Source organism: Girardinichthys multiradiatus, chromosome 12 (genome assembly GCF_021462225.1).
Source record: "Girardinichthys multiradiatus isolate DD_20200921_A chromosome 12, DD_fGirMul_XY1, whole genome shotgun sequence".
NCBI classification, from domain to species: Eukaryota; Metazoa; Chordata; class Actinopteri; order Cyprinodontiformes; family Goodeidae; genus Girardinichthys; species Girardinichthys multiradiatus.
The window spans coordinates 11,528,674-11,670,112 of NC_061805.1; the positions used below are offsets into that span (position 1 = coordinate 11,528,674).

The following is a 141,439-nucleotide window of genomic DNA, read 5'->3' on the forward strand; positions in this document are numbered from 1 at the left end:
ACCTCATATGTTGCCATGTTCAAAGTGTCCTCTTCAAAGTTTAGTACTTAGAATTGTAGTTTTTCTGTCAATAATTTCATTTAATTCTAGTTTTGCTTTACATAGTTTGCCCTGCATTTCCTCTTCCTGGGAAGCTTCTAACAATTTAATGTTGTTTTCTAATTCATGAATACGTTTGTTTTCCTTTTTCTGTGATGAGAATGAGATTATTTTACTTCTCATCATTGCTTTCCCTGCCTCCCAGAAAACAGATGTTGATGTCCCAGGAAGGTCATTAAACGTCAGTGCCATATTATGAGGGCCACATCTTCATTAAAAACTATATAGATATTTACATGATCACGAAGAAATACTTGCCCCATTATAGGTTTAATCTGTTTTTGTTCTTTTTGTTTTTGCAAAAGGTCAAACTTAAATGTATCAGATCATAAAATCTGAGTAAACGCAAATACCAGCTTTAAAATGATGTTATCCAAAACAGCTTGCCCTATGCTAAGTATTTGCCCCCTGCATCTAATATAGGTTGTGCCAGCCTTGGCAGCAACAACTGCCACAAGATGTCAGTAAAAAATGGCAAGGAGTATTCTACATCGTAGTGAAAGAATTTAGGGCTAATCTTCCTAGCAGGATTGTACTGATTTAGCAACACTAGAGTATAGCATCTCAATCGGACTTAAGTTCAGACTTTGACTAGACCACTCGAAACCTTCTCTTATTTTCCATTTAGAGGTGTACTTTCTGGTGTGCTTTGAATCACTGTCTTGCTATAAAACTCAGTTTTGCCTGAGCTTAAGGTCTAGAACTGAAGGCTGGGCATTCTCCTTCGGGATTCTCTGCTAGAGAGCAGAATTTATGGTTTCATTGTTTACAGTTCTCATAGTGCCATCACCATGTTTTATCTTCAGTATGTTGTTTTGTTTATTTGTTTGTTTTTTGCAAAAACACTGTGTAACAAAACGCACATGTTCCAAAGAATTCCACTTCTGTCATGTCAGTCCACAAAATGATTTCCTAAAGTTGATTTTGGGAAATGTGAGATGGACCGTCCTGTTCTTTTTGGTCATCAGTGAATTTCATCTTGGAACTCATTTTCACCCAGCCTCTTTCTTATTGTCAAATCATGAATACTGACCTTAACTGAAGCGGCTGATTAGTGCTTTAGATATTAATTTTGGTTATTTTTCCAAACCTTACTTGATTAGCCGTCAATCCACTCTCAAAGCGATTTCAGCAGGCCGGCCACTCCAAGGAACGTTCCCCACTGTTCCATGCTTTCTCCATCTGTGTAATGCCTCTCAATGTGGTCGCTTGAGCCGCAAAGCCTTTGAAACAACTTATTTGTTATCCTTTCCCGACTGGCAAAACGTCATTGACTTGGTTTCTCATCTAATTTCATTAGACATGTCCATAATGTGTTTAGGAGATCTTTTAGCCTACATCTTTTTTGTCAGACAAGTTCTTTTAAGTGATTTCTTGATTCCTGATAATCAGACATGGTTATGACTAGTCAACAATAACCAAAAATTAGGCTTCTTTTTAGGTAGTTATTGATCATCAAAAAAAATTCCTTTAGATATTGAAGCATTGTGAAAACATTCTTGTGCTTTTCCAGTACTGCTTATTTTGTAATAATAATATTATTATATAAATAATAATAATATTTAAATAATAATATTATTTAAAATACCCTTGTTTAATGTTTTGACATTCTCGCGTAAGAGTTTTTTGGTGCAACACTTCATACAACAGACCGTCGTTCTACCTTCTCTCATGCTCATTTATTGGATGTCATAGATGTGTGTGAGAAGCACCAAAATATGGCGCTATCATTCTCAGCCAATAGGCGGTGAGTTTGTAACAGGTTTCAGCTGCCGTCACAGCGGCGACGGGAACGCGCACTGAAGACGGGGAAGGGATTGAGAGGCATCGAGGTCGCGTTTATCGTGTTTGGCTGGCAAGTGCCAGGTTCAGCATTATGGAGGATCCTGGACCCCGAGACGAGATAGACCCTCATCGATCAACCACTGCACAGGGATTGTGTAGGCGGCTCATTCCGGGATAAAGGAGTGTTTTCATGTATCCTGCCATAAAGAGCCAGTGAGTGAGCTGCAGAGGAGGCGGTGTTTGCTGGGCTTCAATCAGAGATGGAGTCACTGCTGGTAGGTTAACGAGAAGAGACGGGCGTGAGGAAACTGTGAAGTCTACTAACTAACTAACTAACTAACTAACTAACTAACTACCGCATTGAACTGAGTGACAACAATGAATAAATTGGTGATTACGAGCCGGTTCGATCAGCCTGAGCGAATCGGAACAGGCTGGGCTTATCAAGAGTGAAGTCTGCTCCCATCTGTTGACATCACCGCCCGGCGGCGATGTCCGCTTTCTGCTTGGACCTGCAGACGTCTGCCGTGGTTTCAGCACCACTAGAGCTGGACAGCGACTGCATGGAGCCGCGAGCCAGCCCCGGCGCCCAGGAGCCCGGCGGCTTTCAGGGCCATCCGCCTCGGCAAGCCGGCTCCGGAGGCCTCGGCACGGCCTTGGAGGAGGAACTGGCCATGATTACCGGCGAGCGGGGAGTCGACGAGGAGCTGGCAGACCTGGAGGCGCCAGCATTGGGGCATAACGCAGACATGCTGTTGCTCTTCCGACAGAAAGAAAAGGACTTAGTTTTAGCAGCTAAACTGGGTAAAGCGCTGCTTGAGAGAAACCAAGACTTGACCAAGCAATATGAGAAGATGCACAAAGATCTCTGTGAGAAGTTGGAGGTAAATTTAATTATTAAAGTTTTGATTGCTTCTTTCCGGTTTATCGCCAAAATATAAAAGTTTTACTGTCCAGTTTGGTTTTTGGGATTTAAACCGACTTCAAGGTTGTTATTTTTTCAACTGATTTGGTTGTACCAGGAAAAAGTTGTACACCATGAGCTGAGAAAACACTGATAACACATGCACACTAAAACCATAAAGGACTGTTTATCACACATCTCAGTGTTACAGTGGGGGCTGCTATAGTTCATCCTGTTTTCAAAATGCTTCACATGAACTAAGGGACAGGCTCAGAAAAACACCCACAAAGACTAATCCTGTTTATGTCCTGGGCCTGTAATATCTGCCCGGCATCTGTTCAATCCTTTGATCCATATTCATCCATTTGCACGAGCTCAGAGGAATAAGCTGCTGCACACTCTGATGTTCTTTCTTGATACCCCACTATAACAGCTTTCATCATTGTTTCCAGGTGTTGTTATGATTCACTGTGATCTTTCTTTTCATGGTGGCTTTTGTCCAAAGAAGAAAATAGTTCAGATTCCATTTTGTTCAATCTTGGACCTAACCATGACAGCTCTGGCTACCTCTAATGGTGCAGTGCTTCTGTCCTCTTTTTGAAAACACTTAGAGAGTAAGAAAAAGAAAAAAAACAGATAGTCTGAACTGTCTGTACAAGAGATAGACCATCAGACTTAAAATTTACTTTTTACAGTTTCTTGCAAAACCATTCATACTTCTTGAACTTTTTTTTACATTTGTTTTAAATACAACTTTAAACCTTTAGTGGAACTTTATTTAATAGGCTGATGCGAGGTAGCACAAATTGTGAGGTTGAAGGAAAATAATATATGATTGTTTTAAATTTCCTGGTGTGGACTTTGACTAGGCCATTCTAAGACACAAATATGCTTTGATATAAATCCTACTGTTAGACTCATGTCTTTTGCAGCCTCTAAAAAGCTTTTTACGGGTCTGTATTTAGCCCCATCTTTCTTTACATGTTAATGATTGGGTTCACTATCAACCCTACACTAAATGTAATTTATCCCATGGGTAAATGAATAGTAATAGCACCTCAGTCATACTCAATAGATCAAATTTTAGCTTCAGTTTCCTGAACTTTTTCCATCACTTTGTAACAAAAATAATTTTATCAGGGAAAAATTCAACTTTTTATGAACCAGAAAGGTGCAAATGAAACCCTAGAACCTATCCTTATTGATTTGATGCATACATACATCAAATAAAGAATGTAACCTTTGTCACACCCCTGTCCCCTCCTTTACATTCAGCACTTGGAGCAGGAGAAACACGAGTTACGCCGCCGCTTTGAAAGTCGAGAAGGTGAGTGGGAGGGCCGTGTGGCCGAGTTAGAGACAGATGTCCAGCATCTGCAGGGTGAGCTGGAGCGCCACCAGGTCCAGCTGAGGGAGGCGGACAGGGAAAAGACCAAGACCATCAGCGAACTCTCTGAACAGAACCACAGACTGCTGGAACAACTCAGTAGGGTGAGAAGTAGTGATCATGTGTGTTTGTGTGCATGCCTGGGTTCCAGAGGTACAGCTTTAGGCTACCTGAGCAAATCTGCAAGTGACGATTTAATTAGCTTGGGCTGTGTATTGTGGTCCTAATGCTTCCTTAAATGGCCTTCCAACCAGTCAAGACACACATCTTAGAGAAGCACAACTGTGTGTGTGTGTGTGTGTGTGTGTGGTGTGTGTGTTCCTGTCTTGGCATCACAGTGAGAACCATTTTCCCAATTTCACCATCAAATTGAGGACCGTTTGTACCAAAGTGAGGACATTTTGCTGGTCCTCACGACCTATTTTGCTAACGGTTAGGTTTAGGACTAAAGCATGAATTGACTTTAGGTTAAGGTTAGGGTTAGGCATGCACTGGTAATGGTTAGGTTTAGGGTTATTGTCAGGGTTAGGGCATAGAAAGGGTTGAAAATGACTGAAAATCAATGGAAGTCAATGGGAGTCAACACATGGTCCTCACTACATATAGCAAAACAAGAGTGTGTGTGTGTGTGTGTGTGTGTGTGTGTGTGTGTGTGTGTGTGTGTGTGTGTGTGTGTGTGTGTGTGTGTGTGTGTGTGTGTGTGTGTGTGTGTGTGTGTGTGTGTGTGTGTGTGTGTGTTTCCTTGGGGCCAGTCTGTCGAGTTCCTGTCTGCCTGACTGGATGGACATAGGGTGCTCAGCCAAGTGAGTTTTCATCACCCCTCAGGGTGGACCTGCCGCTGTTCAGCTTATCTCCCTCAGTTCATCTAAATTATGCCAGCTCCTAAATATAAAGCGGGGCTTCCAGGGCTCACGTTGAATAATTTACAGTGATTGAACTGTACATTTATGCAATAGCCTTCTGGTTACCTCTGGTGACCAGTGATTTGAGTGAAGCGTTTTATGATTAGCTGAGACAAAATGAAAAGATTTTAAGATAAATGAATGGACAAATGAAAAGGTACAAGGCTTGAGCAGAGCTAGAAATTTAAGCCAGAAGTTGAAGCTATATCATCGCTGGAAATGCCCCACAGAGTGTATGGTAAGCTGAGACTGGCTGCAAAGGAGAGATTGATGGAACTCAGAGTGCTAACGTTTGTAGCTGCTCTTACTTAATCTGCACTAAGAAGCTCAGTGCAACTGCTCAGTCTACTCAGCTAACACTAACGGAACACTTTCTTCAGTCAGAATGGTCACTTATTAAGATAATAGCTCCTGAAATAACATGTATAATATTGTTCTTTCATTCTACACTGGGAAGATGCCATTATCATTGTCATTGTAAAAAATAAAATGTACAATGATTTGTTTTACTTTATCCAACAGTGAAAACATAAAGTAAAAATTTTCTCACAATAATTTGATCTCATCAATCTGTTCTAGCTTTGAAAAAAGTGGACTAAATGGAGATTTGGTCTGTCAATTGATAAAGGAGAAGCAGGAATAGACAATGGATGTGATTATACAACAGTAATTAAAAAGAAAAAAATATTACTTTGGATTTGTTTCAATATACAGACAATTCAGTGCACAAGTTGTACTTGAATGCACCACAGCAGCACCCGTAAAGAAAATGAACTCCCAGTCTATATGTAATCTGTTCCAAAGACTCTGACAGTGTTTGGGGCTGGCTGAATGCTACAGGTAGCTGGGTTTGGGTTTAGCCTGATTTTCTCTGCATCAATGTTGTTTACAACTGATGGAACTGACATGGGGGAATATATATATATATATATAGGTTGCACAAAATACTAATTCGTTCCCACGAAGCACTTATTTGTGACCACAACATAGGTATAATGTGAGCACGAAATACTGGTGCTGGGGTGCTTTCATCTAACGTTACAATACGAGGTTTGTGGTTGTAACTTGAGAAAATATGAAAGTTATGCGGCTTTCTTCAACACTTGATCCCTGACCTGTCTTATGTGTTCCTTGGTCTTCCTGATACAAAAAGTTCATAGGTATATAATGTGCGCACGAAATATTACTTCGTGGAAAAGAATTAGTATTTTGTGCGCACATTAAATATATATTTTGCAGCCAAAAATTTATATTTCATGCCCAACAATTAGTATTTCATGGGCACAAATTAGTATTTCATGGGAACAAATTTGTATTTCATGCTCACGCTATATATATATATATTTCCCCCATGTCAGTTCCTGGGTGACGTAGTTTACGTTCTGCTTAACATTGTTTTAGGTGAGTAATTTAGGGCTTTGAAAGTTTTTGTTGAAAAATGCTGAGATAAAGCTTTGGTTTGGTCCACTGTACTTTCTCCACCGTTACTGTAATAATGAGAAACCTTAATCTTCCCAAATAGTAGACTTTAGTGATAGCTCTGAGTTCTTTTTACAGTGCTGGTTGTTGAAGTTATGTGGCAGAATATAGAATTACACACTTTAGTTCCACAGATTAAGGTTCTGCATGTGTACACGTTTAAACAACTGTGCTGCTTCGTTATGCGTGCATCCTGAAGGAAAGTGTTAGCTACAAGTGTTTGCTACATATATACAACGCAGGGCTGCTTAACAACTAAACATATGAGTCACATATGGACCACACTAATCATAGAAGCAGTCAAGCCCATGGTAACTCTGGAAGAGCAGTTGAGATCCACAGCTCAGGTGGAAGATTATGTTTGTTCCACAGCTCTGTACTTCATGCATGAGCGACAAAAAGAAAGCCATTGTTGTAAGAAAGCTTTGAGAAGTCTGGGACACTTTTGCAAACTTACAAAAAGTTGGACTGGTCTACTTGCAAACCGTTATATGTGGCAGTGAACTAAGACTGCAAATCATTCTCAAATTGTCATGCCCATATTGAGACATGGTAGTGGCAGCATCATGATGGGGGATGCTTTGCTTCAACCAGAGTTAGCCAGAGTTTATGGGAAGATAAAGAAGGGCAGTCTTGAAAGAAAACTTGGCTGCAAAAGACTTGAGACTGGGGCAGAGGTTCACCTTACAGCAGGACAGCGACCCTAAATACAGCCACAGCTACAAACGAATGATTCGGAACAACACCCAGTTAAAGTTCAGACCTAAATCCAACTTAGAATCTTAGGCATGACCTTTGATATTCTTAGAAAATCGTCATTCAATCTGATTGAGCCTGAGCTATATTGCAAAGAATGAGCAAAAAATGTCAGTGCCTGGATGTGCAAAGCTATTAGACACACAGCAAAATTATTGCTGTTGTAATAGCAGGGAAAGTTGGTCCTACAAAGCATACCGTTTCCTTCCACTTCACAATGATGCCCCACATTGTGTTGGTTTACCATATAACATTCCAATTACAAATGTTGACTTTTGTGGTTGCACCTTGTTGTATAAAGAACTAACATATAACCATCTTTCATTTTACTTTCTACTTTCAAAGCCAACTCTTCATTTAAAAAATGAATGCAGTAAAATATAATTAACATACATGTTCAGTTGCAAAGCTTTAAAAACAAACATGCCATCTACACAAGACAGGATCAAAAAGAGAAGATCTCAATAAAAGGCCATTAACGCAATATTTCTCTTTCAGCTATGACAAAAGTTATGTGTCTATCAGTTGTATTAGTTTTACCCAACTGCTTTTATACAGATGAACATTGACACAGGCGTGTTCACACTTTTCTCTGATAATTACGATTACACAACTGATGGACGTTGTTAATTGAGACGGAGATGCTTAATGCCACAGGAATTTGCTTGTTCCCTATAGGAGCAGGAACACTTTGCAAACTGTCTGTGAAATACACTGCATAAACATTAAAAGTAATAAAAGCAGTCTATGCACAGATTCATGTCAGCCCAGACTTCTACTTTGTAGTTTGGCCTTGAGCAGCATGTAACAATGCACCATGGCATTGAGCTACATGTAAAAAATGCCCCAGAGCTATATACAGAGGTGCTTTGATAACCTTGTCAGCTGTGATTCCTCAGATAAAACGTGTGTATGTGTGTGTAAGTGTGTGTGTTGTGATCTGCTTCCAGGCACCTGCAGCTCCATGTGGAAAAGGCTCCATGTTTAATCCCTGGTCTGCTGGTGTGCAGAGCATCTTCCCATCACATCTTAATCTGATTTAGTCAGCTCCACCCACCCCACACTACCACCCCGACCAGTAACCACCATCACCTCATAAGACTCTGGAAGGGGCTTTTTTGACCAGAGGATTGCTGCAAAAGCAAACACTCAACATAATTAAAGGTTTCATTTAGTTGAAAGCTTGTTGTTGGAATCTAGAAAGATTTTCCTGGGGAGTGCTGTGATTGGTGGGGTGACAACACATTTTGTGGTCTCTGTAACTAAGTGAAATTGGTGCCACCTAATTGATTGCATCGATTCAGATCACATGATTCAGAGAGCTGGGCAGATGAGGGGAACCTGCAGGGTAATAGAGAAAATAAGGTCAGCACTGCTGCTCATGCTTTCATTTTATTCTTTTTTTCTCTGTGTCTTCACCCCTTTGTCCAAGCTCATTACCAAGCAACAAGCTGTGACTAAGTAATAGTAACTGGTTAAACACTCAGTCTGAATGCAGGAAGTGCTAGACAACCCAGAGGGGACCCTTGCAGCTGTGAAGCCACCAGAGACGTCCTACTATTTTAAACTGCCCTTACTGTTTCTCACTGTTGACTCTTTGATCATAATAGGATTGTTCCACATAAAGCGATCCTGTATGGTCACTTGTTAACCTTGTCTGGCATTCTTAGAAATTATGTGAACTGATAAGGATATGAACTGGACTCATTACCTGTTTATGCATAGTGTCCTCAGATGGCTTCTGTTGTGTACTGATGTCTTTTGAATAAAACTCACTGACCTGAATTGAGTGTTGAAGCCAAAACACATACAAGTGATGCACTCCGTGCCACTGACTAACAGCAAGCACATGCATTAAGTGTGCGTTACAATAAAAATTAATGGAGGGAAACATAAAATAAAGGAATATACATAGAACAGGCACTTAGAACACCTACTGTACATTTTCCAAGGTTGAAGAACCAAGCCTCAGTGTTAACACAAACTGATTTGGATTTGAAACAAAAACAGAACAGGCTCCTTATTCACTCATCCTCTAAATTCTGTGATAGTGTTCGTATTATGATGAGGATCTTCTACCATGGTATTCAAAAAGTTTACTTAATTACGGAAAACAATTATGCAGTCATGTGAAACAATTACAGGCAGTCCTTAGTCCTTGGTGGATTTGTTGGTATGTTTTGGATCATTGTCATGTTGCAGGGACCAGTTCTGCTTTGGCTTAAATATTTTTACAAACGGTCTCACATCTCATATTTCACATGCCTCCTGTTCTGGTGTCCAGGTATTTAAGCTCAACTGTCCAAAGAATAATATTCCAGAAGTCCTGGTCTTTATCTAAGTTTTCCATAGCAAACTTTAATCGGGCCTTCATGATTTCCTTCTTGCATAACTCCCATGAAAGGTTTAACCCTTTTCTGTCATTTTCTGAGTGCAGAGACATGCATCCATGGAGGGTTAGGGTAGTCCATTTTAAGTGCTGTGATGATGTTTTATGGTTTTTTGGGATTTATTTGAAAATCATTGTGTCTGCTTTCAGGGTGAACTTGCTTGGATGGCCAGATCTGGGTATGTTGGCAGTTGTTTTGAATCTCCTCCACTTGTTGAATATTTTCCATACATTGCAATGACTGATTTATTTTGAGACCTCTTTAAATCCCTTACCAGACTCATAAGCTTTTCTGCTCTCACCATGTTGTTTCTCTCATTTTAACAGTCAGGAGCACTCTAAACTAAATGTCTGAGGTTTAAATTGGGGAGACCTCCATCAATATGTTGAGTAATGATACAAGCATGTTTGCAATTTTAGTGATTTTAAGTGGGAATAAATGTGTGGCTTTCCTAATGTATTCCACGGCAGACTTTTTTTTAAATTAGATGTTTTAACAAACTTTAAAAGATCATTTCTTAATTTTTTATTTTTTTTTTTGCTTATATTAATAGAATTCTTCCAGGTACTTCCAAATTTCATGTCTATATGCCCACATATTTTAGTCTGTTATAGGGTGTATGTAGAAGGTTTTCACATGACTGTAATCTGAAAATAAAAAGGTAAAATGCAAGTACAAAAAGTCAGAAGTGAAAATTATTTTGAACATTTACACAATTAGTTAATTAAATTCAAGAAAATACTTTTGAAGCCCGTTTTTTGGGCATCTTGCATGCATCTTATTAGGGTAAAAGGTTTTGTGTTAATAATACATCTACAGTTGATTTTTGATCCAAGTTTAATTTTGCACATTTTGTTACATTTGTACAAACCTCAGTGTCTTTTCTTGGGATTTTATATGACAGGCTCATATAAAGTAGTGCATAATTGAAAAATAAAAGGAAAATGACGCATCCTTAAAAAGAAAATCAGAAAGTAGCATACATTTATACTAAATCAATGCTTTGTAGAAGCACCTTTCTGCTGCAGTTACAGCTGCAAAGTTTTTACGGTATGCCTCCACAAGTTCTGCACATTTTCAAAATAGTTCAAGCTCTCCACTACAAGCCAGATTGGATAGTGTGAACATCAATTTTAAAGTCTTGCCCTTGATTCTAAATTAGATTTAGGTGTAGACTTTAATTGGACCATTCAAACACATGGATATGTTTTGATCTAAACCAGTCCAGCATAGCTGTGGTTTTATGTTCAGGTTTGGCATCCTGCTGGAAGTCTTCTGCAAAAACAGCTTTCATCCAGTATTCTCCTGTATTTAGCTTTATCTATCTTACCATAAACTCTGATCTACTCCCCTATCACTGCCAAGGAAAAGGGATCCCACAGCATGATGCTCCCACCATCATAGTTCCCTGTGGGGATGATGTGGTGTCATATGTAGTGTCAGTTTTCTTCCACACATAGTAATTTGCATGTGGACCAAGACTTAAATGTTGGTCTCATTTGACCAGATCAACTTCTTTCATGTGTTTGCAGTGTCCTCTACTCAGCTTGTAGCAAACTGCCAACAGGTGGCTTTCTAATTATGGCCCTCCTCTTGTCACTCCTTGGTTTGATTTGGGGAGTGCACGACTAATCCCCTTGACAGATTCTCCCAAATGAGTTGTGGATTTTGCTTCCTCTACAAAGTTACTATGAGCCTCTTGGCTGCCTATCTGATTAATGCTCTTCTTGTCCAGCTTATCAGTTTAGGTTGATGGCTATGTCTATGTAGGTGTCCCAAACTCTTTTCATTTTTAGATGGTGGACTGAACAGTTCTCTGTGAGATGTTCAAACCTTGCAATATTACTTTATTACAAAACCCTGCTTTAAACTTCTCCACATCTTTCTCCTTGACCTGTATACTGTGTTCCTTGGTCTTCATGATGCTGATTGTTCACTAATGTTCTCTAACAAACCTCTGAGACCAGAAACAGAACATCTGTTCTGTTTCTCCTACACTTACACTAATGTTAAACTTTGTGTACCAATCAGGTGTCTTCCCAACGTAGTTGGTTGAACTGGATTTTATTCAGGGGTATTGGAGAAAAGGGAGCTGAATACAAATGCATGTTACACTTTTCAGATTTTTAGATGTAAAAGAATTTAGAAACCAAGTATTATTTTCCTTTTACTTTACATTTATGAAGTTCTTTGTGTTGATTTATCCCATAAAATCACATGTGTGAGATGTGGTTGTAAAATGTACAAAATGTGGAAACCTTCAAGCAATATTTGGCACAGCACTGCACAGCATACACTTTAGCTAACCTTTACAAGGCTAGGAAACTCAAAGGAAGTCATGGGGGAAGATGTAACACTGGGTTAATGGCTTGTAATCTGGAATGATAGTGTCACTATATGCATATAATCAGGAAGTAGAATCACCCCAATCTAGACATTGATTAATTCATCACAGCAGGTAACATGGATTCACTCTTTACTTAACCAGGAATACATATTGAGATTAATAATCTCTTTTACAACAATATCTTGGGGACGACAGACAGGAGTATAAGTTATGACAGAACAAATTACACACGAATGCATGCACTTGGTACTTGTATTACTGTGTGATTAAAGCACCACCTAATATTTAATACACTGAATATCTAATTGTTGCATGGGGTGTGTATGTGTGTGCCCTGGTCTCTGTATCAGGGCAGCCAATCTCATTGAACCTAATCAGATCAGAGTGAGGCAGCAGGAAGAGGACCTTTCTGTAATTACATCACCCCACAAGCTCTGAGGAGGCTGGACATGCATTGCCTACATGTTTTATGGCCTTGGTCAGTTTTACTGAATTGACTGGATTATGTGCTGACAGCTGCCTCCAGTGACTCATTCAATTTCTGCTTACTTAGTACAACAATTTAACACACTGGATGTACCAGAATATAGCCATAATATGGATGTAAGATTGACTTGGTATTGTAACCTTGTAATGTGGGAATCAATTTCACTGTAATTACAGATAGATTAAAAACAAAATATAAGCTAATATAATTGTATTTATTTAAAATGTTATTTAAAACAACAAAATATGGTGATTATTATAAATGTTATAGGTTTATTTAACATTTCTTGATTTTAAATTTAGTTACAGAAACTTAAACAAAAATATAGAATAAACATCCAGTAAATCTGGTAGTAGTTTTCAAGTAAATAGGCTTATTGCTGCTATTTATAGTGCAACACAAGTACAGCTAGCTTATATTAGATGGTCAGGCTGTCTGCTTCTGTAGCCAGCCTGCAGTCAGATGCTAATCACACATACCACTTTTAGCTTGCCAACCGTTTGGCTTTGAAGCAGTGTCACCTTCATATGAAAGAAGGGTGGCGCTCTAATCACACCATAACTACCGGTGGTGTTTTTTTATGTCAGGAAATATTTCCAAATAACTTTTTTTTTTTTTTCCTGGACCCAAGGAAAAGTGCTAGCGTCGTCTCTAAGCCTGCTGACCATCAATGCAGAGCAACATCCATGGAAGGGAGTTATCTACAGTACCCCTACAATACTCCTTGAATTATGCAGCAGAAGAAAACCTTGGTCACTTTCTCTGGTTTGTAATTGAAAAGACTTTAAACTTTAGGGCCAGTATGATAAAAACATTTCTTAAAGTGTAACTTTTTAAAACTTTGGTATCCACCTTACTCCTATGACCCATGATGCTTTGCATGAATTCCATTTACGACCTCTGGAGCAGCATTCTTAAATGAAGATAAAAGGTATTTTGCGTGCAGGTTAAAACACGTGGGAATATTAAGTTGAACACTTTAAATGGAACAATATATTCATAGCTGCACCGTCTTTTAAAAATTTGAGGCGTTACCTGAAGAAATGGCCACTGATTACTTTAGGCAGCACATTTAGCTGCTTCGTCAACTACACTACAGATGAAGAATGGGGTTTAAAAATATAATTTCAGATATAATTTAGATCTTGTTTCACTATAATCTTTGCTTTTAAATCCCCAAGAGGTAATATATTGTGTATTTGTCTATTTAATATATAATTTAAGTTGTAGGTTGAATATCTATCTGATTAGGGATGGAAAGAGTGGAATGCCATACGCTGCTGATCATAAAACATAACTGTGTTACCTGTTATTTCTCAAGCCTAAAAGCATTCATGATCTGCTCTCAGGAGTTCTCTTAATCCTTTTCAGAAGTCAATAAATTTTTCTCTGATGGCTGTCATTGGCCAACTGCAGAATGAGATAGCAGGTTTCCTCCATAGGCTTTTTTTTTACAAAGTGAAAGGTGGTAACATACAGAGTTTTCAACTGGCACATTTGTCCTGATTTCCTGTTAGATGGTAACAGATGGAAAACAATTTCCTGAATGCAGGAATAATCTTGTTTCACTTCGGGTGCATGTTTAACACACAGCTGCTTAAGCCCCAAGTTAAGTTTTGTCTAATTGAAGGTAGAGCAATAAACAGCCCAAGAAGCAGTCATGTCTGGACATTTCCAAGCCTCATGGGAACATGTCCAGACATGTAAGATTATCCAGAATAAATTTAGTGGCGCATGGCAGTAGAACTGTCAACCCATATATCGAGGCTATTACCCCTTGACGCAGCTTGACGCAGGTTGCATTCCCTACCTTAAGACCTTTGCTGCATGTCTCTTTAGACTCTTTCTCTGTCTGAAATCTGTCACTAAAGGCACCATGGAAAAGTTAAGCTAAATAAAAAAATCTAATCAAACAAGCTGATTCAAAAAATACAGCTCACTACATATGATTAGCTGCCAAAAATGCTGCTTCACTGTAACTTCTGCCATCTTACCAATAATTGCACACACAACCAATCCCCCCAGGAAAATTGTAGATACCTTCTCTCCAGGAATGGTCCCATGTCCAGACAGAAGTGTGATTATTTCTGGAAAAAGAAAGCCAAAATCTAACACCATTTATTGTGCACAGTCTCAATAACACAATGTGTCCACATTAAACTCAAACAGGATTTGATCACTGCTCCTTCCTCAGCCTGCTGTCAGAGAGAATCTTTCCAGGCTTCAGAGCAGAGCATCTGCATCTCATCAGTGAAAAGTGTTGCTCTCAGGATTGTGATTGTCAGGACCAGCTGCAGCTGTTTGAATGTGCAGCTGTCCATCCCCAACGGGTTCAGACCAGGTGTCTGATTGTGACTCGGGAAAATACCAGAAACAACGAGACCAGCCAGTCGCTGCTCCACTAATTCTGCTTCTTTCTAGTTACTATGGCAACCAGAGTGACATGCAAATTGTGGTGTTACCATGGAAATGTGCTTTTCTGACTGGCACCATAATACAGAGTGTTTGGATGCACGGGTGCGTCACCTCAGACCCTTGATGCATGAGTCAGGTTCAATAGCCCCAGGGTGAATCGACACCATTTGATCTCCTAACCTACCTTCTCTGTGAGAATGAAAGCTTTGGATTCCTTCCCCACAGTCCCTGTTTTTGTCCTTGTTTGGCCTGTTCTGCTGAAAATCTGTAATCTGAATAATTTATCCACAGATTAAGAGACTATGTGCAAATCTGAGGTCAACTTTGTAGTTTTCCAGTACAATCCTTAATCGGTCCATTTATTGGGCCAGTGGGTCAGATGTCACATTACCATGGTGACCCGACCTGTCGCTGCACTGGCCTCTACTAGCTGCAAAGCATGATTTAAAGTGCACATCTGTCCCACTGAATGTAGAGTGGATTACAGCCATGAGCTCATGACGACACAAAATAGTAATTTAGGGTTCGACATAAACTCACAAAGTCTGCTGTTCAAAATACTCACACACAAACTCAATGAAGACAAACAGGCAAAAATAAAAAAGAGAGCTAAGGAGCCAAAGTATTTGACTGGTGCAATTATTCACTGAATCAACAAACACAGTGATACACATGAAGCAAACAGTCAAGTCAAGTCTATTTATGAAGCGCTTTTCAGCAACAAGGCACTCAAAGCGTTGTACATGAGGAAAAACATTACAATGGTATAGAAAATCAAACAACAGAAAAACAAATTAAATGACATTAATAATCCTTGGGGGCTTAATGGTAAGAGCTGGTTCTAATCCAATCTTTCTAATAGAGGTAATTAGCACATTAAGTCCTCTGTGGTAAGGAATTCATCCTGTGCTAGAAGAAAAATGATAATATTAATCATTGAGGTCGCTGGTATGAGGCAGCTGTGGTCCCATCATTCAAATAATAACAGTTATGGGCACTCACTGAAGTCTAAGTAGAGAAGCTGGGTCACTGGTATAAAACATTTTTAGTCCAAACTTTCAAATTCTAATAATGTTTGGCTTTCACTGGTATGAAATAGTTGTAATACAATCCTTCTAAGCAATCAAAGAATATATGAAGCCACATTTAGGTAAAAAGAGGATAAGAAGAAAGACCAGATTAGGTAAGAGGAGGAGAAAAAAATCATATTTCACACTTTATCCATAGCAGGATACAATTTGAGATATCAAATAAAACTCCTACGCAACACATATACAAGACAGCATATGTCAGGGATACGGTGAAGGCTGTATGTTAGGGGTGTGTATGTTATGAGCATGTGCATGTGTGTAAAGTAAGTCCATGAAGCACTGTCACAGAGGCCATTGTCTTTGATGGTACGATCTAATGTTCATCAACCGGCCACACAGTTCTGAGCAGGTCCACAGGAAAGGAAAGAAAGAAAGCAGAATGAGTAAAACCTCTCAAAACACAGAGCAATGAAATACAAAATCAGACTGGAAAACATAACCCCACTCAAGCTACAAAAGCCATAAACCCTTAATCAATCTAAATGTACCGCTCATATAAGTCATAGAAGAAGCAAATTTCCTTGCCTTACTTACACTTTTTTCATCCGATGACTGACAGTTCTCTCTGCAGTTAACGTCTGAGGGATCAGGGGTCTCATTTGTTGGGTCTTCTGCTTCTGCCTTTTACGCTCTAAAATATTTCCAGATTTCTTGAATAATGTAAGACATGCAAATTCATGCAAAAATCTTTTTTAACATAGGAATTTTAATTTTGAAGATATTATCCATTAGTGCAGTTGTTCATGCTAACAGTGTAGACTAACAATTAAAACACAGCTGGGTAATGAAGTGTGGATTTCCGAAGAAGGATTTTACAAAGTGCGAATTTTTAAAAAGCACATAAACAACAACAAGAGGCTAATTATGCTTTGTGTGTATTTGGGTCGATGACATCACAAGAGACAGAATGACTTAGCTGACATTAGTTAATATTGATCCAGAAGAGTGCCTTTTGATGTATTCAACACTGACTCTGAGACATTTAAGCTGCATTTCAGTCGCAGGTGGTTCAACCATACATGCACGACAACGACAATCATCTTTAGAAATTTAACTGGACTGAATCTGTTTCTATTCCAGTTAGAAATTTTCCATTTGATTTGTTTCAGTGCATATTTGCCCCTTGTAAAACACATGAATGCTGCTTCTAGTACCTTAAATACTTACTGTACATGATTCTGAACTCATAAAACATTATCTTACCAAACAACTTTGTTGTGTGACTCCTCAGCAAAGGGATTAAAAACATGCGCACTGAAGAGGGAAAAACAAGCACAAATAGACAGATAGATGTTCTCCGAAGAACTCTTATCAGTTTCATTATGCCTTGTGGGATCACCAGAGGTATGTGTGTAAAAGTTTGCTTTTGGGAGGGTAGATTTTACTTTGCATCGAATGATTTATTAAAAAATCAAAAATACAAAAAAAAATTGCACACTATTCTATAGGTTAAAAAACTATATCTAGCATGAGTTGGACTGATTTTACTAAAAGTCTAACTAATAGATTTAAATATTTCGGATATTTCAATAGTTAAAATTGTAGTTTGCCGATTTGTTTGTGCACCTCAGCTTTGGCCTCAATTCATCCTAATTTACTTCAGAGTGCATGGCTGCCTGTCTTTGTGGTGGACTGATCAATCCTTTACCCTCCCTCCTTCCCAATGACCGTCTCCAGTAGTCAGCAGCCCTGAACAAGCTAAATCTGCTAGTGGTTTGAATCCTTTCACTGTGTACTTTTACTGCTCAGAGGAAGCTACTCAAACAGATATCTTAGCTATGTTTAGTTGCCAGTGAATCCCTTAAGATTCCTTACAGACTTGAACCAGTGTCAACCTAAGGACAGAACCAAAATGAAGAGAGTTAAGGCGGATACATGGCCAGCTGTTCAGCCACCTCAGGTTGCCTTGAACATCTCAGAAAGCTGCAGCAGTTTTTAGTGACCTTGGACGGTCTCTGAAAGCAGCGTTTTACTGATTTAAATGCTTTGGCAAACATACTTTACAATGAGCCCAGATGGCTGTTACAATGGGCACTTTTCAGGAAATACAGTTGCCATGGCAGTTGTGACAAAGCAAGCAATCACTTCCTCTGTGTGGCCTGATCCCACCTAACCAATAAGCTGTGATTCTGCTGCTGCACAGAACAACATTTCTGTTGAATGGTTTTCATAAGGACCATGACACATTCTGTTAGAGATACAACTAACAAATGTACCACTTTCAGGAACAAACTGTGACAATCACTATAACAAATCTGTATAATATGAATGTGTGTGTGTTGTGCTTGCTCCCAGACTCCTACAATCATCTTACAGAGAAAGATGTAGTCTGGTCTTCTCTATTGTGCTGAGGAGGTAATGCAATAAAGTGTGTTCATGGCAGCTGGATCAGCCACATAACATAATGCAAATTAATCTGCTATCAGTTAGCAAAGCTTTGATTGGTAAGGTCAACTAAGTATCTGCCCTGATGTGTCTTTCTGTCCTCATCCAGGCTGCAGAGGTGGAGAGGCAGCTGTCCACTCAGGTCCAATCATTACGGGACGACTTCAGGGAGAAGAGTATGTCTACAAGCCAGCACATGACACGACTAGAGACTCTACATGCTGAGGTCAGCCACTCTGCATCATTTCTCCTGCAATTACCATTTTACTCACTGTTATTATTTGAAATATGCTTACTTGGATCATTCAATTCAGTTTATTTATATAGCACCAATTCACAATACATCAAGGCACTTCACAAATGTCAGGTGCATACATTACAATTAATCCTAACCATTGAACAGTGCAGTCAGATTCAGTTATTTATTCAAATTGGATAAAACGTTTTTCTATCTAAGGAAACCCAGCAAATTGCATCGAGTCAAAGACTTGTAGCATTCACTCCTCCTGGATCATGTGATACTTACAGAGATAATTGTGCAGAAATGAGAGATGCATAGATCACAAATTTTCTGGATAGTTTCTGATCACAGATTTAGTAAAGTTCTAACCATTTTAGCTGACACTGATACTTAAAAACAGCAGTTTTTTTTGGTACTTCCTGAATAAATAAATAAATTTTAATGCCTTATCAACAAAGTGATAAATGGTAAATGTCCTGCACTTGTATAGCTTTATGAAGTAACCAGAGACCCCAAAGTGTTTTACACTACAATTAGTCATCCACACATTGATTGTGGTAAGCTTCATTGTAGCCACAGTCCTGTCTGTAGTGAAATCAAACCAATAATCCCTCTAAAACCGACAAACATCACAAAACTGTCTCACTCTTCATCACTAAAAATGTACAAATGTACTAAAAACACTGCAGTTTATGGCTCAAAGGTGTTTCAACAAAACACAACTAAAATAATTATAATTATAGTACTAGCCCTTTGTCTTGTTTACACATTTGTTACATGGTAAATAACCAGCTGTGTCTGACTTAATATTGTAAAGAAAAGCTTTGATTGACTGCTGTTTTAGGCTGTTAAACCATTTGCTTATTTATTATTAGAAAAGATTGCTATCAGTTATTTACATTGGGAACAGAGGTGGCATCACACCAAGTGCGTGAGAGAGAGCAGCCTATATTACACAGCTCTACAGTTAAACAGAATTTCACTATTATTTAAAAACAAAGAGAAAATGATTATAGAGTTAATATTTTAAATTGTCTTTTGCGTCTTATTTGAGCAATTAACCTAATTAGGAGATAGTAGACCCTTACCTTCACTTTGTGATTTCCAGGGCCAACATTTCCTAATCCAGGTTGTTCAATGACAGACAGAATGAAGCTCCAGTATTTAACAGAGCAACATTACTGTAATACATTCAGCTTCCCGCTGACGTTTAACTCCCTGTTGTAACAGCCTGATTAAACAGCAGACATGCTTTTGTTAAAAATACTGTCTTGGCGTTCCTATGACTTCATTTTTGAGCACATCAGTGATGATAACTGAGTTGTCTACTTGTGATTCTTTCACTAAAGGGGAAAAAAACAGATTTTTGAGTATGAGATGTAAAATCTATTGATTCTGGTCATCAGCTAATTTCTTGGTGCATTTCTTGTAAGAATTGCTGAGTACAGCTTATTATTTGATACATGTTTGAGGTAGGTTTTGCTAACAAGAAACCAGAGATCTAAATATAATACTTAGCATGTTGTTTACTGAAATCTGTTTCTACATGTCACAGGCAGTGGTTTAACATGCAATATCTTTGTTTGTGCCATTATTTTGAAGATACTGCTTTGATTGTAACTGTTGTGTGCTTTAAAGTTTCCAGTCATAATTGAATTCGCAGGGGACAGTTGCTCCCTTTTTATCTAATCCTTACAGCAATAAGTGTCTGTTGTGTCAAGACAAGAGTGGGATTATTACTGAAGTGTGATCCTTTCTTCTTTTATCCAAATTTTTCTGTCTCTCTACGTCACTACTTCCTCCTCCATTTCTCTTGGCTCGAGCAGCAAGGGCTCGAAGTGAGTGGTTTCGTTAGACTGCATGCTGCATGTGACGTCTATATGAAGTGTTCTCTTTAATAAGTAACCTACCTTCTGTGATGACAGGGAGGATTCTTCATATTTTTGTCAGGTTTTGTCATTTCTTTTGTGTGTTTTTTGCATCCTTATTGAAATCAAGCATGACAAACATTTTAAAAGATGTAGGAGTGGAGCATGTCAGTGTGGAGATATATGTGTTAATGATAAGCTCTGTGAGCTCAGCTTTTCTACCCAGACTGCAGAGCCTGCGCTATAATTGGGAGGAAAGGCTACTGCTCTATATTTAGCTGAGATGCTGCAATGTCTGGGTCCTCCCACTTTTCCAGCGCTTTCCCTTCATATGGCATGTGCTGATGACTAATGTCTTTTCAGTCTGTTTGCGTAAAAACACAGATTTGAAAGTAAAACCCAGAACATGGCAGCATAGAACTTCTAATGGCAGAGAAACACAACTGATCCACATTTAAGCTTGTTGTGAAGTAGGTTACCAGATGTAGGTCAGCGATAAAAATGAACAAGATTTGATGTTTGTTTAATGGGAAAGCTGCTAAGGCAGATACGGGGGGAAACAGTTTGAAGTGTTGTTTCTATGCAAGCCTGCAGTAGAAGGCCGCTGAACTGGCAGGGTAATGAACAAGCTGATATCCATCTTTGTGTAGATGTTTAAGGATACCAGAGCATTCCTGAGGACGAGGGTGGCAACCAACACCCACACCCGTGCTAGGCAACAAACATTCTTCAGACCAGTGGGAGTACTTTTTAATCTTGTGTAAGAGCACAGCTTGCTTCAGAGGTGGAGAAAAACAACCAAATGTAGGCTTTAATCAAGTCCATGGCTGCCCATCACAGCTTCTGCAAGCGAGAAATCTGAGCAAACAAGTTTCTCCACTCAACTCACGATGTTCCACAGTGCAGCATCTAACCAGCTCTGTGTGAAATGTTAGATTAAGATGCTGTCGGAGAGGAAGATGGAGCTGGAGCGCCGGGTGCACGCCATGATCGAGGAGAACGAGCTGCTGCAGAACACGGTTGACAACCTCCGAGAGAGGACGCTGGTGCTTGAGAAGCAGCGCCACGAGAAGGACCTTCAGGTAATCCACATTAAAAGACTCTATAGCTTTTCAGGGGCTAAACAGTTGACCAAAAGATTTGATTCTGACAAGAGGTTGTTTTTTTACAAACCTGACGACTTCTGTCTTCTGAGATGTTTTGTCAAATGTGTTTATGGTATACTGAAGTTCAACATTAACCATTTCAAGACTTTTATTGAGAAGTACATTAAGTGCATGCAAAGTGTCAATCGGTTTTCAATATGATTACGGTAAATTAATGGAAATTTTCTGACAATAAATCCACAATTTCAACATTTTGATCTCTTTTTGCCTTGTTGATTCCATTCTTTATTCATGTCAGTGCTGTAAGTGAGCCCTCCTTATTGGACTTGAGCCAATGCCACACAGCAAAGGTTTCAGGGTCAGTATGACACAGATGTTCAACTTTTCTTATCTGAAAAGTCCTTATTCCAGATGTTTAAACAAGCCAATCAGAGCTTCACGAGAGAAAATAATCCTAGTTTTGATGCAAAGTGATGATGACGTGCTCCTTTCCTTGGACGTCTCTATAGTTACTCTAATAGCACCTGTTCTGCTCTCCTACTGCAAACACAATGAGTGAAATCATCAGTACTATTTTCCTAACTTTTATTAACTTTGCAATGTTTTCCATTTCATTTCATCCGATCACTCATCACATTAATCTAGACTCATGCAGAACGAGACCGTAAAGACTGAATCGGTAAACTTTGGAAAAAGATTTCAGTCAGCCTCAAAACTTTTGGCAACAACTGTACATCATAGACATGGTTGTATTATTCTCTCTCCAAGCAATTATTTTGCATGTTTTTCCAGACAGATGATAGTAGCAAGTCCAATGTTTTAACTGTTCTGTTATGTCAAGTTGCGACAAAGCCATTTGGAGCTTCAGGAGGTCCAGGCATCCCACAGACAACTGACAGCTAAGCTGGCAGAGCTAACGGAGGAGCACAGTCTTCAAACTCTCACCCCCCATCCGTCCAGCCTGCTATGTGAGATAGAGCAGAGCATGGAGCAGGAGGAGCAGGAGCAGGAGAGGGAACAGGTAGTCCTGACTGGACCAGTCTTGGTGTACCAATGCCTTCTGAAAGCATGGATCACTAACATCTAAACGCTTCCTGTTCAGCTGCGTCTACAACTGTGGGAGGCCTACTGCGAAGTTCGCTCGCTCTGTTCCCATCTGAGGGGAAACGATGTCACAGACTCAGCGCTGTCCACTGACTCCTCCATGGATGAATCCTCGGAGACATCGTCAGTCAAGGATGTACCTACAGGGAGCCTTCACACCAGCCTGTTAGAACTACGGAGGCTAACACAGAATCTGCTGGATGGAAATGAGTCTACGGTAAAGGATCGCAGCTAGCTTTTTGGCTCAAATTGTGCATTTTTCAAAAAAATGGAAACGAGCTCAATTTGGAGTAAAAAGGATCCTTAAGGATTCGTATGTTAGGTTGTCTGAAAAGACAACAAGTAGTTAATATCTTACCAGCAGTAGATAACTCTTTAGGTCTCATTTATTAGCATAAATCCAGATTAGTTGTGGCCACATAATAAAGATAATTGCTAGTCTGAGAGTGGCCCGGACCAAAGATGGCTTCTTAGAATAACACCCGTCTCAAAAACTGCAACTACTATGCTGTAAGAACAGAACTACAGTATAAAGTCATGTTTGATATAAAAATAAAGCCATGTACAAAGCATCAATTATGATATTGATTTACATAAGGACTTTAACATCCGGCAGTTTGACTGGAAATGCTTTACATGTTATGTTTCACACAGGAAGATCCATGGTGGCGCACCGCCTCCAGTCTCCATTCCCTATTTAAAAAATCATTAGGTTCTGTTCAATGCAAATGTGACAACCGTTTAATGGCTCATGAAATAGTATTTGCATATGCCAACATGATTTTTTTAAGACATAGAAGTCAGTAGAAGTCAATTTCTGTCTTGGCCTCTCTCTGATTAGCCATTAGCTTTAAGCCTCCAAGAGCAGCTAACCTCCAAAATCAAGATGCTGAGAGAGTTATCTACTGGAGGTAAGATAATCACGACTAATAACCTTTTAATAGAACTTAACTTAAAAAATCTCGAACCATCCCTGTATTGTAGCTTTACAAAGGGGTTTTCTCTAGCTGGCTGTTGTTCATTGAGCAACAGACGTGATTTTAACATTGAGGCGCCATGTAGACCCCATTTAGACATGTGTCAGTGTAAGTCTCTACATACCCCTGGTTTAGACCTGTATGATTCATCTAAAGCTGCCTGGTCTAAAACTGGTCTAAGCTTAGAGTGAGAATTAAAACATGGTATAGGCCAGAAAAAAAAGTCCATAAATCAAACAAAGATGATCAGAAACCTTAAACTCAAAGACAGCTTTGATTCAGCATGAATTATTTTCAGCATTTTTCAGTTAAGATATTGCAGCAATAATATCAATGTGTGTTAAGAGACTGCATGTGTTTTATTTATTTTAGCTGAAAATTCAGAAACATTATAAGAAATATGTCAGTATTAACATATCTGTACTGTACTTACGGAAAAAACATGCACATTAAACTTAAATGTCAATAAACATTTGCGCTAAACAGGCTGTGCGCTAACAATATCGTATCACCAGAGAAGATGCTCTGTTCCTTTTTACAACGGACTAATATTCGCTGGTCAGCATGAATCGTAATTTCTAAGCAGAACCACTTCACTCCTAATCAGCCTCAGCACCTCTATGGCTTTAAAGTTAGCGCACTGAATTTCCCTCATATCACAAAGATGATGCTGCGTTAACACAATGTCTCTGAGGGAAATGAAGAACAGAGTTTAACTTGCATTTTTAAAACAAAACTAAAAAATCAGTTCTCTACCAATGATATCAAAAACCATAAGCGGTACACTTGTTTAATCCTGGACTTTCAGTTAAGCCCAAAATGATTCCTACCCCTGGAGTATTTTGGTTTGAAATTATTTTCATTCAACCAAGAAATTTGTTCCTGTCTGAAATGAGACACTCACTCATGAAATACAGATGTATCTGTTTTTCATTTATATGTTATACAATAAATAGCATGTTAGAAATTATTATATTATCTCTAAAACCCTAAGAATGAATAATATTTACTGTTATTACAGCAATCAAACCCTTCTTAGAAAGCTAATGAGCTTTTTGCGTGTCTTAACTGGTATTGTGACAATGTATCTTTGGTGATGAGCTCCAAGTCTTTAAGGTTGGAAGGCCTCCTTGCCATCACCCAAGTCTTTGGCTCTGTCCTTAGATTCAAATCGCAGCTCGGGTTGGCCCCCTTCAAAATGTTAACATTACTTTCAGTCAGTAGAAAGATGTTGGTAAAATTAAGAGATTACTTTAAACCTAAATCTGCCATGGGTGTGAATAATTTTAGACTTAACTGCATATCTATAGCAATATTTTAACGACAGGTGACTTGAAGACTTTCAGTAGTGTGGTTGTGCAGCTAATCTAGTAAAGACAGTGTGCCGTGTTTCCGTTTTGTTTTTAAGTCAATATCAGCTGAAGAGATCCACACATATAATTAAGACATTTCTGTTTCACAGACCAAATACATCCTAATTTTGGCATAGACATTTAGAAAGTTTTTAGATATTGTGATTTGTTTTAACCTTAAAAAAATACTCACTGGGTTGTTTTCAGTGTTCTCTTTTCTTAATAAACTATAAATAATCTGATTGACTGATTTAACTGACCTGAAACATATTCACAATATTTTTGTTGGACTACCTTAAAAAACACAACTGATACGTGAGATGTTACTGTACACCTCCCCTGAGTTTGTGTTGTGAAATAGGTTTTGTTTCTTTCTGAAAGGGTTCTCGGCGCAGTGATGAGGAGGCTCTGGAGGAGCAGCTTAGGAAGTTAGGAGAAGAACTGCAGGAGGTCAGAGAGCTGTATGAATCGGAGCAGCACAAAACACGCAGCAATGAAGAGGAGCTGCTGCAGCTGCACAATCAGGTATCTGACTTCAGCTGCTCAACTTCACATTTTCACTGTGTTGCTTCTGGGGACGTTATGAAGGGAGTTTTGTGAGGTACAAGTTTGTTCTAAACATTTCCTACCAGTCAAGTTGAACATCAAGCCTCACTGTCTAAGGTCAAAGAATAGCAGAGATGATGGGAAACTCATGCATGATACAAGATAGGACATTACTTAAAAATTAATTTCACTCCACCAGGGCAACCTGTTTTCTTTTCTCTGCACAAAAACAAGTCCTGCAAACACTCGGCTGACGTCATCTACAGTTTAACTTGGTCAAACAATTATTTCACACATGAGCACCACTCTGTCTAACTGTGCCAACCGAGGTGTTTGGAATGCACAAAGCATTTATCTCTCAACTATGTTCCATCTTCCTGTGCAACCTCCAGATGGCGCTGCTGTCCGTTGAGATTTGCTCTCTCCGGGAAGAGAACGAGCGAATGAGGGCGATGGCAGATGTCCGAGAACCCAGTGAGCAGCTCCAGAGTGCCATCAGAGACAGGGACGAAGCCATTGCCAAGTAGGGTCAAACAAAGAACACACAAGACTGCACCTAAAGAAGCACCCCAACACATATAATGAAGATATAACAAGAAGTATTCATTTGCCCCTGTATGAATGTCACACAGTGTTGAAAAACTAAGAAGTCGAACAGCTTTAATTAACTAAACATGACCAACTTCGCTAACATGGTCCCTATAATATATTTTTACACCTGGGAATTGAATGACTGTTGTAACTGACAATATGATGCAAGACACACAAAACATTCACATTATTAGAAAGATTTCAAATTGATTACACTTTGGAAAATTGTACATGAAAACAAACACCACAGACTCCAATTCATCATTATATAATAAACTGAGAAGCAGTCAAAACAGAAATAAGTCAATAACCTAAGTATACCCCCAAAACCTCTAAGTGCATACAAAACATATAATACTATATAATTTAAAGGGGATATACTTTCCTCTTAAATAAATAGCTGCAGTCATGGATAAATCTGGAACCGACACTAATCTTTGGGGCCTCAGATTATGTACAGCACATTATTATATATACAAGTAAAATGTTGACTTGTTTGTGTTTAGAACATCTAGCAGTCTTCTTTATCAGTACCATTTTCAATATATTGCAGAGATCAAATTGAAAATGGGCATACACTGTGCCTTGCAAAATTATTTACAACATTTTAGTTTATGTTTACTTGGTTTTAGGGGCTAAATCCTCTGCAACTGAAACTCAAACAGTACTTTGCAAAATACAGCTTAAACTTTTCCACATTTGTTGAGTTACAACCACAAACTTCAGTGTATTTTATTGGGATTTTATGTGACAGATCAAAAGTGTGGCATGCATGTTTATTCCTTCTTCGGACTATATACTTTGTGAACCACCCTAACAGATGCCTTTTGGTATGTAACATCGGGCATCATACATCTAGACATGGACATTTTTATCCTTATTTTTATTTAATATTTCCAGACTTTGACTAGGCCATATGAACAGTTTTTTGTAATCTAAACCATTGCCTTGTGGCTCTGGCTATATGTTTCAAATCATTCTCTCTCTGGAAGGTGAACCTCTGCCTCAGTCTCAAGTCTTTTGTGTCCACAAACAGGTTTTGTTCCAGGATTGCCTCATGACCTCTGAACAATTCCTCCCTCCCTTTTTGAGAAACTCGTCTTCACAGCATGATGCTCCCACTGCCATGTTTTACCACAGGGATGGTGTGTTTAGGGTGATGTGCTTTCTAACTTCAACAAAACACAATCTGTTTTGCCTTTAGGTCAAAACCTTGAATTTAGGACTTATCTGACCACAGCTCCTTCTTGCTCTGTCTTCTGCATGGCTTTTGGTTAACACCAAGCATGATGTATGACTTTTTTTAAGCAATGGCTTTCTTTTTACTACTTTTCCATAAAGGCCAGTTGTTGTTTTTTTTGTTGTTGTGCACAACTAACAGTGGTCCTGTAAACAGCTTCTCCCATCTGAGCTGAGGATCTCTGCAGCTCCTCTATTTTTACAATGGCGACAGTGGCAACAGTGTTAGAGGTTTGTCCTGTAACCGGTGGGTTGCCAATTTGAACCCCCACTCTGTTTGTCTCAGTTGTCATGTCCTTGGGCGAGACACCTCACCTGCCTTGCCTGCTGAAGGTGGGCAGAGGGTGAGGTGGCGCCAATTGAATGGCAGCTTCACTTCTGTCAGTCTGTCCCATGGCAGCTGTGGCTACAGTTTAGCTTATTACTGTCGGTGTGTGGATAAATGGGTGGATGACTGATTGTTGTGTAAAGCCCTTTGGGGTCTCTTGATAAAGCGCTATACAAGTGCAGGCCATTGACCATTTCAATGGATATCTTGGCTGCGTCTCTATTTTCTAATGTCTTAGTCGGTGTGCAGTTCTACCACACTCTGTTTCTGTTTTCACATGACAGACTGAACAGTGTTGTTTGTTTTATAACCTTAACCCTGCTTTTAACATCTTCACAACATCATCCCTGCAGTTGTTTCTATAATGAAACAAATTCACATATAGATGGACCCTATTTACTAACTAAACAACTCCTGAACTGTAGTTGCACTGGATTTTATTTAGGGTTATCAGACTATCGAGCCCTGAGTAGAAACGCATGCCACACTTTTCAGAATCCTGTTTGTAAAAAGAATTCAAAGCCACATATTTTCCTTTTACTTCACAACTATGCACTACTTTGCGTTGGTCTATCACATGTTATGTGACTCAATGTAAAAGTGGACATAAATACTTTGGCAAGGTTCTGTATGTTTAAAAACATCTAATATTTAACATTTGCATGTTAGCCTTTGTTGCTTCAATTGAAGTTATATCTGTGTCATATTTTAATTGCAAAAAGCACACATTCCCAAGTCATTTTCAAACAAAGCATGTACTTTTGTCTTTGCATATGTAAAGATGCTGGTGCCTATGTTGACAGTTCACATGGGTGACTGTGGCTCAGTAGGAAGAGTAGTTGTCTTGCAATCAGAAGGTTGTGGGTTCGATTCCAGCTTCCTCCTGCCATATGTCGATGTGTCGATCTGCGTATCGGTGTATGAATGTGTGAGCGTTAGTGAGTGCGATTGGGTGAATGTGGCGCTAGTGTAAAGTGCTTTGAGCGGTCTGTATGACTGGAAAAGCGCTATATAAGTTCAGTCCATTTACCATTTACATGTTTGTGTGTTGCAGGAAGAAAGCTGTGGAAATGGAGTTGGCTAAATGTAAAATAGACATCATGTCTCTAAACAGCCAACTTCTGGACGCCATCCAGCAGAAGCTCAACCTGTCACAGCAACTGGAGGCTTGGCAGGTGGGTCAGAGAACAAAGGAGCAGCTTCTTTTCAAGCAAGCTCTATTCTGTGTTTATAGTTTAACTCAACCTGTTCAGGCAGCTTTAGGTGATCACCATTTGAGTGAAATGAGACTAACCCTCCACATTGCGATTCCCTTCCTCTAACTTGTCTCGTATCGGCATATTTAACTTAAAGCATCTAACAGAATCTCTGCAGACACCCTAAAGCACTTGTTTACTTGCTGTGTATAATGGAGCACAGTAGGGAAACATGCTACTGTGTCACTTTGTTCCTCCTCCTTCCCCCTCCCTCATCTGTAACAAGCAGCTCTTTCCTCTCTTCTCCCTGCCCACAGTTTGCCTCCTCAGGGCTCTTTACTGTTTGGCTCTTGTGGTTTCTGATCTAGTGGCCTTTCTGAACTTCAGTACCACCCTGTCCCCCCTGTGGTACCTCCCCCCTCCTGCCTTTGAGGTGAGCCCTGAGCTGCACCATCTCACCTTCTCACTGCTCTAACCCGACCATGCCATGCTGAGTCATTTCATGCCAAAGTTACCTGACTCTGAAGATATGCTCATTGAAGCTTTCTGTCTCTGAACCATTAACCCACAACTAGAACCATCCAAGTCTTCACCCTTCCTGTTCCACCTCCCACTTGGCTCTCTCATGCAACACTTTACTTTTGTTTAAAGACTGGGCTGGGATCATCTTAACTGATGTATGAGAGCATCAAATAGACCCCATTTTAGTCACAATTCAGTGACACGTGGTTATATTTATGCTGCTTTAAATATTAGCTGGCACTGAATGTATTTCTGTTGTGGGAAAATGTGTTTTTATTTGCTAAGTATTTATTTTTATTTGGGCAATCAAAGGTTTCCAGCCCGATGTAGCAGCTTGTCAGAGCCCTCTGGTAAAAGTTGTCCATAAAGAATCACAGTATAATTATTAGAGAATAATTGAACTTCTTTTTTAAGTATGAACATGTCAAATAAAGAAACTGAAAAATTTAAATAGATAAATCTTTATAAATATTTGTGGAAAATGTGTTTATGAAAAACTCCTCAAATGGCAACAGGTGAAAACGTGAAAACTTGAAATGTTGAAAAGGATATGAACTTTCCCAGTGAGCATGTTTTTGATGAAAATATGTCTAAACAGTGAAAAGTAAGGTAAATAAGGACAAAACGTAGCAGTCAGGGGCTACCGATAAACGGCATCTTTTATTAACTGATGATTATCAGAGGTACCAGTTCTATAAAGCAGGAGTTTAGGCAGTTTGCAGATCTGGAGGATGAATGCAGATGAGTGTTAACACGAAGCCAAGATACAAAGATATCAACCTTGACACTTGAAAAGCTGCTGTTGCTACCTATCAATAAGGGAGAGGACTTTAAGGCAATTTCCAGACAATATGAAGTCCAATGATTCTACAGTAAGAAACATGATTCACGAGGAAAAAGGTTAAAGAGGGGAGTTGCCAATTTTCCCAGGAGTGGGGAACCCAGCAAATTCACACCAAGATCAGACTGTGCAATGTTTAGAGAAATGCAAAAAAAACCAAGAGAGCTCCATCCTAGACTCTACAGGCCTCAGCATGTTCAAGGTTATTGTTTAGAAATGTCCAGTTTGGCTTTTCTGAAAGGCCATGAGAATGCTTCTTCTTCCTTAAAGAACAAAGGAGCACGATTTAGTTTGCAAAGTTGCATCTATATGAAAAATCAAACTACTGGACAATGAAACCAAAGCAGACTTCTTTGACCATAATACACAGCGGCATGTTCACAGAAAAGCATATCAGCACAGTCACCTACAACCAACTGTCTGGCATGGTGATGGAGGTGTGATGATTGGGAAAGATTTGCTACCACAGGACCTGGACACCTTGAACTACTCTATGTACCAAACCATTCTAGTTTGGTCAAAGATATGACTAAAACCTGACCTCAGCAGCAAATTTATGATAGATTGGCTGAAAAAAGAAAAACTCAGGTGTTGCAATGACCTAGCCAAAGTCCAGACCTCAAACCTGATTAAACTGCTGTGGTGGGACCTTTGATATAAATACAATTAACAACAATGGACACAATAATTGGGCCAACGTTCTTACACAATGATGTGAAAGACTGATAAAACCACATATAATACAACTACTACAACCTTATTGCTGCGTTCTTATTTAACCCAACTTCTGACTTTCACTTGAACTCAATGTAATGTATGTTGACTTCTTGTTTTAGTATTTCTTGAATTATACTAAATAAAATTAAAATGATCTCTGTTTAAAGTATAAAGCAGTTAACTTGATCGGGCCCAGTCTTGCCTACAACCTTCCACATCTCATTGCCAACACTGGTGCTATCTGTGTTAGATTTCTCTTTGGTTTTCTTCTTTCATTCACTTTGCTGTGTCTGGCTTCAGGATGACATGCACAGAGTGATTGACCAGCAGCTGATGGACAAGCACCAGGATGAGTGGCGCTCGGTCCATGCCTCGCTGTCCGGGTCATCAAGGAGTCAGTCCCCAAGACGAGCTCGCCGCATCTCTGATCGGGACAAGAGACTTTTCTCTTTTTTCAAAAAGAGCTGAGCCCTGTTGGACTGACCCAAAGCACAGTAGAGATACACAGAGAAAGACGAGGTGAGGGACATGGAGGGAGTCCATGGGTATCAGCACAGCCAAAGACAGGCAGTGGTACACGCTGATGTTTGAGGGTGAGGATCATTTTGCACTTTATCTGTCCCATATCTCTGCTCCTTGCTGAATGAAAATAAATGAATGAAAAGAACAAAACTTCCCAGAGGCTTTGGCTCAGCACCTCGACCCCCCCCCAAACGAGTGCTTGCTTTCTGGTCTTACAGAGCAGGACAGGGTCACAAAGTTTACCTCCATAGAGGAAGGTTTCCTTGCTTGTGAATGAAGTGTAGTGCCTACAAACCCCACTGCCAACTCTGTAGAGGTGGAACCCAATGTTACAGTATGCATCCTAGTTATTATGGTAGAGTTCAGAGTTAGAGAATGAAGAGAAGGCTGGCAGTGATTGTCTGAGCACGCACAGTGATAGGGAGTCTCTCAGGTCTATTCATTTGTCAGGGAAATATGGGCAACAGCTTTATCTAAGTAGCAAGGTGTGGTCAACATATCTTATAAAGGTGAATTCCCAAGCAGGTTAAGCGGAATAAAAGGATAATTTTCCATTCATCCAAGCATTCATCAACATTGGGGACAAATTATGGGCATTTTGAAAATTATATAAATAAAAGATCAAAACAAAACGTCTTTCTTAAAGAAAGAAATCTCTGAACATTTTAGCTATGTTAGCTATTTGTTTCAAATGCAGCAGATTTTAAACTGAGTTTATTTGCTGTAATTAGGACAACTCTGGTTTGCTAAAACACGCAATTCCAAAACATTTTTTCTCGCAAAACAATTAAAGAAAAGAGAATATGTTTATTAAATTTCACCATCCTCAGCATGTTTACTTCAAAACAATCAAGGTATGTTTCAATGACTTGCGGCTTTTTGCAATACTGTTGAAAGTGAAATGTTACAACTGACCCAGTTTGCTGCATCAGACTCAGGGGTTAGTTGTAACCCTTGCAGAAAAACTCTGCAGGGTCTTAAAAAGTATTAAAAAGTCTTCATTTTATTTACCTCTATTTTAGTCTTAAAAGGTCTTAAGCCACATTCCCCATTTCATGTTAAGCTGGTGCCTTTGTTCAATCATTGCTACCTGCTTTGAGTTTTCTTTTTCATCTATGGCATTTATTTATTGCAGATGCTATAATTCTGGCTGGCAAATATAGGTATTGTTACACTCTGACTAAAGTACAAAGCACCTTGATTCAGGGCAGTAAACAGCCCTGTTAGAAGGAACTTAAGGCCAAACAGCCTCATGGTGGACCTCTGGAAAAATCCTCCTCCGAAACCTGTCCTCTTATAGTTTATTTAGGGACATAAATCAAAATGCTCCTATTAGTTATGTATGACCAGATCCTTTGTCATGAAAAAGTTGTAAATTTAACAAAGTTTGGCTTGAAATTAGGGATTTTATTCACAGACTGAAACCATTAGTTGCAGTAATGAAAAATATTCTATCCTGTATTTGAAGCAGTTGAAGCTTGATAACCCCACAGGACTGGAATCACAACGTCTATTCAATGTACTTCTATTTTTAACTAACTAAAATGTAAGCTATTAGTTTAAAAAGTTATTCTGTCTAAAATCTGATTTATAATGGTCTCAAAAAGCCTTCAGTTTAACTAGAACCCTAAATGCTGTACCTGAGTGTTCATTCATTCAATTCAAATCTATCTAGACTCCATTTGAGACGCTGTATTAAACTGCCCATTAACCCCCTTTTATCTATTTATCATGACTCGATAATACATAGATGGTTAATGACCATATGTATCTGTTGATTCGTTGCTTCTTATGTATAATGAGTTAAGTCTCCATATTTCACAATTTAAACCAGAACAGTAAAACTTGTCCATTTTCTACCATTCACCTGTTTAAAAATACTTGTATTGATTCTTTCATCTATTAATTTTTTTATAATTATTATTCTATTCATTTATTTTTATAAAAGATAATTATTCCTTTATTTAGTAACTTGATTCCTATTCGTTTTAATGTGCTTTTTCCTGTTGAACCTCTAATATAGTGTTTTATTAAATACTACAATTGATTCATTCTTAGTAGGCTTAATTGGAACATTCTGTAACAGCTTACCCCAACGTAGTAAATTAGGATTGCTATGTTTTTCAAGTCTGTCCTAATTTGCAGGCAGAAAAACTTTACTATATACCACAAATACCATCAGTGGATCATCCATTGAGGTCGGCATTTGGAAATTCAGAATTGCGAAGAAAGAAAAATCTTTCGCCACGCTGAAACCCTCAGCTCAAATAGGTCTCGGTTGAAGCAAAAGAAGGAAAATGAAACGACAGCTTTTCAGTTTGTGCTGTGTTGTGTGTAGCTCAAGAAACTCTTCATGCCCGCCCCTGACAGATGAATAAACCTTTGTTTGGGTGGTAGAACCTTTTAAACCTCTCTTGTTGGTATTGTTTTCCAACTGTTCACATCATAGAAAATTTACAAGTTATGTACATCAGCCTGACAAGGAGTTAGAACTTACCATTAAGAAACATAGCTGCAAATTTTATTTGCTAAAAGGCATGTCAGTGTACCACAACTCCACTAAACCTCCTTTGCAGTTGTCAGCATCCAATTTGAAGGTTTGCATTCAGTCCTATTAGAGATAGTCTACCTCCATTCTTTATGCTTCAATGCTTCAGAGGCACTTTGATTTCTTAGCTTGCGGGCTTCCACACTGGGGGACATATCTGACTCCATTAGTGAAACAGAATGAGGTGAGCTCAGATCTTTGAGCACGGATGATTTTCAGTGTGGCACATTACTGTCTCATCTCTGTCTGTTTGAGCTTATGTTTAATGAAGCTGTGCAAACCTATGCAGATGTCTTCACGTCATCTCAGCTGGTTGTTGGGAAGGATCAACCCAAAGAATGATTTTTATAAAAATGACAAATCGGTTTGGATGAAACTGATATATTTATAAGAAAAAGTATACTTTTTTGACTGAAAATCTTTTTGTAGAAATACATATATCTGTATAATGTCGATGAGTTTGGTCAACTGAAATTAATTTAATGGAGCAGGCATCTTTTGCTTTCTTTTTCTCTCTTTTTTTGTGGTCTGGTGCTGCACGATGAGTAAAATTTCATAAAACTTCATAAAACTTCAGCTTCATTCATATTCTTTACAAATATGAGAAAATGTACTGGACCTAAAAAAGGAACAAATAAGTTTCACTGAAAGTTACAGACCATATTCTCTAAAAAGTCTGCATTTCTAAATGGTCCTTAAAATATATTTACCTCTGTAATGGTTTGTAAACAGCTGCTGTTTACTTTATAATTCTTATAAAATAGTTAAAGAGAAAATGAAGAAAGTCCCTTTGGTAAAGGGTTGTAAACAGCTCGCTAGCCTTTGTATATTAGCATCATTATGAATGTTACCACCTACACTCAAAGCTTTAAAACTGTAGTGCTTTGATGTTTCAGGGATAAAGCCTGGCTAGCTGTCTTCCTGGGTTTACAGCAAAGCTAGGCTAGCTCAGTTAAACACAAAGGCCGCTGTTACGAATAAACAACACTAAAAGTTAAGCATGGTCATTTATGGGGCCTGTGATTTTCACCTTTTAGGAAGCAAATATTTCATTTGTTATTGGTAATAACATAAAATTAAAAGGCGGTTCAAGATTTTTGGAACTGAGGTTCTGTTAAAAATATATAAGCAGTCAATATCTTATCTGCGGTAGATAACTTTCTGTGTCTCCATTAAGCATAAATCGAGATCACTTGGTCCTAGAAGACTGAAGCTAACGGTCAGTCTGGAAAGAGGCAAGACCAAAGCTGACTTCTACCTCTATCTCTATCTCTTTGTCAAATTACAAAACCTTTGAAGCTGTTTCGCGAATACTTTTTAATTGACCTCTAAGCCGCTGGAATGGTCATTTACACAGATAATTATTTACAAAGGAACTAGAGATAGGAGGCCGTGCAACAACAATTATCGGCCTCTGTGAGGTATATACTGAGAACAGAACATGTAAAGCTTTTTTCGGTACACAAGTACCTAATAAAAAGGTAAGGTATAACAAATAAAAATAGTGTCCACTAAAACTGCTGTAACATTTTTCCTTTTTATATCACGCAGTTCCTCGGACTGGAACTATTGACATGCTCAGTTTTCAGTGCCCACTGGCACTGCACCGTATGCAACTTCCATTTTGGGTCTAAATAATCAACTTTTTTTTTAAAGGTCCATCGCATTCACATAAACCTCTGTGATGTTTTTGAAATAAAATTAGTTTTAAGACGTCAGGAGTTTCCTTTGATCTTGGCTGTTCTTGAACTAGCCATTAACTTTACCATCTAAGATCAAATAATCTGGATGTGTTAGTAAATGAAGACACAGAAAGACAAATGTACTGCATGTAAATTAATAAGTACATTTAACACAACTTCACTACAGAAATCAACAGTCCCTTTAAAGAGCCTTTTCAAGAGAAAAGAAATAAACCAGCAGATTACTTCCAGGGCTTATTCAAAACAGTGATCAATCACTTGATGTAAGAAATTATTCACATAAGCTAGATTATGTTAGAGTTACGATTATCAATATTGTCCAGGTAAGACAGTTTCCTACAAAAACTGGAAACTATTTCTCTTTAAGGTAAAGCTTGATGGCAAATTTAGCCCAATTAAAAGAAACTGTACCTTTAAACAGGAATTCATGGCATAATGTAATACTAGCAAGCAGAAATGATCACATCCATATTCACTGTCAGTGTTTTTATGTTGCGAATGACAGTAGCTTATTTCCATTTTAAATATTAAAAAATAAATAAATAATAAAAATAAATAAATAGCTGACACTGATAAAACATGTTGGAGTCAGTTCTGGGATTGATAAGCCCTACCAGAACCAAACTTGAGTTCACATATGTTACAAAATCAAACTGTATCATATTTGATTCTGTTGACATAATTCTGATGTAAATGGTGTCTCTGTTTCCTGGTTGACTTTGTCTCTGCCACTGCAGACTGAATGAATTCAGTCCCCATCTAAAAAACATGTGTGTGTCTCTCTGTGTCTGGCTGGACATCCTGATGCTGCCACCATAGATTTAAGTGTGTGTTGCAGTGGCAGGCACAGACATCCTACTGAGTGTGTTTCTGTTACTTGTCTGTCTTTGGTCGGATGTTTTTTTGGAATCTAGTGGTTTTCGGTGGGCTCATTGTGCTCCGTGTGAGTGCTTCCATTCACCACTGACTAACGGCACTGTTTTAGTTACAAAATACTTCAAACTATTCAAAATATTTTTCATGCAATTTTCTTAGCATCCTTGTTTTGTACGAATAAACTCTTTACAATCCTCGTGTCTCGGGTCTTATTGAGCTGGAATCTCTCTGTTTGTGGTTCCTACAATCGGACAAAAAAAGACTGCTGATCCATTTAATCTTTCTGCTCAATTACAAAAACAGAGATTTAGATTAGGTGGGACTTAGATTGGGTTGGGGGGCTTTTGGCTCTGTGTCTCACTCTGTGCCTCTTTGACCTGGGGGCTGCTGTTTGTGTGCCTTGCTGGTGACCTACTTTTGTGCTGGGCGTATGGGTGCCCTGGGTGAGGCTTTATGGCTGGCTGCCTGGGACTGCTCCGGCCAGGTCCACCTGCCCTTTGCTGCTCTTAGGTGCTGTGGATTGCTGGCCTTCTACCATTCTCACCACACTTACAAATATACAGGTCCTTCTCCAAATATTAGCATATTGTGATAAAGTTCATTATTTTCCATAATGTAATGATAAAAATTTAACATTCATATATTTTAGATTCATTGCACACTAACTGAAATATTTCAGGTCTTTTATTGTCTTAATATGGATGATTTTGGCATACAGCTCATGAAAACCCAAAATTCCTATCTCACAAAATTAGCATATTTCATCCGACCAAAAAAAGAAAAGTGTTTTTAATACCAAAAACGTCAACCTTCAAATAATCATGTACAGTTATGCACTCAATACTTGGTCGGGAATCCTTTGGCAGAAATGACTGCGTCAATGCGGCGTGGCATGGAGGCAATCAGCCTGTGGCACTGCTGAGGTCTTATGGAGGCCCAGGATGCTTCGATAGCGGCCTTTAGCTCATCCAGAGTGTTGGGTCTTGAGTCTCTCAATGTTCTCTTCACAATATCAGGTCAGGAGAGTTGGCAGGCCAATTGAGCACAGTGATACCATGGTCAGTAAACCATTTACCAGTGGTTTTGGCACTGTGAGCAGGTGCCAGGTTGTGCTGAAAAATGAAATCTTAATCTCCATAAAGCTTTTCAGCAGATGGAAGCATGAAGTGCTCCAAAATCTCCTGATAGCTAGCTGCATTGACCCTGCCCTTGATAAAACACAGTGGACCAACACCAGCAGCTGACACGGCACCCCAGACCATCACTGACTGTGGGTACTTGACACTGGACTTCTGGCATTTTGGCATTTCCTTCTCCCCAGTCTTCCTCCAGACTCTGACACCTTGATTTCCGAATGACATGCAGAATTTGCTTTCATCGGAAAAAAGTACTTTGGACCACTGAGCAACAGTCCAGCGCTGCTTCTCTGTAGCCCAGGTCAGGCGCTTCTGCCGCAGATTCCGGTTCAAAAGTGGCTTGACCTGGGGAATGCGGCACCTGTAGCACATTTCCTGCACACGCCTGTGCCTGGTGGCTCTGGATGTTTCTACTCCAGACTCAGTCCACTGCTTCCACAGGTCCCCCAAGGTCTGGAATCGGCCCTTCTCCACAATCTTCCTCAGGGTCCGGTCACCTCTTCTCGTTGTGCAGCGTTTTCTGCCACACTTTTTCCTTCCCACAGACTTCCCACTGAGGTGCCTTGATACAGCACTCTGGGAACAGCCTATTCGTTCAGAAAGTTCTTTCTGTGTCTTACCCTCTTGCTTGAGGGTGTCAATAGTGGCCTTCTGGACAGCAGTCAGGTCGGCAGTCTTACCCATGATTGGGGTTTTGAGTGATGAACCAGGCTGGGAGTTTTAAAGGTCTCAGGAATCTTTTGCAGGTGTTTAGAGTTAACTCGTTGATTCAGATGATTAGGTTCATAGCTCGTTTAGAGACCCTTTTAATGATATGCTAATTTTGTGAGATAGGAATTTTGGGTTTTCATGAGCTGTTTGCCAAAATCATCCGTATTAAGACAATAAAAGACCTGAAATATTTCAGTTAGTGTGCAATGAATCTAAAATATATGAATGTTAAATTTCCATCATGACATTATGGAAAATAATGAACTTTATCACAATATGCTAATATTTTGAGAAGGACCTGTACATGTCCATGGTTATTAAAAAATGGTTGAAGGTCATACAAACACAGGTTACTAGAACATGAATGTGGCCTGCCCACTTTGATGTTAGATTGAATCTGGAATTAATAGCTAATTAGGAGACTGCCTTGAGAAATCCTTTTAGTAGAGCAAAACTGCCCCGGCACATGTAGCCAACCATCTGCTCCATATGGTATGCCTAAAATACCACGACAGGTCATGTTAAAAACAAAAATTCTGAAACACTGCATTTGGGGTTTTCATTATCTGTAAGGCATAATCATAAAAATTATGTGTAATGAATCCATTTAAGTTTTGCTTTCTGAAATGAGTGACAAAACATGTTGAGCTTTTTAAGATATTCAAATTTATAGAGATGTAACTGTAAACCTAAATAAAATCCAGTGCAAACATTTACCTTCAAAACCCACCTAATTAATAAACAAGAGTCCGACTGTTTGTAATCTGAGTTTAAATCCATGTGTTCTCTAAAGGCCTCAGAGATTTATTAAAGAATATTAGTGAACAAACAGCACCATAGAAAAAAATCTGGTATAACCACAAACCTACCAAGACATGGTTGACAAGGAGAGCCATTATCAGAGGAGCAGCCAAGAGGCCCATGGTAACTCTGGAGGAGCTGCAGGAGAATTTCTGTCTGACTACTTGTCAACACTCCACAAATCTGCTTTTTATTAAAAAACAAAAGCCATAAAAAGTCAAATTTGCAATTTGGCACAAGCCATTTACGGGGCACAACAAATTTGTTGAGGAAGGTACTCTAGTCATATGAAACCAACATTTTACTTTTTGGCCTCCATGCAAAATATATGTGCATGTTAGAATGGGCCTGTCTGAATGTTGGAAAAAAAATAAAGATATATGAAAAGATTCTACGCTCCAAAACTGATCTACAGCTAGTAAACAAAAATGCTGGTACCCAAATCACAGACAATACTGTTTTTCATTGGGGATTAAACCTGCCAGAAAAAAACTGTAGATGGGTAAAGCACTGATTGCAATATTCTGCTTGATTAATACACTTTTTGCTCTACCTTATTTGGGGAAAAAATACATTCAAAATTCTTTTTTTTTGCAGCATCTTTTACAAAGTCTGAATGTCCAACTGTTACATTAAAGTCTCATATCAGTATTTTTTGGTATTTGGTGAAACTGAGTGAACCTCCAATAGTACTTCCTTAATCTATGATTTTCACCAAGCTTAAAAATCACTAAAGACCAGTTCAAACTTTATAACTTCTTTACAGTTTTATTCACAAAAAATATTCAGACACAGCATTAAAATGAACTTGGGACCAAAATCACTCATTGTGTGTCAAATATTTCTTTAAAACATTACTGATTTAATTCATGTAGGGAAAATTGAATAGTACGGTTTTTTTTTCCTCCAGTGTAGAGCAAACCACGGCGGACGAGTGTTTTATAACCTAAGCACACAAGGCATGTGTACCACATGCAGTTTGATGTGCCAATTATGTATGTTCTATATCGAATATAAACACACAAATTATATATATATATCTATATAGATATATATGTATATGTGTGTGAGATTTCTGATACCATTTCGAGGCCCTTCAGGTCAGAGAGACCTCTTGGCATGCATCATGATCCCAAACCTGCCAGATCCCGCTCAGAGGACAGACACTTCGACAGCACCTCCTCCATTTGCAATAAAACTCTCCCAATTTAAAAGAAAGTACAAAAATGTCAGTGATAGATGCTATGTGCTGCTTCAGCTTCACCGATGGTGCACATGGCCCAGGCCCAGACACATGGATCCAGTGCTGCACTTCATCCCCATTTGTTCTTGTATTATGTACAGTTAGTCCCACTCTCACCATGGACACTGGAAAAACTGACTAACACTTCAGTTTGAACAGATTTTGGGGCGGTGACAGAGAACAAAACTTGACAAAGGACTTACAATATTAGTCAGCTGTTAATATTCTGCAGGATGAGAACACAGTGAGTTCTCATACTGAATGCATGGCATTACCTTTAACACAGAGCTGGAAACAAAGGGTTACATGTCGCCCCAGTAAAAAACTCAAAACAAAAAGAAAAGAGAAAAATCACAGTCTGCTCTGAAGTAGAGGTCACAGCGATGCCGTTAAGTCAGTTTCTTCGCTTGCAGATGGTGAGCCCATCGCTGTGAGAGGTGCTGATATGTGGGTGTTGAGGGAACACAAGGCTAGTGGCAGCAGAACACAGAAGGAGAGGGAGGATGCACTTCCTGAGGACTCAACAGGGTCCCATCAGATGCTGATTCACCCCGTTTCCTGGCCAGCCGATGGCCACTATGGCAACAGTCCAATGAGAGGCTCCGCTGAGCTCATAAAATATTTTTATTTTTTTATTTTACAATATTGGCAGTATCTTTTTTTTTAAAAAGTTGGAGGAAAAAGGTTTAAGCAAACTCTGAAAGGGTAGTAAGACTATAGTGAACAGCACAACCAGAGCTCCAGGAGTGGTTCAAGTGCTCTGCTGCTTAAAATAAACAAAAGAAACCAACATCTGTTACCATTGGCTCAGCACTACTGGACGTTAGATGATACAGAAGGGGAAAGCTTGGCAAAACAGAAAAAAAACATTACATGAGAAAACACCAGTTCTGTCTTTTAGGATAACTGCTAAACGTTGTCTGCTAACCAGCTTCATTGTTCATCTGTTGGCGTGATTCTGCAGTAATACAGGTGACTGAAATGCATACACTTGAGAGAGGTGATGAGACTTCCTTTCTTTGTAGCCATGCACAAAGTCCTCACTCCATCAACAAAAACAACTAATCAAATTAAAAAGTCTAAAGAAATGTGAGTCCTCCTCTTCAGGTGCGGAGCCTCGGAGCATCCCATGTGCAGTGGAATAAAAAGGAGAGATGAGATACTGATGGAAGAATATGGGGATTACGCAGACAGAAATCTGAGCATTATGTCGATCAGATGTCGGCTTCAGTTTCTTCACCAAAGAAGAAACTCCGTTCAAACACTGCTCATCTGATGCGTTCGAAATAAAAACTGATCTGACATTCAATAAAAATCTGTACAATTTTTTTTTTTTAAGTCTTCATGATTAGTTTGTCCAAAAGGGACACATTTCCATTTATTTTCTTTGATTTGTTTTTTCCTGTTTCACTGTATATTTATTAAATCTTTAATTTAGATGCTCTGAGTCCCATCGTGTGGTGTATGAGTGTGTAGAGAGACGATTCCTCCGGCCTTTCAGGGATCAGTTTGCTAGCAGCACTTTTTCTTCCGTTTACTGTTCCGGTTAAGTTTGACCACGTCGTTTTGCTGCTGCTGCTGCTGCTGCTTGGCTAGCACCTCCTTCTTGGCTTTTAACACGAGCTCCGTGATGCAGTTGAACATCTGCGAAAGAACAACAAAGCAGCGACATAACATTACAAGGCTGAGTATGTCATTTCAGGAAACAGACTGATGCAGTGCTGATTTGAATCACTTACATTCATGCACTAAAACACTATATTAATTCAAGTGCCTAACTACAATGTTCAAATTTATATTTAACATATAAAGTGTGGCATGCATTAGTATTCGATCGCTTTACTTAATTTACAGCTGCCCTGTAAATGTTGAGATGACAATAAACAAACACCTAGAGCTACAGCGTTGATGTTAGTCTGCTTTGACAGACATTTCCAAAGAAAGAGTGATCTGTCTTTATTGCTCAGAAGTCCAATTATAGTCCAATTTTTTCCTCTTTTTCAAAGAGAGTACAGAATAATTCGTAACTGGATGCAAAATGTGCAAAATCCTTTTTAAGTTTAATGGTAATCCCTAGGTCAAAGACTTCATCAGATAATTTTGTATGATTGTACAGTAGTTTGTTGTTTTCTTTATATATTGTTTGGCCCGCAAGTACTTTGACCTGGCAATTTTGACCCACGTGACAAAACGTTTGGACAAGCATAGTCAAATGTAAAAAGTGTAGTCGAACTGGAAATCGGTGGAAAAACAGAAGACACTGAGGTTCACAGACTATTTTTCAAAAGAAGAAGGTATTGATATATATTAACATATAATTAATATAACGTTGATATGTGCAAAGGTGGTAGAGACATATCCAAAGAAACATGCAGCTTAAGTTGCAGTGAAAGGTGCAACTACAGGTCCTTCTCAAAATATTAGCATATTGTGATAAAGTTCATTATTTTCCATAATGTAATGATGAAAATTTAACATTCATATATTTTAGATTCATTGCACACTAACTGAAATATTTCAGGTTTTTATTGTCTTAATATGGATGATTTTGGCATACAGCTCATGAAAACCCAAAATTCCTATCTCACAAAATTAGCATATCATTAAAAGGGTCTCTAAACGAGCTATGAACCTAATCATCTGAATCAACGAGTTAACTCTAAACACCTGCAAAAGATTCCTGAGGCCTTTAAAACTCCCAGCCTGGTTCATCACTCAAAATCCCAATCATGGGTAAGACTGCCGACCTGACTGCTGTCCAGAAGGCCACTATTGACACCCTCAAGCAAGAGGGTAAGACACAGAAAGACATTTCTGAACCAATAGGCTGTTCCTAGAGTGCTGTATCAAGGCACCTCAGTGGGAAGTCTGTGGGAAGGAAAAAGTGTGGCAGAAAACGCTGCATAACGAGAAGAGGTGACCGGACCCTGAGGAAGATTGTGGAGAAGGGCCGATTCCAGACCTTGGGGGACCTGCAGAAGCAGTGGACTGAGTCTGGAGTAGAAACATCCAGAGCCACCGTGCACAGACGTGTGCAGGAAATGGGCTACAGGTGCCGCATTCCCCAGGTCAAGCCACTTTTGAACCAGAAACAGCGGCAGAAGCGCCTGACCTGGGCTACATAGAAGCAGCACTGGACTGTTGCTCAGTGGTCCAAAGTACTTTTTTCGGATGAAAGCAAATTCTGCATGTCATTCGGAAATCAAGGTGCCAGAGTCTGGAGGAAGACTGGGGAGAAGGAAATGCCAAAATGCCAGAAGTCCAGTGTCAAGTACCCACAGTCAGTGATGGTCTGGGGTGCCGTGTCAGCTGCTGGTGTTGGTCCACTGTGTTTTATTAAGGGCAGGGTCAATGCAGCTAGCTATCAGGAGATTTTGGAGCACTTCATGCTTCCATCTGCTCAAAAGCTTTATGGAGATGAAGATTTCATTTTTCAGCACGACCTGGCACCTGCTCACAGTGGTAAAACCACTGGTAAATGGTTTACTGACCATGGTATCACTGTGCTCAATTGGCCCGCCAACTCTCCTGACCTGAACCCCATAGAGAATCTGTGGGATATTGTGAAGAGAATATTGAGAGACTCAAGACCCAACACTCTGGATGAGCTAAAGGCCGCTATCGAAGCATCCTGGGCCTCCATAAGACCTCAGCAGTGCCACAGGCTGATTGCCTCCATGCCACGCCGCATTGAAGCAGTCATTTCTGCCAAAGGATTCCCGACCAAGTATTGAGTGCATAACTGTACATGATTATTTGAAGGTTGACGTTTTTTGTATTAAAAACATTTTTCTTTTATTGGTCGGAAGAAATATGCTAATTTTGTGAGATGGGAATTTTGGGTTTTCATGAGCTGTATGCCAAAATCATCCATATTAAGACAATAAAAGACCTGAAATATTTCAGTTAGTGTGCAATGAATCTAAAATATATGAATGTTAAATTTTCATCATGACATTATGGAAAATAATGAACTTTATCACAATATGCTAATATTTTGAGAAGGACCTGTAAATCAGGGGCGCTGAACACAAATGCATGCCACACTTTTCAGATTGTGTATTTGGAAATGATTTTAAAAACCAAGTATTCTCCTTCCACTTCACAATTCCCCACTTCTTTGTGGTGTTCTATTACATAAAATCCTAATACAATGCATCATTTCTGCTTGTAACATGGCAAAGTGAATGGGTGTGAATACTTTTACAAAGGCACTGTATTTCTAGGTCAATAAAATCTCACGTTTAGCAAAAACGAGAGACAAATCTGGAAGTACTCCACAGTTCTAATCAGTCCTTCCTGAAGATGCTACCTTACCTCTTCAACATTGATATTCTCTTTTGCACTCGTCTCAAACAGGCTGATTCCCATCTGCTCTGCAAACTTCTGTGCGTCAGTCGTCTCGACCACTTTCGAGCTGGGGTCGTCGTTCTTGTTTCCCACTAAAACATAAATAAAAAAGCATTGCCAAGCTGCTAAAATGTGGCTTTGACGTCTCTCTGAGGACCATTCTGCATTCGGACTGGCATGCAGGGTGGTTGGACAAGCAACTGGGCCTTCTGAAGCACCAGAAAGAAGAGAACTCACCTAATATTCGGCACACATCATCACAGTTCTGGTTGATTTCATGTAACCATCGCTTGACGTTGACGAAGGACTCTGCACTTGTGACATCATAAACCACTATGACCCCATGCGTTCCTCTGTAGTATCTGGAGAAGAAAAGGGACACAATGAGAGACAGTGAGGATTCACGGTTATACCTTATTTTCTTCAGAAAATCTTAGAAACATCAACACACAAAAATATTGAAAACAAGTTACAAAGGCATCTGTATATCTAATAACTGGTTTATGTACTCGGATGAATTGTTGAGCGACTATTTCAGCTTTTATAATCAACACACAGACACAAACAAATCTGCAGGCTCCCCTGGTAAAGATGTATGAAACCTATTACAATGCATTGAAAACAAATTTAAATGAAACACATTTTAAATTTATGTTCAACTTCTGTCTGGTCAGATCAGAGTGAGATAAGATTGACTTGAGGTGGATTTGGTGTAAAACCAAGATAACCACTTCATGCCCACTGTTACATACACTGGAGGATCTGTGATGCTGTGGGCCTGCTTCTCTTATAAAAGGCCCTGGGGACCTTGTTAGAGTTCATGACACCATGAACTCTTTGAAATAGCAGAATGTACCAGTAAACCGAAAATGGGTCATGATTGGGTCTTTTACCAGTGTATTGATCCAAAGCATATGGCCAATTTAGAAAATAAATTGTTTACCAGATACAAAAATCAACCTTCTTCCACAGCCATCTCAGCCCCCAGACCAATCTTTTTTAGAAACACTGTGAGCTGAGCAGAAGAGAGGTCCCAGGAGCCTGGAATGTCTGGCGATGTTCTAGGAATGTTCTGCTATAATCACAAAGCGGTTTTCCTAAGTGTTAGCAGCAGGTCTCCCGGAAATTAGCTTAATTTAAAGATCAGATCTCTCTAAATTTCACATTGGGATTTTAAGCGGCTCCATTAAAAAGACACATTTATTTTAAAGCCCTTTTACACGTTTGCCAGATGTCCAGCAGGTGGGGACACATCTTACCTTATCCCACCTTAATTTTAGATAAGTACTAGTTCAAGGGGTTAGTGCTCAATATCTAAGTTCAGCCTGAATTATAGTTTGGTTCCAAGTACAATATTTAGGTGGAGAGTGTTTGTGGCTCTGACGACAGCAGCATCAGAGAGGGAGCATCCCTAGAGCAGCAGCACCAAATACACACAAAGAAGCTTCTGTAAGTCCTCCTTTCCATGCATGTTTGTGCTTGGTGTGAGGATACAGTTTTGTTATCCGATTTTGTCCCAAACGTCCAACAGTAAAAGGGTAGCAGGTAGATGGAACAGATGTATGTACATCCAGAGCCAGGGAGTGAGGCCCAACCAGACGCTGCCTTTTCTCCAGGAAAAACATTCCAAAACACCAGGAGCCTTCATTCAATGACTATCAATCAAAGGTTCTCCAATGGCCACACAGTCTAACATTCTGGTTGCATGGCTCTTGATGTGAGTCTGACTTGGAGCTTTGTGGCTTGCTTCTGCCCACCGTCTTTATTTCCGTTTTGTCATTGTTCCTGCCTTTACTTACATTCCTCAGAATGTGTGTGATATTTTTTACATCTGCACCAGGTTTACCAGACGGTTGTCTCCCCTAGTCTTTTCTCCTGAGTGGTCTACCAGGTCAGGGCTACAGTCCACGTCCACACTGATATTCCTTTAGGACCTAATGGAGGCGCACTTCAATGCAAGCAACAATCAGTGAACAGGCTTCCTGTTCTGAGAGGGATTCCTGCAGAACTGGCAGCAGCGCTGTTAAACTTGGATGGTAATCCTCCTCAGGGGCTGAAACATCCGTACTGCCTCATGACTTTATTCCTTCAGGAAGAGGTGGATTCCTGCAGCCTGCTATCGCTGCTGCAGCAGTCATACTATGTCTCCCTAACTGGTAATGTCTCCCAGGAAAAGAACCGGTCCATCCCTACTAAACTCACAAAGGGAAAAGAATTTAGCATCCCTGCAATTTGAGGTTCAAGATATTTCTGACTGCACATTTATATTACAGCTGCACAATATATCGCAAATATATCGTCATAGCAATGTCGGTGTGTGTATAATATCAATATTGCAATTTGGAGTGCATTCATTGATGGCCAATATATTCCAAGTGTTATGAGCTTCCATTTTACACGTTAGTGTAGTATTTATCCAGATGGACAGAATCTCAGGGCAGCAGTTCCTCACAAACACAAATGATTGATTATTTGACTGATAGATACCTCATTAATCCCTTAGGGGAAATTCAGGTATCTCAAAAGCTCATGGATATAAAAGAACAAATAACATTAAACCAATAACAGCAACCAAGCATTGAAAGTTAAAGAAATAAGCAAATACACTAATCAATTTATAAAAATAACTAAAAACATATCGTAATAATAATAATATTAAGAAGAAGAATAAAAGGACATCGGTCTATTGCACAGTGCCACTATGTGCCCGAGTGTCAGGGGACAGCCACCACAGCCATCTAAGGAGCCTCTGCCAACAACTGATCTGTTATACAGTCTTATCACTGGGGGGAGGAAGGACCTCCTGTATCACTCAGTGCGTGAGCGCAAGTTGAGCCGCCTAATATAAAATATATGTAGCATCTCCCCACAGACACCAAATGACCTTAGCTTCCTTAGGAATAACAGCCGGCTCTGTCCCTTCTTGTACAGGTCCTTCTCAAAATATTAGCATATTGTGATAAAGTTCATTATTTTCCATAATGTAATGATGAAAATGTAACATTCATATATTTTAGATTCTTTGCACACTAACTGAAATATTTCAGGTCTTTTATTGTCTTAATACGGATGATTTTGGCATACAGCTCATGAAAACCCAAAATTCCTATCTTACAAAATTAGCATATTTAATCCGACCAATAAAAGAAAAGTGTTTTTAATACAAAAAACGTCAACCTTCAAATAATCATGTACAGTTATGCACTCAATACTTGGTCGGGAATCCTTTGGCAGAAATGACTGCTTCAATGCGGCGTGGCATGGAGGCAATCAGCCTGTGGCACTGCTGAGGTCTTATGGAGGCCCAGGATGCTTCGATAGCGGCCTTTAGCTCATCCAGAGTGTTGGGTCTTGAGTCTCTCAACGTTCTCTTAACAATATCCCACAGATTCTCTATGGGGTTCAGGTCAGGAGAGTTGGCAGGCCAATTGAGCACAGTGATACCATGGTCAGTAAACCATTTACCAGTGGTTTTGGCACTGTGAGCAGGTACCAGGTCGTGCTGAAAAATGAAATCTTCATCTCCATAAAGCTTTTCAGCAGATGGAAGCATGAAGTGCTCCAAAATCTCCTGATAGCTAGCTGCATTGACCCTGCCCTTGATAAAACACAGTGGACCAACACCAGCAGCTGACACGGCACCCCAGACCATCACTGACTGTGGGTACTTGACACTGGACTTCTGGCATTTTGGCATTTCCTTCTCCCCAGTCTTCCTCCAGACTCTGGCACCTTGATTTCCGAATGACATGCAGAATTTGCTTTCATCCAAAAAAAGTACTTTGGACCACTGAGCATCAGTCCAGTGCTGCTTCTCTGTAGCCCAGGTCAGGCGCTTCTGCCGCTGTTTCTGGTTCAAAAGTGGCTTGACCTGGAGAATGCGGCACCTGTAGCCCATTTCCTGCACACGCCTGTGCACGGTGGCTCTGGATGTTTCTACTCCAGACTCAGTCCACTGCTTCCGCAGGTCCCCCAAGGTCTGGAATCGGCCCTTCTCCACAATCTTCCTCAGGGTCCGGTCACCTCTTCTCGTTGTGCAGCGTTTTCTGCCACACTTTTTCCTTCCCACAGACTTCCCACTGAGGTGCCTTGATACAGCACTCTGGGAACAGCCTATTCGTTCAGAAATTTCTTTCTATGTCTTACCCTCTTGCTTGAGGGTGTCAATAGTGGCCTTCTGGACAGCAGTCAGGTCGGCAGTCTTACCCATGATTGGGGTTTTGAGTGATGAACCAGGCTGGGAGTTTTAAAGGCCTCAGGAATCTTTTGCAGGTGTTTAGAGTTAACTCGTTGATTCAGATGATTAGGTTCATAGCTTGTTTAGAGACCCTTTTAATGATATGCTAATTTTGTAAGATAGGAATTTTGGGTTTTCATGAGCTGTATGCCAAAATCATCCGTATTAAGACAATAAAAGACCTGAAATATTACAGTTAGTGTGCAATGAATCTAAAATATATGAATGTAAAATTTTCATCATGACATTATGGGAAATAATGAACTTTATCACAATATGCTAATATTTTGAGAAGGACCACTTCCATGTTGGCCGAGCAGTCCAGCTTGTTGTCAAGGTCCACACTCAAGTATTTATGGGCCTGCAGCCTCTCAATGCTATTGCCATGGATGTTAACAGGCTGCAGAGAAGACCTGGCCCTGTGAAAGTCCACTACCATCTCCTTGATCTTGGACACGTTCAATAGAAGGCTGTTCTGCTCACTCCAGTCACTGAAGTCTCTCACCAGGTCTCTGTACTCCCCCTCCCACCCTCTCCACATACATGCCACAATGGCTCTATCTTCCAAATTTTTCTGTGTACAGGGGGGTGAATAGGCAGGGTGCGTCAAAGAACAAAATCCTCACATAACTCCCTGGCTCGTCCAAATAAGTGTAGGCAGGCTGGAGCATGTAGAGAACAGCATCGTCCACTCCAATGCTCTCCTGGTACCCGAACTGAAAAGGATCATGAGCATGTTGGACTCGCAGTCGCGGTTGGCGAAGGAGCAGCCTCTCCAACGTCTTCATGATGTGTGACGTGAGGGCAACCGGTCTGTAGTCGTTGAGCCTGGCTGGGCGCCCAACCTTGGGTACTGGCACAAGACATGTTTTCCATCTGTAGGCTGTAGTTGAAAAGCCTCCAAAGCGGCTCAGCCAGTTGGTCAGCACAGGCCTTCAAAAATCTTGGACACACATCATCACGACCAGCAGCCTTACCTGGTCGCGGTCTCTTTAGCTCTGCCCTCACCTCTTCCATTTTGAGACAGGGAGACAGCAGGTGGGAGGGGGGAACCGTTGCAGTAGTGGATCTGCTGTAAGTAGAAGGTGGTGAAGAGAGTGGTAAAGGAGAAGATGGGGGAAAATTGGAAAAAGCATCAGCCGGAGAGGGTGATAGGGGATGGTGTGGTTGTAGCAGTGGGTGCTGGACAGCTCCCAGTGGACGCAGAGTCGAACCCGTTAAAGAACATGTTCAATTCGTTGTCCCTCGTGCCCCTGTCCAGGGCACCCTCCACAGCCTGGATGTTATTCTGCTTATAGCCAGTGAAGGTCTTCATTCCCTTCCACACCTCTCCAAAGCTTTTAAACTGCAGCTTCCTCTTATAGTTCAGCTTTATCCATTTCAGGCTCCTCTTTAGCTCTTGCTGCACATTTTTGCACTGTTCCCTGTTACAAACCCTGAAGGCTACCTTTTTCTGGTTAAAGAGCTTCTTGATGCCTCGGGTGATCCAGTATTTGTTATTGGGAAAGCAGTTCACAGTCCTTTCAGGTACAACATCTCTGCAGAAGGTTAGATACCTGGTGAAGCAGTCCACTTTCCTATGGATGTCCGTGTCCCCCTGATTTCCTGCAGAACCTCCCAGTCTGTGCACCCATAACAAGCCTGAAGGGTCTCTTTGACCTCTGGTGTCCATCTCGGAAATGTACAGGTGGTCACCGGCTGCCTCAGTACAACAGATTGTGGTCTTATCTGCCAGTGGGAAGGCTGGGACAGAGTATGTCTTCTTGGCATTTGTATACAGTAAGTCCAGAGTCTTATTTTCCCTAGGGGGCAGTTGACATACTGCACAAAGCCAGAGAGATGGGAGGCGAGATTGGAAATAAAACACAAAACCTCAGGAGCTAGATAGACATGCTGCCATTCAAGGCGGTGCAAGATCTGTGATATACATGTATATAACAAAATGCTGAAGGTAACACAGTAATTGAAGCACAGATGAGAAAGAGGGAAGAAAATAGGCATATATCACACCAGATATTGTCATTTCTAAATGTACCAATATAATTACCATGTTAAGACTAATCAAACATACAAGCATTGTGCCAACTGGAGTTGGGTGGTAATAGGGTATTAGGGTGTAAGACGGTAAAAAAACACAACCAGTTTTATATTATTTATGCCGCAAATGTGATGGAATAAATTTAAATTTGGTCCATCCATTTTAGTCTGAAAAGGGCACTTCCTTCCTTCCTTCTTCTCATGGTGTTGTCTAGCGGTATTATTTCCCCCTACACCTAAATCTTGTGTTTAGTACAGTGACTGTAGTTCAGCGTTCTAAAGTCACTCCGTCATGATGATGCTACGTCTTGCTTGTTCGATTTACGGATGCACGAAGGCGGTCGGAACGAATCCGAAACAGACAGAAATCTGACAGTCTTCTCTTAATGTGAACATTTTGACCCTCAATGAGATATTTAAAAATGAAGTCAAGAAGACACTTTGCTGTCTATGAAGGCATGTCGGCTGTTCAGTCAGGACAGAGTGAGACTTTAGCTGATCTCTCTCACTCACTCAAACTCTAAGGAAGCCAAAGCCTCTTATTAGTATTTTTTCAGTACAATTTCAGGCAAAATTATCTGAGTATACCGAATGGATTTGGAGTGGATGTCTTGAAAGGTGCGGAGGGCTTTATGCTTTACGAAAAAGAAGCATGGACTTGGTTTATTAGTTTGTTTACCCTTCCGCATCCAACAATGCAACAAATACCTGGCTACAGGAAGACGCTTGGCTCAAGCTTGCAGCATAAAACTGGTAGCAGTGTCGGATCACATTCACACCATAAATAACCTGCTCTAGATTTTGGTTGGAACTGAACCGAGACCACCTCCCCTAAATGCTCTCAGTACGGTTGTTTTGGTTTGCACCCTTGAGTGATCGCTTTGTTCACATGTACAGAAAATAAACCAGACCATGGTGTGGAACTCCGATTTGTCTTAAACAGACCGTAGGTGTGAAAACACCCATAGAATGCTGTTGTTACATTTTCTTATGTTGTGCTGCTTAAAGTGAAATCAGTATTAGCAGGACCAGGCTTTACAAAACTTGAAAATTGGAAAACGGCCACAAAACTCAGATCAGTGCAACTCTAGTTTGTTTCAAATGAAGACTTGGTGTCTTTGTTAATAGACTTTTTGTACATTTCACAAGCCAAACATATCTAATTCGACTGTACCATTAAACACTTGCAAATTTAGCGGAGCTGCTGTCAGAGATGTGAAGCAGCTGAAACCTAAAAAACATGGTAAGACATTTTGTAAGCAATAACACTAATGTGGCAGTAGCAAATCTAAGCGTGTTTTCCCTTCTGTGTGGTAAAGGGACTGAACGTATGCTGCCCTTTCTAATTATGCCCACAACACTAAGTGCTTTTACATTAGAGCTACATACACTCATTTGCAGTCATTCATACACAAATACACATATTGGTAGGTGACTTGGGGGACATCAGCATGTGGCACAGGACCATGCAGGAATCACACCTTCAACTATATAAAGATGACCCACTGAGTCACAGTCACCCCATGTGCATGGGGTAATTTTCCAATGGGTCTTCAGTTGGAAGGTTTGCAGCCTGCTGAGACCTGATGGGGCCCGTTTACTGGTAGGCTGATTTAAAACAGAAACAACCTGGAGAGGTGTTGATTCTGTAACCTCCCAGTAACATGACGAACCTGAGTTTCAAGTGCTTATCAGATTATTGATCATTTAGATCACTTTGTTTCACATCTTAAATAGAGGATGGCAAAGTTTCGAATTTATCATAAACCCTTAAATTGACATTAGAAGGCTGTCTAGTCGTAGACAATAATACCACACAGTCAGTATTTTTAAGTAAGCCTGTGTTAAATAAACAAACAAACAAATACATAAACATTGTCCGACCCAGTAGCAACCAGTTTCAATGACAGTCCATAGTTTCAGTTTTATAGCTGACACTAGCTCACTGACAAGACGTATTTAGGTAGGCAACAGCTGAACACGTTGTACAATGAGGCAAACATGTCTAACATTACCATCATTACCAAGGGCATGTTAATCACTTGAAATGTTTTGGATGCTTTGCCTTCCTGAGCTCATTCTGTCACACGAATCAATGCAATCCTGCAACAGTGCAGTCACTGGGGTTCAGACTGCAGTTGAACTATTGGTGAATTTAATCGCTCCTACTTAACACTGCAGCTCAAAGTCTTGCTGATGATCAATGTGTAGCGGCTAGACAGTCTGATAACCCCTGAAGTACAAGAAGACCATTCACAAAGTCAGAAAGCAAATAGTAAAGCCTAAAGTTAGGATTTCTAGACAGACAAAGAACTCTAATCGGATGCTAGGTGCCGGCGCTGGAAAGTGGCATCTGATGTTTAGTGATGATGACAGTATACAGTTTGTGATATCAATCTTACTAGAAGTAGAGAATTCATCCATCAGTCTTCTTCTGGCCAAGACTGATATAATGCTTTAAGGTCTGACCTGCTGATTCCTTTTATTTTCAGACTGTCACATGTATGAAAGAAATGCCATAGCTTCTTTCATAGAGGTAGTAGTTTTGAATCAAATAGAAAATTGAGGAATTACAAGGTTATAGTTATGCATTAGAGACCTTTTTTTCTTACTTCAATTTCTGCTGAACTCCTAAAAGTTCATCAAAATATATGCTGTTGGTTGATGCATTTATAGACCATAAACAGATGGAGTTCCTAGTGTTCCTGATGCATTTACTGAATAGGACAAATACTGATTTTTTTTTCCAGTATTTGACCTGAGATTGTCCAATGTGTAATGCTGGACCAAGGGACTGGCGGTTCAAGTTTTCTCAGGATGATTTGAAGCTATTGCTGCCCTTTCTGCTGTAATGCTTGATCATCTGCACCAGCCAATATATAAAGCCCACTGCTAGTAGTGGATGCTACAGTGAAGGAGTAGTTTGTGGTTAAGGTGCATGCAACAAAGACATTACTCAATCGTACAAATACCAGAATGGAAATAAACTGTTACAAAAACTATCGCTATCTACCCTTACATTACTGAGATGTATCTTTGAGTTTCATTCACAACATGTTGCAACATGTTTTAGTCAAGACAACTGCAGCACAATTTAAATGTGAGCACCTGAGGTCAAACACTTCATGCTCGTTTTGCATGACCTAAATGCTGTTCAAAGAGCAGTCATGTTTCCTGGTGGCAAAGTGTTTTCTTTAGAAGTCAAAGATAAAGCCCAGCAAGTGGTCGTCTTTTAAAGTGTGCGCGTGGTTAGAAATCAGAGAGCCCTGAGCTGTAACCGTCATACAGTGCCGCAGCACCCAGCTAGGAGTCTAGCTCTTACATCTGTAATTAGGATCTGTGGGGAATCCCACCCAGTTTTATAGTGAAGCGCAAACTTCATCTAGTTGACTACTACTGCTTCCTCATATCTCATTTGACGACCACAAAGAGCCTCCTGTGGCTTCGGCTTTAATCGGCAGCATGAAAATGGCACTTGAATGTGGCAAGAGGATCTACTTACGTAGAGGTGATGGTGCGAAAGCGTTCCTGCCCTGCTGTATCCCAAATCTGCAGCTTCACCTTCTCCCCGTTGATCTCCACTGTCCGGATCTTAAAGTCCACGCCTATTGTGGTGATGTAGCTACCTGTATGGAGCAATAATGACACATGTAGAGAGCAGCAAGTAAATATGTGGCAAATCTCGCAAAAGTATTCATACCCCCTGACCTTTTTAACATTTTATCACATTGCATCCAGAAGCTTCTTTGTATTTTATTAGAATTTTATGTAACAGACCAACACTAAGAGGTGCAGATTTCTTAAATGGAAGGGAAGTGGTACATGGTTTTCATGTTTTTGAACAAATAAACATGTAAACATTATAATGTTCACTTTAATTCAGCCCCCCTAGGTCAATACTTCGCAGAACTACTTCTCCCTGCAATGACTGCCACGAGCCTTTTAGGCCATGTTTGTATGAGATCTGTACATAAAGATCAATAAAGAATCAACTTTTAGGTCTTGCCACAGATTCTCAATTGGATTCAGCTCAGTAGTTTGACTGGGCCATTCTAGCATATGAAATTGGTTATATCTGAACCATTCCACTGGAGCTGTGGCTGTATGTTTACAATCCATGTCCTACAGAAAGGTGAACATCTGCCGCAGCCTTAAGTCTTTCACAGCCTTTAATAGGTTTTCTTTCAGGATTGGCCTGTATTTAGTTACAGCAATCAAATCTGACCAGATTCCCCACAGCATGACAGTGCCATTACCATGTTTTAACATGGGGAAGGCATGTTCTAGGTGATGTGTAGGTTAAGTTTTCCACCACACGTAGTTTGGTCTCATCTGACAGGTGGACCTTCTTCCACATGTTTGCCGTGTCCCTCACATAGCTCGTGCCAAACTGCGAACATCAAATGACTTTCTAACAGCTGTCTTCTCACTCCATTAAGGCAAACATTGCCGAGTACACCACAGCCTGAGGTCACATGAGCTGTAGATCTTTGCTGCTCCTCCAAAGTTACAAGTGACTCTTGGTTGCTTTAATGATTAATGCTCTCTTTGCTTGGCCCCTCTTTTTAGGTGGGCAGCCATGCCTTGGAGGGCATACAGTTGTGTCATATTCTACGTATGCAGATGATAGGTTGAACAATACTCCATGAGATGATCAAAGCTATCGTTTTATAATCTAACCCTGTTTCTGCACAACCTACTCTCTGACCCGTCTTCTGTGTTCCTCAGTCTTCATGATGCTGTTGATTCACTAATGTTCTCTAACAAATGTCCGAGGCCTTGATAGAACAGCTGGATTTAAACTGAGATTAAATGACAAACAGATGGTCTCTATTAACTAATAAGGAGACATCTTGAGGTAGCTGGTTGCATTGAATTCTTATTTGGGGTATCAGGAAAGGAAGCTGGATACAAATGCAGTCCACACTTTGTTTTATTTGTAACATATGTGGAAAACCATGCATCATATTCCTCCCCATTCATTTATGTACTACTTTGTGTTGGCCCATCACTTAACCCCCCCCACCAAAAAAAAATCCATTGAGGTTTGTGGTGGTAACATGACAATTTGTGAGAAAGGGGTGAATACTTTAGAGAGGCACTGTATGCCTTAGCAGAGGTGGAACCACAAACCTGAAAATGTGTTGTCTGCGAATCGCAAAAGGAGACTGCTCTTTCCCACTCCTGAGAAGGAAACAAGCACAGGAAGAAGTTTAGAGTACAACAGGTTCCCAAAGAGGGAAATACTAGCCTCATCTAAGGAACATGGCTAAAAATGTTCACACAAAAGCCCCATCCATGACTCAGGAGATTTGGTTGGTTTTATGCAACCTACAGGTGCAACCCGGAGTTAAATGTCAATTTCCACATTATATCGTAGATAGCATCATGTGATGATTACAGAGCGTGAGATGGAATGTCAATAGCTACTCTAACTTCTGTGTCAGTCAAGTTATAAGTACACCATACATGTTCAATTAGATCAACTAAAGCAAAGCGAACAAAAGCAGGTGGAAAGGAAGCTGTCAAAGTAACAGAAAATACAAAGAAAAAAATATCACTAGTTAAAGTAATGGAAAAGATCTGTTGATCTTTTTCCTCAACAGATCACCTTACTGGTTTCCAGCTAGAAGCTCAGCCTCTCCTTAGCCTGCCTTTTGTGTCGTTGTTGTCGTCTAAAATTTGACTGGTCAAAGGCTTTTGTGATCGCTGCAGCACAAAGTCTTGTTCAAAGTAACAATAGATAAAGCTTCAAAGGAGAGGAGTATCAGAAAACGTCATGGCTTCCAGCCGCCGGGCAAAATAAAACTGAATAAATCTCTTTCTGACTAGAACAGGCTCCCCAAGAACAGCTACACTGTCAGTGTTAGTTGGGTCTTGCAATGATCTACAGTAAACATCAGATGTTTAGAATGAAATATTTGACAGAAATACATGATGTAACATAAGCAAGATCATATCAAAACTACACTCCACTGCAGATAGACAAGGACCAGTATGAAATGTCAAACAATATGACCTAAGTAAGAACGATAGGTGGCAAACACTTACCACACCAGTGCGACCAGACATATTTTTAAAAAGTCCAGATCAAACTCTAGTCACTTTAGCCAAGAATTTAAACCATAGAAATGGCATAATTAAGTATTTTAATCAATAAAAAAAAAAAAAGTAATCGGTGCAAAACAGCACAGACAGTTGAAACCCAGCTGAAGGGACACTGGAGCCTGTGTGAGATGTTGTGGAAGAGCTGCACTACTGCATTGTTCTGCACTGTGACTGGCCAGCTGATGGGTTAGTGGTGCCAGGATTGGAGCCGTCAGTGAAAGCAAAGATTATTGGACCTTCAACAAAATCAGACTTTCAGCAGGAGACTCTGCTTCTAAAGAGGGAGGATTTAAATTACAAAGTGGCAGAGGACTAGTTCTAATCAATCCAGCACACATTCACCTGTGGCTATGAGCCTCTCCTGCCTGGGTTGGGAAAACATGACGGCACGCAGCTGACTACTCTTAACTGAGTGACACTTGTGTTAATACTCCCCACTTAGTCTTGTGTTAATACTCCCCACTTAGTCTTGTGTTAATACTCCCCACTTAGTTGTTCTTACTTCAGTTTGGGCTGACTACTGAGAGGCAGCTGCAGTGCTAACCTCCTTCACTACCAGGGAGCTCAGAGACTTCCATGCTAACCAGCTAGCTAAACTAAACCATTGCAAGACCTTCCGGAAAGTTTGTCAAAATTACATACTTATAATATATATAAATAAGGGTTTTAGTCAACAAACCAACACAAAATACCAGGAAATGGTATTTTTACATTGCCAAACTGGGATGTTAGCTTTCAGCTAGCATTACATACAACCAAGAGGCCAATGAGACTGACATAAGACAGCCCTGGTGAAGCTATTTGGGTCCAAAGGTTGATATTTCTATGGAGGTACAAGAAATGCCTCACTAACTTATTAACAACATCGGAAACGTTCGTGAGACAACCCCAGAAGATGTGGAGGCGGTATCCGGCCTGACATGCCCAGTCCGGACACAAAACCTCCGCCCTGTCACTGGCACTGAAACATGGCGGATGTGTAAATTTCCATCATTATTTTTGCTTTAAAACTATAACAATTACACACGGTAAACACGTCCAGACAGTGTGCAGCTGGACACTCTTGTATTTCTCCCTCTCCTCTTGGAAAAAAAAATTATACAAAAAAATACGGCAAGGCCCACTTCCCGTCCCGCATCCCCGGTATCAGCTTACCGCTGTCGCCGATGATGAGCAGCTTGAAGAGGTAATCGTAGTCCCTGGCCATGCCGGTAGCTGGTGACTAACCTCCGCCTTGTGCAGCTTCTTTGCTTGGCTTGTTGCTCAGGTTCCCTCAGATCCCCCAATAAGAATAAAGAAACAATACCGAAGCTTGAAACTACTAACCCCCCGAGCCGGTGGTGTTTTTCTCGGGGTTTCGCGGCGTCAGCAACACTCTCGCTCCGCTGCAAACAGCCGGAAACTCTGCTTCCTTATCTGGCGGAGCTGCACCCTAATGTGACCCGGCCTCACTGCGCAGGCTCCAGCTACAACATGGACAGGACAAAAAAGATGCAGACCATCTGAGTCTGTGAAAGAGTGAACAATTTATTTGTTTTATGTCTTGTTTTTTTGTTTTATGTTTTTTTATTTTATAACAAAAATTAAAATACTTAATTATTCAATACATTTAAGGATTTTTATGTCAGAATGTTTTATTTTGTACTCGTACTCCTCGTCTTCCGCTTATCCGGGAGCGGGTCGCGGGGGGCAGCAGACTCAGCAGAGACGCCCAGACGACCCTCTCCCCAGTTCCGGGGGCGTTCCCAGGCCAGCCAAGAGACATAGTCCCTCCAGTGTGTCCGGGGCCGTCCCCTGGGCCTCTTCCCGGTGGGACGTGCCTGGAACACCTTCCGTGAAAGACGTACAGGAGTATAGATGCCCGAGCCACCTCAACTGGCTCCTCTCGATGTGGAGGAGCAGCGGCTCTACTCCGAGCCCCTCCCGGATGGCCGAGCTCCTCACCCTATCTCTAAGGGAGTGCCCGGCCACCCTACGGAGGAAGCTCATTTCAGCCGCTTGTATCTGGGATCTCGTTCTTTCGGTCATGACCTCAAGCTCATGACCATAGGTGAGGGTAGGAACGCAGACCGAGCGGTAAATCGAGAGCTTTGCTTTTCGGCTCAGCTCTCTCTTCACCACAACGGACCGGCACAGCGCCCCCATTACTGTGGCAGCCGCACCGATCCGTCTGTCGATCTCCCGCTCCATTCTTCCCTCACTCGTGAACAAGACCCCGAGATACTTAAACTCCTCCACTTGAGGCAGGAACTCCCCTCCAACCCGAAGAGGACAAGCCACCCTTTTCCGGTCGAGAACCATGGCTTCGACCTGTTTTATTTTGTATTAAATGAAAATCCACGATAATTAGTGAGGTGAACTTAATGCTCCCTCAACCCAGTCATAATAGATATGTAACTGACGAAGTTTTCTGGTGTGTCTTAACATTGGTCAAAGAACTATGGATTTGCATAAAACGTTATATGTTGGATCTTGGTCCAAGAATGCCAGCGATTGTAGTGAAGTCTAGATGTTCTTCCGTCCACTGCTCCTTTTGGGAGTTGCTGTTAGAGATAATCTTCCTCCATTTGAAACCATCACTTATCCTGAGCCCCGTCTTCTATGTATTACTGCAGCTATTGCCATGTATCAAACACAAAGCAGCTAAACTGGATTATGAGATCGGTGTTGGTGAGGATTTTCATTCTGGGAATTCTGACTTCAATGGGCAATCTTGCTTATGTTTCCTTTTTGGAAATTTGTCTTGTATTTACATCCTTTCTGGTTCTGACAAAACACAAAAAATGATAAAAGTTCAATTTCTGATGTCAAACATCTTGACAGTCTGATGCTATTTGGAAAACTTGGTAATTAGTGAGGTGGTACTTCCCATAGAAAGTCTGAGAACCACTGATTTACTGGTATGCCCTTATTGGTTATTTTAGCTACCTTATCTGGAAGCCATACATCAGTTTTGTTAGGAATACATAAACTGTAGTTTTTGATAGTTTCATGAGAATTTGCTAAGATAAAAAGTCCAAATGGTGATATATGTCCTTTACACTACATCTGTCCTGCAGTGTTGCTTTACATGTCTTAATCTGTAGAATGGCTCTAGTCTAAGGCCTGTTTCATACTCCCATAGTCACTCCAGACAGTCAAAACCACAACCATCTATGTATTCTGGTAAGTCCACACTTCCTCCCCATTGCCAACAACACCAACTCAAAAACATGAATTTACATGATGAAATGAAAAAAACATTCCTTCTCAGTTATAGTCACTTTCTGTGATGTTTAGACCACCAAAATATAGTGGAAAAAATGAGCACATTCTTGACAGGGTGTGTTTTTCTAACACATTTGGAAATATGGATATATGATATAAATGTTTACCGAGAAATTCATGTAATACAAAAGAATAAAAATTGAAGACCTTTTAAAATGTTCTGTAAAAAGTAATTTAAAAGATATTTCCCTTGAACAACTAAGTCCACCTCAAAATGTATTCCCACTTTACTTGGCTCACATCACACACAGACGTATCATAATTAGAAACTCATTGTTAAAGCATTGTTAAAGAGGTTTGCCCTATTGAAACCCAAGACATGTGGTTTGGTGAGCTCCAGACTTGGAGAGTGAACACTATGCTGAGATAGAAAAAGCTTCAGAAAGAAGACTGAAGCAGTGTATGAATCTGGTAATTTAAAGAAAACTAAAAAATAATCACATATCAGCCATAGCACTGTATCAAAAATTTGTCTAACCATCAAGCAGGTTCACCCTGAGAGCTGACTGCAAGATGTCTGCAAGGAAGTCTTATATACTGCTCAAAAAAATAAAGGAACACTCAAATAACACATCCTAGATCTGAATGAATGAAATATTCTCATTGAATACTTTGTTCTGTACAAAGTTGAATGTGCTGACAACAAAATCACACAAAAATCATCAATGGAAATCAAATTTATTAACCAATGGAGGCCTGGATTTGGAGTCACACACAAAATTAAAGTGGAAAAACACACTACAGGCTGATCCAACTTTGATGTAATGTCCTTAAAACAAGTCAAAATGAGGCTCAGTATTGTGTGTGGCCTCCACGTGTCTGTATGACCTCCCTACAACGTCTGGGCATGCTCCTGATGAGACGGTGGATGGTCTCCTGAGGGATCTCCTCCCAGACCTGGACTAAAGAATCCACCAACTCATGGACAGTCTGTGGTGCAACGTGACGTTGGTGGATGGAGCGAGACATGATGTCCCAGATGTGCTCAATCGGATTCAGGTCTGGGGAACGGGCGGGCCAGTCCATAGCTTCAATGTCTTCATCTTGCAGGAACTGCTGACACACTCCAGCCACATGAGGTCTACCATTGTCCTGCATTAGGAGGAACCCAGGGCCAACCGCACCAGCATATGGTCTCACAAGGGGTCTGAGGATCTCACCTCGGTACCTAATGGCAGTCAGGCTACCTCTAGCGAGCACATGGAGGGCCATGCAGCCCTCCAAAGAAATGCCACCCCACACCATTGTTGACCCACTGCCAAACCGGTCATGCTGAAGGATGTTGCAGGCAGCAGATCGTTCTCCACGGTGACTCCAGACTCTGTCATGTCTGTCACATGTGCTCAGTGTTAACCTGCTTTCATCTGTGAAGAGCACAGGGCGCCAGTGGCAAATTTGCCAATCCTGGTGTTCTCCGGCAAATGCCAAGTGTCCTGCACGGTGTTGGGCTGTGAGAACAACCTTCATTTGTGGACGTCAGGCCCTCATACCATCCTCATGGAGTTGGTTTCTAACCGTTTGTGCAGACACATGCACATTTGTGGCCTGCTGGAGGTCATTTTGCAGGGCTCTGGCAGTGCTCCTCCTGTTCCTCCTTGCACAAAGGTGGAGGTAGTGGTCCTGCTGCTGGGTTGTTGCCCTCCTACGGCCTCCACGTCTCCTGGTGTACTGGCCTGTCTCCTGGTAGTGCCTCCAGGCTCTGGACACTACGCTGACAGACACAGCAAACCTTCTTACCACAGCTCACATTGATGTACCATCCTGGATGAGCTGCACTACCTGAGCCACTTGTGTGGGTTGTAGAGTCCGTCTCATGCTACCACGAGTGTGAAAGCACCACCAACATTCAAAGGTGACCAAAACATCAGCCAGAAAGCAAAGGTACTGAAAAGTGGTCTGTGGTCCCCACCTGCAGAACCACTCCTTTATTGAGTGTTTCTTGCTAACCGCCAAAGATTTCCCCCTGTTGTTTATTCCATTTGAACAACATCATGTGAAATTGATTGTTAATTAGTGTTGCTTCCTAAGTGGACAGTTTGATTTCACAGAAGTTTGATTTACTTTTAGTTATATTGTGTTGCTTAAGTGTTCCCTTTATTTTTTTGAGCAGTATATATATCTGGTTTAAACTAAACATTATAGGAAAAGAACCTTTAATATCATTTAATGAGAAAACAAGATTCATTTTTAATGTTTGCTTGTAATTAAATCACCTTATTTTCCCCCAGAGATGAACAAAAAAGATGTAGACATTGATATGTGAATATTTCTTTTGGAAAAACTTAATATTTAATGGGATGTCGTATTTTTTTTATGACTGTATGCGTGTTCTGTGATTGACCAGTGGCCTGTCCAGGGTGTCATCTGCCTCTTGCCCAACAATAACTGCAGATAGGCACCAGCCCTTTTGAGACCCTGAAGGAGTGGATGGATAGATGTGTGTTGCATCTGGTGCAAGCATTCCTCACATATATGGACAAATATAGACAGAAATACATTTTCCTTACATAGAACCCTGCAGTTTTAGCCCCACTGACCTCTGACCAAACCCAGACAGAAAGAAGCTTCTTGATATCTCCCACACATTATGAAATCAGTTTTTATTCTGTTTTGCCTTTTTACAACAGTATCACTGATAAGAATGATTCGTCTTATAAAGAGGTTGCTTCCCCCAAACATCTCTCACACGCCAAGTTCAAATAAAATGAAAGACGGGTGGTTTTCTTTACATTGGCGTCTTAAATATTTCAAATTAAATTGGTAAAAGAAGTAGCAGGACACTGGAATATCAAAAAAGACTTGGCGTTGTCTTCCTAACGTTCTTGGTACATAATATTCCACTCGTCACGAGATAAAAGAAACAAGTTAGAAATTGGGCTGAAAGGCAGCTAAAACAAAGGTGTAAAGTGAAAGAAAAATGGGGATTCAAGAACGTCCACCTCTTCCCATGCTGCTTCAATTGGAGAATGTGTTGAGTGTTTCTGGGGTTCTCATATACTCAGGGTTCGTTCACTGTGTCAGTCATGGTTTAACTGACGTCTGTAGCTTTGATTTAATTAAGTCCCGCTCCATCATGTTAAGATGGTGTCATCAATCTCCTCATTGGAGTCTGGCAGGCTGGCGATTTTCTTCAGTGAGCGGCGGTGACACTCTGAGAGCAGTTCGTTACTTGCCGAGTCCAGAATGGCAGTAATACTCTGGCGAGCAGAAATAGAGGAAAGGGCTCAAGTTAATCTGAGACTTTGGCTTTATTGCAGAAATCTCATTCATGTGTGAGTACCAGCAGCAAACTGGGAGACCCACCTGCATGGTTTCCTCTCCTTGGCGGAGTCGCAGCAGGTTGACAATGGTGTGTTCACTCTGGGCTCGGACAGTGGTGTTCTTGTCCTTTGTGTTGTCCAGCAGACTCTTCAGCAAGGGCTTGATTAGGCTGTCCTCCATGGAGGGAGTAGCTGGGTCTTTGAATACCCACCACAGCACACGCTCTGACACCAGTCTGATGTCACTGGATTGGTTCTGAAGACACTGTTGGTTCACAAAGTAAAAGCAGGTCACAAAAACTCTACATTAAACACATATAAGTTATGATCTGATGCTCTACAAAATACCTGATGTCAGCTTCTATGACAAGATTTTGCCCTGAAACTGTGGGGTTAAAAGTATATTTGACTTTTAATTATTTAATGAAGTACTGAGGAAAGATTTCCTTGCTCCTAGAGTCCCTACACAAAAGCATAAAAATATTCCATCATACCTTGAGGGCTCTAAGTTCTTTTAATGAGATGCTACCGAAGGTGACGGAGGGATATGAGTTTTATCTGGCTGTACAAAGAATACAGTAATGTAGCGCTGCTCCTCTCCCAACTGTTGCTGTGCACTGCCTGCCAGGTGGCTGATGGAAGGCTAAAACACCTTTTCCTTGCTTGCTTAGAAAAAGAGATGAATTATTTGGAAATATTTGTAGTTGCACGAAGCACACACAGTTATGGTGTGGAAAATACAGAGGCATCGCCCACCCTATTATTAAGAAAAAAAGGATTTTCTAAATCCACATCTGTAAAACGAAGAGAATCTATTAAACAGTTGACTGCAGGCTGGTAACTGGAGCACATAGCCTGACTAATTAACCAGCCAATATCAGGTTTTTCGACTTGTGTTACTTTATAAAAAAGCAGAGCAGCTAAATGGTATAATATTCAATGCAGTAATTTAAAGATCACGAAATTATGAAATTCAGCAGGTGTTTACACTCTTCTTATGCTATAGTTAACATTATTGAAACTATAATAATCAATGGTTTTAAGCTGTGGAGGGAAAACTGTTGCTTTAGTTTTTTAAATAAACGTTATCATATCTTATATAGTTATGTTTAACATTTGTCTGTAAATGTTGTGATACCTTTGTTCATACTGGCCCATGCCTAGGGGCCACTACACTCACTACACTCAATATTATTAATACCCCGGGCAGATTTAGGTTGAAAGTTATCTTTTAATTATAGCAACATGTTTTTTTCTGACTGAAATATTAACGATTAATTTTTTTATTAACACGTTCTCTAAGAGATTTAAATCTGATAGAGGACCTGTGGAAATAGCTAAAGATTAGGCTGATTGCAAAGAGACCTTTCAACGTCAAAGACTCAGAGCTCTTCCCTAAATACACGGGTATAAACAACATACACAGGCCATCTTTTGCTCAAATGTAACCAAAACCTGTTTTTTATTGATGACCTTTCTACATCGTCTTATCTTTCTTATGACAATAGATAACCTGTGCCCACTTCTCACTTTTCCTTACCTGCAAGGATAGTAGGGGAAGTGAATATGATTACCAGCTGAATATGACGGCGTCCGTTAGTCTTACCTTAACCAACTGTGTGATAATGCGCTGGGAAACACTACTGCCTCCCTCTGTCCTGAGCTGATGCCTCATTAAATATCCCACAGCTCTGATCCCACTGGTAGCAATGGGAATCTAGAGGAGGAATCACACATGTGGAGATCAGTCAAGGAAACCCTTAAAAGTCATTGTAAGCATTCATTAAAATTTTTAAATCTCTCAAGTTCAAAACAAATGGAAGCTATGTGTCTGCTTTTTACTCATTTGTGCTCACCCTGTCTGCAGTGGCGTTAACCAAAACTGCCTCAGTCACGGTCTCGTAATAATCCTTTCCACACAGCCTCTCAGGAGCAGACTTCACAGCTATAGCTAGGGTCAAGCTACGACCATGACGCACCATCCAGTCCACACCAGACACATCCGCTGAAGGGAGGCAGAGAAGCATTAGCTCATTTTTGTTTATGCAGACAAAGCAGCAAAGTTGTTTTGGGCAACATGGATACCTTATGCTAATATAATAAAGACTTTCTAAAGATAATGTACAATGCTGTTCAAAAGAATATGTTGACAGGACAGCTATTAGTGGTGATGGCATCATGGTATGGGGTTACGTTTCATCAGCAGGGAATGGGAAGCTGGTCAGAGCTGCAGGGAGAAAGGGTGGAGCTAAAAATGGGCCAATCATGGCAGAGAACCTGTTAAAAGCTGCAAACGATTTGAGACTGAGGTTCACTTTCCACCAGGACAGCAACCCTCAACAGAGCTACAACAAAAAGGTTTTGTTAAAAGAATATTCATATATATCTATTTATATATTAGAATTGCCCAGTCAAAGTCAAGACCAAAATTCCACCGAGAATCTGCGGCAAGACTTATGAAAATACGTTAACATATTCTTCCTGTTCAATCTCACTGAGATATCTTTTAATCAATGTGCAAACATTTTTGCATCTAGATGTGCAAAACACTGTAATGGTAGCTAAAGGTGGTTGATTTAGTTCGACTGAACACAAATGCATGCCACACTTTTCAGATTTTCTTTTGTATGAAGTTAAAACCCTACATCATTGTCCTTCCATTTCACCATTATGCATTATTCTGTGTCACATAAAATCACCTAATATGACAAAAATGACAGAACAATTAAGATTGCATTACTTGTGAAAAAATACAAACCTAAGACATGTTGAAGTAACACACTCTTCAGCTCCTCCTCTGACAGGAAGGCACACAGCTCACCAATACAACCTGCTGAGGCCATGCGTGTTGCATCCTACACACACACACACACACACACGCACACACACACACACACACACACACACACACACGCACAGAGCAGACAGCCAGAAAGAGGTTCTATGTTACGAAGAGACATGAACAGTCAAAAACCACCTTTTCAAAAAACCACATCCTCTGTCTGACTTCCGTTTTTTTCTACTGTGATCAACAACTCCACAGAGCATTCCTCTGCAGCAGCTCCACTAAGTGCTCTAATGTGTTTGCTTTCTTTGAGGATTTCTCTTTGGGTTCAGGAGCTACTGCAGAAAACAAAGGGATTGGGTTTGGAGCCACATATTTAATGTGTTTGGTTCTTTTTGACACCTCAAGGCATCTGCTCAAGTTATCCTACCTCATCATGTCCCAGCATGCCCAGTAATGTGGTGGTGATGTTCTTGCGAATTGCTGGATCCACCTTTGATCCGGCCCCCTGGATGACAAACCTCAAAGCTTGGAGCATAGTTTCCCTGCAAACACAAACAGAGAAAAATACATTATGCAAAGATACTGAAAGCTTTAAAGTTATGTTGGAAAATCTTTTTGGACAGACTTTCAAAACAAAAATGACCTCAGAAAACACACACACACACACAAAAAACATAAATTAAGTAAAATATTACAGACGAACTGAATATGTCACCACGCTCTGGTGGAAGAATGATGCAAGAGACATTTTTAAGTTAACCCCATACGCCTGTTAGACCTATTTATCAGTCAACACATACAAATATAACTATGATGTAAAGTATATTTCAGACTCGAGCTGGAAAAGTGTCAAAAGAAGCAGTAGAGGAGTTATTAACACCCCATCTCTGTTTTGCTTGTGACACAAAAATGAACGTTTAAGACTCAAGTCAAAATGATACTGGATAAATGAGGACACTGTGCCCTCAAAGCTATATGATGAACAGATTGCAGTAACAATCTATTTTAGCAACACAAGTGGCCGTTATTTGCGTAATTTCTCCAAAGTGGGCAGACAGGAAGTGGGGTGAAGAGCGGAGGAAGACGTGCAGTGTTATTATCTTATTAAAGGTGTTAGATTTACGCCGCTCAAGGTGGCAGCAGGTTTGATTAGCTCTGGTACTTACATTCTGGTTTCTCTTGTGGTGGATAGAGGTTGAATTTTTGAACGATTTTCATCTCCAGTATCAGATGCTGTGCAGCTGGAAGGAGTTTGCTGATACTTTTTTTTTAAACTTTTGGACATTTGTTTTGATACATCACCGTGGCAATGGGGTGGATTTTTTTTTAATTATCAGGAGCACCTGATTAATATCTCAGCAGCTCAAATTATACTTCAACTACAAACTCATATCCCTGATGAGTTGTAAAGGAGGCGCCATGGATGCAGAGCAGGAGCAAAGAGAAGAGAGAGAAAGATGAAGTTATAACCATCTCTTCCGTCGATCATGATGGGTAATGAGAGATCGTTGGGAAACAAGTTGGATGGATTCCAAGCCCTACAAAGGACCCAGCCAGAGTATTGGGAATGCAGTATTATGTGCTCACTGAGACATGGTTGCAGGATCATATCCCTGGCTTCAGTGTCTCTCTGCCAGGCTTTCTGATCATATGAGCAGACAGAGATTTAAAGAGGAGCGACAAACGCAAAGGAGGTGGTCTAGCAGTACTTGTGAACAACAGATGGTGTAATCCAGGACATGTTACTGTGAAGTGTCTTCTCTGCAGTCCAGATATTGAACTGTTAGCCGTAAGTTTTTGTCCATATTATTTACCCAGAGAGTTCACCAGTGTCATTTTGGCAACAGTTTATGGTCCACTTTTAGCTGTTGCCGACACTGCATGTGATGCAATCAGCTCAGTTGTTGCCAAACTACAGACACAACAGGCCAATGTGTTTGTGGCAATATCTGGTGATTTTAACCATGCTTCACTCTCTGCTACACTTCCAATGTTTCAACAGTTTGTCAGCTGCTCTACCAGAGAAAACAAAACATTGGATTTGTTTTATGCAAATGTCAAGGACTCATACATCTCTAAAGCAAGACCTCCTCTAGACAAATCAGATCACAATCTTGTTTTTCTCTGCTCGAAATATAAACACCTTGTTCAGAGGCAACCTGTAACTGTGAGAAGATGGTCACAGGAAGCTGAAGAAGCCCTCCGAGGTTGCTTTGAGGCTACAGACTGGGCAGCCACACGGAGAGGACATCAATGCCATGACTGAGTGTGTGACCGACTATATAAACTTCTGTGTGGAAAACATCATCCCCACCAGAACAGTGAGATGCTTCCCCAATAACAAACTCTGGATCCCCGGTGACCTGAAGGACCTGCTTAACAAGACAAAACAAGCCTTCAGAGAGGGAGACAAAGAATTATTGAGGAGTTTACAGAAGCAACTTAAAGTCAAGATAAGAGACAGCAAGGAGGTGTACAAGAGGAAGCCGGAGAGCAAGCTCCAGCAAAACAATATCAGAGATGTGTGGTGAGGGTTGAGGAAGATCACTGGCTTCAAGTAGAAGGACAATCGGACTGATGGATGTCTGGACAGAACCAATGAACTAACACATTCTTCAATAGATTCAGTTCAGAAAAAAGCTCAGCATCCTTCTCTCCTGCTCACAGCCAAACAGACACCCCACCCTCCTTTGACCCCCAGCTTTCCTGTCACACCTCAAATGTTTTATCTTCCACCTCAGGCTTGGACCCTTCTGCTTCTACATGTTTGTCTTCAACCAAATCAGAAGATGCTGGTACTCCCTCCCCCCCGTCCATCTGTGTGTCAAGAAGTCAAGTGAAGAGACAACTAGAGAGACTGAACCAGAATATGGCTGCAGGTCCAGATGGTGTCAGCCCTAGAGTCCTGAAGGCCTGTGCAGAGCAGCTCTGTGGGATTCTGCACACCTCTTCAACCTTAGCCTGGCCCAGAAGAAGGTTCCGGTGTTGTGGAAGACCTCCTGTCTTGTTCTGGTACCAAAGAAAACTCGCCCATCAGTCCTCAATGACTATAGACCTGTTGTCCTGACATCCAACATCATGAAGGTCCTAGAGAGACTCCTGTTGGCCCACCTGAATAAGCAAACAATTAACTATCAGGACCCCCATCAGTTTGCTTATCTCTGTGGAGTTGGAGTTGAAGATGCCATCATACACCTGCTTCAACAAGCCCACTGTCATCTGGACAAAGCCAGTAGCATTGTGAGGATCATGTTCTTTGATTTCTCCAGTGCATTTAATAAAATTTAACCTGATTTGCTTTATCAGAAATTCCAGAAGACTCAGGTGGAGGCCTCAACAATCTCCTGGATCAAAGACTACCTGACAAACAGACCACAGTTTGTGAGACTGAAGGGTTGTGTGTCCAACCAGGTAGTCAGCTTCACAGGAGCACCACAGGGGACTGTACTCTCACCATTCCTTTTCACTCTGTACACCTCAGACTTCCAGTACAAGACAGACTCCTGTCATCTGCAGAAATACTCAGATGATTCTGCAATCGTGGGGTGGATCAGAGATGGACAAGAAGCTGAGTACAGGAAGGTGGTGGACCGCTTTGTGGCATGGTGTGGAAACAATCATCTCATTTTGAACGTGACTAAAACAAAGGAGATGATTGTAGATTTTAAGAGAAACAGGAATAAGTCAAAAACTATTTCTATCATGGGAGAAGAAGTGGAGGTGGTGGAGGAGTATAAATACCTCGGTGTTCACCTGGACAACAGACTATAGTGGAGATGCAACTGTGAAGCTGTCTACAAGAAGGGACAGAGCAGACTGTATTTCTTCAGATCTGCTGTAAGACAGACCGCTACAGAAGATCCTTCCCGCCCACAGCCATCAGCATCTACAGCGGCTCTTTGAAGAAATCTTCAAAATATGAGCTGCAACAACATTTATTTCCCTTTGAATTGAATCTGTGTATAAGGTTGATATTCTAATAGCTTTTTGTTGAACAGTTGTCTTATGTGTCAGTGCTCATTTGTTTGCTCTCAAACGGTATCATTTGGTGTCATTCAGTTGTTTCAGTATTTGGTCAATAATTGCTTTGTGATCTGTGCAGCCGTCACTGCGCACATACTGCGTGGTCCGGTTATCAGACAGAGCAGTTTGGATTTTTCCAACACATGACTTGTTGCTTCATCTTTACAATTACGTTTTGGTAGTCACTTCCACTGTTAGATTATGTAGGGAGGACAGCAGCATTGTCTTGTTTAATTTTTTTGCAGCAGTGGGGGCCTGTATTTTTGTAATTATTTGAAAATAGGCAGACAAGAAGTGGGATGGAAGACATGCAACACAGGTCTCTGGGGTCGGGACTCGATCCCGGGATAGCTGCGTCAAGGACTGAAGCCTCTGTTTACTGGTCGCGCGCTCTACCGCCACACCACACCACACCACACCACACCACACCACAGTCTGCTGTTTTTATCCTGTTGTTGGATGGAGGGTCAGTAACCCTGCTTTATCAATGCTTCGAATTCCACATTAATACAGTTGTTCACATCCGAATTTAAATATTGTTACATATATTTTGTGTATCAAGATAGAGCCCAAAGGTATTAAGGTATTATTTTTGGGGTCAAATCGCCCAGCCATCCATTTCTTTATCATGTGAAAATGTAAACCCACCTGACTCCGGAGTCTTCCGCATTGCGGATAGCTGAGAGTTGCTCAGTGAAGAGTGGGTCAACCTTGGCATGGATGGAAACCAGCTGACCCAGAGCCTCGGCAGCCCTCAGTCTCACCGCACGGCTGGAATCCTGCAGGGCCTTCAGAAAGGTGGTTTGCAGCTGTGGCAGGAAGGGCTTCAGGCCGATGCCCACCTGGTGGAGTGAAACAGCAGGTATGACATACAACACATACTTTGGTGAGCCGATGGGATTTTTCAGCAGCTATGCAGCCTTGGACCTTTGCTAGCAGCAGGGTGAGAGTCTCCAGCAGAGCCGTCTTCACCGTCCAGGTAAAGCGATCTCCCAGGATGCGAATAAGAGGCCCTGTGATGTTTACTACTGACGGCCGCAGAGCTTCAGGAGAGGTCAGTCGGATAACTCCACCTAAGGCTTTAGCTGCCTCTTCTTTCTGCTCAGGGCTGCCTGTGAGGACACCTTCTCTCAGGACTGACAGGATACACGTCACACCCTGGGTTAACAAAAAGGAGAAACTTTCAAGTAAAAACTCATCCTCTGTTGCTGACTTGTCCTTTAATTTATGTTTTAAAGGAAAATTCTCATCAAGTCTATAATATTACGTTCAGTCAGACATGTTTCCACAGTAACTTAAAAAAGGATAAGAGAGGATTTTAATATGGGAAAATACAACATCTTACTTTGTGTGAATATTTAACTAAAGCCGGAAGCTTTAGCAGACATACCTTGAAGTAATTACTGTCTGTGTGTGGACTTATCTGGTATCTAAGCCACAGCCTTGCGGTTTTGGGTATTTATTTATGAACAACTCTCTCAGGGGCAACATCACAGCACTCAAATGGTTTCAGGTGTGTACTTCGACCACTTCATTGCAGTATTTAGATTATTTCCATTTTCCGCAGAGCTGGTATGGAGATCAGCAACTGAAAGGTTTTCTGCTTTAACGAATTTGAAAAATAGCCCTAATCAATCAGACTTCCAACTTGTTGCTACAAGGTTTTTGTGTTGATAGCCTGGGTTTTGCACTGTGGCTAAACATCTCCAATTTGGTCCCATCTCCCTGAATGACATCATCTGAGACCTATGATTTGCTTATGCCATCTTTGTGAGGCACTTGGTGAAAGGTGCTGTGTACTTTACTTACTAGATGCAAACCTAAGATAGAAACTCTCTCCTGGTTCATTATTTTTCTAACTGCAATATAATGAACTTTAACTCAAGAACTAAGGCCTGTAAAGAGTGAGCTGTAGCTCTTTTTGTAATTTTCCTTACACTCCTAGGATTGGCAATTGTCCTGAACATTTTACTTCTTTTTTACTTTAGAGGAATAAACTCCACAATTCATTTGATTAGCCCTGTCTAGCTGCCATTTGCCCTCTTCATTCCAAAAGAACCGTATATAAAGTATCTCTAAACAGAACAGAAGCGAAGCTTGGAGGACAACACAATGTTTTTACAGGTGTTTTCTGTGTTAGGAGTTTTCTTCTTACCTTCTTTGGAAGACAGAAACCAGGCAGGTGCTGACCTTTCACATCAGGAGCAACAGCTTTAATGTCACGATGTAGGTCATCGATTAGAGCCAGCTGACTGCTGGCATCCAGTTTCTGCAGAACAAACACCAAATGTTCACAGATGAATTCAGAAAACGCCAACATCCTTTTGGCAAATGTTATGTTTACACCATACTTTGACATGCAAATTTCCAATCAACAGACCTTGGTGATGGAGTTGATGGTGTCCCAGCTCTGTGACAGGACCTCTGGATTAGAGTCATTAAGAAGGCGGATGAGGCCTGACAGCAGAGTGCGTATGTGAGCACTGTAATCCAGGCGAGTGCGAGCAAAGTAAGCATTGAGGATAGTGATGGCGGCCTGTCTGAGGCCGGGGTCAGCGCCTCTAGTAGCTTCTAGCAGGTCTTCAATGATGATCCTCTGACCTGCTTCATCCTCCACAGAGAGGATCACGGTCTGACAGCTGCACAACTCCTGAACCAACAGACAAGTCATTTTAGAGACTATTTAAAGCTTCTAACATGCAGCAAATGTTGACCAAAGTGTTTTTAAAGAGGATTAATTTATTTAATTTGATAGAATAATAACAATCAATGTCCAAAAAAGTACAACCATATCTCTTCAAGCCATGACACTAAAAAAACATTGAGCATTTTGGGTCAATTTGAACTCAAGTCCAGTTTGGTTTTAACTCTGTTTTAAAAAAAGGTCTAAAACCTACAAAAACTCATATTTTAGATTATGGCTTAGAGCTACAGAAAACTCAAAATTCAGTTTGACAAAAAAAATGTAAGTCTTTTTAATACAAAAATTTCAGCCATTTGAAACCTATGTTCATGTACTGTACATTAAACGCCCTCCTTGGTCGGGGCTCCTTTTGCATGAATTACTGCATCAGTGCGGCATGGCATGTAGAAGATCCATCTGTGGATCTGCTGAGGTGTTCAGAAAGCCCAGAAAGCTTTAACAGCAGCCTTCAACTTGTCTGCATTGTTGGCTCTGGTGCCTCTCATCTTCCTCTAGAAAAATACTCCGCAGATTTACTGTGGGGTTTAGGCCAGGCCAGTTTGCTGGTCAATCAAGCATATTGATTATGGATGGTCATTAAAGCAGGTATCGGTACCCGACATTGTGGGCTGGTACCAAGTCCAGCTGGAAAATGAAATCAGCATCTCCATAAAGCTTGTTGGCAGAGGCAAGCATGAAGTGCTCTAAACGTTCCTGGTAGACAACAGAGCTGACGTCGGACTTGAAAACACAGAATCTCTCCTTCTTAAATGGACTTTATTTCACAGTCCTTTAAAAGGCAACGGATATCCATGTTGATTTTGCTCCCTTTTCTTACACGAATTTTCCGTCCCTAGACTTTCCAATAATATGCTTTTATTTAGCCGTGTGTGAACAGCCAGATTCTCGAGGCATGACCTCTTGTGTTTTACCCTCCTTGTTTCATTTTTTAGCTGAATAAATGAAATATATTTAGCTTTCAGTTATATTCCTATATATTAAGATCCACCTGTAGGTCATCGCTTAATTAATCATTTACCATAATAGAGCAGAAAAGTCTACATAACAAACAGGTTCACAACTAAGGCTGAATAAATGCTGGATTAACCTGGGCTTCCTCCTCTGTTCCCAGCTTCCCTTTAAGTGAAGAGAGGAGGGCGGGTAGGATGACGCCGAGGTGACGTGTCAGAGCATCTCCTGCCACAGCTGAGAGGAAGGCCAACACACGGGTGTTCACAGGAGGCGCAGTCAGCTAGAACACACAGCAGAGGAAAATGACCTTAATCACAGAGACAGACTCCAGAAAAGACAAGAAACACTGACTGATGTTTCACCTTTGGAACCAAATAAGGCAGCACAGAGCGGCTCTTCACTGCCATGACTTGCTTCAGGCCATCCAAAGCAAACTCAGCTGTTTCCTTGTCATCCTGGGAAAAAGACAAAATATATAAGAGGACATTTAAAATGTTCTTAAACAAAAACGTCTAGATTCAATGTGCCCTCCCCCTCCTCACCAGCTGTTTAAGCAGTGTAGGCAGGATGTCATCCAGTGCCTGGTGACCAATGGTTGCGTGGAGCTGCTCAAAGGTTTTGGCTGCAGCCTCTCTGACCTCCTCTAGGGGGTCACAGAGAGCCTTCCTCACAGTTGGGACCAGCGACTCAGAGAAGACAAGCACCTATTGAATAAACAACAGCTTAATGATGTTTCTCTTGATGCTTAACCCCGTTCCCATCAGTTTTACATGTATGTGTTATAGTACCGCATCTTTGCTGGTGGACTTCATGATCTCACTGAGTCCGATGCAGACGCCTTGCCTTTCATCGCTCTTGTCCGAGCGCAGCCCCTCCTCCAGGATAGGGATGATCTCGGGGAGAATCTTTTCTCCCAGTTTCCTCACCAGATCACCAAGTGTCCGAGCAGCAATCTGAAAACCACAGCAGCTGAGTAAACAGCACATTGTGGGCTAATTCTACAAATAGACAACAGAGACTGCCTCAAACAGGTGTCACAAAAACAACACGCTTTGCTGATCCACATGGAATGATACCGTTCTCTTGTCGGGGCAGGTTGAAGCCAGGAAGCCCAGCAGGAGAGAGAAGAGGGTTGGGAGGATCTCTCTTAAAGTTCTGGGGGTGTTTGATACAACGATCTTCCACACATGAAGAGAAGCCTGTCGGACCACGAGCTGGGTGTCAGAGCGGCCCATGTAGAGGCCCGAGAGCACACGGTTCCGTCGCTCAGCTCCCAGAGCAGAAATAATAGCCTGACAGGAGGAAGGACAAAGCTGAGCAACATATAACCCAGATCCTAACCAATGTAATATTTCTGTCATGGCATGTAAATAGATGGTGATCAATCTGCTGTGGATTTATCGGGAAAGGTCTACAAACTTTATTGGATGCAGCGGTTCCAAAGTTGTCATCCTCTGAAGCCGTCTCTGTGGTCATCTTTCCCGTTACTCCAGAAATATGGAACAGCAGGTCTCCCAGCAGCTGGACTGAGCTGAACCTATAAGCCAACAGAAGCCCTGTCCATCATCAGGAAATATGAGAGAGCCATTTACCCTGCAGCTACTCATCACAACATATCTTGATCTGACCTGATTCTCCACAGGTCGTCAAACAGGCCTTGTTCCAGCTCAGGAAGCAGCAGGGCGATGGCGGTCTCAGCGTACATGCTGATGATTCGCTGGCCGGCTCGCAGCGCCGTGTCTCTCACATACTCGTTCTCATCAGCCAGAGCCTGGAAGAGAGAATCAGAGGATAGGGCAATTCACATTTCTATCTCATTAAATATGAGTTTCCAATTACAATCTTATTAGTAGTAAAGAGATAAAAAAAAAAAAAAAAACGACAATTAGCTGGAAAAATAATTTGAGGCAAACACCTTGAGAATGCAGGGGATGATGGGTCCGACATAGGGAGTAAACTTGTCTCCGAAGGTGAGAGGCAGGTAGATGAACATCATGATATAACCGTCTCTGACATGAGAAGCAATATCCACCTTGCTAGCAGTCTGCACCACGTCTGGCATCAGTTTATCCAGCTTCTCTACTCCCAGTCCGGCCATTACCTCAGCCAGACCTGAGAGGAGCATCAAAACACTTACTCACTGACACAGTTGAGTGATGAGAAGCATAAAGATCAAAAGGAGAACAACTAACCTTGCGCAGCCCCAGAGCGGTCTACGGAGCTCTGCTCGGACGCCAAAGTCTCCATGAGCCAAGGCAGCAGGTCGTCAAAGCAGGATTCTCCCATCCCCTTCACCATGGCACCCAGAGCTTTGGCTGAGACTGTACGTACCTGGAAAGGGAAAACAAGGTGACATTTAAATATCATTCAGAGAAGACGTCAGCCAATATTAGTAATGTGATGCTGTTTATTTTCACTAAACACACCTCAGGCACTGGGTCCAGCAGAGATGCCTTCAGACCAGGAATAACACTTGGCAGGTAGGGTGACAGATCCTGTAGGTAGTATAACACACCATGTAAAATATCATGTAGAATAAATCGTCTTAAAGGTGAATTTAGAGTTAAAGCCACAAACCTTCTGGTCAGTGAGAGAGTACATGTTGCCGATGATCTGAGCGGCCATCTTGCGAGTGTCAGTGGAGCGATCCTGGAAGGCTCTCTGCACGATGGGCATGATGAGGGCCAAGGAGGGGGCATCGATAAAGTGTACAAACTTGGTGTCCAGCAATGTCTGCAGACAGGTCTGGGTCTTCCTGGATGGATCGGTGAGGGCGTCCAACAGGATCGGAGTGATGGCTGGACGAAGAGAAAGATAAATCCTCAACATCTTCCAGAACTCGTAGAGATTAACTAGTCTTTGTGGCCAATTTCTGACTTACCGACAACTCCTCCAGGTCATAGGAAAAACTTTTCTTTTGCGCATTTCAAAGCATTGAAGCATGCTATATGACCAGATTTTATTATTTTCTATAACATTATTTTTAAACAAAAAATGTTAAAGAGTAAAAAGCCCAGGTTTACTGTCATGTATAGATTGTAAAATCAGTCATTCATTTATTGTACTTATACAGGACCTTTGAGCTGACTCTCTGTGATCTATCATCAATTATAAATATGAGGAGACGTCACACCAGAGACGTGTGAGAGAGAATGTGTGTAACGTAGCTCTGCAGTTAAACAGGATATCTCTAATATTTTTAAACAATACAAAAATTATTAGTTAACATTTTAAACTGCCTTTTTTATTTTATATCAGCAATTAGGCAGATCTGGTTAGGATCAGTAAGAGTTCATTCCTTGTAGAGTGTGTGGCCTTAACAGAGATTTCCAAAAGACTGCTAACATTTACTAATCCATTGCAGTCTATGACAGAGAATTGGATCTTCACTAAAATAACACAGAGCAACTTTGCTGCGATATGTTCAGCGTCCTGCTGTCTGCTGAAGTCTGTTGTTGCAACCTGAATGAAGAGCTTCTTTGAAAAATAAAGCGCCTTTTCTAGTTGCTTCATTCACCTCACTAATGCTGACAACAGCTAATCCTACAGTAACACTCACAGAGAAGGGTTTTTGGTATGAAGCGTTCACTGATCAGAAAAACGGTACCATTTTTAGTTTCTAATCACCGATCGGGGTCGGTTAAATACAAGACAATCCGAATCTGGTCTTTAATTGATTCTGTTGTGCATCTCCAGCAATGAGTATCCCTGTTTTGTTTTTTTTTTCTTTTTCTTTAATGATTAAAAAACTGCAGTTTTTTAAGAGTCATTCAACTATCTGAATTTTATTATGTACCAGCAACAGGCTTTTGTGGTGACAACTTACCCAAAATTTCCGGATTGCGAATGACTGAACCGATCTGTCGAAGAGCCTGCTGGCCAGCCTTCTGCACCTTGACGTGGGAGTCGGTGAGCACCTCAGTCAGCTTAGGGACGATGCTCGGCAGGCAGGAGGACAGCTGCTTGGGTGCACAGTAGGCCATGGCACCCAACAACTCCACCGAGCCTGGAAGGAAGAGAGAGGCGATTGGCAAGGGACTACATTACAGACTGCAAAATGTGAATCTTTCCTGTATTTCCTTATTTATTTAGTTTTATTTTTCTGCACTAGTGGCCTTCATTTCACAGTACACAGACAAGAAATGGGCAGAGATAGACGGGGGAAAACATGCAGCAAGGGTCCCAGGGTTGGGAATCGCTGGGAGTAGGACAAATGGTCTCTGCATACCTCTTTACTACGAACCACACCGAATATTTTCTGTGTTTTTGTATAAAATAATTTGACAAACACTAGAGCTGAAAGAGGGTTTACTTTAGTTGCTATAGTTCAACAAAACAGTTTTTATGTGGCAAGTAAAATGTGTATAAATAATATTCTAGGCTTAAACGTCATGTGCATCTTGCCTGCTTTTGTCCTCCATGACTCTTCCTCCAAGGCCACCAGTAGAGAGGGGAGGACCAGCTTCACACCATGGGCGCTAAGGTTCCTCATCACAGCCTTGGCACAGTCATCTGCAGCCTGGAATAAACAACAATCAGAAGGGATCAGTAAAAAAATAAACCTCACATTTGAATGATCACATGAAATAGAAATGGAGTTACTTTCTGCTTAAAGTTACTGTAACTGTGTCCTATTATATTTAAAACGACAGGAAATGTCTGCCAAAATCTTGGAATATTATGGGCTTATGTCAGGATACAAGCTGAATATTGGGAAAACCTAGGCCTCATCCTTTAATTGTACTCCATCCACAGAAATTACCCAACAATATAGGTTCAAATGAAACAAGAAATCACTTAATTATTTGGGAGTTTCAATTACAAATAACTGATCTATTTGAAAAAAACTACAAGCCCCCAAACTAAAAACTATATAAAGACATGCCGAGTTTTGTTACTAGATTCAAATGCAAGAATTGACAAAATTAAAATGAATGTCCTTCCTAGGCTTTTATATTTGTTTCAATCGCTGCCAATTCCATCCTCACTATTTGTCAAGCGGGATAAAAAACTTTCAAAATTTATTTGGAACGGGGGGAAGTCAAGAGTAAGGTACTCGGGGCGTGGCGCTGATGGTGTAGGGGTTAAGCGCACGACCATATACAGAGGCTACAATCCTCGAATGGCAGCTGTCCCGGGTTCGAGATTTACAGAATGTCTCCCCCTCTCTCTACCCCTCTTTCCTGTCTACCTATTGTCAAAAATGGAAAAAATAAAGGCCACTAGTACCGAAAAAATATCTTAAAAAAAAAAAGAGTAAGATACTCAACGCTTGAAATACCCAGAAACGAGGGAGGCTTAGCATTGCCAAATATTAAAGATTACTACTATGCAGCCCCTGAAACCCTTACTCTGCTGGTGTATCACAGATTGCTTTACAAAATGGAAAGAAACAGAATTAGACACAGGAGCGGGTCATGTACTGGTTCCCAACAAGAAGTTGTATAGTGAAAAAAAGAAATTGGATTTTTTTAACTAAATTTACCTTAGAGACCTGGTTCAAAATAGGTTATATAAATTGGAAAACGAAATTAAACTTCTTAGGGGGTTAGCATATGAGACAAACTTTAAACCAGGAATTATGAATCCAAAATTCAATGACTGGACAATTAGGGGTCTGACTACTTTAAGTAGATTTATAAAAAGGGGGACAATTCAAAAGCTTTCAGACCCTGTAGAGAGAATTTAACCTAAAAAAAAATCAGGACGTCTATATGTATCTACGGGTACGAGATTATTATCAAAAAAGAAGCAAGGCCAGGAATATCAGGGGAGATAAACAAAATGACAGAAATATTGGACAGTACATACAAAAACGCAAACGAATTAAATGTAGAAATAAGCGATGACATGTGGTAGGATATATGTGAAACACTACAGAGCACAACGGGCTCTAAAAATATGGAAAACATTTTGCTGGAAAAATATTGTAAGATTCTTTATTACACCAAAATCAAAGAAACGATCCCCCTATGTTTGAGAATGTGTGGAATTCAGGACGTAGACCAAGCCCATGTGTTTTGGCAATGTACAAAACTGACATGCTATTGGGAAGATATTCAAAACAGGCTAACGGATGTAATAGGATACACACTACCCAAAACTCGTACATCTATCTATTTGGGAACATTCAAAAAGGACCGTTATTTGATTAAAATTCTTCTGGCTGCCGCAAAGAAGGCCCTCACACATAACTGGTATAAAGTGGAGCCCCCCTCCTCCTGCAACTGGATGGATATAGTGGAAAAAATACACAGGATGGAGAAGTTGACATGCACCATAAAACTAAACTTCAACAATTGAACTGTGAGAAGCTGTGGAAAAAAATGGACAATGTATGAGAAAACATGGAATGGTCACTCCTGACACCCAGTTCTGTAAGTTCTTTCATTTCGACTTGTATTGTATTACATAAAAGGAAAATAAAATAAATATATAAAAAGCATTTCTGTAACTGTATGTGTGACAGCAATGGAGATCCTGCAGACAGCATATGAACTGACACTGGAACCACGAACAGAACTGTTCTCTTAACACAATACCACTAATCTATTAACTAGTGATACATTTCTAGGGATTTTTGCCTGGTACTGTTTTTTGCTACATTAAAAAATCATGCAACAAAGAAACGTGTCCAAAATGTTAGACCTAACCTGCTTCACTTCTGCTTTCTAAATGCCTTCCTTCTTTATTTGTTCACTGCATCAGTTTGGTTAGAGCTGGAACCAGAGCCAACTGGATCCCCGTATGGCCACTTACCTCCCTAACATACTGGTTTCCATCTCCAAAGCAGAGCAAGAGGTGTGGCAGCACATGGACCACATATGGCTCAAACAGCTTCCCCAGCATGTTACACAACATCTCAAAGGCAAACAAGGCTCCTGCAACGACATGATTTTCAGCATGCAAATCATCTCTGTTAAGAGCTGCTTAAGTCACGTGTAATGCAGAGGTTCTGGATATGGTTTTTCAGGCCTCGGATTAATGTTAGGGAAATTGTTTGCATCTGCATACACAGTACAAATATATAGAACCAGCTGCATTTACTGGCAGCTCTGGTAAAATGTGTAAAAAGCCTTAAAATAAATCCATCACCTGTTGAAGCAGCATAATCTCAGATTGATAGCTTTAGATCTGACTTCTCAGTCTTTTTAAAATGAATAAATAAAATAAATAAAAAAATGAATACTAAATAAAACTGAAGTCCTTTTAAGTCATACTTCAATTTTTTAGGTTGACCAGAGTTTGAAGGAACCTACAACTGCTTGTCCAACACTTCCTGTTTCTCTGGGGAGTAAATACAACGTGACATAGAGGATAATTTCCTTTAACCGCTGGCCACCAGGCTGGACAAGGACTATATTTATCTCGCCACCACACACCCCGGGCAGGATGGTAGGGGAGGTATATAAAGTCTTAGATGGAGCATTGCTGCAAGAAATCTCCAGAACAACCATGATGCCGAACCACCTTAACTGACTTCTCTTGATGCGGATGAGCAACAGCCATCCGCTGAGATCCCCACAGATGGTGAGGTTCTTCACCCTATCATGTCTCTCTGACAGACCACGGGAAAGCCACATCCCTCTCCACTGGGAGAGGGATGCAAAGACTCCTCTCCCTGTATGATCCAACCTTGGGAAACGTTAGGAGAAATGACGTGCCATGTACAAAGCCAGTGTACCAATAATGTCTCTGGTGAGTTTGTCACAAAGCTATTGGATTATTTCCCCTCAGAATAATGCACTCAATTTCTTTTTTTTGTTTCTACATGTGTGAGATTATGCAATAAAAGATTATTTTAAGGCTTTTTACCCATTTTAACCAAGGTGTGGGACAAATGGGGCTATTGGTACTTAATGTTTTCTTTTTTTCATATTCCCTGGGGAACAAATAAAAGTTGACTGTTTTAGGCCATTAACAAGGACAGGCCGTGCAGAAAGTATGCAGACGGAAAATCTAGCTGTTTTCTGACCTTCCCTTCTTCTGAAGTTCTTCTTGTCCTGGATGGCATCAGTTAGCGTGGCCATGATGTCCTGTTGTTTAAGTGCCAGAATGCCGAGACCTTTGACCAGTCCAGCCAGTCCATATGCTGCTCCTTTCCTCTCTGCATATTTGTCACTCTCAAGCAGCAGCTGCAGCAGATTTCGGACAATTCCTGCTGCATCCTCCTTGATAGCGGGGACTAAAGGAGGCAAGCAGCTGGCCACAGACTCCTGGACCTTGGGTGGGGAGGCAATTTACATAAAAGAATACAAAGAAGGTTACTTTTTTTTTTTTTTTTAAACCACAAAAAGGTATTTCAAAACAAAAATTTGAATGCTGCCATTCAGAACCTGTATTACTGAGCCTAAATCATTTGAGTTCACAAATTATTTACCTGCTGTGATGGTGTAGAGAGAGCAGTTATAAGTTTGGCCACAATGGGTTTGACCTTAGGGTCATTTTTATCCAGGTGTTTGGCCAAGGATCCCATGAGAATAACTACACTCTGACGAACAGAGTCATAGCTGGCATCCTGCGGGGCATTTTTCAGAAACTCCTCGAACACCGGCAGCAGAGAGCTCACATTATCCTGACACAGACAACAGGTACATTAGGTGCCGTGCTTGGCAGACGTTGGAGCGGGCTGAACATAAGGACAGTACCTTTCCGTGTGTGTTCAGTGCTGAGAGGGCAGCATCCAGCATGCAGCGGCGCACCTCAGTGTGGCGATCATTCAGAGCATCGGGGACAAAGAAAAGGAAAAGTGGGGTGACCTGAGACTCATCCAGATACTGAGACAGCTTGTTCAGAGCCAGAGCAATGCCGCACCTGTTAAAAACAAGTAGGAACGCTTGCGTTACTTGCGGAAGTATTCATACCGACTGAACCTTTTCACATTTAGTCAAACTACAACCAGAAGCTTCAATGTACTTCATAAGGATTGCATATGACAGACTAACATGAAGAAGGGCATAATAACTGTGAAGTGGAAAGAAAAGGTAAACACACTTTCAAATGTATTTTTTTGGTGGCAGCATCATGCTGTGAGGAAGCCTTTCCTTTGGCTTCTAACCAGGAAGCTGGTCAGAGTTGATAGGAAGATGGATGGATACAGGGCAATTCTGCATTAAAACCTGTAAGAGGACGTAAAAGACTAAAGATCTCCAAAGAGGACAACATACAAACAACACACAGACAAAGCTCCATTTGTGTTGTAGAACGGTCCAGTCAAAAGTCTAGACCTAAATCCAACCGAAGATTTTGGCAACACTTGAAACTTGATGTTCAAAGTAGCTTTCTGTCCTGAAATTTCAGTCTCTACGTAGTGAGAGGTAGATAACATATTGACTTATGAGGTCTAAAATAAAAATACACGCCACACTTCAGATTTTTATTTTTAATGCATCTATCATTTTCCTTCCGCTTCATAATCACGCACCACATCGTGTTGGTCTATCACCTAAAATCCCAGTAAAATACATTGAAGTTTCTTGTTGTGAGGCAGCAAAATGTGTCATCACTACTTCTGCCAAGCCCTGTACATAGGCAGCATAGTGAACAAACATTTAAATTTAAAAGCAGGAGCATTTCTGCAGCTCTCTTACCTGGCCTCCCACTGGTCAGGTGGAGATTCTGAGATCACTCTTCCTAGAGCATCCAGGACAGGAGGCGGCCTCTATAGATGGAAAAATAACACTTTATTTGTTTTTGTCCGAGTTTCGCAATTTCCGCCAGTGGAAAAAACGTGCAAAATAAATCTCACATAAAGTTTCTGGTGGTAGAGCTCGGTGAGCTGGCCGAGCACAGAGGCAGACTGGTCTCTGTACTGGGACACAGCACTCGACATAGCTTCTGCTGCTGCGGTCCGGATGGCCTCCACATGGTGAGTAATGTCTCCAATCAGCAGGGAGCAGAGCTCAGGGACCAGCTCTAAACCCAGAGACTCCCACAGTCTGAGCAGAACAAGCCAACACATTCGCTGAACAGTAGAACCAAAACACTTTACTTCACCATGCAAAAATAGCCCATTTGTGTCTAAAGAAGGTAGCACAATGTCATCGTGAAAATAGAGGAAAGACATCAATTTGATTTATACAGCAAAAAAGCTGAGAGGATGAAACAATCTGTCTGACCACATGACAGTTTGTACTTCAGATGAGCATCGAGGGAGAGCGATCAAACAGGAATGAAAAATCCTCCTTTTACATACTTTTCAGCCAAGGATCGTCCTTCCTCTTCAACATCAAACCTGGCAACCCAAAGCCTGCGCAGCAAGCTCATCCCACTGCTCTCTGTGCTGTCTGTAGGCAGCGCAAACTCCATCTCCAACAACCCCTTCATACAAAAAAGGCAGTACGTAAACACAGAAAGTGAACCGGACCTTCATCTTGTACTGTGTTCTCGGGCTGTATGATGTGTCACAGATTTACTAGTGTGCGTGTCCAAATCGTCATCCTATCACAGTGTAAAGAGTACTTTTGCAGAAACTTTAAAGAAGATTCCTATGAATACTTTTTTGTTGGATGACAAAGAAACGCATTTTAATCTTGCTAAATGTTCCACAACTCACCCTGAGAGAAGCATCTCTGACAGAGAAACAGGGAGAAAGCAGGGCGTCGAGCAGCACGTCTATCTCTGGCTGCTCAGCTACAGTGCAGCCGTCTCCTCCTCCTGCACTGGCACACAGCGCTGTGAGGCACTGAGATGCCAACACCTGAAACCAAAGGAGTGAAAACTTTCACAGTGCAGGAAGGAGACCTAATGTTCATCTAGTTAAATTAGGCCATTCAGAGCTGAATACAGTGGACCAAGGTGAATGAAGACTTAAAATCAGACTTACTGCTCTGATTTACTTCCAGAACAATTTGATCAGTATAATGAAAAGCACATGTGGTCTATTAAGTCATTTACCTGGAGTCTTGGAGTAGCTGTAGAAATGACTCTGGTCAGCAGCAGCAGCATGTTCATACGAGGAAGGAGTTCAGGACCGTTCTAAAAGAAAACCGAGGCTTTCATTAGTAAATGGTAATGTCACGCATAGGTTAGGACTTTTTCTTCAAACACAGATAAAAGACTGCTTAATGGTCATTGTTTAAATGGCATCCTCACAGAAAAGGCAATATGATAAAAAGGTTAAAGAAATAGTAAAAACAGAAGTAACAAAGGGGTGCTCTACCCAAACAGCAATTATTAATACTCTCATACAACAAATAATGCAACAGTTAACGGATAGACAGAAAATGGAACAGATGCACGTCTACCTCATCTAATTCCATGTCATCACCGTCCGGGCTGGCCCGTAGTTGGCAGTGAACGCTGATGACTTGCAGGGCTCTGGTCATCATGCTCTCTGTCTCCTCAGTGCTGCCTGAAGACTCCCTGAGCATAGCGTTGAGGAGAGGGAAGCAGAACGCGAAGGCAGGAGCAGCCAGTAGAGCTACATCTGATGGATGAAGCATAAAGTCACAGTAAGAGACAGATAGTACTGCTCACATATTTTCTAAACATTTCACTATTGGTCAAAATGTCTGCTCTATTATTTCCAGTGATGCATGATGTTCACTGTTATGGAGAGATGATTAATTGTAGTCTTCTCCAAATATAAAAATCTGTTGCAACAACTGTATTAGGCCTTAGTTGTTACTATGGAAGGGCTCGCATATGATTTCTGCCTTTCTGGCTGGCCGCTGGCCATGTGTTTTAGAAGGATTTTAAGCACTTACACCAGTTTGCCAGTAGGTGTCAGACGCTGGCTTGACACACTAGGACTCCAATATCTAAATATAACACCAAAACCCACACTTATGTAAGAATGCAGCTGTTCAACATTATGACATTTATGAAAGAAAGTGTTAAGGAGAAGATAAAGTGAACTTCACAGTTATGAACTGTGAGCATTTGCACACAGGGAAAAATAGTTCATTGCAACAAAGAAAACTGCAATTTCTCCACCCAAAAAATAAAGTAAAACGATGGATCCCACGAAATTTGTGTTTTGTTTAGTTTTTTTCCTGAGTTCCTTATTTTACAATGGAGACAATTTTTCCACTTAAAAAGTGTCTAATCATATTCCTGCCTGGGGGTGGGGGACCCAGAGCGAGTTACATCACATTGACAGACAGGAAGCTGCAGTGACCAATACAGTCTCTCTGTTCATGTTATGATATTGTGAACATCACTGTAAAAACTGAGAAATATTCAGATTATTGCTAATTTTACAGTGGATTTCTCCATCCTTATTTTTAATAACTGTTTTGGGATTGTTTAGAGCTCAACATTTGACACTGAAAAAAAATGTTGAATTGTACAGCCCAGAGCACATAAATATCAAGCTGCTCACTACAACAGTTATTTTAAAATCCCTCCACAATAATTAACACAAGACAAAGTAAGCACTGAGTTCACACAAGACTGTCAAGATTTTAAAAAATCCGAAAAAGTACATATACTGCTAAATATACAGTGGGGAGAACAAGTATTTGACGCACTGCTGATTTTGCAGGTTTTCCCACCTGCAAAGCATGTAGAAGTCTTTAATTTTTATCATAGGTACTGGTTGTTGGCTAAGATCTCATTATACATGGCTTCATCCATCCTCCCGTCAACACGGTGCAGTCGTCCTGTCCCCTTTGCAGAAAGGTGTCCCCAAAGAATGATGTTTCCACCTCCATGCTTCACAGTAGGGATGCTGTTCCTGGGGTTGTTCTCATCCTCCTTCCTCCAAACACGTCGAGTGGAGTTTAGACCAAAAAGCTCTAACCACATGACCTTCTCCCATTCCCCCTCTGGATCATCCAGATGGTATTTGGCACTTCAGACGGGCCTGGACCTGCTCTGGCTTGAGCAGGGGGACCTTGCTTGTCCTGCAGGACTTTAATCCATGGCGGCGTAGTGTGTTACTAATGGTCTTCTTTGAGACTGTGGTCCCAGGTCTCTTCAGGTCATTGACTAGGTCCTGCTGTGTAGTTATGGGCTGATCCCTCACGTTCTACATAATCATTGATGCCCCATGAGGTGAGATCTTGCATGGAGCCCCAGATCAAGAGAGATTGACTGTCATCTTGAATTTCTTCCATTATAATTGCACCAACAGTTGTTGCCTTCTCACCACGCTGCTCGGCTATTTTCCCAGCCTTCGGCAGGTCTATTATTTTATCCCTGATGTCCTCACACAGCTCTCTGGTCTTGGTCATTGTGGAGAGGTTAGAGTGTGTTTGATTGAGTGTGTGGACAGGTGTCTTTTATATAGAAATCCAGTTCAAACAGATGCAGTTCATAAAGCTAATGAGCTTCTTAGAGAAGAACTAACAGGCCTGTGAGAACCGGGATTCTTACTGGTTGTTAGGTGATCAAATACTGATACTCATCCAATAAAATGATAATTAATTACTTAGAAACTACGCCATATGATTTACTGGATTTTTGTTTTAGATTCCGTCACTCACAGTTGAAGAATACCTATGATAAAAATTAAAGACTTCTACATGCTTTGCAAGTGGGAAAACCTGGAAAATCGGCAGTGTATCAAATACTTGTTCTCTCACTGTATTCAATAGTGTAATGTTTGTTTTATAAATTGCTGCGACCACAATGGTAAAACATTGACTACCACTGTTGAGCTTTTTTAATTAAAGGCAACAAAAAGAAACATCAACACCAAACTTCAGTCTGGTAATATTTTGTAAAAGTAAAGACTGCTGCTGGTACCACTGGCATTGTTACCAGTAAAGATAAAATCGTATTAAAACGCAGATCTACCTGTAAACCAGCTTACCTGCAGTCTTGCCTTCTCTCTGTGGGACAGTGTGGTCATTCAACAGCAGCACAGTACGGTGGGCTGCTGTGTCAAGGTCCTCCTCACCCCAAGCCTGGTCTAGATCACACTCAGGCTTTAGTAACCGTAAAGTCACATGACCTACAAGAACACCTGGAAGGGAAAGAAGTGTCAGTGAGGTGAGCTCTCAGGAATGCAGCCACATGCAGCAGACCAGCACCTCAAACAGGCATCGTACCCAGATTGTGAAGGTGTTTGGGCATGAGGCACACTCCGATGTCCAAGAAGACCTGCCGGATACGTGGAGCAGCAAGAGGGGAGTGGAGCAGGGGTATCAGAACCTGAAGGACAGCAGGGAGTTCCCTGGTGATCTGAGCTGGTCCTGCCTTCAGAGTGGCCTCCAGCAGACCCACTGCACTCTGCAGATCCACGTCCAGCTGTGGAAAAAACATGGTTCATTATGAAAGATAAGAAAGTAGGAATTTTCTTAAATATTATTTGTTAGATTTTTGATGAGACCTTACCCCTTGAAGTCTTTTGCGAACTGCAGACTCCTTTTCCAGCTGGATTTGAATCATCTCCTTCTGTTTGCTGGTTAACTGGACCTCATCTTTGATGCCTTTTTTCTTCTTTATCTCCTGCAGAATTAAACAGGAGGTAAGCATGGATAAAAAATATTTTCTGGGACAAGTTGATAAAGACTGGTTGATAAGTTTACTCTACCTCCTGTAACTCCAGTTCAATGATCTGTTCCTTGTAGGAGTAGGCCTTGTTTTCTCTCTTCATGTTCACTTTCTTGGTGTTTTCCTTCTGGGCACTGCAGAGTGGAAGAGAGGAGTACGTGAATACCAAGCAGATAGGCAGAAAGCCCAAGGGAGTCCAGCTGGGAGAAAGGCTGTGTGTTACCTCTGGATGATGGTGTTATCGTATAGTTCTCCATCAGGGGTCTGCATGATGGCGTACTCCTCCCTGGTGACTTGGAGAAGAGTGGGCTGGGCAAGAGCTTCGATGACATGACTCATCACCCGTGGCAACAGCTTGTTTGGTGAGAGGACACTGAGGGCACCGACTGCATTTTTCACCGCCTGTCAAAAAAAACAAATTTAAAGGTTACCAAATATTCATGCACCATAAATGTCTCTGTGACAGTGTTTAAATGTAACTACAATCTCTAAAGAAGATATATAGTTAGACAAGGGGAACGAGATTTATAAACTCTATATGCGTGGAGAAAATGTTGATAACAAAAGTCCGTCTAGAAATCAGAGGGCGATTTTATGCTAGATCAACCGGCCGGATCTTTTTCTGACCAGTGAATGCAAATACGTTCAAAAATGCTAACAGGTCACACTAATAACTTCTGTGTGGAAGTTGTTACTGAGAGAAGTTCACTATTTTAAGTATCATCGCAGTGGTTAAAAATAAACTCAAAGGAAGTACAAAAGGTGTAAGACGTTTCTAGGGTAGAAACAGTGGTTCCACCCATAGGAGGTATGGTGGCTGCTTCAAACTACTACAACAGGGAGTTAGATGTTAGCAGATACCAGGACGTTGCTCTGTTTTATCCCCCTGAAGAGTCCAACTCTGCTGGGTCATGGAACATCTTGGATTAGGAAATGTTTGCAGCCGTTTGGAAATCTCACAGTTAAGGTAAGGGTCTACTTACTTTATTAGCTAAACATGCTAATCGCCAATAAAACAGACGTGTTATCACCTCTGGTACTAATATGAATACTTAATGATCCATCATGACAGAAAGGCTACCTAAACCCTGACATGTATGATGCGATGATAAACAGCAAGTCACACTGTATGAGCTCCACATTATACTCACTCCTGTAGGGGAAAGCAAGTTATGACTGTGATTCAATTCAATTCGACATTATTTTTAGGTAGGACAAAGTTGTTTAATTTGGAATAATCTTGTAGGAGAAAACTTTGGGATTTGGGGCACTTTATATGTTGAGGTGTGCAAATAAGAAAAATGAGGTTTGTGAGGAGAAAAGGACACCGGTGAAATTTGTTTCAGCATTTTCGTCCCATAATTTGCATGGTTTCACTGTATTTGTAGATTTCATGTGATGCTAAAAGTCGAGCTTTGTAACTTTAAACGAAAATTGTATTTTTAAGTAAGTTCACTTTGTAATTACATTTTTATTATTGGGGGGAGAAAAAAGAACAGAAAAAATATAGTTTGTCATTATTATAAGTTCATTAGGAAAAAACAGAATCAGTTAAGAATTGGTATCAGCAGGAGATTTGGAGCAGAAGCTCTCAGATTAGCGCATCTCTTGTTAATATGAAGAGGAAGAGTTTGTTCCCAGCAGACCTGGCTGTCAGCATTGACCTCCAGCAACTGTGGCAGGATAGCCTCAAGGTTCTTTTCAATGAGTTCTTCAGCTTTTATCTTCATGGAGGAAAGCAGAACAGTCCACAAGCCAGAGCGAGCGTTGACTGAAAAAGATAAACACGAGAACAGCATCAACACAGTGTTCCTAAAAATCCCAAAGGTTATTAATACTCTCATCCTAAGTGCAATTTATTCCCGTACCTATAGAAGGATGATGAGTAACAATGAGGGTCTCCATGGCCATATTCTCTGCTTCAGTCGGGTCTCCCCACTGGCTGGCAGCTGAGCAAACAACACACAGCGCATCCAGCAGGACACGAGGGGGAGTGTAGCTGCGACCAAGCTCTGTCAGCTCTCCCGATTCTGACACCAGAACGTCCTGGGGCAGAACCTGAACGTTTGACAACATTGAGATCACAAGTAATCCTGACAAGTGTCAATAAACACAAGATACCTATTATTTGTAAAATCTGGTAAAACCCAAGTTGTATTTTTGTTTTTCTCTGAGTAGGAGCACAGAGAAATTAGTTACTTTGTGTTTGTTGATGACGACTCGTAGTTCTCCTAGAAGGCCGTGAGCGAGACTGGATCCACCCAGAGAGGAGAGCAGCTTCTTGACAGTCTGCTGTGCCCTCTTCCTCACACTCCAGCTCCGAGACAACAGTACTGCAACTGTAGCGTGATGATACATCCTGCAGAGCAGAGGCAAATGTGGGGCAGAAATGAGCCTGCGCAGTGTTTAGTTAAACTGGTTGGTTGACTGGCATGGGCCCAGCTTTTAATTATATTGTACAAATGACCTATGTGGTTCAGATGAGAACTTTCAGTCGGCTTCATGTTAGTCTGCTTTATGCATTCCAAAACCAATTTTAATGTATGACGGCGATCTTTGTCCTGTTAGAACAACAAACTTTAACTAGGTTTCAACCATCTGACCTATACCGCCACCCTAAGATAAAAACTCAACTCCTTAGAATAATAAAGGAAGGACCAGGAACCAAGTTCATGTCTGACATAAACTAGGAACTCCAAAACACCACTGTGCCTGTCTATAAGTGAAGCAATGTCACCACAAACTGAGAGGATGCTGACTAAGTAAGAAACTATGCTCCGAAATGGACGCCTTTCAGTTGGATGGAAAGTAGCTTCTGAAGAAAAGATTTATGATGAAAGTAGACAATGGTTGCGCTTTTGGCCACACTGACAACAACTATGTTACGGTGAGGATTTGAAATCAAAGGACAATGGACAAACTGTCAAGCATGGTGGTGGCAACATCATGCTGTTGCACTGTTTTGGCGCCACTCACTCTCATTGCACAAAGCAAGTAGAATAATGAACTAAGCCAGAACCAAATCAGAAACGTATTGAAGGCTACAAAACAACACGGAGTCAAAGTGAAACCAGCTGAAGAAATCTGAACCTGTATTTCTGACTCTGCGTGGATTATAAAAGTTATACAAATGTAAACATTTGCACCCAGTTGTTGGTTTTTAAAAATTTCTGAAGATAAGTAAGTTGTATCATCATTGCATCAAGACAAAAAGACCTGTTTAAATGTGTCAGAATTAGTAAGACATTAAAGGCCATGATGAGTGTATGTAACCGTCTGACCACAGCGGTCGGGCAGTTAGACGGACAGACACAGACTCACTGTGATTTGCTGGTGTTCAGACGGTGAGCATGGTCAAGAAACAGCCTCTCACAGAGCTGCAGCACTGTGTGCAGAGCTACAGGCACATAGAAAAAGAAACAAGTCATTTTATCGATCCGTTTAGTTTACATTTGAAATGCTGCCTACTTCCTAGTCCTTACTCTCTTCACTGGCTTGGGAGAGGAACTTCTCTGTAGTGAATAATGGTTTCTTCTCATCTAAGATCAGGTTCCAAAAGCTGGTGAATTTAGCCTCTATGAAGAAAGAACGTTTCCATTACTTTAAACCGTCGTTGGACTTGAATCATGTTAAACATTCTTTAAGTGGGCCGTGACTGAAACCGAAGTCTCACCTGTTTGTGTCTCAAGCAGCGCGTGACGACTCAAAAGAACCGAAGCTGCTACACCCTCCGCAAGCAGAGCATGCTGGGAGTTTTGAGCTGCAGCTTTCTCAACAGTTTGGAGGAGTAGGGGTATGAGGTCTGAGGACTGGGCCAAAGTATCACCTAAGAACCGATAAAACAGATAAGAGATCTGGAAACAGTTGAAAGATCTGCAACGTCAGGATCTGACTTACCTCTAAAGGCCTGAAGCAAGGTCTGAAGGTAGGCGTGACGAACTGCAGAGGTGGAGGTCTTCAGATTATAAGCTTTCTTAAACCAGTCCAGCAGAGTGGCAGGAACCTCCACTGTGAGGCGACTGCTCCACTGAGACAGCACAGAAACTGCATGCACCAAGGTGCCCTCATGAACTAAACGAAAAGAAAACAAAATTTGCTCAAGACCGGGACGTGACAACTGGACCACTTAGAGAGTGTCCACCACCAAAACATTTAATCGGCATGATCTTCTACTAGAAAGTGGATGAGGAGCAGCCATACCTTCTTGTTGTAAGTATGGGATAAACATCACAGAGACTGTAGAGCTCAGAGTCTGACTGGAGGTTCCTGACACTGCATGATGGCTGCAGCTTGCAATCCCTTAGGAGTAGGTAGGGTCAAATGGTAAAGGTGAGTAAACGAACTCTGAATAAACCCAGCAGCATCATCTTACACAGAAAAATTAGGATGATCACAACCTAAAACTGGGGTACATTTCTTCAGTAGGAATAAAATGTTTTTCACGGAATCATCAGTGATAATTGTAGCCAAGACATTGAACAAACCCTCTGAAATAAATGTATGGAAGGCATTTTTTATTATGAAAATTTGTTTTAAGTGGATCAGAGGTTCTGGGTATGACCCATTAGTAATCTATGATTTTCCATTTCCCCCGGTGATCAATTTGATGTGACACAGAAGTTCATGGAGGCAGCCACAGTGAGCAGCATGATGAGAAGTAAAACAAATATCTCCAAAGCTCACTGATCGGAGAACTATATCAGAGAGAGACGTCAGTATTTTCTGCCCTACCATCACAAACATAAACATGGAGTTTGCTAAACACTACTGAGAGTTTAACTTGAACTGTGTGCTTTGGTCAAGTGCAACAAAATCATCAGATAATTGAGCTTTCAGCAACAAAGACTGCAGGTTGGTTGGGCCTGAAACAAAGAATGATCAAAGCACCTGCTCCAAGCATGGTGGTGGAACAGTGATGCTGTGGGCCTGTTACTCTTCCAGAGGCCATTGGGAACCTTGCTAAAAGTTGCATAGTTGTATAAACTCTTTGAAAGAGCAAAATAATTTGAATCAAAATCGGGTGGACTCAATCAGTAAACTAAAAATGAGTCACCAGTGGGTCTTTCAGCAGGATAATGATCTAAGACAATTCGCCAAATTGACACAGAAATCAACATTCAAGTCTGGATACTGCATCTGTATAACTGATAACATCTTATCAGAAACAAACGCACGAAAAATCTCACCTGACAACACACTCATTTTTTGGGCAACGATTGTGAGCTTTCCTTCAGACCCTGAAACCACAACATCAACACGTTAAGTCAACCAAAGCCATACAAAGTTCGTAAACTATTCCAGTCTGAGGGGCAAACAAAATGCTCACCTCCAAGAATCTTGAAAAGGTGAGTGACGATGTCCTGCACTGCAGTGGCGTCACTGCACTGCTGGGCCAAGTTCTGCATGGCCTTGACAGCTTCCTCCGTCAACTGAGCATTATTGGCCTTAAGCTGGCCTAAAACACAAGACGACAGGCAAAATGAACTCTAATTTATTATGTTTAACCTACCAAGTGCTTTATTTTTATTATCCATAAGTTGCTCCAAACGTTGAGCAGGTCTGAATCAACCAGGAGTCAATAAAGGCCTTACTTGCTATGGCCTTTCCGATATCCATGGCATACTGACTGAGATCCAGAGTTACAGCAGACAGCAGGAAGGAAACGGCTGAAAAGGCATGAACAGCATCCTTACTGACTGTACAGGTTTTACTATATGATCAAAGGCCATCAGAAACAGGAATCTCACTCCGCATGGCGTTCTCTGGACTGCGGAGCATCGTCTTCTGCAAGGTGGGCAGCAGCAGCTCCTTGAACTCAGAGTGGGTGACATGGCGCAATGAGGAGCCGCTCTTGTCCAAAATGTGTTGCTGCGGTTTTGTTTTGCTCATCAGGACTGATTTTATGTAAAGGTCCAACAGGGCACTCTGTAAAACATTTGAGACAAATGGCTGTCAGTCTTAAAGACTAAAATTCTTTGACAAAATACAGATGAAATCTAAATGATCCCACCTTATGTTTCTCTATTGTAGTTTTGTCCTTCTGAGCAGTGCAGAAGTCCAAACACACACCCAGCATGGGCACAGTTGTAGGGCTCTGGTCCAGGGTCAACAGGGTGCTGATGTAGTGATCAACCAGTCCAGGCTTCTGCTAGAGATAAATGTGAAATCAGTTCAACATTCCTCCGTTTGTTCTAACACAGCATTTAAAACAGGTTTAGGTTTGGACTTTGACTAGACTAAAAACATCTCAATTGTTTTTGGGGTTTTTTTCAGTTATTCTGCTATAAAGTTGGTCTTGTCTTTGCGATAACTGCACTGCTGTGTGAGCCTGTTTAGGAAATAACTTGGCTGACATTGACCTTACAATAGTTTGGTATACATATGGGGTTTTGGTCAACTCAATGAATACAAGGTGACCCCTGCTCTGTTGCTGCAAAACAAACCCAAATCATCACCTCTTCACCACCGTGCCTGGGAGTTGGTATGGAGAGTTGACTAAATAAGCAATGCTGCAGTATTTTTTCTAAGAGAAAACCTTTCTCCAGACGACCCTTCAGATCAAGCCGTACTTGTTCACTGATGGCAAATATCAGGTTTTTTTTTAATTTGCCAAATGAAGGTCTGGGGAAAAAAGTGGAATCTGCACTCTTTCCTGTTGGGTTTAAAAGGGTGAGGAAATTTGTCATGTGACTTTTAGTATTGTTTATCCTTCTTCCACTATCCACATAAGAAATGTGATAATAGGAGCAGATTCATCACTTGGGCAGCTGATTTTGTTAACATTCATTCTGGCTGTTCATAGTCATCACCAGAAGTTTTAACAATGACACAAACGTCTTGCGCAAACTATTGACATTAGTATTTATGGTACCAGTCTGTATTAGCTTTTGATTATTGTGCAGAAACACAGAGTCACTCGCCGTCTTCTTCAGTTAACGATGATCCAAAGAAAAATTGCAGCTATGCCTAACAAAAATGGCATCACATTCAGGAAACTGCTGCTAAGACTTTTAGCACCTGAAGGAGTTCTAGATCATCAAAAAGGTGAGAGTTTCAATTATAGAGAAGAAAGTTTCAGGACAGAGTCCAACAGAGTCTGGACAATGTCTAGATCATCCATTTGTTTTGCCATCAGTGCAGAGTTCTAGATAAGCAACAAAGAAGTTATTTCTGCCCAATAAAAACATCAGCCTCTGGAACTTGGACATACAGTTTCTTTTTTTTTTTTTTTTTTATAAAATGTCCAATTCTATTTTAACAATCTAAACTCTTAGGATAGTTCTGACATGTTTGCAAAGAAAAAAATATTCCTAATCAGAAATGTCCACAAACACACAAAACAAATCTGAAAATAGTAAAAACACAACAATTCTGTTATTGTCAAAAACCTAAATGACCTTTGCACTGCCAGCATCCTGTATGTTTAGGAATTTCACAGAAATGTAAATATAGGAAGAAAAGAACAATTCCTCACATCTTCCCAGAGGTGACAGAGATTCCTGAGGCTTGATTTCTTCGCTGTGGTTTTGGCTCCACCGACCACCTCAGCCACAAGGAGGCTCTGAACCTCCACCTTCAGCAAAGGAGAGCAGATTACACAAAGAGGCTGGACAGTCCTTTCAACCAGAAAACCAACACCAACATCTGACACCTCATCAATGTACCAACAGTTACTTCACTTTCACCATCCCGTTATTTCAGTTTAGGAACAACAACAGAAAACATCTGACCATTTTCTTCCACACGGGTCCTTCTCTTTTCTCTGGGGCAGAAAACACTTTAGGAATTAGAAGGCAGGTCCAAGACAAGCCGATAAAGGCAGCAGAGCCGCTGCTTTTACTGCAAACAAAATGGGCCAAACATGAAAATAAGTGGTAGCAACAATAAGAATTTGTTTCTCTGCAGTTTTTTTATCCATCAATTTAATTATATCTCAACTTAGCAGAAAAAGCAAGGAAATATGTGTTTGTCAATGATTTCTTTGCCTCTTGGCAGAAAATCTTATACCCTGGAAAGCCTGTTTATTTCCCCTTAACTGGTGCCACATTCATTAGGAAAATGCTTTTGTGGGCTGAGCAGCAGAGCCGAGATAATGGGTTGCACCATTGAAAACTTGCCAAATCCTCTCTGCCAAACAGCTTTTAGTGGACGAAGTGTGATGGTTAGTAGGATCTCCTTCAGTGGAAAAACAAGGCTGGTCATCCTTGGAGGCAACATCAATGGAAAAGAAAGAGAGATGAGATCCTTCTACTAGAGGTAATCCCATTATCTCCATTCTTAGGGACCAAACTCTATCCTTCAAGATGACAACGCTCATCCTCACAGAGCGGACGTTCTCAGACACTACCTTCAGAACCTGGGAGTGGAGAGGATGGAGATGGCCTGTCGGCAGTGCTGACCTTAACTCCATTCAAAACTGGAGGGATCAGCTTGGGAATACTGTTCATGCCTGGGTGACCAACAAGGGTGAAACATGCATACTTATCTCTGCTGCTCAACCTAAAAATAAAGTTTCATTATAAATGTGGCACCGTTTAAACAGGCTTTCCAACAGTAGAAGATTAATTACCGAGAAGCATAGGTTTGGGGCATACCTTGGCTCCCCATTTTTGCTGATGACCCCACAGTTCAAAAGGCCCTGGAGGAGGCTGGACACCAGGACATCAGGCTGACTATCAGCCAGCTGGCCAATGACAGCGAGCAGCTCTCTGCGTGACGCAGCATCTCTAAACAACACAACAGGAAACAAGATGCAAACGCACAAAAACTGAAACAAAAACTAAAAAGCACACAGTATAGGAAAAAACTGCTAATTTTGGTTTGGTTTTTCAGTGGACAACACAAACCTACCGATATCTGTGCGGAGTGAGGCAGAAGAGCTTGCACAGTCCTTTGACAGCAGGCTCTGGTAACTCTACAACAAAATACACAAACACAATGTTTTACTGACAAACCAGCTTAGAATAAAGCAGAATGATAAAAGTCCACAATTGCTTTTACCTTTACCCATCAGGCACTGTTTCAGATCGCCGTATATCTCCTTGCGCTCCTTAATGCTGGCTGTAGTCACTTTTACAGCAAATTTCTTCAGGGTGTCCGAAACCTGACGGGAGAATCACATCGAGAACTAAGGCTGAAACACTTTCAGTAAAGAAATAGACACAATATACCGAGTTTACTGCAGAGTTCTCTAGACACAAGTAGGGCCAACAATGCAATGAATTGTTACAGTATTTACAATGTTTTAAAAGACTTGGAGAGCACACTAGGAGACTAGTTTCATCAACTGTACCTGATGAGGGCTCACATGATTTTTAACCCAAATAAAACCAACTGCACACATCAAACTTTCCGACTCCTTTGAAAGCACGTCTGACATCCTTCAGATGCTATTTTCCATGTATTTATGACAATAAAACTTACAATCCATCATGCTTCAAAAGAGGCCAGTAACTGTCAATCCAATTAGGGCCTAATATAAAATTTTCAGGAAACATGTAAATTTCATTCTATGTGAGATTTGAGCCCTTTAAGATCTATCCTCATGAATTCTCAAGAAAATGTACTTAATAAGAGAAATAAACTGATGTGCAATAGTTTGCAGATACTGAATGGTTTGTTACAGATGCTGGAAGTATTTTTTTTTTTTTTTACTATTAGAGGTTTGAGGTATATCTCGTACCTGTAACGTCTAAGTGTTGTTATTGTAAATAATTGAATAATACTGTTAGTGTTACTTTGCAAATGTAATGGATCGTTTGCACTTTGTGGCGATTTTTATCTCGGCCAGGACATCGTTGTAAAAAATATGTTTAATCTCGATGGATTTCTTTCCTGGAAAATTAAAGGTTAGATAAAAATAAATAAATAAAAAGCAGGTTGGGACAGAGTGGTGACGTGTAGATATGAAATGGGGTAAGACTTGGTCATATGAACTACACAGTTGGGAATTAACAGAAACCCTGCTCTACAACACATACACAGAATACATAAACAAGATTTAAAGCACTGGATAAAAAGTCTTTTTAAGGCATCACTACTTAATTCTAACAAATCATGAGAACGTATCCAGGAAAACCCAAGTAAATTATACTGTGTGGTTTGGCTCGTCCTCTACTGCTTAATTTCAGTAAACACAAATCAAACCTTCTCCCCGAAACACTGTAATCAGGAGATCGTAAAAGCACCCAGAAATAAAGCTTTGTTCTACATGGTGGATTATACTTTGAATAGTGAACCTAAAGAAATGAGGAACAGAGGTGCAATGATCAGGCTCTTCCAGACTGATACTGATTTCTGGTTCTCTCAGGCCTGATTTGCCAATTCTGAGTTTAACCGATTCAGATGTTTTAAATGTTATTTTAGGAACTACAGCGCATTAGAGAAACAATGTGTGTCAGGTTCCTTAAAACAGGGATAGTTCTGAATCCAAAGGAAAGTGAAGGGATCACAAGGCTTTCCCAGTTAAGACATCAAAGCGTCAACCTTTATTTTTTTTAAATAAAAGTGCAACAAAGTCCAGTTCTTTGCGCTGATGAGTTTATTTTTTTGGCACTTGACCTGTCCATCAAAGATCAGGGAAAATTTGCCGACTCCTTTTACTATATAATATATATTATGTATAATAATATATATAATATACCCAGATTATCTATCGAGAACTCAAACCATAAAACAAATGAAGATTTATTTCAAGAAATTTTCATTAAAAAAGGGATGAAGACAGGAACATACATATTAAAAAACATAAAAATGCATTTTTGGAATTAAGTATAGACAATCTGATGTATTTTGAAATCTTAGGCACAGAATTACGATGATTAAAATTAAGATTTTTGTAAATGTTTTGAAGGGCCTTTGAAAGTCGCGCTATGATGAATCAGAAGGTAAAACTGATTTTGTTCCCCACTTTTCAGTAAAACTAAATAACCGGCAGTCAAATCAGCACAAGCACTGGAACAACACTGGAACGGGAAAATAACATTTTTCTCGCTGAGTGCAACAGTTTTAGTTGTTTCCCTTCAGGAGAAAGGTCGTAGGTTCGATACCCAATCTTCCCAAACACTACGCCGTCTCCCTGATCGTGTAGCTTACACTTGTAAGCTGTTCTGATCAAAAGCATTTGCTGAGTTTATTTTAATGTCCCCTTGTAGTTCTGGAGGGCGTCACTTAGCTAACTCTACACATGTTCTTTTGTATTGTACATGTTTAGGAATTCTGATCAGGAGAGGTTAAAAAACAGATTTCTCTCTCTCTACGAGCAGAAAAACAGAGAGTGTTAGCGGGCCACAGCTGCGTTCAGACAGCAGTCATGCTGGCTGCAGTCACATTACTGAGACTACACGTAGCGTTCAGCTAGCAGCCTGCTAGTTAGCTGCTGCTAACTCCTGCCACTGCTCCTCCATAAACAGCAAAACAGGCCGAAGTGTTCAGTGAAAATTAGCTCAGTTTGTTATTTAAAATGTTGTCTTCCGTTGAACTTCATGAGCGCTCTCAAGGCTTTTAGGCTGCATTTAAATATTCAACCACACAAACCTGCGTGTCCGCTGCCATAATGCCGGTCTTGTTGCAGGAAGAACTTGTTGATGTCACTTCCGGGTCAAAAAAGGCTGCCCATGCTCTTTTCCGCTTAGAGACAGAGTTTGGGGGTCACGTTACGATTTGTCATGGCTAAATGTTGTGGCAGTGACTCAAATGTAATTCGCCAATACTGCAGCTTCAGAGTCAGTCTGTGTTGATAATCCCCCCAGAGGACTGATCAGATCCACCATAAATTACTACACCATGAGATTCAAGCCTTCTCTCTCTTTCTCAGCCTTACACTGCACAAATCACTCTCCAGATAAGAAAAGTATCTGCACTTAGACAAAACACGTTTTCCACACTGCTGATTGTAATTGTCTAACCCTCACTGAGGTCCTGATCACTCTGTTAGGAGTGCTCTCTTAGTGTGACTCGGTGCTTCAGCTGGTTGGGATGCTCCGGATGATGAAGCTGTAGAATCTGGTTAGGAACCTGCCTTCTGGCCTTTGGTGGTTTTATCAGGATTAAAGGATGAAGAATGTCAGCAGACTTGGCGAGACTTGATCATATGTGTGGCAGGACAGTTAACAGTGATCTCACACACCTTGTACTCTGAGGCATCTCAGGACGAAATGTGAGGAAATAAAGATGAATATTTTAAGAATGACTGCACTGTGGTACAGTTGGTAGCACTGTTGCCTTGCAGCAAGAAAGTCCTGAGTGCACATCCCAGTCTGGGTTCTTTCTACATGGAGTTTAAATCTCTTTGTGCATTCCTGGGTTCTCTGCCTTCTTCCCACAGTCCAAAAACATGACTGTTAGGTTGATGGTCTTTCTGCATTGCCCCAAGGTGTGTGTGTTTGTGTGTGTGCAGGGTTATTTGTCCTGTGTGTCTCTATCATGTTCTGGTGACCTGTACAGTTTGTACCCTCTTGCCTAATGACTGCTGAAGATTAACACCAGCCCCCTGTGACCCTGCAAGGACAAGTGGGTATGGAAAATGAATGAGCTGTAGTATTATTAAACCTATTTTTTTTAAATGTATGTTCTGCCCATTTTTTGAAAATAAATAATTAGCATCCCATCTTTTTAATTAGGCTCCGAATGCACCCGTTTTACTTCCAGTGACACTCAAAAGTTGGCAATATTATATCAAAAACCTATTTTCAATGGTTGTTTGCCCTGGCAAGGAAGGATCAGCTAACCCTATTTCAGTATAGTCATCATCAGAACAGGTGAAGCTGGTAAACATTCAACTTGAGATCAATCTTGAATATGAGCAGGAGGTGCAGTCTCACGGCATCAATAAAATAATTTCTTCTTGTTGCAACATCTGATACAACCTACTGTGACAATGTGTGCTTGCAGCATACATTGATTTCCTGGGGTAGCATGGTTACCTCCAAAGAAAAGCACGCAGACATCACCGTGTTGCACTATAATGAAGGCACAACTAATTAAATTGTTGCTAAGAACATTTTATTCAAAAGAACAGGTTCCAGGCAATCAAGAACACATTGGTAAGAGTTTTGGTTGCAGAGAAGGGTTAAGGTTTAAGGATTTCCTGAGATCCTTTCTAAGAAAACTTCAAGAACAGAAATTTTCCAGGAAGTATAAAGATCGGACAGCAGAAGACTGGTGAAAAGTCTTTATTAAGAATCTGCCTTCTGATGATTTCGGACATCTGGAAAACAATGTATGGAGAAGAAAAACGTAAACAATACCATGAGCAAAGTGTGGTACCAACTGTAAAGCCTCCTGACACAATCGATATGTGCGGTTGCTTGTGATCCGAAGTAGTCGGCTTACCTACAATTATGTCATAGAAATCCACCATGCAATCAGAGTAGGATCAAATCAAGAACTTCTTCCAACTATCCAAGCAGAATTAGGTGATGATCTGGGTATTTTCTACTTAAATGGAACATAGAGAGGTAACAGTGATAATGGAGTGAATTGAAGAGCCACTCTCAACACCCACTTTATCCATGTAGGGTTGTGGGGCACCTATTTCCAGCAGTCAATGGACAAGAAGCAGGGTAATTCTTGGACAGGTCAGTATTCTATCACAGGCCAGTAGACACATGGGACAGAAAATCAGAAGAGTCACAGTCAAAAAGGCAATTTTGAGTGACTAAGATCTGACCATTGAAATCTCAGGCTTCATGCATACAGATACATCAAAGTCAACACACTGGAATCAACTCCATGCACTGATTAGACAAGAACTGGTCACCATCAGTCAGGATTTGTCCCAGAAAATCATATCTATACCTCAAAGTGAATTGAAAAAGTTATTAAAAGAAATTCTAATTAAAGTAAATTAGAAAGGTTTTTATTGTTAGCCTTCTAAATATACAATGTTTAGCTAGCGAGGGCAATTTTAATGCAAGTCCTAAACTTGCATAACGGCAAACATGAGTTATTGCCAGGAAGGATGTAAGAGACAGACAGAACTTAAATAAATGAAGGTTAGAGGACATGGCTATCTTTGTCAACTGTGACATTCTTTCAACAGAAAACAAATCATGGTTTGCCGTTAGCTCCACGACAATGCCGGTTATAAACAGTATAGGCAAAAACACACCGTATCTTCACACATACAACAGTATAAACATATTTAATCCCCAAGACAGTCACTTTAATTTCCCACACGTCTGAAATTTCTAACTGGAATTTGCCTTTTCTGGGTTTTTTATTTTACATATTTTACATGTCCTCATTAGGCTGACATTGCATAGAGACCAATATAGTATCTGCATGGCACCAAACAGAAAGAGTTATGATCCCCTTTTCTACTGCCTGTAGAAAGTCCCAGGCTTTGTAAACCCCAGGTAAATGGTTCTGGTCTTTTCAGCTTTCCCCGGGTTTTGTTCAAGGGTCGGGGTTGTGTGCAGCTAGGCTAGGCACCAGCAGCTTCAGTAATGGCGTTGGTAATGAATCGTATTTATATCATTAATTTGTCACAAAAAGTAGTTTTAAGATGTTTTTAAGCGATAAAGTACACCTCAAAACTTCAACTGTTTTTAGTTCATCAAGAATGAGCCCACATTGAAATGTTTTTTCAGAGTTTTTGGAGCAGCGGAGCTCTCTTCACAAACTGGTCTGGGTGCTATGCTAACCGGGCAGCTGGACTGGGACTTCCCCACTAACCGCTGCCTATCCTTGGCCCGGGCTCTGGGATTTCCCGCTACCTGTTATCAATTTGTGGTGGCTGAAAGTGAATATAAAGCGTTTAGCAGGCATGTGGTGAATAACTGCAAGCACCAGAAAATAAAACGGAATATTTTTCGCCGAAAATTTGTAACATTTTAAGAAATAATCGAAGGAATAAATTAACTGTATAACTCCAAAACTGCTCATTATCTATTATTTATCAGTTGAAATAAAAAATATGATTAATTAACTTTTAAGCGGAGTAAAGGAGTAAGGAATTTGCTGGAATGGAGGTGTTTTGCAGTTTTCTTTCCCATACATCATTAGGCTGATTTAAAAAAATGGCCCGTGGCAATGGAAAAAGAACGTACAAGATTCCCTGGGATTTCTATTACTCGGGTAAAACAAATCCTGGGGCTTTCAGTGAGGCTATGATTGAAGAGGAGACAGCTGTATGTTGAAGAAAATGACGTGAGATAATTGGTCTCTTGTAGTAAACATATCAGTCACCGGGAGCTGCTGTTTATCCACATTTTTAAATGAATGTATTTTTGGATTAAATGTTTCTTACTTACATGCAAATGCATAAATAATAACTCAATAATATTAATATCAATATTAAAAGTAAGACAATAAGACTGAAGAAGTTGACAAGAAAATAAACCCCAAGATCAAACAAAAATGACCATTTCATATGCAGCCATTTTTTCAGCTGACATTTCATGTCACAAGTCCTCTTGTTCATTTGCCCCAATTTTAAAGTTCTGAAGCATTCACAAGGTATGGGACAATGTTCTGTCTTCTGTCATGTGCCGAATTCTTAAAATGATTCTAACCAGAAGATCAGAGTAATGATGTCTCCATATACATGTGTGCACAGCCTTATTTTAAGAAGTGGGTGGTGATACCTTAACAGATCCTCATGAAAGTGAGCTCTTACAGGTAGGACCAGTGAAACACATGCTTTTTCCTTTATTTTTGGGAAGTGGATAGGTTTAATTGGGATGGAAATCCAAGAAAGCAATAAGTTGTACCATATCAACAGAAAACTTGAAGAAGAGAAGGGTGGGAACGATGTTTCCATAAATATCTCTTAGCATAATAATTTCACATATCGTGCAGCAGAAACTCACATGACCAGCTTGTCATTTCCTGGATTTACACAATAACTGTCCTTTAGCTCATATCTTTTCCCTGTTCAGCTGCCTCTGAGCTTTTCCTTTCTTTGCTAACCTACAATGGCAAAGATTATAAGTCCCAAGACGATGAGTCCTGCCACCACTCCGATGCCGATGAACACAAATTTCATCTTCTTGTTGGTCCCTTCTTTCTGCTGCTTCAACTTGTCAGCTGTTTTTTCAAAGACTTTTCCCTGAGAAAAAGAAACAGAAAAACACATGTTGAAATAGGTTCTCTCACCACAATACTTTTCAATATTTCATACTAATATCATAGGTGATGGAGTACATTCTTCTTCATTTTCAAAGACATCTTTTCCTGCTCCTGTCTACGGCCATTATGAAGTACCAACTAGGATTAAAGCAAGTGTTTTGTGTCTTTAATATACAACATACCGCTTAATAATAATAATAATTTAGACTTTATTGATCTCACAATGAAGAAATTATCCTCTGCATTTAACCCATCCCTTAGGGAGCAGTGGGCTGCCATTGTGCAGCGGTCAGGGAGCATTCAGGGGCTAAGGGTCTTGCTCAGGGAGCCAGAGTGGCAGGCTGTGGGAATTCGAACCAGCATACTTGTAGCCTCATCAGGACGTAAATGCCCTGCTCTCCAATCACTAGGCCACCACTCTCCACTTATGCAGGCTCACATGACTACTGAGGGTAATATCGGGGACATGATGTCCCCACATTGCAGATCTGTGTACACGGTTGAGTTTTTTTCCAGCGGGATGAAAAAGCAGATGTGATCACTGCAGGGATTTATTTATATTCAAGAGGCACACACTTTCACTTCACGTGGCTTATGAAGAGACAAACAAGGAGAGGGAAATTTTCCACCACATTTTCAGCCTCGAGTGACTTCTCCATGAAAAAAAAAATACAGCTGGGCTTTGAACTCAGTTATGACACTTTGCAAAGACAGCTGCTGAGTCTCTTCTTAGGCCTAAACATGGAACCTTAGGAGCTCTATCTTTCTGTTAAACCAAAGCATTGAGCTATTCAGACATTGGTTATTTTTGTTCTGATATTCTTCCAAACTTGTTTATGCATGCCTGAGAGAAAGGCTGAGACAGTCGTGGCTAACGGATGCCCTCTTGCCCTGTGCTTGAGACTGGACAGAATACTGAGTTAAGGTATTTTTGATTCGTGTGCAGACCAAAGGACAGCTCCTGTCATAACATACAGACTGCATATCTGAGCCATGTCTGAACATCATTGGAGAGGCAGAATAGGACACATTCACAGTAATGTAAACCATGTGATGCAGATGAAATCAATTTTAAGGTCTTATCTTATTCACTTTCCATTACTGGAGGATGACTTGTCATTTAATCTTGTAAAACATTTCATAACATAACATAACATCTTTCATCAACTGCTTTTCTAACAAAACAACTTGTGGGTAGATTTTTTTTTAAATTATAATTTTCATTGATATTTATTCCTAATAGTATGGGATATTTTACTATGCAATTTTTAAAATAAAATATTAATCGGGTGTGTAGGATTGTTTTGGCCTTTTTCACATTCTGTCTCTTCCAGATAGGGGGCGCTGTTGAATGTCAATTAACTGGCTGGCCCTAGCAAGCAATGGAATCAAATGTGAGATGTCTGTCTTCTGGGTTATCATAGGAGAGGTCACATTAACATAGACTAGGAGGTACTTCTTTATAAGACTGGACAAAGGTGTTTTTGATGGAAAAAATCTGAATCATGGCTTTATAACAAGAGTTTAGACCCCTATTCACAAAGAACCCTGAGACTAAAAGTAGCTCCCAGTGACACCGTTTTAAGAAAAATCTTAGAATTTCTTGAATTGTAAGATTTTTGTTAAAATTTTCCCTCAGTAAGATAAAAGTTATTCACGGAGCATCTCAGGCCTTAAGGGAGCTCCTAAAGTGAACAAATCTTAAGAGTAGTGAGGAGGACTTTTAGTCAACCTAAGAATGTCTTAAGCTAAGAAGATTTTGGGAAAAGAAAGGAGAGATATGTTTCATACAGTGAACAACAGTGAATTAATAAAACGCTACCGGCTCAAGCCTGTAGGGATCGACCCCCTAAGGGGTCGAGTAAATGAACACAAACTTCTATAACAATCACACCATTATTAATAGATAAGATAAACGTTATCATCCTCCTAGGGGGACATTAAATAGTTTCATCAGCAGGACAGGTTAAAGGTACACCTCTAGTAAGGTAATATTAGGAAGGATAAATAAATATTAGAAACAATAATGAATAAAAAGTGAAAACTATTTACATATTTAAATAATTCTTTAAATTATTATTAATTCTTTAAAATATTAAAATATTTACAGACTGTAAAACTAACTGGTCATCCATCTGAACTTTAACTGAGATAGATGTTGCTTGACATTTGGGTCATCAAATCACAATGTCAAAGGAATCCCTCCTCAATGAGAGCAACAGAAATTACAGTGGTTTACCAAACCACATGGTCAGTTCATCAATCTCATGATGTCGCTCCTAACAACATCTGTAAAAGCTTAAGTTTCCAAAGATGTGCTTTGTTAGTTATATGGATCCTAAATGCCACAGTGCCTCGTTAAAGTACCACAGGAACTTTTTGTTGCGTTATCTTGTAAACATTTGTTGGAATTTTAAGTGATGGACCAAAACAAAGTAGTGCATGGTTGTAAAGTGGAAGAAAAATAATCCACGGTTTTCAAATCATAACTAATAGCAGCCAACAGATTTCTGCAGCTCCTCCAGAGTTACAATGGGCTGCTCTTCTAGCCTGGTCTGTCAGTTTAGGTCTGCGGTTGTGCCATACACTTTCCATTTTCAAGTGATGAACTCAACGGTGCTCCCTTAGATGTTCAAAGCTTGAGATATTGTTTTATAACCTAACCCTGCTTTAGACTTCTATACAACTTAATCCCTGACCTGTGGTCTGGTGTTCATGATGCTGCTCGTTCACTAATGTTCTTTAACAAACCTCTGAGGCACTGCATAGAACCAGCTGGAAAAGAGTAACATACAGCCAGACCAATTGATTTGGTGTCTACAGAAGGCACTGAACTTTATTCAGTGGTACCAGAGTAAAGGGAGCTGAATACAAATACAAACCTTACTTCCCTGAGCTTTCTTGAGGACTGTGGTTGTAACATAACAAAATGTGAAAACGGTTAATGGACTTATGCAAGTCCATGTCAAAGTGAATCAGGTTTGTAAGTATTTCTTAAGCTTAAATTTCAGTCTTCCGCTTTTTTGGGAGCTCAAACAGAGTGCCATGTAACACTGAGCAGCGCAACGTGGGAATGATGCGACCTGCCTGTCGACCCCCGGACGTACACTGGCTTTGTGGCATGTCCTGGAATCTCTGTCGTACCCAGGGAGACCAGCCTGCTTCATTCATCTTAGCAAACAATAGGAAATACCTTTCTAAACATAGCACCATTTAACACAATCAGGATGTAAATTATACATTTGTTTTCCTCTCCAGCTCCACCTACGGCATATTTATAGACAATAATATTACATAGTATAAATCCCATGAGCAATCTACACCTGAAAGTCACAACAAAAATAACTCCTCGACCATCTCACAAGCAACACAAATGATCACAGTGGGGCCATCATGTTTTTCCAGTTGGATAGTATGCCACAGTTACCTTCTCCAGCAGATCCTCAGCCTGCTCCTCCAGGTCTTTCAGTTTGCCGGATCTCTCATCAGCTTTGTTCACGTTGTCCAACATTATCCCCTTCACCTCCTCCACCTCCTCCTGTGCCTGCTGCAGGCGGCTCTTCCCTTCTTCCTGTAACACATCGCCAGCAGAGACAGATGTGAATTTATTCTGTCATTTAGAACACTTTCTAAGTGATGCAACAATGATAACAGGCATTGGTGGTAGGAATGACCTCTTTCATAAGTCTTAACGCTCCCTTTGTTTTGGGGGTAAACAAAGAATCTGGCATTGTGGGTAGTAGTCACTCAGATCTGCTATGAAAGTTAGCTTCAGTGTCACCAAAAAGCATTCAACCCATTCATTCACATTCAGTTGTGTTACAAACTTTTCTTAAATAGATTTGAATGTTTTTTTTCCTCAACGATCTACAGTATCCCAAAATGACAATGTATAAACAGATTTTTTAGAAAGATTTGCAAATGTTTTTATTGCCAAAGTTTTTAATTTGGTGACTCATTAAAATTGACACCATGGGTTCATATTTTGTTGAAGCACCCTTGGCAGCAATCAGAGCCTCAACATTCTTGGGTGTGTCTCTACAGGCTTGTCACCCCTGTTTTAGGGGCATTTTCGTTTCTTCTCTGCAGTTCCTCTCAGGCTTCGTCAGACTGGAGGGGCTTTGGAGACAGCCTTTCCAGAGTTGATTCTATAAATTTTCAGTTGGATGTAACTCAGTCCTTTGTTCTCTTGGGTGTGTGCTTCGTGTTGTCATGTTGGAAGACAATTTGTGACCCTGGAGGAAACAGTTTCCATGGCATGATCCGGTCACTACCATCAGTACTCGTTTTTCATGACGCACTGTGTTCAGGCCACAAAGTTCTATTTTAGGTTTATCAGATCAGAGAATTCTGTTTCCTCTGACCTGACAATCTTAAAAGGTGCTTTATGGTAATATTCAAATGGGCAACCGTGAGCCTTTTAGTGATGAGTGTTTTTGGTATCCTTCCACTGAGTTATGCCTTCATATCATCCAGTCTACCGTCTGGTCCACCAACAATTTTTGCTTCATTACTCAGGTTCTCTGACATATACTGAACAGTCTGCTCTAAACCTACCACAGGTGGCCCCATAATCAAGTTACAGAAGTTTGGGACCCCCAGGTTCTATCTAGAATTACGCACCTAGCCAAACTGAGAAATTGAAGAAGAAGGGCCTTGGCCAGAGACCTGACAAAGCAAACAATGATCACTAAGGTAGCTCCATTGTTCTCCTATAGAGTGTGGTAAAGATGCAGAAGGTCAACCATTGCTCTTGCGTCACACCAATCATGCCTTTATTATAGAGTGACCAGAGAGAAGGCACTTCCCATTAAAAGGCACACTAGGGGCAACTGTGGCTCAGGGAGTAGGGGTTCTTCCTGTAACCGGTGGGCAGCTCTGGCTACAATGTAGTCTACCACTGTCAATGCGTGAATGTGTGCATGAACGGGTGGATGACTGATTGTAGTGTAAATCACTTTGGAGTCCTCTGACTTGATAAAGTACCAAAGAGTTGGAGATTCTCTAACAAAATGCTCCAGATTGTTCTGGAACTCCCATCAAGGCATCAATTTACCTTTCGACATTATAATAGCACAGATCACACAGGCAAGATAACATAAAATGGCTCTGGGAGGAGTCCGTGAATGTCCCAATGTTACCTACCCAGAGACCAAACTTCCCATGGGTCTGAATACTTATGAAAAAAAACTCAGATCTTTGGAATAAGTCTGTAATCCAACATATTGTGTAAAAAGTGAAGGGGTGTAAATACGTTTTTGGCGACAATGTATGTCCATATATGAAAACAGAGATACCTGACAAATTGTTTTCTTTTCGTGAGCGGGAAATGGAAAATATAAAAATATTCTGAACTCTGCCTGATAGGGATCACATTGGCCTGTTTTCTGAACATGAAAAAAAGATTTCAGCTGATCAAAAAAAAATTGTATTTGATCAATCAAAGTCTATTAAGGCAAGAGTATATTAATTAGTGACTTTATATGTTTACAATTACTTTATAACCCTTACTTTATAACCCTCACTTTTCCATTTAAAAACAGTAAGTGAAACCTCAAAGAAAGCAAACAGTAAGAAGTTATCAGACAGGAAACTAAAACGAAGGTGGACTTCTGATTAACAGAGTAATCTAGAAAAAAAACACGAGGCCAAAGCAGGATATTTCAAGGAAGGTTTTGACCCCAGAGTTATTTGTTTCCTGCTTTCTTGCCCTTCACATTTGCCCTCTGAGCCATGACAGGAAATCAGAACCTGACAAGGTAACAGGAACAGGAAACCAGCAGTCAGAGAAGCACTCAGACACACTTAGCATCTCAGAGTGGTTCACAATTTAACTAACATTGCTCTAATTACCAGCCTCTCCTCTGGCTAAAGAATCTAGTTAAACAGGACTGATGTGCTTCTCATTAATGTCTGCTGCCAAGTGATTAATGCCTCCTCAGAAAACCTTCTCATCTCACGCTGGGCACAGCAAAAAGCTGGCAAACAGCGTCTGTTTAATGCTCAGCCAATGGCGTCGTAACACAGGAACTGCTGCCCAGTTCAGTGTCCGTTATTTGCTCCTTTCCTTCCTTCCTTCCTTCCCTCGCTCCTTGATGTTCACACTAACATAACTGGTATAACCAGTTTTAACAGTGTGTTGTAAGGATAAAGTCATAGCAGTGGCACCGGATGGGCTATGGAAACTAAATACTTGAAGTTATTAGTCAGATTTATAAAATCTGCCAGACTTACATTAGATACAGTTTTTTACTCTGCAGATGATCATTGTCACCATTCACTTCAGGTTTACCATCCATGGCAACGTGGGGTCATATAAGTCTAACTCTGTTCAAACAAGTATGGTTGAACTCTAAACTCAAATGCAACTCGAATCCTTTGGAACAATGGTTCTCAAACTAATACCACCTCTGTAAATACCAAGTTTTCTAAGTTCCACTATCTTCACAAACATGTTAAAACAGTATTAGCCCCAACAAAGCACTGTTTTTTCTTTTATTTCGAACATTTTGTGTGTCAATAACATCCTCTAGTAAACATGTAAATACAGTGTTTGACAATAAAACACAATGCAGACAACTGTATTATGAGGTTGCACAGCTAGCTGCAGCTAGCCTGGTCTGGTCACTGAGCTTATTTCGTGGCAAATCACACTGTTTTGAACTGAAACGTTCAGAGTAAATTGGGTTCTTCTCAGATCCCATTTCCAACTTCTAAAGTAAAACACAGCAAAAGTAGCCATCGGTACTTGTTCCTGATTGACTGTTGTCCCCTTCAATTCCTTGGGGGTTCTTCAAAAATTTACCACAACACCTCTCTTTCAAGAAGTTTCTGATGAAGCACAAGTATGATGCTTGAAGGTTTCACATTTTATACTGTTGCTGCTATACATCAAACTTAGTCAATTCCCATTTACCGTTCAAATGATTTACACCAACATTTCTTCTGAGTACCACCAAAGGTAGCCCAAGTAGTACTTGTACCACAATCTGAGCACCATGGCCCTATAATCCATAATAAAATCTAAACGTGTGACAACTGTATTCACTGATGCCAGGCGATCATCTCGATTCTTTAGCCTTCTGTGATGTCATCAGCATACAATACAGTTCACTGGCAAAGATCCCTCATCTCGGTGATTGACTGAAAGTCTCAGGAGAAGATAGGTTTTCAAGGACAAGGCGATTAGAGTGAAACTATTAAAATTAATTCATTTGAGTCTGTAGTTCAACTTTCCTTTCCTTTATCACTTTCCACTGCGATGTACTTTTTTATGTTCTTTTTGTTGTCACTGGAAAAAAACCATCATGTAAAGCACTGCCAATTGTCTTGTTGCTGAAATGTGCTACATGATTATTTTTGCCTTGCCTTAAATAATGGTACCTTTGAATTAATGACAAACCGTAAATATGAATAAATTATGTTCATATCAATCTGTGTTTCATAGGTTCCCTTGTAACAAACCAGGTTTTGGCACTTGAACTATTTAGAAAAATCGGATTAAGTTCACCTCCCTTTGCTCAGGTCTGTGGCTTGATTTGATCTCTTCAGTCCACACACACTACTTCAGGACTTTGCCCTCAACACCGGAATCAGTTAGAGGACAATCTAAAAAGCATATAATTGAAACAAACGTTCCTCCCAGTCTTATCTCCTTGCTAAATCCCACCTGTTTTCCCTTAAGCCAAGCAATCTAAACTCCGTCGGCAGGATTCTCTTACCATGTCTGTAGCGTATCTGCTGTGTTGGAGTCCGAACTGTCACTGCGTTTCGAGCATTTAAAGGTCGTCTACAGTCAACTTTATAAAAACAGGAAACGTAGCATAGCTGCTCGTCCTGCGGTTTGGAACTAGCGTATGAAAAGAAAAAAGTAAGAGAAACGCCCCGAATCGAGGTTTACTCTGTTTGTCTTCGTTGATCTTTCCGCACAGTGTCTAAAACTTTAACTTCTTTCAGTTTCTGGATCTCTGCTGTCTGTGGTGATGCGTTCAGGGGATTCCCGGAAAGTTTAGAGGGATTTCCGGAATCAATGTCCTTTCAGTTTAAGAAATTGTAAAGTTTTAATGTTTCATTATATTCTTTATTTGATTTCTGCCCCTTTTAAATTACAACCAACCAAACAATCCCGCTCCCACAAACACAGATGCGCAAAAAGTGTGTTTTTAAACATGTACGCTTTAAAAAAACCTTATAAACATATATTGATATTACTAATAGATGATATGTAAAGCTTTAATTACCATAATGTTTATGTTATGCATCTTACACCTGTCTAACTGAACATGGTCATAAATATTTTTTTCCTTAAAATAATTATATTTTTGTACTGAATTATCCAAAGCAGGATTTCCAGTCTAAACATGTGATTTTTAGCCAGAGATGGTAAAAACCAGTCGAAACGCCTTAAAAAACCAACAAATAACTCTTTAATTGTGTGTAATTCATATATTGAATTCACTGTCATCAGCTACCTGCCTCATACAGCAATATTTACTTACAGTGCTTACACTGGGCAAACCACAGAGGCAGTTCGTGACTGACTGACTGACTTTGGTGCAACAAATACAGGGTTTGGACAATGAAACTGAAACACCTGTCATTTTAGTGTGGGAGGTTTCATGGCTAAATTGGACCAGCCTGGTAGCCAGTCTTCATTTGTTGCACATTGCACCAGTAAGAGCAGAGTGTGAAGGTTCAATTAGCAGGATAAGAGCACAGTTTTGCTCAAAATATTGAAATGCACACAACATTATGGGTGACATACCAGAGTTTAAAGGAGGACAAATTGTTGGTGCACGTCTTGCTGGCGCATCTGTGACCAAGACAGCAAGTCTTTGTGATGTATCAAGAGCCACGGTATCCAGGGTAATGTCAGCATACCACCAAGAAGGACGAACCACATCCAACAGGATTAACTGTGGATGCAAGAGGAAGCTGTCTGAAAGGGATGTTCGGGTGCTAACCCAGATTGTATCCAAAAAACATAAAACCGCGGCTGCCCAAATCACGGCAGAATTAAATGTGCACCTCAACTCTCCTGTTTCCACCAGAACTGTCCGTCGGGAGCTCCACAGGGTCAATATACACGGCCGGGCTGCTATAGCCAAACCTTTGGTCAATCATGCCAATGCCAAACGTCGGTTTCAATGGTGCAAGGAGCGCAAATCTTGGGCTGTGGACAATGTGAAACATGTATTGTTCTCTGATGAGTCCACCTTTACTGTTTTCCCCACATCCGGGAGAGTTACGGTGTGGAGAAGCCCCAAAGAAGCGTACCACCCAGACTGTTGCATGCCCAGAGTGAAGCATGGGGGTGGATCAGTGATGGTTTGGGCTGCCATATCATGGCATTCCCTTGGCCCAATACTTGTGCTAGATGGGCGCGTCAGTGCCAAGGACTACCGAACCATTCTTGAGGACCATGTGCATCCAATGGTTCAAACATTGTATCCTGAAGGTGGTGCCGTGTATCAGGATGACAATGCACCAATACACACAGCAAGACTGGTGAAAGATTGGTTTGATGAACATGAAAGTGAAGTTGAACATCTCCCATGGCCTGCACCGTCACCAGATCTAAATATTATTGAGCCACTTTGGGGTGTTTTGGAGGAGCGAGTCAGGAAACGTTTTCCTCCATCAGTATCACGTAGTGACCTGGCCACTATCCTGCAAGAAGAATGGTTTAAAATCCCTCTGACCACTGTGCATGACTTGTATATGTCATTCCCAAGACGAATTGACGCTGTATTGGCCGCAAAAGGAGGCCCTACACCATACTAATAAAATATTGTGGTCTAAAACCAGGTGTTTCAGTTTCATTGTCCAACCCCTGTAATTGTTTCCTTGATTTCTCCTTTTGGTGCCCTCCTGTGGTGTGCAGCAAAGCCACATCACTCATCCCATAGACTGCCGCCGGCTACAAGTCAAGCACGATATTTGACTCTCTTGCTCCTAGAGGCCGTCTAATGTTCTAAAGGGCCATAGTGTGTACGTTTTAATAATTTGATTTTCTTGTCAGAACCTAGTGACAAATTAATTAACAAGTGGATTTTTCATCTAAAAATACAAAATAATAAAGCATAAGTTTAAGTTTAGTTGAATTTTAATTTCGTATTAAAAATAATAAAAACATAAAATCATTGTCAAAGAGAAACAAACAAACAAAAAAACAAACTGGTAGGTTTTCCTACATTCTGACAGCTTATTCTTTTTTTGTTCCCCTTTATGAATTATTTTCTGGACCAATATCATGTACAGCAAATCTCATAAAATAATTACTCAAAATCAAAATGTATCCTAATGAGAACGCTTTAAGAACTGACACTGAAATGCAATAAATTAAACTTAGGTAACAATAGAAAGATAAATACTACAATTACAAAGTGAATAAATTATAGCTAAACAACACGAATTGATGAAATGTAAATAGACAGCTGAATAAACAAATAAGAAGTAATTATTAGTAACATTTAATAATTAAATAATAATACATTAGAAACAGTATTTAGATAATATTGTACAGAGGTCCCAAACCACTGGGCCCCGGACCGATACCAGGCCTTTGGTTTCGGGCCTTGGAGCAATTAGTTAGTATTTGTAGTAATGCTGGAAGCATTGACGAGCGAAGCGTGCAAGTCGTTTCATTTTTGAAAAACATGGAAGCGCCTGCCTGGTCCTGTCAGGACGATTCAACTGTAGGTTTATGCTTTTGTGTTTGTATGGTAAAATATGCAAATCCGCCCCTGGGAGAGCAAATCCTGTTGGCATGGCTAGGGAACCATAATGTAGAAGCTATCCAAGCAGTTAATAAAGTTTGACATGCAAGGCGATTTAAACTGGGTGTTCAGATCAGCTGGACGATTTACTAATTACTTCATCAAGGTATTCCAGGAACCTTTCACTTTTGAAATTTGTCGTCAAATTAATGGATCCCTTGCATGAACATATGCTTCACGCTGTGATGTCATTGTCCATATATGGTACGAGGCACGTTTTCAACAACACCTAGAACAATACCTGAGAGCTCTCCTACAGGCAATTCTGTGATGGTTGCAGACATATAGGTGCATGTTTCAGGATGAGAAAAAACATAGCTCAAATATTTTTTTCTTTTAAAGATGAAAACAAATCTAATTAAATTTAAATCTACGTTCATTTTTAGAGGACTTGTCTTGTATTTATGTGTTATATTTTAAAACAAAAATCCAAAAGCCACTAGGTTTTTATTTTCAGAACTGGTATCTGATGTGTACATCCACCCTCCAAAATCACATGATTCACTACAAATTGAGTCACAAATGCCTCATGTAGAATATGTCAGGATCTGTGCTTTGTCTGTTTGTTTGGTGCGGTTACTGTGCTTAGCCCCTAGATGGCGTGGAACCTGGAGGAGAGGTGACAGGTGTTCATCATTCCCTTGATCACTTGATGAGGAGTATATTAGGAGGGGGCTGCCAGCTACTCACTGCCAGAGTGTGGTCCCTTAGTGGTACAGCTCAAGCCACATTACCTTGTCTTGTTCCCTTGCCTTGACTCTTAGTTATTTGTATTTGTTACCTTGCAGGATTACCAGAACCTGACCTTGTCTTTTTGTGTGGAACTCTGCCTGGATTTACCACTTCTGGAAAGAAGCTATCAAGCTCCAAACAAAGACTCAAACCTCTTGGACCTCAGTGGTTGGCAGCCTCCTGTATTCTTCACTCCTTGGATTCCATTCAAGAACCCTGTCCACCCTCCTCCTTCCACTGCACCCACTTCTGAAAAAACCCTGGACTGTCTAATCATCCTGGCACTCTATTATCCACCTTCATTTGTCTCACGGGTAAACAACTCGTTGGTCTCTCTGTCCTCTAACCCCCTGGAGGATCATTCAATCAACCCAGTAAGGCTAAATAATTATTTTGTAGTTTTTGACCCTGAGTATTTCCTGCTTACCATCCTGTTTATTTTACAGTTGGTTTCCCAGTTCCAGTGTCCCTGCCCACGCCACTGCACTGTAAATAAACACTTTGCCGAGAAACTTTGTCTCCTGAATTGCTTTCTGCATGTGGGTCAAATCCGTTAAAACCAATATGACAGAATAAGCACAAAAACTACTGAAATGATAAGCATCTAATGCAAAGGCCTATGATGGAGAGATTATAGATTTTAGTGGTGGACAATAATTTCAACCTGGAAAGACTCACAAATGAGAACAACACAGAGATGACAATTAGAGGAGTTTATTAGTTGATGTTTGTTTTCTTTTGGCGCTCGGACCCCGGTGGAAGACATGGATGCTGATAATGACAGGAGCTTGAATAAACATCTTGGGGTTACAATTAGAGAAGTCTTCCCCCCAGGATCTTGCTACTGGTGGTGGAGTGGAGGCCTGAGGAGATAAGGGAGTCGGAACGAGCTTGAAGTTTGATGGTGTGGAAGTTCAGCTGAAGAGCAGGAGATTCTGCGTATGAAGGTCTTTTAATGCGAAGCCTTGAGGGATGATTGGCTGAAGAGGAATGACAATCAGGAGCTGATGGGTTGGAGCGGAGAACATGGTGGAGTAGTTAGACGCAGCTGGAAGTGGAGGTGAGTTTTCCAAGTTGAATTTTCATCAAAACTCCATTTTATAATTTTTCTCAAAAATGAAATCTTAACATCCCATAATGCATTCATATATTTTGCAATAGATGTGAGATTATAAATTGTGGTTTTAATAGGACAGTTTTGTTCTTAAATGACAATAAAAACTACCTTTTACATTTGATGATACACAGACTAAAAATGTATGAACATCAATATTTTGTCAAATTTTTGACATATTTAAGACTGAATAAAAAACAGACCTCTCTAGGCACCCAACATTTCTTACATGTAAAATAACTAAATAAATAATTTATTGCAGTGCAGAGGAACTACTGTTGGTGACTGAGATGTATTATCTAATAAATGTCATACGGAACTTGCAGTTTGTCAAAAACGTAGAATTAACTTTAAAGTGTTAAAGGTTATTTTGATGAATATGGATAATTCCTGTTTTTGCAATGTGAAGTTGCTGTAGTCACTGAACATGTGATGTGATGTTATGTCAGTAGTTTTTGTGCAGAAAGAACTGAAACCCCAAAGCCTCAATCAGTGGGAGCAACTGGGTGGAGCTTTTCCTTTATCTCCTTCATTCAGCTGGAGCTCAGATAAATTTTAACCAGGCCTCTATGCAGGCGCACAGCTCATTGTCTGGCATGGTCCCAGCTTTTGTGGCTGAAACATGTCTTGAACTTATCTTGCACATGCAGCCATTTCTCACTGCACAAAACTGAGAGCTCTTAGGTCACTTTAGGGTGTTGCCACATATGGGCCATAAATGTTTTAAACAAGAGAACTCCAAGTCCACCCTGTGAAAAGCATTCATCTGATATCCCCACAGGAATTTCTGCTGAATCTGTTTTAACTCTGTGGTGCACTTAATGATGTTGATTCTGCTTTTCTTACTTTTTCAAATTATATTAAATTCTCATTTCAGCTTGCATTTCTTACTGTTTAATTCAGTACACATAATTTTTCCATCAGCAACAGTTCACAACAAATGTCGCTAAAGTGTTTTGTTTTTTTCACCTAAATGCTGGCATTCTTTTTAATTAGCTTCTCTGATGAAAGTGTTCCTTCCAAAACAAGACAACAAAACAATAATAGGAAACCAACATGGATGCACATAAATCTGTGCCGGAACACATTTTTGGTCACATGGAGATCAAAGCATGAAGTGGTGGTCACTGTGCATAGCACTTAAAGATGAGTGCTTGCTCCATTGTGTGTGTACAACACAACTCTGTTATATTTCGTCCACATAACTCTCAGTGGCAATTAAAATGATAGCTGTTTTTAGTTGAAAGAGTAGTAATGAGAGAACATGTCAAACCTCCCACATCATAGCTGCTGCTTCTGGCTGAACTTACAACACACTACTAAATAATAAACTTCCATATTACACAAGATGGGGCACAGCTTGATTGTTCTTCTTGGTACAATAAGTCAAACATAAAACTGTGTCTAAAATAATAGGAGTCCAACATCATTGGCTAGAGCATTCATTGGTTTTGGTATAAATTATATTTCAACATGGCAAATAATTTACCATTAGGTGTAGCAGAGTAGCAAAAAAACAACTGTCATGACGAGCATCCTGCAGATTCTGTGTAACTGAATCATTGTCAGACAGGCCCTTATTTAATGGAGAAGGAACAGATGTAGCAAACACAAGTCATATTGCCTTCTTATTAAAAAATCTGAAGAACAGCATACTTTGATCAAAAGGTTGACTGGAGATGGGAAGACATTAAGAAGTACAGAAAATGAACTGCTGCTCAGGTAAAATAACTTCCAATGCTTTAAAGCAACTAGTCCAACATTCCTGGATCCAGTGGCTGAATCGGCTCCTCAGAATGTCATCCAGTTCTGCAGGAACCAGGTGACGAGCCATTCATTTGATTTAGGTGTGTTGGAACTGGGATGCAGGATAGTGGCTCTCTGGACTGGAGAGCCACTGGAGACCCATGGAGTACAGTCTACTGTGAGTACTGAAGTAAAGAAGCTTATTTAAAGCTTTGCTATTGGACAGTTTATGGACCGATGAAATCAAGATTGTTCTTTTTGCGTCTAGATGCCTGAGTCACCAAAAAGACACCAAAACACTAAATTCCAAACCATGCATATTTGCAAAATTCAACCATGTCTTTCTTTTTAGTAACAATACTGTATAAATAAATATTTACATAAATATGTTTATTTCCCCTTTATATTTCAAAAAAATATTTCCTTATTCAGAGCAAGTGGAACCAAAGCCAAATTCATTTTAAGTTTGCACAAACCTGGCAAATAAAGCTAATTCCGATTCAAGCCATGGTACACTGAAGCTTGATGGCTCATGCATTATGATATGGGGATGTTTCTCATACAATGACAACAGGCCTATTTATGAGATAAATAGGCTTGTTGTCATAGAATCCTGGATCAGTTTGAATGCACCACAATACTGGAAGAGGTTATTTTTTTTGCCGTTGAGAAAATGCCCTTAAAGAGGTTGAAGACAGCAACTCCAAACTCACCAGCAAGTAAGCTGCACTTTGGCCTTAAAATAATTTAATGCTATAGAGCCACCATCCCAATCCCTGGACACTGATCTAATAGAGAGCCTGCTGTCAAACTGATGAATGTAGTCCAATCATCCTGGGCAGGAATACTTGTTCAAAGGTGCCAGAAGTTGGTCAGCTCCATGAAACATAGATGTGAAGCAGTTCTCAAGCTGTGGTTAGACTAATGTTATTTCAGGGATTCACAGGAAAACTACATGTTCAAGTATTTCAGTTTAAACTGTAAATATTGAATTTTGTTTAAAAAAATTGAGACACTGCTACTATGTCAGCCAAATATGTCCATGTTTAAAGACTTGGTTTTGTCCAAAATGCAAACAATGGGAAACCATAGTATAATTTAAAATGAAATTTAATGTATACAGGGATTTAGTTATTTCTCCTTCCAGTGTCCTGAGGGAAAGGTGTTTCTATTGAGAGGAAGATTAAAGTAAATTAGGGTCCAAGATAATTTATGAGCTGAATGGTTTGACTGTGGTCCTATTTGTTTTTTATGTTTAGACACAGGAGGAAGAGGAGCTGATCAATACAGGTTGGCTGTGGCAAATGGTGATTGGGATGAGGCGAGGTTGTGTTTCTCTGGATTTGCCTTCTGTTTTCCATTGTTGTGTTGGAGAGGGGGCAAGAAAATGTGCGGATTGGAGGAAGCCCAGGAATCCATGTAAATTTTATTAGGTAGCCCTCAAGGATTCATGAACCTTTACAGGGCATTCTTGGAGGAGACTCGAGATAGAGTCTTTAATCCACTTTTCTAAAAAAAACTATTGGATGTTGGATCTAAAACCTGACAAGTTCAAATGAGTTTGAGAACAGGCTTTTAGAAAAGGGAAGTATGGTTATTCACACGTTTTCCCCTTCTGTATAGAAAGAGGATGTTTCCTGTTTTATGTATGTTTTAAAAAGATCAAAATCCCCCTATTTGTTGGTCTCTGTGAAAGTGCAGGCTGACATATGCTACAGGGTTTAAATCATTAAATAAACAAATAAAAAACAAAATAAAAATCCTATCAAAGAACACTTTGCTGATTAAACTCTAAATCCCATCCGCTCAAATATGACTCTAAACAGCGAAGACTATGTGAACAGATACCAGAAAGTTACTGATGAAAATGAAACCAAAGCAAAGCTAGAGGAAATTTAGGGAAAGTTTACTGTGAGGAAGAAAAAAGCCAATAGTCAAATATTTTGGGGATTTCCCCAATACAGGCAACATGTTTAGCTGTAATTATCAGTCTATTCACACAAGGCTTTACACTAAAATCTTTGTGGTTCATAGTTTTGATTATGGCATAAAGTCCAAAGCACTTAAAATAATATTAACGACAAGCCTCCTTATGGAGGAAGGAAATATTGTCTAGGCCCTTACATGTACAGTTGTGTGGTGATGCGCTGCTTGTTTAGGCAAGACAAGTTAATTTATAAAGCACGTGTTATGTACAGGGCAACTCAAAGAACAGACCATTCCCACCGTAAAGCAAGGTGGGCAGGCTTTTCTTCAGCAGGGGCAGTGAAAGGTTCAGATTTGCTGGGGAAATGGATGTAGATAATTCCAGGACAATCATGGAAGTGTTAGGAATAACCTTTATTAATATGACTCATAGCTGTTTTTCCCATTTATACCATAGTAATATAAAGCATAAGTTCTAATGTTTCCCTTTTGTTAGAATAGGATAAGAATGCTCATAAACACACATTACAAGGATAAATGGCCCAAGGTTTGTCATAAATGACCTGAAGCTGGGGCACTGGGTTTGATAGTGGAGCAGCCGGTATAACTGGGTTGATTAGAAAGCCACAGCACACTTAGATTAAGAATGGACACCCACCACTACACAACCTAACAGATAGACACCACAATGGTGACACATAGTCTACTGATAATCACTGAGGGAGGGCACATCCATTGCATTGGAGAACCAGATATAAAACTATATGTGACCTTCTATCGGGGCTCTTCGTCATCCTCTAACAGATGGCGAAGGTCTGAGACGGGAGCCTCAGCGCTGATCTCTGTAAACATTCCTCTGCCTTAATTTAGATTAAAAGAGCTAAAGGTTAGAACCTGTATGAGACTCGTTCCTTTAAGAGTGTTTAGATAGTGTGTGATTGCTTCATGGGGACCAAGGACCGGGGGAGCTCCAAGGCGTCTGTCCGCCAACAGGGTGCGGTAGCTCGGACAAATTGGTGTTCCCGCCCGCACCCCGGAAGCGAAAACCACTTTTGGATAGGGTTGCCACAGAAGGAAAAAACATCACAGCAGCGGCCGCAAACTAAAAGGTAGGGAGATTCCTATTAAAAATCTCCTGTGTTTTTCCTGGAAAAACACTCTGGCTGTGTTGTTAGTTCTGAGTGAGCTGTTTTTGTAATTCTTGGAGGCAGAGAAATGGTTCAGAATAATTGTTAAACCGTAAGGCATGTAGATAAGCGGTGCGACTCTAACAGTGGCAGTCCAGGAAGAAAGGTACAGTTTTTCTAAAAGAAACTAGGATCTAGGGGTGTAGGTTTAGAGTTCCTTTATTGTATGCAAGGGAAGATCGTTTTCCCTCGCACACAATATAAAAGCCACCTCCCTGAATGAGGCACGCTAAAACTCGGTTAGGGGTATGTCGGGTCCCGACCTTTCCATAAGAAGGGTCAAAAGATAATACCGAGTGGAAGTGTTTGGGTTTAAATGGCCTCCATGATCTTCTTAAAAGATCTTAAAGCCGCCCACTTCTTTGAAAGTAAACACGCAGGGTTATATATGCGCATACCCGGGTAAGGTTTGTCGGGTCCTGACCATTCCATAAGAACGGTCAAAAGATACTGCCGGGGGGAGTGATACGCGTTTAAAAGGCCTCTCTAACCTTGTCAAAGAAAAAGCTTTAAAAGCCACCCACTACATGCTAAGCTAACAGACCCTAGCTCACTGAATAAACTCTTCTGTGAATAAGCTTTGGTGTCTGAGAGATGACAAAATAAACTCTCATTTGGACCAGGAAACGATGCTGTACCACCTGGTTGGTCAGAGTGTGTGAAAGTGTGTGTGAAGTGAGAGAATGTCTGAGACATCACTAGAAAATGAGCTCCCTGCTTGTTCTGTAGGAACAATGCTTGGAGACAGGGAGGAGAAATATATTAGCAAGTTTCACCCACAAAGATGCTTTAACAAGTTAAAACAACAGTTTGATGGAACTTGTTTGGGTCCTGACTCACCAGAAAAGGGTATGAAATCCTTTTTAACCATTAAGTGACAAAGTGGTTCCACTCTAAAAGGCTGTATTTACAGGGTAATCAAATTTTTCATGTGGCCAATGTCTGTCCATTTTGTCTGTCTGATTTTGTGAAATGAATGTCTGTTTCATGTTATGTAAAAATTAGGGTATATGTGGCAGGATACATTTAATTTAAGTTGTTTTGTGATATGAAACTAATTGGAATTTTGAGTTTTTAGGTCTGGGGAAGCAGTGCTGAACATGGACCGCCTGCTTGAAAGGTAAAAACATTTTAAACTATCTGACACTCAGTGTTATTTATTAAATAAGGTATCACAACAATAGTTAGAGACTACAAGAGCAGGTCTGATCCAACAGTACCATAATAATATTAGGTCTGTTCTTTATGATAACACGAAAAGAAGTGCCAGACAAGGACAATCTCTCCCCTCAAAACATGATTTTAACAGATGGTTTGACTTTTTCCAGTCAGGTTCAGAATGATCAAATCAGACTCAAATTTAATACAAGATGAAAGGAACCTTAACAGAATTACAGGACTGGACTGGAATGGAGAAAACTTGAGTTAATTGAAACAAACTTTAGTTACTTGAAATAAATAAAAGGTGTAATTTATACCTGACTGAAACTGTACGGTGTGTTTATAAAACTGGGTAAGACAAACTAAGATTACAAGGCATAACATGCTCTTCATTTTTGTGTTCACCAATTTCATTAAGCCTACTAAACGGATGAGGAGTGAGTTTTTTCCACAGGACTCAGTTACAGTTAAATGTAATTGAACCAGATTTTAAAAATGGTACCTATGGTTCAGATTTAATACTTAATACACAATTTAATGAACACAATACTCTGACCCTTTTTGATGCCCACACTACACATAAAAAGAGACCAATCGAGGTATGGAAAGAGATTAAAATAAGCACTAGAACTAATGAAATTAGCACTTTGCATTATTAGAATTGCAACTAATAAAAACTAGTGACCCCATTCTTAACTATAATAAGGACTTACTGCATTAGAAAATATAGATAGATCTACAGGGGTTGGACAATGAAACTGAAACACCTGTCATTTTAGTGTGGGAGGTTTCATGGCTAAATTGGACCAGCCTGGTAGCCAGACTTCATTGATTGCACATTGCACCAGTAAGAGCAGAGTGTGAAGGTTCAATTAGCAGGGTAAGAGCACAGTTTTGCTCAAAATGTTGAAATGCACACAACATTATGGGTGACATACCAGAGTTCAAAAGAGGACAAATTGTTGGTGCACGTCTTGCTGGCGCATCTGTGACCAAGACAGCAAGTCTTTGTGATGTATCAAGAGCCACGGTATCCAGGGTAATGTCAGCATACCACCAAGAAGGACGAACCACATCCAACAGGATTAACTGTGGATGCAAGAGGAAGCTGTTTGAAAGGGATGTTCGAGTGCTAACCCAGATTGTATCCAAAAAACATAAAACCACGGCTGCCCAGATCACGGCAGAATTAAATGTGCGCCTCAACTCTCCTGTTTCCACCAGAACTGTCTGTCGGGAGCTCCAAAGGGTCAATATACACGGCCGGGCTGCTATAGCCAAACCTTTGGTCACTCATGCCAATGCCAAACGTCGGTTTCAATGGTGCAAGGAGCGCAAATCTGATGAGTCCACCTTTACTGTTTTCCCCACCTCCGGGAGAGTTACGGTGTGGAGAAGCCCCAAAGAAGCGTACCACCCAGACTGTTGCATGCCCAGAGTGAAGCATGGGGGTGGATCAGTGATGGTTTGGGCTGCCATATCATGGCATTCCCTTGGCCCAATACTTGTGCTAGATGGGCGCGTCAGTGCCAAGGACTACCGAACCATTCTTGAGGACCATGTGCATCCAATGGTTCAAACATTATATCCTGAAGGTGGTGTCGTGTATCAGGATGACAATGCACCAATACACACAGCAAGACTGGTGAAAGATTGGTTTGATGAACATGAAAGTGAAGTTGAACATCTCCCATGGCCTGCACAAATTACTTTGATCTAATATTGGGTGTAGAGGTTATGGAAACTTATGGATAATCAAATTATCAACGTGCTTGAAAAGTAGGTTGTCCAAAACACAGGACACCTTCATGGTAAATGATGCGAATACTTTGTTCTGGGGATGATTAAAAAAATTATTATGGAAAATAATGGTTTGAACATATCTAACATTAACTATTAGTTAACGGACAATAAATTAGCAACTAACTGGGTTACAATATAAATATGATTTTTGGTTAAAGTTGAGAAGATGACTCTATTACATTATCCACTTATAAGATTTTCATGAAAACAGGTATTGGAGCATTTCCTGTTCCCAACAAGTCCTAAAGGAAATTGTTATTGATTTTATGGGTTCTGACAACAGAGTGAAAGGATATAGAGATGTGCTTGACACTTTCACCAGGTCGGCTGAGAGAGATAATCACACAATCAAAAAACCATTGGCTAAAGTTTGTGCTGATACGAAAATGAAGTGCGCTGAAGGAGCGCTGCCCTTGGTGAGGTTTTACATCAGATCATCACCCACTGAGCTCATGGGTTTAACTCCCCATGAGCTGCTGACAGGAAGAACCATACCCTGACCTTTCACCTCCTCTCTTCAGTCGGGGTGTGAACCCAGTCTGGATTCACAGAGAGAGCAACTGTGTCGGGGAAGGACTGTGGGTCGGACCAAAGCGCAGACAAGAGCTCGGTAGCCGCATCATAATTTATTCCACACTCCAGGTAGTATGGCAAAACGTAGCAAAACGAAGCATGAACAAAACATAGTCATGGTACGCGTAGCATAAACGAAGCATAGACAAAGCATAGACATAGAAACGTAGCGTAGCATAAACGAAGCATAGACATCCCCGACATAGAAACAAGGAACCAGCGAGGAACTAAACAAACAGAACAACTAATATACACAGAGCACAGAGAGGGGAACAAAAGGCAGGTAATCAAAGAAACAGGGAACAGGTGAAACAAATACAAAGGCTGAGGATGGGTGAAAGGACTAAAACAGAAAACACAAACTAAGCAAGAGAATAAATCTGAGGAGGAAATAAAGAACTAGAATAACTATGAACTAAAGTAAACAGAGAAACTAGAGGGGAACATAGAAACAATAACTTAAGAAATAAACAAAGAGCCATAAGGAGAATCAAAATGACAAAATAAACCAACAAGTCCAAAATGTCACTCCATGACAAACTGACATGTTCAAAGATTTTAATCTGCTGTGAAGTTTTTGTCTCATAACACACAGGAGGCTCTAACCAAAGAACCAACAGTAGAAACAAATGAAGCTCTGGATGAGGGCAAAACTAAGGTAAGCAGATCATATTGCAGGAAGGGAGAGCCGTCCTCCGAAGGAAACCTCAGAGAAATCAGAAAGCACCTGAGGAAGAACATATGAATAGGTTCGATTAGATATCTTTTGACTTAACATTTCATTTCCAGCTAACACATCAAAAATGTGCTTGTGGAATTAAATACATTTATTCTGGTAACCATAATGTCAAACGGTAAGATTAACTCATCTTTTTGCTTTCAACTAACAAAATACAATTATGTGGAACCTGTTTCATAAATGTTTGAATGGACTGGGTTACTTCAACAGAGGGAACGTGATAAAGAAATAAACAATAAAAATTATATTTGTTGGGTTAAATCTTGAAGGAGTATGTCCTGGTAAATTTGAAAGGGGGTCACAAAATCAAAAATCACAGGTGAGAAGGATTTCTAAAGTAAAACTGTGTGAATAATCAACAAACAAATGTTTATTTCTGTGAATGTGGGAAATTGTGGAATAATTCGCATAAGGGGTTAAAAGAGTGTTCAACTATTTAATCAATTCGAATAACTTCATGAATAGAAATTATAACTTCGTATGTGCTTCTGAGTTATTTATTTATGGATGATGTTGTTTGAGAGGCAGGAAATCAGAGAAGATGGTAAACAGGTGTGAACCAGGCTGCCGAGAACTGAGGGAATATGGACAGTTGCTAAAGGTGACCAAACTAGAAAACAAAGGGAACGCGAGAGGAGCTAGACTATGACATAACCAAAAAGGAAGTGACTATAAAAACGAAACTATGAGTAAGCACTGCATAACAAAACTCAGGGAAACAGAACTAAACGAAACTATGGACAGAGATAGATAACTAAAAGAAACATAGGAACCTAAAATAGTCATTAACGAAAGTAAACAGAGAACTAGAGGAAATAGAAGAAACACCACAACCTCATAATTAACAGAGAACCCATAAAGAAAACCTTGACCGTAAAATATACAAAACCTAAACCAACACTGACTGAAGTAACCGGAAAGGAAACAGAGAACGTGAGAACTAGAATATGTGCAAACCAGTGGCTCTAAGACTGCAAGAGAATCTCAGCTTCCCCTAAAATGTCAAAAAATAAGTGATCAAATATATATTGTTGTGTGTACATGTCATTGACTAAATATGCGCTACAACGCGCTCAACTTTTGTTCAGAATCAGCTTCTTATCACTGGTAACGACGCGGCTTTCCTCTCACTCATTCCCGCAGCTTCACAGTGCTTTAAACAGTGAGTTCAATAGCGAAGCAAAAATGCTGGGCTTTGTCCCGCCCATCGGACGCTCAGCGTCTCTGGGGTCCATGGGGCAGTGGGCTGGCCTCGACTGGCCCGGACGCTCAGCTTCTGCATGATGATTGGATGATCTGTCTGAGGCTGAATCTCTTTTTGATTGACAGCGAAATGAGCGAATCAGCGATCTTGAAATTGAACTTCCCCTCCTTGAAAGACCAGCATCCGCCACTGGTGCAAACCAAAAGTAAACAATAACTAAAGCTAACCTATAAGGGAGGCTGGAACTATAGAAACTAAACCGAGGAACTAAACTAGGAAAGAGAACAAATATCTAACATAAATAAAACACAGAGATACTAAATGAGAAACTAAACTAGAGAATCCAAGGAAGACAAAGAACTATAATGATAATAATAATAATAATAATAATAATAATAAAACCATACAAAATAATAAGAAAGCAACCACTAAGAAACTATGAACGAGAGGAAAGAAAACAACAAACACTATGAGGCGGTAGAAGGAACAAAACTAACAGGGAACAAAAGGAAATAAACTAACATGACTACAAAACCCAAAATATAAACATATAGACGAAAAGTAACCAAAAACAAAACCAGAAACAACGTTCAAAATGTCGCACCCCGACACTTTATCCTTCAAATCTGACTTAGCCTTAGGAAAACCGTCAGCCTCTAGATGTGCAAAGCTGTTAGAAACATGCCCGAAACACTTGCAGCTCTAAATGCACAGATTAATAGTTTTTTTTTTTTTTCACTTCACAATTGTGCACTCCATTATGTTGGTCTATGATCTAATGAACCAAATAAAACACATAAGATTTGTCGTAACGTGACAAAATACGACTACGCCAAAACAAATTCCTTGTATGTCCAAAAACGTACTTGGCAATAAAGCTTTTCTGATTCTGATTCTGAAATGTAGCAAGTACACAAGGAATGTATACTCTAAAAACCTTTATAATATGAGCTACAACAACATTTGATTTCCCTTTGGGATTAATAAAGTATTTTTGAATTTGAATTGAATTGAATGAGTACCCTCCAGAGTACAATATCAATCTGTAGCACAGCTGAAAGTGTTTTGGGTACTACGATGTATGATGTAAATTCCAACAGCAGTTAGAGTAACTTCAGTCTATTATACTTTAAATTACGTCAGAATGAGAATCCAGTTATTGATTTAAATACTTTACGAGACCTCATCAGCTCAGAGTGACTGGGCTCATAGTCTGGGGCAACAAAAAGGTTCATTCTGGGAAAAGCTGCACTCATACAAAGGCTGCATTTAGCAGCTCAACCCAACAGTGTGAGGGCAAGTTTTCTATCAGCAACAAATAGGCTTTTTTGTTACTCAGAGGCTGCTGCTCTGGAAAGTCATCAGGCCTTTTGTCATGGGAACAAATTCTCCTAAATCCACTCACTGCTTCGACACAAAACAAGAAATTCACCTCCATGGGATCCAAAACCACTCTACTGTTGAGTCAAACAGAAGAGGTGAGCATGCTGCAGTACTGAGTTTTGGTTTTGATTTTATCAGAACTACATTGATTTAAAAAAAAAGATTTAGATGGTTTGATATTGTTTTCTATGAATAAAAGACATGAATATAACACAAAATGGATAGCTTTCCCCGTTCATTCATCTATTGCTCTGGCTCTGCTATATCAGCTAAACAACTACAAATCTGAAAAAGCTTTGAGTTTCATTGAATCTCTTGAGGAGGTTTGTGCGAACAATGGAAGCATTCACCAGCTGACTGATTTGCTTCATACTCACTTCTTTTTCTTTGTTGCATTGCATTCAAAGTTCAAATTACAGTGATTCACTTTGGTTGCAAAATCTTACATAATATTTACCTTTTAATTCAAACAGCTACACAATAATGCTCCCCAAAATGTACAATTCCTTTTTTCTGTTGACTCATTTTAACTGGATTAACAATGTCAATAAAACAAAGAATATACTAAGGATATGCTAAGTACAATTGTTGGAACATGTACTTTACCTGTATCAACAAGAGCTAATCTGAGCCATGAGAAAGAATCTCTTCCAGTCTGCTTTTTCACGAATCAGAGCCCTGATCGCTGTCTCCATCTTGTGGAAAATAAACAAACAGCAGAGGTATTCATCTACAGTCCTGATCAAAAACTGGGGAAGAAATGACAAGTATTTGTATTTCACCCAACTGACTCTGTAGCAGGTTTTAAGCAGTGCTTCCAAATGTAACAAGAAGTAGCAGGAGGCTAAAAATCAAGCAAGCAATTTTTTAAATACGTCTTTATTGAAACACCAACAGGCTGTTAATCAGCTGGTCAAATAACTGTCCAGTTTTGTAAACATCCCTTTCCATCCATCCCCAATCATTTTCACCGGCATTTAAATTAGGAGAACATGCAGGATGTTCCTAAACAGGGATTCTATTCTCCTGGTAGAAGATTTTGTCAGAGAGGGGTTGTGAGCTGCAGGATTTTCCTGTTGACTGACATTAAGTCAGGAGGGATGTCTGTTGCAACACCTCCAAAAAGCCAGAAGTGGCCATAGCCATATAAACTGAAGCTTTATTGTTCTATCGAATGAAAAAGCTCCCAGTTCTCGATTAAGGTTCCGCCACTGTGTTACTTAAAAAACAGGAGTGGGTTCTCTTTGCTATACAAGTAATGCTGAAAGTCATCAGGACCAGCCAGAGTATTTTTTTCTTGTCAGAAAATAAAACTTTCTTTCAGCTTTCAAAATCAAATCTTTTGGCACTCCCTTGCAAATTCCAGATGTGCAAGACATGTTGGTTAAAGGTGATACTTTTGCAATAGGTCTATGGGCTATACAAAACATGTTAATTACATTTTTTGCACAAAATCATTCTCAGATAACGAGATCTCATCTCCTCAGTTCCCCTTTTTTTATAGCTCCTTTAAGAATGAACTGTTTTAAGGCTCTGTCAATTTTATATAATTAACTGTATCTGGACTGAATCTTTCTTCAGTCTAAGTCTTTCTGCAAGTCCTGATGTGTACTGATGTGAGTTCTCAAAGCTGTCCAGGTTAAAGTGATTCAAGCAAACTAGTACTGTCTTCGGTAATGTGACTGGAACATTGCCCTCAAAAATAAACTGAAGCCTTGAATCTCTGTTATCCGACAGCAGGAGAATGTGCATGGACATGTGGGTCTTTGGAACCAACAACAGAACATCTGCCTTTGAGGGTAGCCATTGTAAAGCACATGAAAGGTAAAATCACCCGGCAAAACGCGATCCTCTACTGAAAATCAGGTGGGTGGAGCTTCAGTTGCTAGTCAGGGGCAGGACTCAGGTATCATTGCTAGGTGCCAGTGTAATTGTGACTTCACAATTATACAGCTTTTGAAAACAGCTTTTCTAGAAAAAAAAAAAAAAAAACATAACTCATAGCCAAAAAAATTTTTATGTTTGGGGTTTTTTTTTGCATTTGGACTTATTGCAGAAGCAGTAGAGACCCAAATGGAAGTATAAAAACGATCAAAACGTGAATTTTGCATAATAGATCCCTTTAAAGAGGTGTTTTTGTTCTGTAAGTGTTATTCTCACAGTTGCAGCCTATGGGCTGCAGTTACCATGATCCTGCAGCTCAGGTCAGGTGATTATAACATCAGGATCTTAGAAAAATTTAAAATGAGGATTTACTGCGTCTAGCTGTATTGGCACGGTGCGTTGCGAGAGGCCTTGAACAGCTCAACGATCCTGCCAAATTCGAAGACAGAAAGCCTTTTTTCCTTTGCACTCAGGGGGTCATGACAGTGTGAATGCCTGACAGAAGACATAAAAGCCAGATTTATGTGCAGATTTTGACTTTTTAGACAAATGCTTTAAACCTTTGATCAACTGATAAGCTTTCTGTTTGAGTTTAACTATACATTTTAAGAGTTTACCTGCTTAGTTTACCTCCCAATTCTTCTTTTTGCATTTTGAAGCATTACTTACCACTTTTCTATAATCCAACTGTGCAAAAGTTGAATGCTTGTAATTTCTTTTCCAGTCATATTATTAATATTTTAATCAAGAATGCTGTTCTCGGTTTTCTGTGATTAAGTTGTGAACCGTTTAATAATTGGTGTTGTTCGAATCATAAATTATTATTGACTTAATCTTGAGTGATAGCAAGCGTGTCACAGTCACACAATACCTACATATGCAATTACTACATACAATAATTACTGAACTTAATAAAATGATCATAAAATGCTATTAAAAACAAATAAATACATGGCTAAAATTAGACGCTTATTTCAAGTACATTTTATGTACCTATGGTATTTTTCTGCACCGTGAAGCATTGTCCGCAGCAGTATACAGTAGCTCTCATACAGCCTAGACAAGCAGTACATCAGAATGCTCTCTACTTAATTCATTAGCAGCTAAATTGTTTGTAAGATAGGAGAAAGCAGTTTTCAAAAAATAACTAAAGAGGCAAAAGTAATTTTTGCATTCACATTTATGACAATATTATATTTACTACTTCATACAGTTGTGTGTTCATCCTGTTTTGTTATTTTATTTGTGTGTTTTATTTCAAAATACAAATATTTTATTATGATTCTAATATTAACAATTTTCCGGCCCTCCAACCCTTTTCTCGTTTTATCCCTTTTAACTTTCTGTCTTTATTGCAGTGCAACAGGCTTCTCTTCATTGGGTCCCCGTTAAATCCAGAAAATTATTTCATAATCAAGCTCTGTCATAGATCAGATATGTCATTATTCCATATGTTCCTAACTGAGCACTTTGTTCTCAGACTGCAGGTTTGCTAGTGGTCCCTAGTCTCTAAAAGTAGAATAGGAGACAGAACTTTCAGTTTTCAGGTTTCTCTCTTGTGGAACCAGCTCCCAATTTGAGTCCATGAGACAGACACCCTGTCTACTTTTAATTATAGGCTTAAAACTTTCCTTTATGATTAAGCTTAGAGTGGATTAGGTTATTCTATCTCTGTAGCTATACTGTTGTAGGCCTAGGCTGTTGAGAAACATACTGATCAATTGCCCTCCCTCTTCTACTTTCTCCTACTACTCTCCAATTATTTGTTATCTACTTTTGGTTATACTATTAACTTAATGGTATCTCCCTGTCTTGTTTTCACAGAAGGCTTTTCTGTTTAGCTATACCTTTCTTGGAGGGGGGGCATTGACTGAGCTACTGCTGCCAGAAACCTCTCTCTACCTTCTCTATAGAGGATACACTTGGCTCTGTCTCTCTATGTTTAACCTTTTCTCTCTTCTAGAGACAGCACAGTGTATATTTAATATTTAATCCTTTGTTTTCCTCATCCAAATTGCAAAGCACTAAAACCACTTCTGTTTGTTGTTTTGTACCGTCCACCAGGCCCTTGCTCTAAATTTTTAGATCAGTTTTCAGACCTTTTATCTGATTTAGTGTTAAATACAGATAAGGTTATTATAGTGTAGGATTTTAATATTAATGTTGACACTGAAAGTGACAGCTTAAAAATAGCCTTTAATGCAATCTTAGACTCAATCGGCTTTGCTCAAAACATTAACAAACCTACCCACCTTTGTCTTCATTCTCTGGACCTTGTGCTGACATATGGCATTGAGTGTAAAGACATAACAATATTTTCTCATAACCCTGTCCTGTCTGACCATTTTTAATAACCTTTGAGTTTAATTTAACCGAGTACTCCACACCTGAAAGAAAATTTCATTATAGTAGTTCATTATCAGACAATGTGCAACAACCTTTAAAGAATCTGTTTCACTTTTGATTTCCTCACTATCACAGAAAAACACAGTGGAGGGCAATAACTTTGCTTCTGCCCCTTCACAAATTGATTCTCTTGTTCATAGGGTTACTTCATCATTGTTTGGTGCATTAGACAATGCAGCCCCCTTGAAAAAGAAGGCAATTATTCATAGGAGGCTAGCTCCCTGGTTTAATTCAGAGCTACGTACTTTAAAGCACAATGTTAGAAAATTGTAGAGAAAATGGCGCTCTACACACCTAGAGGATTCCTACTTAATCTGGAAAAATAGCCTACTGTTTTATAAAAAGACACTTCACCAAGCTAGAACAGCTTATTTCTCATCATTAATGGAAGAGAACATGAATAATCCTAGGTTTCTCTTTAGTACAGTTGCTAAACTTACAGTGATAGCTCTGTTGAGCCATCCATTCCCTTAGCTCTCAGCCGACATGACTTTATGGGATTCTTCCAAAATAAAATTGATTCTATTAAAAAGAAAATCTTTGACATACTCCCGAAGATGATTACTTCATTCTCAGCAAGTGAGACAACATTGGAAATAACTGCAGAACCTGATTTGTGTTTGGACTGCTTTGATTCTGTGGAGCTTCCTGAGTTATCAGAAATATTAGCTTCATCAAAACCTTCAACTTGTATGTTAGACCCAATCCCAACCAAATTATTTAAGGAAGTGTTCCCTCTGATTACCAGCCCCATTTTAGATATGATTAATTTATCCTTAGTAAATGGATATGTACCACAAGCTTTTAAGGTAGCTGTAATTAAACCTTTGCTTAAGAAACCTTTGCTTGATCGAGATAACTTAATACATTACAGACCTATATCCAATCTTCCATTCTTATATAAAATTCTTGAGAAATTAGTTGCTAATCAAATGTGTGAGCATTTACACAGCAATAACCTGTTCGAAGAGTTTCAGTCAGGCTTCCGAGCTCATCATAGCACTGAAACAGCTCTGCTGCAAGTCACTAATGATATTCTTATGGCCTCAGATAATGGACTTGTGTCTGTACTTGTCCTGTTAGATCTCAGTGCTGCATTTGATACAGTCGATTACAATATTCTCTTAGAAAGGCTGGAATATGCTGTAGGGATCAGGGGAACAGCGCTAGGCTGGTTTAAGTCTTATTTGTCTGACAGATTCCAGTTTGTTCATGTAAATGATAAATCCTATTTAAACTCCAGGGTTAATTGGGGAGTAGCACAGGGTTCAGTACTTGGGCCAATTCTCTTTACTATATATATGCTTCCAATAGGTCAAATTATCAGGCAGCATAGAATACATTTTCACTGTTACGCTGATGACACTCAGCTTTACTTATCCATGAATCCCGATGAGCCCAACCAGTTAGATAGACTACAAGCATGTCTTGAAGACATAAAAACTTGGATGACTTTAAATATTCTGCTTCTGAATTTAGACAAGACAGAAGTTGTCGTCTTTGGACCGGAGTCTTTAAAAAAAAAACTGCTTAGTCAATCACTTAACCTGGATGCCATTAAATTGATCTCTGATAATAAAGTAAAAAACCTTGCTGTTATTTTTGACCAGGACATGTCATTTAAATCCCTAATTAAACAGGTTTCAAGGATTTCCTTCTTTCATCTCCGGAACATTGCCAAAATTAGAAATATCCTGTCCAGGAGTGATGCTGAAAAACTAGTCCATGCATTTGTTACTTCAAGGCTGGACTATTGTAATTCGTTACTATCAGGATGTCCACAAAATGCAGTTAAAAGCCTTCAGCTGATTAAAAATGCTGCAGCAAGAGTTCTGATGAAAATTAAAAAGAGAGATCATATTTCTCCTATTTTAGCTTCCCTACATTGGCTCCCTGTTAAATCCGGAATATAATTTAAAATTCTCCTCCTCACATACAAAGCCCTTAGTGATTTAGCTCCATCATACATCAGAGATCTCATTGTTCCATATGTTCCTAACAGAGCACTTCGTTCTCAGGCTGCAGGTTTACTGGTGGTTCTTAGAGTCTCTAGAAGTAGAATGGGAGGCAGATCCTTTAGATATCAGGCTCCTCTCCTGTGGAACCAGCTCCCAGTTTTAGTCTGTGAGGCAAACACCCTGTCTACTTTTAAGGCTAGGCTTAAAACTTTCCTTTTTGATAAAGCTTATAGTTAGAGTGGCTTAGGTTATCCTGGGCTATCTTCCTTATTTTTTTACCTACGTCTTCTTCCCTCCCTGTTGGATGGAGTAAGGGGGAGTCAGGTTTAGCCTAAATCGGCTCAGTTATGGTTGAGGTGCAAACACACCCTCCATTTCTGCTGCCTGTATGACCGCCTCTCTTTTCCAATGGTTATGGTCAATCTGATAGAGAGAGGTATCCCAATCGTTGTGGTTTTTAGTATAACAATGGCCATCAGTGGACTCTAGATGGACAAACTGTCTACTTTTAAGGCTAGGCTTAAAACTTTCCTTTTTGATAAAACTTATAGTTAGAGTGGCTTAGGTTATCCTGAGCTATCTCTGTAGTTATGCTGCTATAGGCTTAGGCTGCTGGAGGACATAATGACCACTTTCACCCTCTTCGCTACATTCTCACACTACTCTCCAATTTTGCATTGTTTGCTGTTATTTCAGCTTTTAACTTTGTTCTCTCTCTTCCTAGAAGCTACACCTGGCCTGACTCTGTGTCTACCTGTGACACCTTTTTGGAGAGGGGCATTGTCCAAGCTTCTGCTGGCAACAACTTAATGCTCACCCTCTACCGATGATCCACATAGCCCTGTCTTTCAGTGTTTAACTCTTTCTCTCTCCTAGACATGGCAATTGACTGAGCTTTTACTGTGACTAACTCTATGTGCTCTCTTTCAGACTCTAACCTTGAAAACTGACTCAGAGTTTATCTGTTCTTAATTTCCACGGGAAACGACTAAAGGAGCTACATCCACTAACATTTACTTTTCCTTCCCATAGAAAGGACTCCTGGATCAGTGCTTCTTTGTTCTCTTTGTGTCTCTGCTCTGTTCTCTCAAACCCCCAGTCGGTCATGGCAGATGGCCGCTCACACTGAGCCTGGTTCTGCTGGAGGTTTCTTCCTGTTAAAAGTTTTTCCTCTCCACTGTCGCTACATGCATGCTCACTATGAGGGATTGCTGAAAAGTCAACGCCAGTGACTGTCCACTGTCGCTACATGCTCATCCAGGAGGAGTGAATGCTACAAGTCACTGACTGGATGCAATCTGCTGGGTTTCCTTAGACAGAAAAACTTTTTATCCAATTTGAATAAATAACTGAATCTGACTGCACTGTTCAATGATTTGGATTAATTGGAATGTATGTACCTGACTTTTGTGAAATGCCTTGAGACAACATGTGTTGTGAATTGGCGCTATATAAATAAACTGAACTGAATTGAATTGAATTGTACATTAAAGGAAATATTGCTGGGACTAACTCTGTGAACTGTTTTTATGCTTTGAAATTACAACTGGCTTAGACTGTATATGTTTAGAGTTTATCTTCTAGATAAAGCCACTGAAGAAGTTACTGATGCCGTTAACTTTTTACTTTTTCTTTGATACTACTGGACCTGAATTTGACTATATGATTAGACTGGACTGAATTGACTGTATGTTTCTGTACATTCATTTGATGTTTTGTTTTTTATGTAAAGTGCCTTGAGACGACATCCATTGTCATTTGGCGCTATATAAATAAATTGAATTGAATTGAGGATTTATCATTCCCATGCTGTAGGGTAAATCTGCCCTGACACAGCAAGGCAACCAGACCCACCACACTGTTTGCCTTAGCTGCCAGGACAGGATTTTTTTTTGAATGACAGCAGGTGAAACCTACTTTTTTAACATACATGGCAAGGTTTTTAATATAAAAATATACTTAAAGATTAATAACAGTAGTTATTCTGTACCACATGACAAAATCAAAATGCTTGCATTTTTCAAAATAATACTGCATCATATGAATGGATTAAAAATGATTTTTACAATTCTATTCCTGACAGTTCAAGGCTCCTCTTCTTGAACCGCCACCTCAACGTGGTGGAGGGGTTTGAGTTTTCTAATGATCCTAGAGACTATGTTTTCCGAGGCTTAAATATCCCTGGAAGAGTCTCCCATGGCAAACAGGCTCAGGGTAATGGGTCAGACAAAGAACAGTTCAGACACCTTCATAAGGATTGCTAAAAACAAGGCACATGATGTCCCCGATATGGCGGAGCCAGGGTCCCACCCTGGAGCCAGGCCTGGGGTCGTGACTCGTTGGCGATGGCCTGGTGGCCGTGTTACTCCAAGGAGGATCAGATAGGAGACGAAGGTGGAGACATCGACGACCCAAACTCCAGATGCTTAAACTGGCTCTAGGGACGTGGAATGTCACCTCGCCAGGGTGGGCTGAGCTTGTGCGGGAGGTTGAGAGATATTGTCTAGAAATAGTCGGGCTCACCCCCATGCACAGCATGGGCTCTGAGACCCAGCTCATCGAGAGAGAGGTTGGACTCTCTTCTACTCTGGATTGGCCCGCAGGGAGAGGCGGCTGGCTGGGGTGGGCTGGGGTGGAGCTGTCCACCGATCACCACTTGGTGGTGAGTTGGATCCACTGGAAGAAGAGGAAGGGGAACAGACTTGGCAGGCCCAAGCATATAACAAGGGTCTGCTGGTAATGTCTGGTGGAGACCTTGCCTTTGCAAACAAAACTAAAGAACCACAGTTACGTAATTTAAAGAGCAAATGTGACCTGCGGAGGAAGATGAACTGGGAGATGACTGAAACTAAATAGTGGGAATATTCAACCAGTAAGAAGTACTCAGCATCCTTCCACTAAAGTTCCCCCTTTAAGTTCAGGGTCCATCTAAAAGGTACTACATGCCTTCTAGCACAATGTTCTCCAGAAATGGCAAACAAGAGTCCTAGAAAACTACCTTGATTACTGAAAAAGGTTTGTGCAGTGGAAGTGGACCTTCTGACACCATACATCAGACAGCATGTAACAAATTTGGGAGTAATTATCGACTCAAATTCTGTTTTTCAAGAAACCTTCTTCCAGTTAAGGCAGATAGCTAAATTTAAAGTGCCTGTGACAAGCTTTTCCCACAAATGCAGAAATTGAAAGAAAACATCTATATATATATTGAAGGAAATGGGCAGTGATCGACATGATATTAGGATAAGACGCGATAAAAGACAACTGACACAAAATAAACATATTCGATGATAATGTTTACAAGTCCGAAGTCGCCAGGGGACTTCCGGGATGGCAGGATGAACGGTTTAAATTCTATGGGCTCGGTGTTTAATCTGAAATAAAACCTTCTTACACCCTCAGACCTTGGTTAAGTTAACAAAATTTATCAGCAGATGTGAAATGATTTCATTTAACTCTACAAGAAACCTTTTTCTGAGCTTTTTACGTTCTTTTTTGGAACTTTTTTCACCAAGGCGGTAAAATGACCAACAAAGGCCATGGCTTATCACATAGCGGCTTTACAGCAGTCATGTGATGACGAAGACATTGAGTGGATTGAGTAACAGGGAGACACTACACAAGACCAGATGAAAGCTGACAGGCACCACACACCTGTTAAAAGCCCTAATCACAAAGAAAATGAAAAGGAATCCGCAACAGACACAAAATGAAGTGTCTAACAGGGTATTCTTTAATGCAATTCAAAACCTGACACAAAAATTTGACACCCAAATTGAGTTCCTTCAGGGATATGAATTCCAACTACAAAGGAATACTGACACTGTGAGGCAAGTCAAGGTGTCTGTGGATGCTAATACTGTAGCTGTAAAAAGCACTGCAGAAGATGTCAACTGGCTCAAAACACAGATGGTGACACTTAAACGTGAAAATGCGGCCCTTTGTGAGATGTGTCTGGAGCACGCAAGATATAAATGGAGGTGGTCTTTGCTGCTTAATGACAGGCAAGGTGAGAACATAAGGGAGGAAACAATCAAAATCCTGGCAAAAGTGATTTCAATCAGCAACGAGCCACTGCACAATACTGTGGATGCAGTACATCAGCTGGGCTGAAGATGAAATCTGACAAACCCAGGTAAATTACCATACAATTTGCCATGAGAACGGTTCAAGACCAGGTGTGGAAAATGTCTAAGAATGCCAAGATCTGCAAAGAGATGAATATTCGCTTTAGAGAGGACTTCTGTAAGGAGGACCGTGAGGCCTGTCAGTGTCTTTGGCCGAGAGTGGAGGAGGTGAGGAGCAGGGGAGTCAAGGCTTTTCTGAAGGATGGATACACAGTCATCGATGGTCGTCAAGTCACAGGATGAAAAAAAATTAAACAAAACAATTTTCTTTACCCTGATTGTCTAAACACGAAGGTAAAATTACACTGAAGCTAGACAAATTTTGTTTATAGCTGGTGTAGCTATTAAATTACTTTATTTTCTAATATTGGTAACTTTAACAAGAACTTTTGTTATAAAATATGAGAAGGTTAAAATTGTCTTATAGCCCTGCTTAAGCTAATAAGCAAATTCAAGCCACGTTTCATTGTTCTCTCTTTGTTATCTATGAGGCTTTAGAAATGGCATTAAGCGTAAAGCAGTTTTTCTTTTTTGCAAGGAACAACCAAAAGTAAATTGTTTTTTCTTTCAAGAGACACAAAGCAATGCAGATGATAATAGTTTTTGGAAAACTCAGTGGGATAATGGTGACATATTTTTATCTCATGGTACCTCTCGTTCAGCAGGAGTGGCTTTTTTTTAGATTGTTTTGACTGTAAAGTCTTAAACCACAAAAGTAATAATGAAGGTCATTGATTAAATGTCAACATAATGATGGACAACACTAAATATATTTTAGTAAATGTTTACGGATTTAGTAATAGAACTAAAAATCATAAGTTTTATTCCAACCTAAAACTTATGGTTGAAGACTGGAAGAACTGACAGGAAAAACAGGACAGATTCCCTGCTCAACATAATTCTCATCACATTAATCAATTAATTGCAGATTTTTCTAGCTCTCTTGATCTTACTATATTTGGCATAAACTCAGTTCAGAAAAACGTCATTATACCTGGAGCAACTTAGAACATTCTCAACGCTCAATATTAGATTGTTGGTTTATAACTAATAATCTGCTCTCCGTAGCTTCCAGCTGCAATATCTTTCCCTCTCCTCTTACTGATCACTGTGCTATAACACTTTCAGTATCCCCTGATAATAGATTACCAGAAACAAGAATATTACACTGGAAATTTAATAACAACTTTTTAAGAAATACTATCTTTTGTAAAAGAATTTAATAATTTATTTTTGAATTAAAAAGCTATAGATGACCTATCTCCTATAAGTAAATGGGAATGGTTAAAATTTAACAAATTGCCATTGAAAAAGGAAAATTAATGACTAATACAAGGAGACAACATCAGATCGAAATCATCTCCAAAATAAACTCATTGTGCAGCTTAACTTGGCTAAATGAGGAAAGATCTAAAGATCTCAAACATGGGAGACCCTTCCAGGGACGTCAGAAAGTACTGGTTCTGCTGAACAGAACCAGATATGTCTCACCCTGATAGGACCTAAACTCACAAGTTATGAAGGCTCAAACTTCAAGACTGTAATCAGAATATTTTAACATGGTAATGTCTGGTCTCCCATTGCTGTACATTTCTGGTCATAACTAAGACACGGAAAGATCTAAAGATTTCAAACTGGTTCCATCAGAAAGTACTGGTTCTGCTGAACAGAACCATATGTGAAAGACCGTGAATTAAACCAGCTCCAATCCAAACAAGAAGAACTTTAAACAGAAAGAGCAAAAGGTGCCTTTATTCGCTCAAGGGCCAAGTGGATTAAGGATGGGGGGAAAAATTCAACATATTTTTTAAATTTACCGTAAATTCCGGATTATAAGCCGCTACTTTTTTCACACACTTTGAACACTGCGGCCTATACAACGGTG

General features: G+C 40.3%; 4 protein-coding genes across 8 annotated transcripts; 1 reads left to right on the plus strand and 3 right to left on the minus strand.

Moving 5' to 3' along the window:
• Positions 1-1,923: 1,923 nt before the first annotated feature.
• bicdl1 (BICD family like cargo adaptor 1) lies at positions 1,924-36,898 on the plus strand. 4 transcript variants are annotated; one of them, XR_007040711.1, is made up of 12 exons: positions 1,924-2,768; positions 4,064-4,279; positions 18,537-18,653; positions 20,495-20,506; positions 21,472-21,618; positions 22,484-22,663; positions 22,745-22,963; positions 25,457-25,600; positions 26,014-26,144; positions 28,834-28,954; positions 29,293-29,408; positions 31,356-31,491. XR_007040711.1 is itself a non-coding variant. In XM_047382203.1 (11 exons), exons 1-11 carry the CDS (start codon positions 2,376-2,378, stop codon positions 31,521-31,523), a joined length of 1,848 nt encoding a protein of 615 aa, XP_047238159.1. In that variant the 5' UTR covers positions 1,924-2,375; the 3' UTR covers positions 31,524-36,898. The 4 variants fall into 4 exon arrangements, 3 of the variants coding, with proteins under 3 accessions (XP_047238159.1, XP_047238162.1, XP_047238160.1); XM_047382203.1 differs by lacking the exon at positions 29,293-29,408 and having other exon boundaries at positions 31,356-36,898; XM_047382206.1 differs by lacking the exon at positions 29,293-29,408 and having other exon boundaries at positions 1,924-2,159; positions 31,356-36,898.
• A 3,199-nt stretch (positions 36,899-40,097) lies between these two features.
• rab35b (RAB35, member RAS oncogene family b) lies at positions 40,098-58,770 on the minus strand. Its single transcript, XM_047382415.1, has 6 exons — positions 58,483-58,770; positions 56,353-56,403; positions 54,722-54,845; positions 45,183-45,307; positions 44,913-45,037; positions 40,098-42,239 (listed from the first exon to the last, which is right to left on the minus strand). Exons 1-6 carry the CDS (start codon positions 58,532-58,534, stop codon positions 42,108-42,110), a joined length of 609 nt encoding a protein of 202 aa, XP_047238371.1. The 5' UTR covers positions 58,535-58,770; the 3' UTR covers positions 40,098-42,107.
• Positions 58,771-63,175: 4,405 nt separating this feature from the next.
• Positions 63,176-100,351, minus strand: gcn1 (GCN1 activator of EIF2AK4). Of its 2 annotated transcripts, none has more exons than XM_047381481.1 (57): positions 100,298-100,351; positions 97,763-97,865; positions 97,613-97,676; positions 97,357-97,488; positions 96,493-96,601; positions 96,237-96,335; positions 94,773-94,907; positions 94,510-94,687; positions 94,354-94,428; positions 94,089-94,217; positions 93,949-93,999; positions 92,963-93,061; positions 92,660-92,833; positions 92,436-92,588; positions 92,245-92,337; positions 92,084-92,159; positions 90,962-91,121; positions 90,631-90,820; positions 90,409-90,533; positions 88,986-89,164; positions 88,803-88,896; positions 88,604-88,717; positions 88,318-88,516; positions 88,080-88,232; positions 85,567-85,748; positions 85,217-85,297; positions 84,876-85,019; positions 84,516-84,640; positions 84,069-84,258; positions 83,911-83,981; positions 82,969-83,134; positions 82,701-82,895; positions 82,296-82,542; positions 81,080-81,201; positions 78,725-78,839; positions 78,147-78,326; positions 76,898-77,118; positions 76,747-76,815; positions 76,513-76,651; positions 76,236-76,432; positions 75,949-76,091; positions 75,740-75,857; positions 75,397-75,612; positions 75,109-75,273; positions 74,863-75,024; positions 74,683-74,775; positions 74,457-74,600; positions 73,046-73,315; positions 72,821-72,934; positions 71,593-71,823; positions 71,314-71,507; positions 67,070-67,184; positions 66,613-66,709; positions 65,711-65,859; positions 65,461-65,571; positions 63,898-64,119; positions 63,176-63,791 (listed from the first exon to the last, which is right to left on the minus strand). In XM_047381481.1, exons 1-57 carry the CDS (start codon positions 100,313-100,315, stop codon positions 63,666-63,668), a joined length of 8,016 nt encoding a protein of 2,671 aa, XP_047237437.1. In that variant the 5' UTR covers positions 100,316-100,351; the 3' UTR covers positions 63,176-63,665. The 2 variants fall into 2 exon arrangements, with proteins under 2 accessions (XP_047237437.1, XP_047237436.1); XM_047381480.1 differs by having other exon boundaries at positions 94,773-94,910.
• Positions 100,352-101,742: 1,391 nt separating this feature from the next.
• On the minus strand, positions 101,743-112,828 carry vamp5 (vesicle-associated membrane protein 5). The gene is made up of 3 exons (XM_047382589.1): positions 112,555-112,828; positions 108,261-108,404; positions 101,743-104,813 (listed from the first exon to the last, which is right to left on the minus strand). Exons 1-3 carry the CDS (start codon positions 112,555-112,557, stop codon positions 104,670-104,672), a joined length of 291 nt encoding a protein of 96 aa, XP_047238545.1. The 5' UTR covers positions 112,558-112,828; the 3' UTR covers positions 101,743-104,669.
• Positions 112,829-141,439: the final 28,611 nt, after the last annotated feature.

Bases quoted from the DNA above. Each gene is read 5' to 3' on its own strand.
- rab35b (XM_047382415.1), bottom strand. From the start codon at position 58,534: ATGGCCAGGGACTACGATTACCTCTTCAAGCTGCTCATCATCGGCGAC. The intron at 45,038-45,182 runs GTGAGTTCTCTT...TTTATGTTTTAG, and splicing joins TGATGTGTGCCGAATATTAG to TGGGAAACAAGAACGACGAC. The intron at 42,240-44,912 runs GTAAGGTAGCAT...GTTCTTTCGCAG, and splicing joins AGAATATCAATGTTGAAGAG to ATGTTCAACTGCATCACGGA.
- gcn1 (XM_047381480.1), bottom strand. The intron at 94,000-94,088 runs GTGAGCATTTTG...TTGTGGTTTCAG, and splicing joins CCTTTTCAAGATTCTTGGAG to GGTCTGAAGGAAAGCTCACA. The intron at 81,202-82,295 runs GTCAGAAAACAG...ATGTCGTTGCAG, and splicing joins GAACTTCAGAAGAAGGGAAG to GAGCCTTGTTTGCCTTTGAG.
- vamp5 (XM_047382589.1), bottom strand. The intron at 104,814-108,260 runs GTAACTGTGGCA...TCTTTTTCTCAG, and splicing joins CTGAGGATCTGCTGGAGAAG to GGAAAAGTCTTTGAAAAAAC.
- bicdl1 (XM_047382203.1), top strand. From the start codon at position 2,376: ATGTCCGCTTTCTGCTTGGACCTGCAGACGTCTGCCGTGGTTTCAGCA. The intron at 26,145-28,833 runs GTAGGGTCAAAC...TGTGTGTTGCAG, and splicing joins AGGGACGAAGCCATTGCCAA to GAAGAAAGCTGTGGAAATGG. The intron at 28,955-31,355 runs GTGGGTCAGAGA...GTCTGGCTTCAG, and splicing joins AGCAACTGGAGGCTTGGCAG to GATGACATGCACAGAGTGAT.